The sequence below is a fragment of the Pygoscelis adeliae genome, unplaced genomic scaffold (assembly GCF_000699105.1).
Source record: "Pygoscelis adeliae isolate BGI_AS28 unplaced genomic scaffold, ASM69910v1 Scaffold84, whole genome shotgun sequence".
NCBI classification, from domain to species: Eukaryota; Metazoa; Chordata; class Aves; order Sphenisciformes; family Spheniscidae; genus Pygoscelis; species Pygoscelis adeliae.
This window is the reverse complement of record NW_008824754.1, coordinates 451,120-554,546: the sequence shown is the minus strand read 5'-3', so window position 1 is coordinate 554,546 and position 103,427 is coordinate 451,120. Positions and strand designations below refer to the sequence as shown.

General features: G+C 43.9%; 1 protein-coding gene across 5 annotated transcripts; it reads right to left on the bottom strand.

Moving 5' to 3' along the window:
• Positions 1-1,901: 1,901 nt before the first annotated feature.
• Positions 1,902-71,301, bottom strand: ME3 (malic enzyme 3, NADP(+)-dependent, mitochondrial). 5 transcript variants are annotated; one of them, XM_009323447.1, is made up of 14 exons: positions 71,193-71,294; positions 62,846-62,979; positions 61,135-61,284; positions 43,665-43,740; positions 38,309-38,470; positions 35,231-35,334; positions 20,229-20,338; positions 7,508-7,605; positions 6,200-6,313; positions 5,398-5,503; positions 4,652-4,794; positions 3,551-3,724; positions 3,019-3,117; positions 1,902-2,183 (listed from the first exon to the last, which is right to left on the bottom strand). In XM_009323447.1, the coding sequence occupies exons 1-14, from the start codon at positions 71,220-71,222 to the stop codon at positions 2,022-2,024; spliced, it is 1,662 nt and encodes a 553-aa protein (XP_009321722.1). In that variant the 5' UTR covers positions 71,223-71,294; the 3' UTR covers positions 1,902-2,021. The 5 variants fall into 5 exon arrangements, with proteins under 5 accessions (XP_009321722.1, XP_009321723.1, XP_009321724.1 ...); XM_009323448.1 differs by having other exon boundaries at positions 71,216-71,292; XM_009323449.1 differs by having other exon boundaries at positions 71,188-71,204.
• Between the last annotated feature and the right edge of the window lie 32,126 nt (positions 71,302-103,427).

Here is a 103,427-nt window from a genome sequence, read left to right as displayed (position 1 = left end):
CCTTGTCCCTACAAGGCATGACATATACCATACAAACCCAGAGGATAAAAAGAGGCCCCTGCTGTGGCAAGGGCACGGCTTGATCCTCCCTTGCTTGGACTCGCTATTTGGCTGGTCGCCTTGTCCCTACAAGGCATGACATATACCAGACAAACCCAGAGGATAAAAAGAGGCCCCTGCTGTGGCAAGGGCACGGCTTGATCCTCCCTCGCTTGGACTCGCTATTTGGCTGGCCGAGACAAGCTGGACCAGAAACAGTATTCTGAAGAATAAACCGTGTTTCTGGAAGTCTCATTTCTGGAATAGTGAAGAATTAAGACTTTCAAGCCGTGTGTCAAAAAGCATCTTGTCTTTGGCTTTGTTGGCAGAAGCACGAAGCCCATCTTGCTGGCAGTGGTCGAAGAGGAAGACTGTCAGGTGACTGTCATGAGACCGACTGAGCACTCCCTGATGCTCCCAGGCTGTTCAGGAAAATTTCCTCTCTTCGTGGCTCCACCTATGAGGCATTCTCTTTCTTTTTTCTTTTTTTTTTTTCATTCTTGCCTAATATTTGAGAAATCAGGCCCAGAAGCTGAACACACAGACAGGTCAAGCCTTTAACTGAGCAGTGGGGAGGTGCACAGGAAGGAGAAGAGGGAAGAAACTAAAAGAAGCTGTGTAGGCACCTTTCTGAAACAAAAAAAGTAAATGCCACCCTGCTACCTCCCTTCTCAAAAGCAGACAGTTTTTTCCCAGAAGCCATGGAAAAGGCAAGAAAACCTCCATTTCAGGGTCTATTGCTCAGGAAATTAGAGTATTTCTCAGTGTCTCTCCCTGAAACTGAAACTTGACAGCTTTCTCTTTCCTTCCTTAGCCTAGGTGAGAAGACCTACCTATGCGAGGAGCGTGAAAGGTACTGGCATTACAAGCACACGGACACCGAAGAGACTGTGGCTCATCAGCAAAGGGATGAGATGCTTTTCCTGGTGCTAAAAGCCACTTACAGATACTAAATAAAGACTGTGGTAACCAGCCTCAGCCTTGCTGTGTGTGAGTGGCAAGAACTGGGAAGGGAAGAGCTGCCAGCAAGCCCCTCTGTGCTTTCCCAGTTACGGTCAGGAACAGTGTCACCCCCCTGGGACAGTATTTGGTGGGGCGTGACAATTTTGCAGGGCTAGGGGAGGCCTCCCTGGGACTCTGTGACACAGAGAGACCCCCAGGAGGGCCTCTGGCTGGTGGCAGTGCTTCCTTAGCAGTGCCCAGCAGAAGATGCAGTGATGCAGTGGGGTGGCCATGTGTGGGTTCGGGGGTGCCCTGGTCTCCCGCTCGGCTCCCTGTGCATCCCTTGGCTCCTGTGCCCTTGGAGAGCAGCCTGGACTGCAAAGGGGAGGGAGTCTGTTGTTCCCATGGGGCTGAGGGAGGTTTTGGGGTTTGTTTCCAAGGGGATGGGGCACAGGACAGTGCCAGGCTGTGTGGCCCATGCACCAGCTTGGGTTGGATGAGACTCCTGAAACACTGGGGACTTTTGAAGCAGGAAAGGGTAGCGCTGCCCAAGTGTGCACTTCTCCCAGGGCAATGCACACACTTCCCATCACATCCAGAGAGCCACAGGCGAAGTGTGGCTGTTGTGTGTGAGGGATGATCATGCATACAGCTGCCACCATGGAAGTGGGGCTCTGAGTTCCCACAGGCACTCCCACTAGGAACGAGACTCTCTGCTTCTGAGGTAGCCCAGGTAGCTTCTCCCGAGGCAGCTGAGCTGAGAGCCAGGCAGTATCTTAAGCAAGCAGCAATATGCAGTGCTGATTGACTGGGACGGGCTGCAGCCACAGTCTGTCTCTCTCCTTGGAGTACTGACTGCCCAGCTTGGACTCTTTTATCCCCTACTGATATGCTCCCACAGAGAAAAGCAGCAGCAAATAAAAAACTACTTGGATTCATTTACTTTTATCATTCTGCAAGCCTGGAGGTGCATTTATATCAGCAATGATATGAACCATGGGAACTGATGGAAAAAATGAGAAAACAGTTCTCACAAAAACTTATACATCTTGCGTTTGCATGGCTGCGGGGGGCCACCTGTAATCATCAATAACAAACGAATCATAATCAGGACTGTAAACGAGCCGTTTCACAAAGGCTTCCTTGTCTGCTGGCTCGGGGTACCAAGAAGCAAGACCGTGCTTGTAGGCCCAGTCGACAATCTGCAAACAGATAAGGAAAATGAGCTGATGAAATAAAGTTGGCACGTTATGAAGTTGAAACCAACTGCAGTTTGGCCCTGGCTGTATTTTCCCTCTTTCCTCCCTCTTCCCCCTCAAAATTGTATCCTTTTTTGCTTTTTTCTCTTTGTGCAATTCTCTGAGTCAGCTGCACTTCATCCCTTGGGTGAGGGAATGCAAGCTGCCTGCAATTACTGGCTGCTTAGAAATGCACGCCCCTGCCCTGGCAAAACGGTTGGAGTGTGCAACTGAAGAAGGAGAGCAGCCCTTTAACTGCCTCCGCTCACGCCCTTAAGCGCCTCAGCTACACTGTTCATCTATCAGTAACTCCTAGCAGGCCAGTGTGATTCTCAGTGGGTGTCCCCTGAATGGAAATTACAAATTTGATGTATACAGGGCACCAATCCCACAATTAGACAACAAGCCCAGATCTGGAATAGTATTTAGGTACTTAGGCCCCTATCAAATACAGGAGGAGAGGTTCCAAAATACCAGTTTGGAACTTAAAACCTTTTGGCAACTTGCAACACGTTTGAATTTGACCCTAAACCTGATTTTTTGAAGTGCTGAGCACTCACAGCTCCAAGCAATAAAGCAGAGCTTTATGAGCTGCGAGGCACCCAGAATCAGGAGTTATTTTTCACATTTGGGCTTTAATGATGGGAGAAATCAAAGCAGCAATTCTGGCTGGAAGGATTCCTGAGAATCATTGCTTTAGGCTGTAGAAAAAGTTGAATTAAAAGCCACAAAGCAAGAATGATGCCAAGGCAATTCCTGCCCTCCCTACCATGGAAAGTGGAAATAAATGAGTACTCACTTTCACAGCAATTTTGAGAGACACCTCTCTGATGCTGTCCAAGGGGGGATAGAGTCTTCCTTCTGCAAGATTCTGCTCTGTCACCTCGGCAGCAATAGACTAGAAAGAAGAGAAAGGTAGTTTATAGAGATAGTCTCAAGCACGTACCACATTCACCAGCATTACATGGCACATGGCGGAAACCTCAGCAGTGGCGGAGCTGGGACTAGTTCTCAATGGGAACTGCTGAACTATTCAAAATACATGTGTGTATATGGTTCATTACAGACTTGAAACTGGAGCCAGAATGATGGAGTGCTGTGCCAGGGCATCAGTTGTGGAGAATGAGGAGAACCCGGTCATGGCTCCTGCACCTTTGTGGGCGCAATGGAAGATTGAGCTGTCCCTGAGACTGGGAAAGGCTGCGGCTTTTTGCTGAGGCCGTGCCATTTCCACTCAACACATTGCCCCAGGCCAGGTTCTTGGAAATACCTGAAGTAGGTGCATGTGCCTCATCATCTTTTTAAAAACAAGTTAAATGCCAGTTGGAAACCTCTGCTGTGATGAGGAAGATATCGTCAGAGATGTGCCGGACTCCGCAGGCGATGACTCCCAGTGCCACTCCTGGGAAGACGTAGGCGTTGTTTCCTTGGCCAGGGAAGAAGGTCTGTCCATTGGGCAGGGTTACTTTTGAGAACGGACTCCCACTTGCAAATATTCCTCGTCCCTGACAAGAGAGAGAGAGGCATCCAAATTCAGAAGAGACATCTTACCTTGCTGCTGCTTGCCATGATCTGCGCTCAGGGGACTCTGGTGACCAAGTGGATGAATCTCCAAGCCAGTCAGTGAGAGGCACCTCCACCAGAGCCATCTCCAGTTGATACTTCTGGAGTGCCTGGTCCCCAGAGCCCCAGAACAGGGCCATGGCCAGGGCCATGGACAGGGCCACTGAGCACTGAGTGGGTGTTTGCACTGCCCAACTGCAAATGCTCTGAACTTGCTGAGAAGGAGTCTCTCTTCCTCTCTGCCAACCATCTATTGAGTGTGAAGAGGGACCCATGTGGGATAAAGGTCTGGGGGCTGTCTGATTGCCCTAGCCAGAAGAAGGTGGGGAGGGGGGCAAAGGGGAGAGTGAGACAAGGCCTCCTCTCTCACCCCAAGTCAATCCACATGACAATAATTCTTCAGTGACATTGAGCCCAAGTTGGGCGATGAAACTGTTACACAAACAACTAGGGTGGCAAAACACAGGGGAGAGTAACCTGGGAGGATGGGACACCTCAGACAGCTGTGGGTAAAGGAGACAAGTGCTTTCTTTAGAGGATCACAAAGTAATTCAGGCTGGTAGGGACCCAAACGCCTGCTCACAGCAAGGTCAGCTATGAAATCAGACCAGGTTGCTCAGGGCTTTATCCAGCCTGGTCTTGAAAACCTGCAAGGACAGAGACTGCATGAGCAGTCTGGGCCCCTGTTCCACCTCCTGACTCTCCTCACAGCATGCGAGTTTTTCTTTATGACCAGCTTGAACCTCTTTTGTTTCAACTTATGCCCACTGTCACTTGTCCGCCCACCATGCACCACTGTGGTTTCCTTGGTACAGTCATGGCCACAGTGTACCCAGAGCACCCAGCTTCCCTACGCTGAGCTCCAGTACCTCGGTGAGGCGGTAGCACTGCTCCGCTGTGCACTCTGCTTTACTTGTGGGGTTGCTCAGGGCAAACACGATGGGCCTCTCATTGAAGGCTGCCATGTCCTTCAAAATCTTCTCAGTGAAAGCTCCTGCAACGGCTGCGACACCTAAAACAACAACAGCAGAGTGAGACGGTGCTTTCCAACTGTCTGACTTCAGTGCTTTGGGCTGATCCCTCTTGAATGCCTCTAGTGGTAAATGAACTGCGGGAGGGAACAGGATCCATCTTTGGAGATGCAGGTGGGAATGTTTCTTTTTCATATTATGGTGAGATTAAAAGCCTGGCTCAAAATAAAGCCCTCTGCTCCTCTGCGCAGGGTGGGGATCAGTGTTTAGGCCAGTCTGGCTGTGGCACTTCGCCTCCCAAAGGCTCAGCACTTCTTCTCCCAAAGACCTGCCTGAGCTGCCTGTTGTCATCCTTGCCCTGCCCAGCCTTCCAGGGCCACATTTGCTGCTGAGAACCCCAGATCCTGCCTCCCGCAGCACCTCCCTCTGCAGCCCTGTCTGGGAGGGCTCCTTCAGCTCCAAAAGAGAGGAAGCCTGTGCCCCACGGTCAAAGGGGAAAGGATGTGGAGAACTCAACTGACAAAATGGGGGTAAAAAAACTCATTTCATTTTGACTGGGAGAACAAAAGGAGCCCCTGGAAGAAAGACGGAAACTCTCCTAAGAACTGAATTGACATGAAAAGGTCGTGCTAAAGGAACTCCACCTATAATTGCTGTAGGCTTCACTTTCTGCACAACCTCTTCCAGCGTGCTCACACTGGGGTGGTCCTGGGCAAACATTTCTTTCTCATGGTTCAAGTGGCTCCTGCCCTGTGAGGAAAAAGAAGGACTCAAACTTTGGCCTGTTGGCAAAAGGTGGAGACATAACGTAGTAACTCATCAGTTCATTTCATCTCTTGGCCCTCTACTTAAACCAGATTCCTCAGAGCAGGTCCTCAGCATCAGCCAGTCAGGCATTGAGCTGTTGGTGTAATGTCACATGGGGCTGGTCTCTGCTCCTCTCACCCTCCAAAATACACTGGTTGTGTGAAGGAAGGATCTGGCTGACAGGGCAGAGAAATTGTACATGTAGCACAAGCCTCCTCAAGTCTGAGGAGGGACAAGGGCAGAGGTCCTGAGGACCCAGGGAGTGCAGAGTAGAGCTGGGCCAGGCTGGATCACCAAGCAGGGCACAATGTTGCTGTTGTAATAGCCCATATGACATGCAAGACTTCCATATGACATGCAAGACTTCCAGCACTGCTTGAGACCATGGCCAGCAGTGTATCCTACCACTTTAGAGGCCCAGCCCAGAGCGTTGCCTTTAGGGCAGCCAGTGCTGCTGGTACACTGTTGTCACCACGAGACCTAGTCCTCCGAAAGCAGGAACAGCTCTGCTGACACCAATAAAACTGCAGCCCTTACTCCAGGGCTGAGCAGGGGTCCAAGGTATCTGCCTGCTCTGGCCTCTCTCTAGCTTGCAGGAGGTAGCGGGGGACTGGAGCTCAGCTCTGGAGATAAATTTACCTTCACAATCAGTCCCTTGGAGTCCACCATCCAAATTTTTTTGATGGCATCCTCTCGTGAAATTCCTTCCTTTTCCATGGCCATGAGGATGAGATGAGCTATGCCCATTGCAGCCTGGAACACATTATATAAACACTTCATTGGGATATCAACATCTTTTGGGGGGGAAGATTTTAAATGAGAGATGTGTTGGATCACCCCCAGCACTGCACAAAGCCGGGAGGCTTTCTGCTCCACGGCTGTACAGTGTCATGGCATGGGGCTGATTTTAACATTGTTGGTGCTGCCACGAATAAAAATAACCCAATCGTCCAGCAGAGCAGGCCGCCCGTGAGGCTGGAGCAGTGGAGGTGGTACCTTGACACACAGAGGCTGTCTCCATCATTTAAACCAGCTGCTGCAGGGGAGGAAAAGGGGCAGACACTGAACAATCGTTGGTGACGATTCCAGTACAGAGGAACTCAAAGCAAAGTGGGAGTGCTGCATCTGAAGTACCGCCAAGAGGAAAGTCCTCTTCTCCCAGTCCTGCCTGAGGAAGCAGCCCTGGACATGCTGTGTGTGTTAGTGGTCCTACAGCTGTGCCCAGCCCTCCTGCCCAGATGGGGACTAACAAGGCAGGATGGTCTCTGTGCCACAGCACAGACATGTCTGTGGCAGGGGTGGAGAAAGAGAAGAAGCAATCTTTGCTTCACAGAGGGACAGACAAACAGTGGGTAACAGACCTTGCCCAAAGTCCCACAGGTGGGCGAAAGCTGAGCAAGGACCTGGACCAACGCCTTTAGTCCACAGCTCAGGCTTTAGAAACTTTTTCTTCCTGCTCTCTCTTTGAGCAAGGCACCTTACAGACTACCTGACTTCTGCCATGGGGGCAATATGACTGACTCCAAAAAGTGAGGTTATGTTCTTACGGTTCTTTGAGTCTGAGTCCTTTTGACTCTATTGCTAAAGAGGCCCTGGTTTACCCTAAATACCAACACCGAGGACTCAAACCTTAATGTTCCTGCAGCACCCTGCCTCATAAGGGGCTTCCCTCAAGGTACTTAAAGCCCCACTGACACATGGGCAGCCTCATAGCATCCAGGAAGTCTGCCCAGGACTCATGGGCCAACAGGTCACCGAACGACTGTTGGCAACTTCTACGCAGCAGCAAGATCCACCTGTGGGGCCCACTCCTGCCCAGTGACAAGGAACCTGCTTCTGTGCTTTGCTTTCATGAAGCCAAGCCTTGCAGGAAGTTTCATGGTTACTTTTCTCTCTCTACATTTGAATTTACATCACATTTAGGAACAAACTCAAGAAAATTCCTACCTCTCCAGCTCCCTGGAAAACAAACTTATGGTCAGAGAGCTTGTTCTTTGTGATCCTTAAGGCTGCAAAGATGCCAGCGACTGCAACAGACGCAGTGCCTGAAAAGAGAGAAACACCATGAGATGGGCATCCTGGCAAATGGGTTGTCTATCCTACTGATATGCTGTTAGAAACCTTGTTGTAGGAACCATTCTCTTAGATCCTGTCACTAAAGGATCAGAGTGCCTTCCCTACTCTGAAATATTAATCCTCAGAAGATTCCTGCAAGGCAGGAGAACACCAATTTCCCTCCATATAGACTCAAAGGGACACTGAGTCCCAGAATGCCAGAAGTTAAAACCTAACTCCCAAGGGTTTAAGATGCATGTGATTTGTCTAAGGTCACATAAGACATCTGTAGCAGAGTGGTGGTCTGAACTTGGGCACCCTTGTCACAAAATCCTCTATGATCATGGAATTACCATCCTCTTCTCCTCGTTTACCTTCACAGCCCAGCACCACCTTCTCTTTTTTTACTTCCCTGATACTCTAATACCCTGACTCAGAGCCATCATGCCTCACTGCCAAGCTGTGCTGGTTGTGGCTGGGATAGAGTTAATTTTCTTCACAGTAGCTGGTATGGGGCTATGTTTTGGATTTGTGCTGAAAACAGTATTGATAACACGGGGATGTTTTAGTTACTGCTGAGCAGTGCTTACACACAGTCAAGGCCTTTGCTGCTTCTCACCCCACCCCACCAGCGAGCAGGCTGGGGGTGCACAAGAAGTTGGGAGGGGACACAGCCGGGACAGCTGACCCCAACGGACCAAAGGGATATTCCACACCATATGACGTCATGCTCAGCATATAGAGCTGGGGGAAGAAGAAGGAAGGGGGGGACGTTCGGAGTGATGGCGTTTGTCTTCCCAAGTCACCGTTACACGTGATGGAGCCCTGCTTTCCTGGAGATGGCTGAACACCTGCCTGCCCATGGGCACTTGTGAATGAATTCCTTGTCTTGCTTTGCTTGCATGTGGGGCTTTTGCTTTACCTATTAAACTGTCTTTATCTCAACCCATGAGTTTTCTCACTTTTACTCTTCCAATTTTCTCCCTCATCCCACCAGAGGGGAGTGAGTGAGCGGCTGGATGGTGCTGAGTTGCCGGCTGGGGTTAAACCATGACACAAGTATTAAGGAGTCACTGAGAACACGAGTTGGTCCCAGATTAGTGAGAAAGAATCCAGTATATGGAGAGCAGAGTCCTGCTGTTACAGCCACCGCAATATGTACAGCTTTCCATCCATCAACGGAGGCAGATGCCTAGACTGAATAAACCTGCCTTCACCCCACATCAATCACCTATAGTATTCACCTAATGTCCTATGCCAGGTGAAGGAACATGGTGGGAAGAAATCAAGTAAGGTACAGACTAATGAGGATTCAGACACTGGTGTATCTCAGGTCACCTGGGCAAGCTGGATACAAGTGTTAAAGGTGAGCTAGGAATGAAGGAGGCAGTTTTATCATAGAATATCTGAAGTTGGAAGGGACCCATAAAGATCACCGAGCCCATTAGTTTTATTCTGCAGCCTTTTAAAGGATGCCAGTTTGGATGTGCTCCCAGCTCTGATGCTGTCCCCAGCTCTATACTGGTCTCTCCATTCTCATGCTCAGAAGCTTTGTGAGAAATCAGGGAGTCCACAAGTAACAAGTCTTGTGTGGGTGGTCATGGGTGGTGTGGACAACGAACCCTTTTAGGCTAATAAACTTGATTTCACCAAATTTCCAGCATCTCCTATTTTCCTGCCCATTTAATCAGCCAGTGCATCAGGGTTTCAATCAGCCAGTGCTTCAGTGAGACCCCTTGCAGGGTCCTTAGGGCCCGGGGTGCTGCCGGGCATCAGCGAACAGCCCGGTTGGGAAACGAGAGCAGCTCATGAGCAAAGCAAGACCATGAGCAGTGAAACCAGCAGATGGTGCTGCCTCATCTGTCAAGGACCGAGAAAATAAATTCAGCTTTACCTACTCCTTTTCTTTAGTGCAAAAGACACAGCTGAACTAAAAATCTACTGGTATATCGTGGCATCGGGGAATGATTTACTCTTTCATTATTTCCATGCGAACAGAAATCCTAGTGGGAGCACAGTTACTCTGGCAGAGAAGTAACTTTTATTGACATGGCTTATCTTGCTTAGGGAACCTATGTAAGCTACTCTGACAAAGAAAATCTTTATTGGCCAGATCAGAAGTGTTTATCAGTACCACTAGCTCACCAACATTTTGCTTTTATAACTCAGATGAGTTTAGTTCTTCAAAAATTAATAATTAGTGCCGCTTAAGAATGATTCTGATTTAGCAGAGGTGGCAGCGGCCACATTTCTGCAGCAAATGTTAATGCCATGGTGTCCATGCACAGGCACACCAGTACAGAATGGCAGCAGCGTCATTTCTTACTCATGAGGGCACTGCAAGCATCCGTGTCTTAAACACAAAGTGGACTAGACTAGGCTTCTTAAGCTTCTTCCTTGCAAAGAATCACTTGAGACACTCGCTTCAGCACCAAGGATGAATTCCCTTCATTAGCTCAGAAAACAGTCTGTACCAGTTTATTTCCAGACCCAGACCATCTGAGTTGTCAGTTTAAAAGGGAATTGATGGGGAGGGAACCAGCCACCGAGTGCTCTGCTGCTTCAGTATTAACATGTCAACTCAGACAACTGAAGGATGTATATGAAGGATTTCCTCTTGCTTCTCCTGCACTAAATCTCTGCCTTTTTAAGCTGTATTTAGAGTAATGTATTTACCTGATGAAATGCCATGCCGTCGGACTAGAAAAATTATAGAGGAAGATAATGAACATCCAAGGAATTTAAAGGAACACCAGATAATTGCCTAGTTTTCAGATTTTGCTTTTTATGGGTGTCACTTAGCTAACCCATGCTCATTCTCCGTGTTTCAGTAAGTCTGTAATCAGCAGGACGGCTTGGCTTGCTGCCATGCCAGATGCTAAGGATGGGACTCTTCTAAACAAACATGTATGATCCTGCGCATGCTAAAGCAGACACCTGAACTGGATCAAATGAAATGCACCCTAAAAGTGCCACTACCACCACAGTTTTTTAAGAGAGACAAGATAACTGGAATACACGTAGACACTTCTATTGCAGACATCTAAAGTTTGGAGGAAGGGATCCCACCCTGGCAGTCTGAACTGCAAAGAAGTGGGCAGAGACCAGGGTCCCATAATTGTCAGCAATGCCAAGCTTGTGACATGCAGTAGAATATGAACACCTAATATGCTCACACGCTATCTCCCAGGCTTACTTTGCACAGAAATCCCCAAATCCCCATGTGGGTGGGAGTGGGGAACTGATCAGAGGAAAAAATCCAAAAGTGGAACAATTTCAGTGTGACAGTCTAAGTGTCAGGTCACAGCATTAGCAGCAATAGATGCCTGGAAAGTATTTAAAAGAAAGAAATGTAACTGGAGAAATATCTTGTTTCTCTTGGTCCTGACCCAGGCAAAATTGCTTTATACCCTGTGATTGTGAAGAAGTCTGATGGGACAAATGCTGGTATCTGCAAACCCATTTAAATGGAAAATGCTCGTGGGACATTCAGCAGAGGGACTCAAGGTCTTTTTAAAGATGTTACTAGCAAGAATTTGAGAAGTGGGGCATATGGAAAGAAAGGGTGCATGGATTCAGTCTGCAGAGCAGCGTGCATTTTGCAGAGCGGAGACCTGTGGGACTGGGTGTGCCGTTACTCATCCCCCTGCACTTGCACTGCAGCTCTGACTAACAGCAGGACTCTGTTCAGCTCTGCCATTCCTAATCCTCCTCCTCTCTCTCCAATGTGTTTCTAATCCCTCCATGTCTCCCAAACTGCATCTCACCCCCATTACTCAAGTAACAAAGTTACTGTACCTTGGCCTCAGCTCAATATTTTTCTTTGATAATTACAATTTCTGAGCATGGAACAATAGAGCATCTCTATGGATGACAGTTCACAGCTGGTTCCTATAAGGAATTGGCTAATCAGTGTGCTTCAATTTCCAAAAAGACCACAAAATGAGATGGCGGGGGGAACCCCTCACCATGAGTTGTGGCAAGAAAAAAAACACCCTTCGACATGTTGATCTATCTGTTTTCCGAAGAGATTGAATGCTGCTATTGCAGATTACTACTTCCTTAAGTAATTAGCAAGAGCCAGCTTGGCTGGTCTGTATCTGAGGTGAGATACAGAGGAGCACAGAGAGAAGAAAGGAAAATGCTTGCAAATCATCCGGTCTGTGCAAGACTCAAAGTGAATGCTCAACATAATATCACAAAATAGCAAGCAGACCTCAGGAGCCTCTCTGGGGAGTCCTGAGCAACAGGACCAGCAAAGAAAAGAGACATTTAAAACTAAGGTACACTCAGGCCATCCCTGTAGGAATTAATCTCTGACACTCGGGCACATTCAGAATACTGGAAAACATTAAGGAAACCCCCTCGGAGGTTGATTTCTCCACTTGCATTAGTGTAAGTCAGAACGAGCCCCAGTAGGTGTCAGTGGAGCTACACTGGAGCAGAACCAGGGGAAAAGGCTCTGCTCCACAGCTTCAAGACACTGCACAGATGGAAAAGGCTGCAGCCCAGAGGCACCCACGCCCGGGGACCTTATCCTTCCTTCAGAGCGGGGACAGCGGACAGAGAGGCAAACAGCTTCGCATATGGAGTTACGGGCAGCGCTGGCACGAGTGCAACAGGGAAAGTGCTGCCCAGTGCCGATGTCAAGGCTGTACCGTGTGTGACAGCACCCAGTGGCTAAGCAGGGGACATGGACAAAAGTGGGCACCCTTCGGATGCTTGGGGGCAGAAGTCCCCCCATGCTGAGGGCTGGCGCTGTCCTGTCACCTGGCCCAGGTGCTGGCTGAGCGGAGCAGAGCATCACCACCATGCCAAATGCTTCCAACAGCAGCAGCGATGGGAGGACACAGCCACACCACTGCCCATTTCTTCATACAGTGCCCGTGTGGGTGATTCCACCTTCTCCACAGCACTGGTGGAAGAAATGGCCAAATTCAGCCTGATGTTTTAATTTTTACCCTTGCCCCGCCTGCTTACGCTTTGCCCCATCAAAACCATGCCAAGATGAGGGCCCGGGGAACAGCAAACAACAGTCTATCAGCTCCAGCAAAGGGCAGCCAAGAAAATACAGCTGAATTTATGGATGCAGAGGAAGCACGGGGCTTTTCCAAATCCTGGTTCACATTAACTCCCTGAAGCAGTCCGCCTGTTACTGGAAAGCAGAGTGGAGTCTGTCCAGATCCATTCCAAATACATAATCAAAAGTCAAACACAACAGAGCTGAAGCAAAAAGCTGCCGAAGTGATTGCAGCTCAAGGTCTTCACCTCCATGGCTGTGAGCTATTGTTATCCTTCCCCCAAAGGGCCTCTGTAAGACATTAAGAAAATAAACCTAGAAATGGTGTGGAGCAAGTCAATGAGAACAGCAGTAAAATGCAAAGCATCGATGCTCAGGGAAGGAACTTGCTTTCTCCACTAACAGATTTAGGGACACTGGTGACCCAGAGGAGGCGGTGGTATGGTGAAGAGCTGTCTGACAATGGAGATGCAGAGCTCATCTTAAAGTAGATGCCTCATGTAGGTCATCTCTAGGTGCCTATTTTTAATCCTTTCACTGCAAAGTGCTTGGGCTATACAGTGCAATGCCTTAAAAATACGTTGCAGTGCTGGCCTGCAGCATTGCCCTCACTCCTGCCTGCGCAGAGTGCCAGCCAGCACACAGGCTGTGCCAACGGGCAGACCGAACCCCCCTCGTCCACAAAGGCAGAGGCTACCAGGCAGCTGCCAGCACTTGGCAAGAAAGCATCCCCATTGCAGCAGTGGAGGCCCTGTGGATGCTGTTTTATACCAATGAGCTAAACCAGTTCAGAGCGCAGCCCTGTTCTTCTGTTCATTTTGCCTCCTTACCCTGGACTTCACTTAAAGATCACAGACAGCTTAATACTGAGGTGATGTATGCTGTTCTTTACTGCAAAGGAGGAGATTGCAATGGCATCCAGTGAACAAGAGAAAGAGCAAACAAGAAAAGCAGGAGAGGAAAGGGGACCAAATGTTACAATCCCCAAAATGACAGAAGATACAGGCCAGATCTTTAGGGCCCTGCACCACTAAGCCCAAGACACTGAGGCCCATTTACACCCAGGAGTCCATACTGTTCTGACCTGGCTTGTTTAGCAGTCAATGTGTGATTCAGATGCAAGTCTAGGAGCTGGCCCTTAAATAGTTAATGTAGTAGCATCAAGAGAAAATGCAGGAGCCTCTTCTGCTGCAGGGCACAGCAGATCCAAAAGGGCCTGGTAATGGTGAACCACTAGACGACTGAGAACAGCACTGAGAACATCTCCAGATCTATCTTCAGGCCGGGTAAATCCCCACAGGGAAAGTGTGCTGCTCAGGAGCTGCCTGGCAGGACACAGCGTGCTTTGTTCTGCAGCAGGGTATCGTCCAGCGCTCCCTTCCTATTGTGCTTCCCTCCCTCCTTAGTTTCCTGTGATAATTACTGATGCATTTTCCACGCCAGCTGAAACAACAAAGTGAGATACTGTACCATTTTAATCTACTGAAATTAGTTAATGCCGAGCCAAAAACTAGCTTCGCCTGCTTCACACAGCACATGGAAACGTGCCTGCAAATTAGGCCATGTTTGCACATGATTGATTTCTACCTTGCCCAAATGTTTGAAGCCGCTCAGATTTGTGGCACTGGAGTCAGCCTGTTCCCAACATCAGCTGAGACCTGGAAGCAGATCTCCTCCAGGCTGAGACACTGCTTCCTGAAGTGTCCTGGAAAGGTTACGGAAAGGTTATCTGCTAGGATAATGAGAAAAGGTGGTTGGTGGGTCAAGAGATATTTTGAGGCTCATCAGCAGTCACACATCCAAAAACAAAGGGGAATCATTGCTCTAACGAGTGGGAAAAGACCCAGAGAGGTTCTGCGAAAGTGATCTAGACTACTTCAGTTGTGGAGGGACTATGAAAATACAAAAGGCTGAGTATTTTTGAAGTGGCTAATGATCTGGGGTTTCCCATCTTGAAATGCCTTCAAGAAGGCTCATTTGCACGGTGTTCAGCCTATTTTAGAAATCCTATCTGTTCACAGTGTCTCAAACTGGATATGGATATCTCTGAACCACTCAGATTGGTGGTTCTCTGAGAAGCTATCAATGTTACACTTACATCAGGTCTAGTCTTAAAAGACTGCTAAAGATGCCCAGAGTCAGGAGATAGTAGGCTTTGTGCTTCTGTGCACTATTCTCTCTGCCCTGCCCATATGTGTGAAAGGCTTTTGAATTACATGATCAGATACAATTAATTAAATAACACATTAGAGATTTCTCTAACTCTGACTAAACTTGCAGAACAACTTCTGCTGTTCAGTCTTGAGTAAGCAATCTACGCCTGAAGAATTCATGTTTGATATGTGAACATGGAGGGTAACACGCTTATCAACCAGGAGAATGAACTTTTCATAGAAAAAATAAGGTTGGAAGAGATGCCTGGAGGTCACCTAGCCCAGTATCTGCTTAAAGCAGGGCTAGCTTCCAAATTAGATTAGGTTGCTTAGGGCCTTCTCAAAGGATAAAAGTCCCAAAGCCTCTCTGCACAACTTGTCCCAGTGTTCAACCACTCTCATGGTGAATAATGTTTTTGTTATGTCTGATCAGATAACTGAATAATGACACTGAAGGATCTCTGTTGGCGCATAAAGATTTCAGTTCAGCAAGCCCAGTAGCCTAACTCAATTCTCAGGTTGATGGGTCTGATCCCATTTCTGCTTAGCCCAGGCACAAACTCCTGCTGATTCTTGTGGGTATTCAGTGCACCTCTTTGAAGGCTGTGTTGGAATTAGATAGGCTCTTTACCACAAAGATAGTGAGGCACGTGCACACAGAGCCCTAGTCCCATGCTGAGAACCTTAGGTGTGCAAATTTACAGGGTTTCTATGGACTCCTGCCTATTTAGCAGGGATCATTCAACAGACAAAGTCCATGAGACCTGAAGAGATGCGTCTGAGGACACTGAGGTACGTGGCCAATGGCATTACAAAATCATTCTTTGAAAGGTTTTGGTAATCGGGGAGGTTCCCAATGCCTGAAAAAAGACAAATGTCACACCCATCTTCAAGAAGCGCCAGAAGAAGTATCCAGGGAATTTTAGCTCAGTCAACCTAACCTCAGTACCTGGGGATTACAAAGCAAATTTTCCTGGAAGGCATGTCTACGAACATGAAGGTGATGGAGAACAGCATGGGTTTCCCAAGACAAATCATGCCTGACCAACCTGGCTGCCTTCTATGATGAGACAACTGGCTATGTGGACAAGGAGAGGGCAGTGGGTGTTGCTTTCTCTGACCTGTATGAGGCCGTTGAAACAATCTCCCAAAGCATCCTTGTAGCCAAACTGAAGAGATAGAGACTGAACAAGTGGACTATCAGGTGGGTGAAAAAGTGGCTGAGCTGCTGGGCTCAAAGGCTTGTGGTCAGTGGTACAAAGTGGTACAAAGAGGCCAGTACTATTTAAGTTCTGTTAACAACCTGGATGATAAGACAGAGTACGCGCGCAGCAAGTTCACGGATGATTACAAATTGGGGATAGTGATCGATGACTGTCACTCACAGGGATCTCAGCAGGCTGGAGAATTGGGCTCAGGGAAACCTCATGAAGGTCAGCCAAGGCAAATGCAAAGTCCTGCACCTCGGAAGAAGCAATAACCTCATGCAACAGCCCATGGTAGGGGCTGATGGCTGAAAAGCAGCTTTGCAGAAGAGTACTTGGGGGTAATGGTGGACAACAAGTTGAAGATGAGCCAGCAATACGCCCCTGTGGCACAAAGGCCAACAGCCTGTTAGACTGTGTCAACAGACGTCTAGGCAGCAGGTCAAGGAAAGTGATCATTTCTTTCTATTTCAGCACTTTTGAGGTCATATCTAGACCAGCATCTCCAGTTTGGGGTTCTCAGCACAAGGAATATATTGACAAACTGGAGCAAGTCCAGAGGAGAGCCATCAACATGACCAGGGTATACAAGGAGGACTGGAGAACCTGGGTCTGGTTAGGTTGGAGAAGACTAAGAGGGCATTTAATTTCTGTCTACAACTACTTACGGAGTGTTTGTAAAGGAGCCAGATTCTTCTCAGAGGTGCACAGCAAAGGGTGAGGGGCAATGAACACAACTTGCATCTAGGGAAATTAGATGTTAGGGGGAAAAAAAGCACAAGGAAGATGAAAAAACTTTGGAACAGGTAACACAAAGAGGTTGTGAATATCCATCCTTGTAGATATTGAAAAATATTTGGCTGGACAAGGCTCTGAGGAACTTATTCTAATGTCAGAATTGGACCTATCTTTGAAATCATCTTTTAATTGAGTGAGGGGTTGGACTGGGTGATGTTCAGAGGTCCCTTCCAAACTAACCTCTTCAATGATTTTATATATTTTCTTGTACGAAGCATGAAGCCAGAGAAGCCAGTATTAGGGATTCACAAGACTTGACACCTTTGTAGGACTTTTCAGTTGTCTACTTTCTATTTATGCACAATTAAGCGGAGCAAAGTTACAGTAGGAAGAGAAAGAGCAGTATCTAAAGCATTCTCATGTCCCTCCAATTTCATATGTGCTTCATTGCCTGCCCTGGTACTTTACTGGGAAAAAGGAAGAAGTGACAATCAATTTTCTCCCGTAGAGCTGAAATTGAAGCTGTTGCCCCTTGCATGAACCCAGACAGAGCTGGGAAAGGACTGATGTCATCACCCCATAGAGGAAGGAGAAGCACTCCCTAAATGGGGAGCTCCCACGCGCGGGCACTGTGAGCCAGCTCCTGCTAGCTCCCAGGCTAATGGCTTTCAGAATAAGAGCAATCACCTTGTCCCAGTTTGTGGTACCTGGCAGGCATCCCACTCAGCATCAGCAGGCTGGCTCGAACTGGAAGGCGTCTGAGTAATTTTAATTCTGTGGGGTTAGGATGGATTTGGCAATACAGTAATTTGTGTAACAAAAAAACCCTAGGCGTTAATATTTTCAGCTGCTTTCTGTTTGTGTAGGCCCTGGGGCAGCAAGAGGGAGGCCCAAGGGAGATTAAGTGGAGCAATTTATACTTTCTTCCCACACCTCATCTGTGTGTATGTGTCTGTGTGTGTGTAGACATACTGCATTCAGAGTCCCACTAACCAGTGGGCAGTGAGTTTAAATTAGTAAAGCTCAGGCCTGATCTAACTTGCACTGTTTGTGCCTAATGTGTGTTTTTAAATCAATATACTTAAAACAATGCTGGCTCAGAAGCCGGGATAATTCTGGCTTCAGGAGGTCTGCTCCTGCCTGACTTGAGTAAAATGAGTCAGGACTGCTTAAACAAGGCTTTGTATAATTCTCATTAATGATTTAAAACACAATTTGCATTGAACTCTCCCGCTTCTTTAAGTAGGCAAGTCATGAAACAGCAGCATGTTAGAAAAGAGAGAGCCTGAGGCAAAAACAAAGAACAGGAGGGTGTAAGTGAGAAAATGGCACTTCCTACCTTTCTCATATCATATGGGGATACAGAGGGGTATGTTAGGGTGGGTAAATCAGACTACTCATCCCAGCTTCAGCTCCATTAATCTCTGACATGACTCCAAGACAGAGTTAACTGAGCAGATCCAAGTTACTTCAGCTTCCCAAAGGTCCCGAAAACTCATTCCTGACTATGACCCTGGTTTGGAATCCCTTTTTCTTTCTGACAGCTATATGAAAAAGCCTGAAACAGTGGCTTGCTTCCCTTGACTCATCACTTGTCTGCACAAAAGATCAGCAGGATTTCTTTCCTTATCTACTACTGTGAAATCAGTGCCAGCTAGATGCTTTATTTGAGAATATAAGGGAGTTTTACCAGTAAGAGGTAAAATCCTACTGTTTTAACAGGTGGGACTCCAGAGAGTTTTCAAGGGACTAGACATCTCCCATGCACCGTGACACACATCTAACTGGGGAGAAGCAGACGAGGTCCATTTTATGGCAATGCCGTTTTATGGCATCCTCCTGGATGTGGTTTGCCCCTCTGGGGTAGTCATTTCCAGGAACTGTCTGAGGCATTCAGCTATGACCTATGGCCAAAAAGAAACTATAAAAAATACAGTCTCCTCCTTCCCACTCAGAATCTTCAGTTTTGCTTTAATATCCTCTTTCTCTTCTCTCTGTCAATTGAAGAAACTATTTCAATTCACCAAGAAACCTTTCCAATCCACTCTAGTTCCCCCAAGAACACCTAGATCCAGGCCCATGGACCTGCCACATCACCTGGTCTCTTTTCCTTTCAACTGCTGAGTTCCCTTCCACTTGCAGAGAGAGCAACTAATCCAAAATAAATCTTTACATCATCAGCTTCTTATTATGGGCTTCATCTGTCCACCTCCAGAAAAGTCTGAGTTCTTGGTTCCTCCATTCAAGACTTCCATTCAAAAATGTATCATCTCCTGTGTTCTCTTCTTCTGTGCTCCTCTCTCCACTGAGAGCTTTTCTGGGTGGCAAGAACACCTAATGAGTCTTCTTGTACAGGAATATCTATCTCACCTTGTCTGAAATGCCTTAAGCTCCTCTGCTTCTAAACCCCCTTCATGAAAGTGTCTTTGAGCAGGACCAGGCATCCCATCACACCAACCATGTTCCCACAAGCCACGGTCTTACTCCCTCTTGTGTCGTGACAGATATGAACAAGCTGTTAGACACACTGCCAAATATTGCTAGATGGGTAGCAGATGCAGAAATAGCTCACAAGTCCACTCACAAAAGAACCAGCATTGTGTGACAAATGACACTGGCATTTCTTTCAGTCTCTTTCAAGTACAAGTGAGGATAAGCCAAACTGACTTCAAATAATTAAATCAACAAACCTTGGAAATTTGTTGCAAGCAGGACTAGATAAAAGAAGAAAAGATGAAGGGACCCACAGGAGAAGAACTGGTTATTTGTAATCACTTGGGAAGATCCTGTCCCTGTCGGATGGGCAAACAGCCCTTCTGACGGTTTAAAGCACAGGCAGCACCAGATCAGGATGCCATCAATATGTAGCTTGCATCCCTCTGTGCATGTGAGCAATCCTGCTGACCGCTGAGCCTCACAGGACCCAGGAGATGTGCTGGTTACTAGCCCCAGGTTTGCTGCTCTCATTTCTCTTTGTCACTGGAAGAGTTATGTTAACCACTCTAGGGGAGACCACATCTGTTCTCAGATTCCCCTGGAGTTAGCATCCATGGAGAGGAAAGAAGCTGGTTTACCTTTTCATTTGTGCATATAAGAAGAAGGATAACAATAGAGGGACAATGCCAGGATCAGTTAATGACCACCTGGCTCATGGAAACCTAAAGCCTTGCATAACTGTTAAAACATCATCGTTGGTTTAGCTAAATTATAGCAAATTAATGGAACTCTCAAAATTACCTTAATAATCTAAAGCACATGATCCATTTTCTCCCTTGAACAACATTGCTGCAGTGAACGGCTAAATTACTAAAAACAATGGGAACTCACTTTTCTACTTAGACTGCTGTGCTTTTGTTTATATTTTTAAATGCTTATGTGTAAACTCTAGAATTTATCTCACATCTGAGTATTGTATCTGAATAACAGTCTTGTGATCTTAATCGCCTTTCCTCATGAGAAGGTGAAGGTTAAATTTGCATTGTCCTAACTGTACTTACCCTGAATATCATCATTGAATGTACAGTATCTGTTGCGGTATTTATTGAGGAGACGAAAAGCATTAGCATTGGCAAAATCTTCAAACTGGATCAGACAATTCATGCCATACCTGCAAGTTAAAGGGTAATTAAAAATGGATAGAAATATTTCCACAACATAGGACGACATATACATCTTTTACCAGGACAATGCAGCTACAGTCTCTAGCACAGAGATAAAAGTATCATAAGAGAAATGCATCACAGTAACAGCCAACAGGATCACACCCTTCCCAAGGTCCATACACTCAGAAATGTGGAGTCTCTAAGAATAAACTGTATTCATAATATGTCTATTGCAGAGGTACAAGGGGCTTCTTAATATGTATACCTATACACCTATATATACATATATGCATCTTCGGACGATGGGTATGACAAATTTTCAGTGGCGTATTTACCGAGGAGCTTCTCAAAGTGAAGGAGATGCTCTTTTGCGATGGCTACTGCAACTGCCATGTTGCAATACAGCAAATCTGACTGCAAAGGCTACGTCAGTTAAAGGGACACCACCAAGTGCCCACTTCAACTGTAGGTGACCAAGAGATGAGAAAAAACTTGCGTGTAGGCTCACATGGACCTGAGTGCTTCACAGTGTGATTTCACAGCCATGTTTTTCTGCTTTGGAAACATGTTTCTCTCCACTGAGTTGCTTTGCAGGAAACCAGCACGCAATGACAGCTAGCGAGCCGTAGAGTCAAAAGGCAGGAAATAATTGCAAACTTTCCCTAATTATCCAGTAATATCAGGGCAAGTGTGCAATTTCTAAAAATTGGGTAATATTCAGACTGCTCCATATCTGTACACTTTCAGAACTTTGTATGACACCAGGCTGCATTAAAGCTTTGCTAACAAAATCTAAAAGGGCCATAAGTACTCTTGTCTCTCACATAAATGTGACGGGGCAGTGGGAGAAGCTCAGAGAATAAGTAATGCAACTATCAGCAACTTCTGGGCTGCAGGCAGGTGAAAGGGCTCTAAATAGCTGCACTGTGTTAGAGACCTGAACCTCTCTGGGACTACAAGCAGTGCAGAGGCAGCGTCACCTTACATAACTCCCATTCAGACGTTCCTCCTTTGCCACTGAAATCTGAGGTAGGGGACACCCCTGCTTTAAACTAGAAATCGATACCGGATAAAACATGCTCCATTTGAGAACCGTGGCTCCTGTCGTGAAAAGCTCTTTTCATGGCACTCGCAGTGCGGGGAGTCAGGCTCTCCTGGGAGGGCCTCGAATTTTTTATTATTATTATTTTCCATTTGAAGTATGTCTGTCAGCAAGGAGACAATGATAAGCACATGCATTGTGCTCCTTTATTTGTCTGTCATGAGAAACTCTCACTTCATAAGCCTTCTGGTCTCGAAAAGGGAAAAGGGTTGACTCTTACACTTGCTTCACATTGTGCGTGCTTTTAGAAAAGGACCACAATGATTTTAGAGCTATGTATGACTCTTTCAGATACAAAAAGCTCAGATTCAACTCAATGCTTCGCTCCAGTTAAGTCTCCCAATATTCTACTAAGCTTAATATTTGCAAAATAATATTAATATTTGCAAAATTTCAGTGAAAAATTAGGTGCTTGGAGTCTTTGTTGAATCAGGGACACAGAAGCTGTGGAAACTTTTCTATGGGGTCTGCAATGCAGTGTCATCCCCAGAGGGAAGTGTCATTGCTCCTGTCGCCAAAGAAGGAGCATGTCCATGTTACAGAGCTGAGTGTGCAGAGATCCCTGACTGAGTACAGCACAGCTCCGTGCCAGAACATGGTGCTGTTTCCTTGCTCCTGGGCACCTTTCAGCTTCTCCTTTGATGTTGGGGAAGGATACGGCACACCTGCAAGGGAGGACATGCCACGGTGGGTGGTTTTCTTCCTTGCTAATGTGGTATCCAATGACTGAGGGCATCTTCAATTTATCTCATGTGCAGTCTGGGTACTTTCTACCACCTGGGTACCATCAGAGACGGACTACCATGCCCAGTCCCCACTATATGTGTTCTCCATATCTCTCCTGAAAGAGAATGCAGCGCAGAGGGATTAAAAATTGCTTTCAAAATTAGTCCATATTTATTGTGTGCCATCTGATAGCTCCTACTTTATAAAGTATACTTACTCCCCACTCTGCAATGCCAGAGTCCGGTGAGCCCTCTCTAGGTAGGCAGATGCAAGCATGAGCGGTCATATTGGCCAGAATGGCATCAACTTCTTGTCTTGTTTACTGCGCTGAAAGGAGCAACAAAAGAGCCCTGTGCAATATCCCTGTCGTAGTTGCACCACAAGTCTCACCCTGGATATGGAGGTTTAGGCATGGACTTCCCAGGGGACCAACAGGCTTTGAAATTCCGCGGGATCTAGATGTTCAGGTGGGGAAATTCCAGCTTGCCATACTTCAAGGGGAAAAAAGCCCTACAAAAGGGACTGGACAACTGCTCCCATTGGTTTTGTGACTTTGGACAGGACAAATTCTTTCCTGCACCCTGTATGACAGGCCATGTTCCATGGCTCAACAGCAACTGGAGTCTATTGAAATTTTGCATTTCTTTTTATAAGATACTCTTAAATTGTCCCCAGTGTGCTGCTAACTACAAGTTACACCCAGTGTTTGAGGGACAGACTGCTTATGCAGTCTCCCCACTGCGGATTCTGGCAGCTATCAAGGAGACATCCGGTATCAAAATTTCTTCTGAAATGCTGAGCAACACTCTGAAAAGCAATAGATGAAGATTCCCAAGACTCTTTCTCTCTGTAAAGTCTTGGAAGTCAACATGAACATTGTGGATATCCAAGGAATTTGTGCAAATAAACAATACAAAAAGTGCCTGCGAAAATCAGTTTTCTAATGGACGATCCTCTTATCCATCGTTTGAATGTGTAAGGAAAACATGGCTAAGAGGGAGATGACACACCATCCAGAACATCTGCTAACATCTCACAGCAAAGAATTAGCAAATCTTTGAGCAACTTTGGTTGCTATAGAAACTATTTCTCTAACACCAGTCTCATTATTTATTTGTATCACTGAGGAAGTAATATTACTGGCTTGCTTAATAACATCGGTGATCTCAGCCAGCATTAATGTATGGGTGACCAGCTCCCCAAAGAGCATAAGGGTATGTGGGTGGGTTTCCCTGACTACAGAGTTAAATTTGCAAGAGTATTAACCTGGACATTTTTTTTTCTCTTTTGAGCACAGAATTCTTTCCTTACTTCACATTCCTGGTCTGCAGCATGAGACAGTGCACAGTTACTTCTATTTTCGTCTGTGATCATTTTTATTAAGCACAGCACAAGGAAGGTATGGTGGCCCATAAACACTTCATTTCTCTTCCTGCCCCTCCGTATGACAGGACAGTGCTGGAATGCAAACTCTTTTCACTGAGCTATTGTTTTGAAGATTGCTTTGTTTTTCTCTGCAATGTGTCCACTGAGCTTTTTAAAGTATAAACCACATTTCTGAGCCTATGTGAGCCTTTGCATAATGTGAGAACTAAAGTTTTCATTAATAAAGACCACAAATTGGTCATGGCAAGACCCTAAGACCGGATGCTTTAAATGAAAGAACCAAATATTTCAGACTCACAGTTAAAGATGGGAATCTCGGGATGATGATCCTAGTCCTCAAGGACTACCCACCTTACTAGGGTTTTGAGAGGACTTTAAAAAACTTGTGCTGCTCAAAGTCACTGAAATTAAACACAGATTAGGCAGCTGACTTACTGAGCCATCTTAGAAATCCACCAGTTAATGCTTACTGCTCTTTCCTAACAGTACTTTGGTGGCTGCGTGCAATGCTCCATCTTAGGATGACCTGATCAGCCTAAGGATGAACTTAGCAAGGGGTATGAACAAAACAACGGCTGGGGCCACTTGCGGTAACATCCTTGTGAGTATCGACATGATGAGTCAATTCTGCTGTCTTTCCTCCACAGCACAGTAACTCGAGATTTGTGTAAACTGTTTCATCCCAAAGGAATTCAGAACTCTCTACAAAGTATTTGGGTAGCATCCAAAAGCAAAATGTAGCCAACGTGGGACTGGAGCGCAGAAATGCTTTAATATGCAACAATGTGAAAAAGAATCCAGCTTAGGAGAGAAGGTGGAGAATATCTGTTATTGCAAAGGGAAACGGTGGTCAAAGAGCTGCTACTTGTACTGGAATTCAGCCAACAAAATGCAGCACAGACTAGGATTTCTTCCACTACCTTTACATATCTAAAAGTTGGCTGTGTAATGCTGAGCTAGACAACTCTGGCTGCTTTCTCAGACAACGAAGAGAAAGAGGCATGTCCAATAGCAACTTCTGTGAACTAGTCTAAATGGAAAATGGAAATAGGTAACATCTCTGGAGATGCCTCTTTCTCCACCGTCTCTGTGAAGACAGTCTAAGATGACCAACTTAAATTTAGATGGCTAACTTTAGACACCTAAATTAGGAGAGATAATCTAATATTATCTAATTATTACAGCTGGTTAGGAAGATCTTAAATGTATGTCATGCACCCTAGGCCACTGGCTTACCACCCTTTCAACTGCAATGCTCTGCTGTCCTTCAAAGCCTGTAATTTCTTTGTTGGTTTTCTCTATAGAAATTGCCCTGCTCCATCCCTTGTGTATGGTATCCACATAAATACCATAGGTTATATGGAAATACTTCAGGATGGAATGAAATATACTGGCCAGTCTCCCCCCGTCATAACATTTTTTAAATGAAAACTGGATTTTGCAAAATTGTTCTGCTTCATTGGAAACATTGTAGTTTCCATCAAGAAACCAAAATTAACGACTTCTTGTTGGAGGAATCATTTTTAGTGAGGTATGCTTTTGTCTAACCAGCTAAGAAATTTTGCTCTGTTTAACTTGTGACATCTGATATGAATGCAGCTCTGAGTTAGTACACACCGAAGCACTTAGAACATGCTTGCTGTCTACAGGTGCAGGATCCCTCTTACAGACTAAGTGATTGTAAAGTGAGTATTTGAATAAGGATTTCTGAAGATCCCCTCCAAGACATTTAAATACCCTTAAATTTGTTGCTAGAATTTAGGGTGGCCCTACAGAGAGATCTTGCAAACTGCGGTGGTAGGAAGAGGCTCCTGAGGTCAGTCTGCTTGGCTTGTTGCCAGTTCTCATAGATTCTTCCATGCTTCTACCGATCCACGGGACTCATCTCCTAACTTTCAGCTCAGAGCCTGAAGGAGAGTTTGAAGCCAAGAGCAGCAGGTCACATCAGGACTGAATGTTTCCCAGTCCAGGAAAGGCATGGCCAGCTAGGGTTGGCTCCCTCCGGTAATCTCATCCTGACTGTGACTCATCTTCTCTAGAGCATTCTATCATCTTCTTGGGGACATCTTCATCTGGGACATTAGTAGATAAATACCCAGCATCTAATTGCCTTTACCTAAAAGGAAAGCTCAAATGTAGACTATCAGGATTTCAGACTGACAAGGTACACTGAAACAGAGCAAGTGCCAACCTCCAGTTTGGTTTCTTCCATCCCCCAGTTCTTTCCCCCCCTTTCAAAAAAGGAAGGCTTTGGGTTTTGACCTGATTTTGGATTCAAAGCTGTTCCCATTCCTCTTGGGCACACTGAAGTGTGCATTTCTTGGGATCTCTGCAGTTCTCTGTCTCCTTGTGGAACTGGACCTTTCCCCTTATCATGAGTAATTCTTACATTTGCAGGCTGTGGAAAAGGATGCTTGCACAGTTCATTTCTGTACCTCTCTGACAGAGGTGGCTTTGAAAGAAGTCAGACATGCTGGATAGAAATGGAGAGAGACTGTAACAACAAAGTCTTTTATGGTCACTAAATATTATCCATGGCATCTGGGACATTAGTAGTTAAACACCCAGCCCCCTCAATTGGTCTTAACACCAATGCCCCCTCAATCACCACAACACATACACACTTTTCAGCAAAAATGAGACCTTTTGGAGTTACAAACCACACTCTGCTGTACTGGTTTGTTGTACGGTGGGTTAATGTCAAGTGCAAACTCTGATATCCTTTGCTTGCAGGCTCTGTGTGGTTTTTTCAGATAAAACACTGAATCTAATTTCTCTCTAAAAACAGTTCTTCACTTCTGTCTTGTAACTAGTGACACTACAAGAGTCATTATTTAATACCATCACCATGTCTTCTGGTTCACTGTTGGCTGCCAGACCACCATCTGGGCACCCTGTTCTTTACCATCTCTAGAATCAATTTAGCCATTTCATAGAGTTAGAAACAAAAAGATGTACTTTGTCAGTGCTTCCTCATCAAAAAAATCACTTGGCTTTCATGGCAAAGATTATATTGCTGTCTCAGTTTGCATATTTGGCAGTTTTGTGCCACAATTATGACCCAAAGTCTGGCTTTCTCTCCCATACCTTGCAAAAGCCTTCCTGTAAAAACAGCCTCACTGAGAAAAGCTTTACAGAATGGTCCCATACATTCATTTTAGTCCAATCTCCAGACCTTGCCTAGCAAATCTTGCACAAACGGGGTTTTTAATGAAATAATATACTATTGATCAAAATAGTATATCAAAATATATCAATAAATGTCACCCTAATGAAGGATGACTGTAGGAGCTAAACACATACAATAGTACAATGCTGTTGTAAAAATTACCACCCAAAAATCTTTATTAAGAAATTATTCTGTTTCCTGGAAAACAAACAAGTGCAGGATTCATGCTTTGTTTATCACTGTACTGTTGTTCTGGTGCTGTTACTATCAACCTAGAGCTACACTGAATCTCTGGGCTATGTTAACAGGAAAGATGCTGTTAGTAAAGTCTGTATCCCCTGTAGAGGATGATACACATCTCTCTTGGATGAGCACTAAGCGTGGAACAACAGAGCGTGAATCCCAGAAGAGGGAGGCAGATGTTTTCCTGATGACATTGCTTTTAGCTTCTTTATTCAAGACACTTCTCAATTGTCTGAACAATCTCATTATGCAACTTGGTTCTTTCATCCTCATTTGTATGTACCTCTTCAAGTTCATCCAGCCTCATTATAAGCCACGAGGTCAGAGAGGAAAAAATTCATGAGGCAGCAGTTACTATTTGAGAAGCATCTGAACAAAACTGCACAAGTCAGAACTTCAAGGGTGGCCCGAGGACCTGTGCAGTGCCTTTGCTGACCAGTATCAAAAGGACATTTTTGTTCACCATGAGCAGGGAGTATAAAACATTCCTACATGTATGAAAAAAAAAATATTTATAAGAAGGTCCAGTTCCTTTATGGAAAGAATCACAGGCAGCAGGTTCCAATCCTTGTCTGAATTTAGCATTTTATAGTACTGCTCAGTCATTCATGACGTAAGGGGTCTGCTTTGATGCACTGCAACTCCTACTCATAGTCTTAGATAAAACCAGGCAGAGAAGAGCCAAATTGTCCTTGCCCTTGTCCTTGAGACTTTCTTACTGCTGCTTGATACACCAGCAACCAAAGTTCTGATTTCCAAGAAAAATGAAATTTTCAGTAAAGGAGCCCGTCATTAGAAAAAAATCATGCTTGGCAAGCGATCAGCATTCAGGATTGGAAAACCAAAGTCCACGCTAGCAAGTTAAACAACACTAGCACCTAGCCCTGGCCAGTGTCCTGAGGCCATTCTTACTGTTAAATTGTTAACATGATCCTTGGCAGGCTTTTGGTCAGACCAGCAGTACTCTGCCACACAATTCCTGGCCACAGTTTAGGGGTCAGTTTGGTCAGGCACCACCTCAAGAGATCGTTTGCCTGTGGCTTTATAGCGGTAAGAGAGCTCAGCAGTATGGATAAGGCTAAGCAGCATGGATATGAGCAGCAACCACGATGCCATTTGGCCTTACGACCAGAAAATGGGCTCTGGCCTCTCTCGTTTACTAGTACAGATGTAGCTAGAAAAGAAGTAGCTTAGAAATGGGCAAAATACTTCCTTCATCCCGCTGCAGCCAGGATCTCACTTTGCCCCTGGAGAGGATGAGGGGCAGTGACTTAAGAATCTGCATTTTCCTTGTCTGTGAAGGGGAAGCAGCCCTGTGCCTCTGCAGTGTTACGGGGTCCTGCCTGAGTGTGCCTCAGGTGGGCAGCAACGGGGTCCAGGGCCAGCTGGGGCATTCAGAGGGAGGAAAGGCAAACTGTTGCCATAAGGTCTTTGCAAACTGAGTTTTCACAAACGAGTGGAAGAAAACTAGACTGTTGTCCCATCTGACACCAAGGTTGACTCAAGGCACAGAACAAGATACGCTTTCATCTACATTAGAAATAGAGACAGAACCAGCAATCTTAAATAAGCAAACACTGGTACCAAGCTAAGAAGAGGCCTAGAGGGAAGAAGTACCTTTGTTCATCCCACGTAAAAAGGGCATGAGGCCCAAGCTCATTCTTTTATTGGGGACCCAGTTCCTTCACACCTCTGAGTCTGCTGATAGCCCCTTAATGGCAGCTCTGGTGTGGCTGTTGGGCTTTTTGCAATAGGCAGGTTACACAAAAGCATGAGTATGTCCCAGAAGGCTAAGGCTTTTCTACTGTCATTCATGTTTGGGAAATCTCACATCAGGATTGCACTGTTTGCATATTTGTATGTGTTTCTGGCCAAGAAGAGGAAACCCGGATAGGTAAAGAGACAACAGCGAGATGGGTTTACTACTAGGAGGCATGGGGCCGGGCAAGTGCGCTATTGTTTGCAGGCAGAGCTTGCAACATATGTTTGCTTACAGGGTGCAAACAGATTTTACACTTACTTAACATCAGAAAAAGCCTTTACTTTTTAATACTTCCACACAGCTAAGAGGAAGGCAAGTTTTCCCTTAAAAAACTGACAATGAAAACTAAAATTTTGGTAAATTAAAATAAAAGTTGACCTTCTGGTTCTGAAACCACTGAAAAAACCCTTCAAAGCCTCACTCAGTACTGTGATGTGATTTAATAACACTACATATATCACTCATTAAATAGTTCTACTAGTGTTAAAAGGAGAGATGAAGAGATAAGTTAGAAAACATGATCATATCTGTTACTTTGTTTTGAAATGGAAATGTCATGGGTAAGGTTCATTGATTGTCAGATAATGATAGCATGGTGAAAGCTGGACCCAAGGAGCCACAATAGAAGTCATGACTGTTACAGCAGATGTAGCAGTTATGATGGTTGCCATGAGTGAGACAAAAACACAATTGCTTTTATGCTAGAACGTTTGGTTTTGAGCCAACAGATGGGAGTTTTGCAAAAACTTGTCACCTTTTATATTATAGCTAATACAAAATATAGAGCTTTAGGTCCTGGGTTTAGAAATCCCATGCCAGGGAGCTGCATCATGAACCCAACAGGAACTGCTGCCTGCCTCACCATCTTCTTAGACTGCAGACTATTTCTAACGTTGGGTAGGAGTCTCACTAGGTTTCTGCCAACATAAACACAGCCACCACGCTCTGAGGCATAGAGCCTGCTGCGAATTCAGTGAGTACTAAATGAAAGTGACCCTTGAAGCACAAAGATAGCAGGAAATCCCTGAATCTCGGATTACTGGAAGCTGGGGGTATGCCAAGGATTGTTTGCTGCTTGTTCCTAGTCATATGCCAGGGCATCTGCTATGAGCTACTGTTAGAGACAGGATACAGGGCAAGATCAAGCCAAGATCAATCACAAAGCTCTAGGGAAAAAAAATCTTGAAAAATCATAGTCAACCTTCATTATAGTCCTTACAGCAGCAACATCCCCTCCCCAAAACGCAGCATGTCTCATGATTTCCAAGCACTACGACCAGCACTAATGGCTGCTATGGCCATTCTTGTGGTTTTATGCAAAATGACATCATCCTCCTTGCAGTGGGTCTGAGGAACAACTGCAGCCGGAGGTACAAGGCTTCTTGGGAGCCGGGCATAAGCAGGAGATGCAACCGTGCTAGTGCTGACCCTCAAATGTAGCCTTGAGCTACCCTCTGACAGACAACAAGGAATGGAGCCTCACCACCTTCCATCCAAACAGATCTTCTCCAGCTACATCTTTCTAAACCAGCTGTGGTAAATGTGGCTCAGGTGGAAAGCACAGACAGAAAGCCTCAGGTAGAAGGCTTTTTGACATCTGTAAATGTGTTATCCCAAAGGATTTGAAGGCAAGGTAATAAAAGTTCATTACCACAAAGATCCTGTAGCAGCACATCTGGAGCTCAATCATTCTTCAGTAGCAGAACATCAAGCTAATAAAACCTAAATATTGTTCTCTGACTTTAAATTTCATCCAGTGGCTAAAAGCAGATCATAGGAGCTGGCTCATGAGCTCATTCCACATCAAGCCAGGATAACGGACAGTCGGGGTGGCTCTTCCCATTAGCATCACTTCTCCTTTCTGGATGGTGTCAGAGTCCCTCTGGCCATGGTAACTGGGGTAGATGGGCAAGGAGAATATCCACCTTGTATTCCCATGAAGGCTGGAGTCAGTCTACACCATCAGCCCTGCCAGGGCACTGGTGATGGTGTGCAGGTCTCCTAACAGACACATAGAAGCTGAGGAGGGACTTTAGGTGTTAGCAGTATTACGCGAGAGCTTTGTGGAGGCCAGTGGTGCCTGGAGACTTAAGTCTAGTCTTTCAGGATCAATCAGCCAAGTTAGCTAGAGCATCTGAAGAAATAACTTGGGGGGACCTGTACTGGTAATTTTGTTTCTGAAAGGGGCTGGTGAATTTGTGATCCACAGCCCTGGAGAACTGCTGAAACAGAGGCAGCTTGTTTTCAAGCAGGCTCTGCTTGTTGGAGAGCTCATGGGACCTGACTTGGTATGTATGTGGTTAAAAGTACTGGGAAGGGATTAGGCAAAGAGAAATCATGTATAAAACAGGCACAAGGAAAAGCAAACTCAGCAGAGCTACTTTCCTCCTTCTCCCATTTTGAGAAACTGAGTGCTTGATCTCCTGATGTCTTCTGTGCTCTGCCATATGGCACAGGCTGATAGAAAGCTTCTGTTTCTCTGGTCACCCTGTTAATAAGCACTGATGGGAAAGGAAAGGGGAGTGAAGTTATAACAGCTTAATGAGGCTTCTGCGACATGGTTTGCTGGCGTGTGGAACTGCATCTTGTAGAGTCCCAGGCTGCATGCTCAGCACGTGCCGGCAAACGACTGAGGCCAACATTCGAAATGGAGGCTGGACCTTGGGGACAGGCCATCCGTCAGCACCTCTGGCCACTTGGAGCCACCAAGCTGCACTGTTACTGTATGATGAAACTGCAGAAGGAGCGAACGGAATAGGACAGATAAGGAACTGGTCTCCAGTTTCTACACCAGTTTAGGAGAAAAGGAGAAGGAGGAAAAAAATTTCCAGTGGCAGTTTTCTTTGAGAGAGAGTCTGAGGGTTAACATGTATTGTTACTGTAGAGCCCAGAGAACATGCCCCGGCACAACACAGCTCCTGTGGCGTTTTGATTTCAACCTTAATTTGCTCATATAGGCAAGCCCCAGACATTCTGTGGGTTACTCCGGTTATGATCCTTGGACACTTTAGGTGAATATTTATTCCAGCCTACAAAAATGTACCAGTTCAAGAATAAGACTGACTTGCCCTTTGCCATGGTAACCGAGGAGACGGAAAACTGAAGCAGTGTATTTTCCCATACAAAGCATATTACTCATTGTGAGAAAACAGCAATTTGTCAGGCTGCTTCATTCAGTCATAGGCTAGGCTCAATGGGCCAAATTTTGCACGTAGTTGCCTCCCAAGAGGAGCAAAATGCTCCAAATGGTTTGGAGCTCTTGTTAAAGAGCTCAGTCATTTCATGTGTTTTAGGTGAGAGAGTAATGAATGGAGGTTTAGGCAGCAGAAAAACGCAGAAATTTATCCAGCTGTTTCAGAAAGGGCTTTTCTTTCTGAAATTGCCCAGAAGTCACACTTTATTTCAAAATACTGTAAGTGCTAACCCTGAAGCCTCTGACACACTTCCTCGTTTCATTACTAGGTGGCTATTATGAGACCAGGAGCCCTTTCTGCCGACTGTAGGGGTCTCCAGCTATAGAAATTTGACATCTGTTTGATATTATTATTCCATTAGAAGAGTAAATCTTCACTCCCCTGGCTTTCTTGTGGGCTCTGACACATTCCACTTCAGTGACAAATGTCTCTTGAGCCAGCAGAGATTTGACAGGGTGGCAGGTACTCCTGCAGAGGAACTGACAAATGGTTTCCATGAGAAGTTGACGTACCCTCAGGAAGTAGACAGAATTTCTGCATGAACATCAAGCTGAAAAGGAAAACCCCAAATTGCAAGAGATTTGTGGCAACCCAAAAAGTTCCTCACCGCATAACTGAATTTGTATGTGACATTATAGACTTGCATAAGAAATTACAGCAGACCGAAGATCACAGCAGTTTGTACTCACAGGTTTCCTCACACGTGGAAGCAGGCTACAATAAAGCAGCATATTCTTGACCTTCTGAACAATTTCTGCTTCCTTTCGTTACAGAATTGAGAGCTCCTACTGGGTTGCATCCAGTCATTCCAGTGGAAACTTGAGACCAAATGAATCTATTTCATATAAGTTTGCCAAACCCAGGCTGATAGCAGGATTATTCACCAGCCCAGAGCTCACAGAGGATCACACTCCAACAACGCTTTAAAGTACGCTGGTGGTCAGGATGATAATATAGGGTAATAGCTCCTTTCATTCAAGGATCTCCAAATACTTTACAGATGTGAATGGAGAAGTGCAAAGTGGAATTTCCCAGCCCCACTTTGCAGAGAACTTTTTGGGGGCTTACTGTGTACAAGCAATTCATCCTGGCTAAGAGAAATAAAAAAGCTGGGACAGGGGCCCCAGGAACTTGACTCCCATTACTTGGATGAAAGCATTAAACATGACATCACCTCCTGACAAGATAAGAGTTCATTGTTTTGTGGCTGACTGTCTTCTCCCTTCAATGTGGAGATTAGCTCATGTAAACTAAACGCAGGAAAATAACAGCCAATCCTTCCTCTCCAGCAGCAAGCACAGAAAAGGCAAATCATCTTTCTGGCCCTGTCACTGACATCGTGGGAGTAGTGGGTACAACGAGCTTTGCATTTAATACCACAAGCGTAAATTTCAGAGCCAAATTTATGATGGCTGAGACCATCATCTGGGTTCTCATTCCATTGTTCCCATTCTATCATCAACACCAACACTGCAATACCCCTGTGGTCTCTTGGCCAGAAGGAAGTGGGATAGTTTCCTTGAAGGATTAATTAGTGACTACAATCAAAACAAACAAAAACCCCACAAGTCAACCCTGACAGCTCTTAAATCTTTTCTACTTGTAAAGCCTCTTGTGATTTCCTAGTTGTGTTTTACCAGTTTTCTAGCCTCCACGAATTTCTTCTCCCTAGATAACCCACAAGTTTCTAACATAATATACACCGCAATCAACTGACATTTCAGTTAAGTTTCTCATCAAATATGAAGAAGGACGAACCAGAGCACAAACACGAAATTCTCTTTTTTGCAGTCATCCTTAGGTATTTTTAATCCAACAGGCAGGGCAGTGATATTGTGTTCATATTCACAGATATAGGAGCTATAGCACTGACTGATAGCAAGTATCTTTACACAGTAAGTGGGCAACTGCAGCTGGGCGAGTTGATGTACTGGCCGGCCATCATATGGGACATGTCTACACCATGCTGCTGAACAGCAAAGGAGGGACTCCTGCCCTAGCAGCAGCAGTGCACATGCACAGGGTGCAGCACAATGCTGCACAGAGCCACGTCAACAGATGCTGAAATTCTCCATGATGCACTCATCCCTCTCAAAACTTGGTTCGTCAGCTGTGACTGAATGGTCCTCAGCATTTCAGCCCCTATTTCCTACATCCCTCCACCCTCAGCCAGCTGGGCAGTCAGACCTTACGTAAAGATATGCTTCTCAGTGGACGGGTAGATGTTGTCGTTAGACACTGGACACGATGCCTCCTACCTCAAGGGAGACAAGATGAACTGAGAGCTGGTGACACACGTACCACCCACTCCCTCCCATTTAGGCAGGAACACACACACACACACACAGAGCTGCCTGGAGACACAGAAAGAGGGAAGATCAAACCTAGCTCCTTCAGCTGTGAAGAAAAGACCCTACAACATACAGACAGGCAGCAGCCTATTAATCAGGCACAGGCTGCAGCTCTCTGCCACTTCTTATCAATATCATTTGCTGCTTTAGGAAAGGCAGAAAAAGCTGCTTAGGAGCTTGGGGCTTTCCAAATATTATTTTTTTCCTTAACAGTTGTTCTCACTTATGGTAACCTCTCCAGATAGTGGCGGAGATTTTAACATATTTTCTTTTTTCAGAAAGAGGAACTCAATGCAGTGCAAGAGGTGCACATACAGCGCTGAGGTGTGGTTCTGCTCTTCCCATATCAAACTCCCTGGTACATCAGAGACCCTGTATCCCAGCTAGTCAATAAAAATGGAAATATGCACTCGGTCTGTCCCACCACTAAAAGGACAGTGCTTATAATCCTGACCTTCTCACTCCGCAGACTTAAATGCCAGCAGGGACGCTCCTGTTTTTAACAAAGCGATAGACAGGCAGTCTGCAGACTCACACAGACATCACCGTGTGGAGTAACGTGCCATTTCCAGTTAGATGATTTCCTTCACAATGGTGAAAACTAGAAACTTCCTTTACAAAATGTAAACAGACCAAAGTTTAGATTCTGCCTATGCTGAAAGAGGCTCATAAATGCATGATGGAGGCCAGATACAGCCCACAGGGCATATGTTTGACACCTCTGGCCTATATGGACAGGAAATGGTTATAAATAGCCAGCCCCATTTCAGTTCTCTGAAGACAAATATTTTTGACACAGAGTGCTCAAGCACAAAGAGTCATTTGTAGACCACCCAGGAGACTTGCATTTAAATGACCTTTCTTTGCTTGGACGATCAATTATACTAATGTTTATTTCACGAGTTGCAACATTTGTTCTTAAATGGAAGCAGCCCAGAGGAGCCATGTACATAATCCCACTTACTTGTTGGTAACTGCCTGCATAAACTCATCAATCAGTTCGTCGTACTGTTTCCCACGAACCCTCTTGTGTTTCAGTCCAATATAGAGTGGATCACTCAGGAGAGCCTAGGACACAAAGCAATTCTGTTGACATCTTCTCTTCCATGGATGAATGGAGATTTATGTCCCAGCCTACCCAAAAAGTTTGTCTGTTGTGGTCATATTAATTTTACTTACTACACAGTGAAGGCCAGCTCACACAGCTCTTCCTGAGCAGAAAATGTTCCATAAGGAGCTACGGACTATTTTTTTGTGTAAATAAAGTCGGAGGGATGTAACGCTTCTTGACTGCCATAGGAAATGGAGCTCTGCATCCCCAGAACAGCTCTACCACAGCTCCCTGCCAAGGTGCCTCACTCCTAGTGAATAAAACTGACCTTGTGTGGGGAGTGCTTACTGTTCAATCAGTTCTTAATTTTGCACTGAGGTTACCAGGAAAGCTGTTGACAATAAACAGTGCTTTGAGCAATGAAGATCACCTGAAGTAACCTGAAAAGACATGTGTCATATAGGCCTTTAGGTGCCAGCCCTGAGCTAACCAGCACCAGTGATGAGATGCCAAAACGTTCCCAAGCCCTGCACCTACCTAGCACTCACCTCCAGTTATCTGCAGGTGTCAAGGCAAGGTATTTTCATACAACAGATTAGTTTATTATTTGGCTCCCGTTGGGAATAAAAAACCAGGCCATTCCTCCAACGAATCCAGCAGGCGTTAAGTCAGGACCCTAAGCCACCTAAAAAGGACTGGGTCAGCATGGAAAAAACACATATTTTGGGAAAAATCACAGGACAAACAGTGGCAGGAGACAGGTGGGCCAACACTTCCGTGAGTCACGGAAAGCAACTCTACTTCCCTTCCAATTTCAGGAACCGAATCATAGACATGAGAAGGGGATGAGCCATCATAAACCTATTGTCTTGCAGCCACATGGGCCCTAAATATTGGCAGGTATGCTAAAATTAGATCTGTTTTTACAGCCACAGCTGTTTTCCCTTAGAAAGAAAGATGAAAGAGGTTTTCCTCTGAGTTTGATACATTAACTCTTCAGGGCCACGAAACAGAAAGCAGACGCATTTGCATTATTTCACTGATTGCTCCTATAGCGCCTTGTGCTCTGTGGCCTGTTCATGGAGTATAAAATTCTCCCATAGGCAAGCCGAGAAACACCAAGCTCTGAAAAAAGACCGATTTGCCAAAAGTGTATACAAAGTATTATGGACTGTCAGAAAGACAAGCTGGGAACTGATGCTAAAAATATAATACAACTGCTATATTTACTCCATTCTACCTGAGGTGCCTGTGTTAGCAACACAGTCACCCTAGGCTCAACATATATTAATAGGCAGAGATGAACAAGATGAATGCCTACAGGAGGTGTCTTATTTCTGCATTGATAAGAGTTTAGTCGTGGGGCAGGATGCTCGTAGGACGTGCTTAGGGTTGGGTTAAGCTGGGTTTATGCACATGAGAAAGCCATTAAATAAATAAACAAATTATTTATATTGTGAGGAAATATATTGTTTATATTGCTGGAAAACAGCAAGTTCTGTATCTTAACCCCAGCTGTGGAAATTGGCTTCACAGGGTTGTTCCTGGACACATAAGCTACACTTGATCTTGGGCAGAATGAAAGTCCCCGAGACTGACGCTGGGAGTCCCTTTCTCTGACACCATCTGACCCTTGGAGATGCCTAAAAATCATTGGTGCCACTTCGGATTTTAGTGTCCCCCTGGATGCTGAGACAGAAACAGATGGTCATGCATGGTCAGAAGCTTCCCATGGGAAGGGAAGCGCTTACACCCAGGTCCCTCTGGAGGGGAGCTCCAGCTGGGGGGCTCAGAGCATGCTGACCCTTGGTGGTGTGCAGACCAGCATGGAGGAGAAGGAAGAGATGAAGGAGCCAAAGTCAAGTACAATGCTCTATTGACTGGAAACTCCAAGAAGTGAGAGACTGACACTTAATTCCTGCTTTAGCCTCAGAGGGTCTGAACTCAGAGATCCCACTTTCCAGGAGAGACTGTGGATCAGGCTGAGATGAGCACACCCTATATTCCACAAGTCCATGACAGGCCACTATGCTGAAGGAATACAATAATCCTGGGATGAGAGACCAAAGAAGTAATTGGGAATCTCATCCCAGATGTCATCTGTGGCCACTGATTTTGCCTTCTTTCATTCTTTTCAAGTGTCCAGTGTGAGATACATGGGTCTGAGGTGAAAGAGGTGCAGAAAATCTAGCTTTCCAGTGAGCATAGGCATGCCTGAAAATGTTGGCACTTGTTTGCCTTCATACACAAACTCAAAGCTCTTATACCCCAGATTTGTTGTTTCTCTCAAGAAACATGTGTTTGGTTTACTTGGGGTCAAGTGAGGCACAAGTACATTTTACAAAAATGGACAAACCCGGGCCATCACAAATAACTATAGGATATTAATTTTAAAAAAGACATCCTCACAGATGTCCATTCTGGCATTGCTAAAATGTTGCACTTCAGTCTTTCTGAGCCAGAGTCATAAGGCAAAAATTTGCAAACAGATGGAGTCCTCTTGTCTGGTTATCATGTGCAGTAAAGTGTGCAATCTGACAAAACACTGAAATTAATCATTCCCAATCCACCCACCAGGGATTCTCCATTTTCTGGAATACAGTCACCTCTATGCAGACACGAGTATCCGCCTGTTTTCTCACAATTACCAGAGGAAGAATAAATCTGGGACTTCCTGTACAAAATATTTCAATTCACCTTGCCATGCTGAAAGGTGGAGCTGACCCTTCAGCTCCAACAGGCAACACTGAGTCTTCTCACCAGGGGGTGACCATGAGGCTATTTAGTGTTTATTTCAGTTCCCTGTAAGAGCAAAAGTTTCTTGAGCATCGAACAGGAATGGAACCTGCCCAATTCCCTGCAGTGCTGGTCTAGCCATCGTCTCATCTTGGATGTCTCTGGCTTTGCCTCCACCTTTAGGGAACTGGCCTCAGTTAAGTATTAATCTCAATTCTTTCCCCCCCCCGTCAGATTTATGAAAAACTGTCTTACCTCATTGTCTGTGCCAACATCCAGCAGGACAGGGAGACACTGTTGTGGGTGAACTCCACCACAAGCTGTGTACAAAGCAAGCTTCCCCACTGGGATACCCATGCCGTAACTTCCTAGATCTCCTAAACCGAGAATCCTCTCTCCATCTGTCACCACGATAGCCTAGGAGGATCAAGAGAGACTGTTGTATGGTGTTGCCAAGGCTCTAGAAGCAAAACCAGCTCCACTGTCTTCATGCCGATGCCATTTTGCAGTTGCATTGTGCAATGGATATTTGCTCCTTCTACACGACACCATGTTAATTAGCTGTTAGTAATAGAGGGCTGCTCATTTTTGGGGGTAGAGATAATGTGGTTGATGAATAGTGGCTCGCAGCATGGGAGAGCAGCAGCTCTGCTTGCCAACACTTCAATTCACTTGTAGCAGAGTCCAACCGGCATGGCTTTTTGTGTATCCTCAGCTGTATAACAAGAAGCATACAAAAGAGATCCGGCCTTGATTTTTCCTCTCTTTTTCTGGAAAAAGAGCTCTGTACGTAAGTGTTTGTGCTTATGAACTGCATCTGTGGAAGTAACAATCTCATGTCTTCACAGTGTTGTAGAGTAGCTGTGGAGTAGCCAAGATCAGATAATCAAACCAAAACTCATTATAAGTGGGTCCCTTTGCCTCTGGTCCCCCTGACTGCAAGGTAGGTAGACAGAAGCCATCAGCATGGGCACCAGCATGGACTGCGGAGGGGATCCCACACTATGTTTTTAATACTAGACCTTTTTTCCCCACCCAACTGGGAGTTAAACAATTGCCATTTAACTCTTTGTGCGGTTGGCCTTTTGCATTTCAGCAATACTGTAATGTGATACCTCACCAAAATCTCTGACCCATAATTTTAGGTTTTTCTTGTTATTGTATCATTTCTTTGTGACAAGAAGGGAAATAAAAGCCTGCTTAATGTTATCCAAATTAGAAGCCTAAAGTTGAGCTGTTCAACCCACGCAGTACATCATTGAGACCTTAGGAGGCAAATGACCAAGCAGATCTGACTAAACTTCCCAATTTTTATGTTAACTACTCTGTTTGTCGGTTTTGTCCCCAGGGTCAGGCGCTCTTTGGGGCAGTTCTGAAATCCAGTAAGAACAGGAATATACTGGAGTCCAGTCCCACTGTGGGAGAAAAGCTGTAAATACAATAATAAACTTTGACTTTCAGCACTGTCCCAGCACTTCAGAGAACAGAGCGCTCACATCAAATGGTTTATCAGACTGCGGGAAACTCAAGTGCACAGTCTAGCTTGGATTTCAAAGGACAAGACTGCAGAGAAGTTCTTTATTTGCTGATCTGCAAAGTTAAGGCTAAACTTAGGACATAGGACATTCACATGTGTGTGCTTCAGTGAGAAATCAGAGAATGGGAGATTAGAAGCTATGTCAATAGATGTACTTCCTTGGGGAGGGGGGGATAATAAGGATGCATTGGTTTATTGCTGCAATGGAGAAGCATTTTGTTGTTTAGGAATGGAATAAACCTCTTGCTGCACTTTCCTTTCTCAGGAAGAATCGTACACATCTGTTTCAGTGTCCTTTCTTATTCAACATAAACTATATACACATTCCAAGGCTATTGGAATGTGTATTCCAATATCTTGGAAGGCTATCTTCTCCCTCAAACTAAACCACTGTTTGTAATGGCAGAGCAGAATTACATTACATTGCATAGTTCAGGGATAAGCCCGAAGAGAAACTACAGATACAGAGGACACATGCATCTATTCTGGCTTTTACATCTATTTTGCCCTTTAGCAAGAAACCCCCTCTGGTAGTTTGAGGCTTGATACGTTCCAGGGTTGTAATGCACGTAATAATAGTGACAACCAATATGTAATAGGGATTATTTTGAAATGATCCTCCTATATGTAGAATATTTTTTGTTGTGCTGTTGCCACTTTCTTGTCACTAGGAGTTAGAATTCCTAAAAGTGATCCTTCACTGAAAAATCTATTAAAACTAGAAGGACTATACACCTATCCTTAGGCTAGAGGTTGGACAATCCCTGGCATGGGAAATTCAGTCATGGCAGCGATACACTTATCCACCTCAATTTTTGAACATTTACTGATTTGTTTTTCGTTCTGAGTCAATGTGAAGTGTTAGCGATGGGAAAGTCTCTTTTTGGGTGGGCTCCATCTGTTTCTGGGTGTGCGCTCACTTCTTTACCACACCCAGAGGATGGGTGTGGGATTGGGATTGGGACTGGAAGGCAGTAAAGGGAATAGAGAAAGCAGCAAGCACATGCACTGCTACAGGTTTACCCTGAAACTGATGCAAATTATATGAAAAGGAGTTAAAAACCTAACTATGCAGAGAATTTTTTTTTTAAATAATTAAGTTCTAATGAATCAAAATATTTCTCTGGATCATAGGTCCAGAGAAATATTTTCTCAGGCAAGCCTAAAAACTTCTCGATAGCACTTAGACATGCATAAGAGAGAAAATTTCTTCAGCCTTAGATGTGCTGCACCCTACAGGTACCAAAGCTCCTCAGGGTAACACTGAAAAACACAGGGGAACAGAAAATAAAGCACGGGAGACATTCATTGCTGTCTGTATCAGAGCGGGGAAACTGAATTTACATTTGTTTGTGGCTCTTCGGATTTGAAAAACACTGAAAAAAAGTGCACAAAGTTTCAGTGGGTACCTGATATACAAGCCCATTAAAGTAATGTTTTTAAACGCTCACATTCATGTGATCAGACCTCAACAAACAAGACATTAATCTCTGGCTGAGCAGGACAGACGCTTCTAACTGAACCACTGGTTTAACAGTTAGGAACCTGATTTCTACTTCCAGCTGTGCTATGAATTTTCTTGATGACTCTGGTCAAGTCTCTGGCTAAAGGTTAGGTGTGCAGTTTAAGCCAGTCATCTAACTGGTTTCTAAACTTCTTTGAGAGCTGATGGGGAGAGACGGAAACCTCCAGAGTGCATCTCCTCCCTCCAGCAGCTGTTTTGGGAAGGGATGAAAGGGGTATTTCTCTTTGAAGATGCTCATCTCCCTCTTCATTGATCACTGCAGAAGTACTCACAAGCTGAGATTAGGCACTGAGTCTTCAGGCAGCTGATGTTAACTGAGATGACTCTGGACCGTAGGCTGTATCCAGTCAGCTGCTGTGGGTAGCTAGCCCAGTTTTGCAATACCTAAGTAGGAGACATCTGGCCCAGCAGAATGATCCAGAGCACTACGCTGATCTCCGAGCTGCTGAGGCAAAGCAGAGAGAGGCAAGCACCGCTACTGGCATTCCCGCTTCTCTGTAATGATTGCACAAGGTCAACCTTTCTAGGATGAACTGGTACCTTGAGTGCACCAACAGAAAACACTACATGGAAGGATGAGTCGGAACAGCCCTGTATAGCAGTAATGCTGACGGGGATTCAAGACGCTGAGTGCACTTCTCAGGGTGAGCATCCTATGGAAGGAGGGAGGAAAGTAAGGTAGGAGGGCCAGTCCAGTAGCTTGCAGGGCAGCACATCTGTCTAGGAATAGGAGATACGGTTTCTACATTACCCTCACTTTGAGGTGGTTTGAACTCATACCTGTCATTCCTCAGGATGACACCCTACCACAACACTATCCTGTATGATTCTCTGCATTCCTCCTGCTCTAGTTGGGCCATCACACAGAAAAGAGTACAAGATAAGGAACCAGAGAGAAAATTAGCAAGGGGAAGCACTGATGAGGGCTATCGACATTTTATCCAATGTTTCTTCATGGCAGGATTCATTAGCAACCCTGGAAGAGACACAAAAACCCCACACTCCTACATGAGTGTGCTCAGAAATGGTTTCTTCTCACTCATTCTGCTTCCAGCACTCTGATTCTTTCAGAGCAGCCCAGCTTCAACAGGAGGGGTGGAGGTGGGGCACATCAGAGCTTGGCTGAGGCTTTGCTAAGCTAAGCAGAGCACCCCTCCAGCCCTTCTAGGCAGAGGATGCAGGCCTACGACCCAAATTTCCACGGTAAATGCTGTTGCCATGAAGCTCTAAGGAGCCCCAAAGCAAAAGGTGGGGCAGCATGTCCAGGTATTTCTTCACTGTCTTTAATGGGACTTACTCTTGGTGTTCAGTGTGGTCCAAGCCTTTTCAAAAAACTGGGTCCCTCCAGGGACTTAGGTGCAGTCCAGGTGCCTCCCTACTTATCTCAAAATCTCAAGTGTTCCAGTGCCTACCAGTTCAGGCATGGAGAAGTCTGTGTGCAAACACACAGGGAACCCTGCGGTCCAAAACAGCGATACTGATGAAATTAGCTGCCTTTGTAGTCTGGCAAACCTGGAAGGTAGATAGTCTGAATCTCTTCCATGGACCACTGCCCTTCCTACGGTCTGTTTTGGGTGCCAGAGGGGGCTGTTTCAACAACAGTCTCTAATCTTTCTGTGCCAGTTTCCCCACCTGCAAAAACATCTCTATCAGCCATAATGAGTTCTGCTCACGCTCCTAAGTCAGAAACAAATGGAAATACTGAGATCTTTGGACAGAGCAAGGACAAAATATCTAGTTTGCATCTGTTCTCCATGGTTCCAAAGACAAGGTTATAGGAATATGATTACTTTTTCTGGAAACATGTTAAATTCTTTTTTTTCCCCTTAGAAATGGAAAATGCTTGCAAGATTTTCTCAGCTGCCAAACCTTTGCTCCTGGAAGAAACAGCTAACTGATAGGGGACCGAAGCTCTGTTGATAGCCAGGGAAATTCCCAGGCACATGTGCTTTCAGACTGATGGAAGGAGGTGACTGGCAAGACCTGTCTTAAGTGTTGACTTTATTTCATGCCAGGGACTTGCCCAGCCCCAAGCTCTAGAGAAAAACACTTCACAAGACCATTTTTTGGGTGGAGTGTCAGTAATATTTTCAACTGCTGGATATCAAACATTATTTGCAGAGTTGCCAGTGTTCTGGATGCTCCATGACTCATTGGATTTGGGAAGGAGTCCTACAAGCAAGTCGGTTACAGAGATATCTTGAAAAGCTTTGGTACATCTAACAAGTTGCGAGTTAGCCACCGAATTCTTCAACACACATATCTTACTTCTTCGCTAGGGCCCTATTCTGTACAAATCTATTATCATGATGCTCTTTTTATTGCCCAAGGTCCTGCTACCTTTAATAAAGATGTTCCTCACCACATACACACATGACAGTCTCTGAATTCCAACCACTAGACTGGACACTCTCTGAGGAAGGGAATATTTCTTAGCTTGTCCTTTTAAATAGACAATTCTGTAAATAACGCCATGCAGTTCCATTTAATATCTCATTTTCCACCCAACTCCCTGTAATTTCCCAGTCCACAGATGACATGCCACATACCTTAATATTTTCTTCAGGCCAAGAGTTCAGCATTGTTGCAATATGGCCTTTGTCATGGATGGTGATAAACAACCCCCTAAGAATAGAAAAAAAAATGAAGAAAAAGAAGCCTTGTCATAAAATTAATAACTTCAAGATAAAATAAAACAGGTGAAACTTGAAAATGAAGGGAAATGAACTACTGAGCACAAAGCCAGGCTATTCATTGCCACGGAAATGAGACTTCAAGGGACTGCTAACAACAAGTTTAGTTCTCATTTCAAAACCCCAAGGCTCAAGATCTTTAATGGCAACTTCAGTCAGCAGCCACTGGTGTTGCACATTTCACCCTTGTGAAACATCTTTGCTCCGGGGAGCAAACTCTGCTCTAGTGCAGAAGAGCTTTCTAGTTAAAATAATTCTGATAAATGCAGGGGAGGCTGATGGTTTTACCTTAAACGTTGTTACACATTCTTTCCCAGGGAGCTTATTGCTGGCAGTTCAAACAGTGAAAGCATGATCCTTCTCACCCAGCTACCAATGTCAATGATGTGGATGGCTATTGCAGAGCTAGACATTTCAGGTCCCCTCTCTAGTCAACAGAGCTCCAACTGGATGTGATTAGATCAGTATTTGCCACGGCATTTGCTTTGACCAAGCCAAACCTGCCCTTGCAACACCGATTTTTCCCCTGAATATCTGACCCTAGTTTTTGACACTTGCATTCACCAAATGAAAAACACGAAAAATTATGGAAGTTAAACAGAAAATTAAATGTTTGGATGAAACCTCAGTATGAAGTATTTGCACTGACAATAGCATACCTGATTGTACTAAGGCTAATCACTTCTCAACACAAAGGTCTTCAAGGTTTAAATGAAAATGCCTTCTTTTTAATAAAATTAGGAACTGGAAGACAGCATTATTGAAACATGTTTTAGACCTGTGGCTTATTTTTCTCCTCTTTGCTGTTATTACCAAAAATAGTATCCTTAGCAGGGATTCTTCCAATACCCAGGACGGTTATTATTCCCATTGACTGACCTCTGCTCAGATATATTGGGATTTTTTGAAGCTCCTTTTAGCACTAACCCTAAAGAAACAACCTCCTCGATATCTGTCTCAGGGGAAATTGCTTATGTTGCTCACAGTGCTCTCTAATCAGCACAAATCAAGGGCTCTAACCCCATGATTCTTCTTGGCAGGTGGAGACACCCATTTTCTTTGCCTTGTTACCTTCTCACAAAAGCAGGAGTTGTACTGGTGATTAGTATCATCCGGAACAATGGAGAAATGCATGTTTGCTGCTTACATCTCTCTACTATTGCTCAGCCCCAGTAAGTTCAGATCAGCTCACTGTTTGGGGTTCTAATGTGAAATATTAGCTAGAAAAAGTCTCATTTTTAGAGCAGGCTGAAAACAACTTCCATTGTAAGTCCATATGAGTGACGAATAATCAAACATAATTGGGCTACTCTCTACAGCAAGGACTTCTCTCACGAGACTCTTCTAGGGGGACAGATATCTTCCCACAGTTAACTGTGGGAATCCTAATGAAAAAGCCCTTTACTTTGAAAAGAAGAAAAATAAAAGTGCTGACTTCAACACTGATCAAATCGCAATCACACAGAAAGATCAGAAATGCAAAAAAAAAAAAGGAAAGTAATGGTTCATTTATTCACCATACTTCTTTAAAACTGTGCCCAGTAACCAACAAACTAATCACATACACATGGCCTATCTCAAAGGCAGTATTCACAGATGTTAATCTTCATAAAAATGGGGTACTGTACTGCTGCCATCTACATTTAGAAAATAGTTATTAACCAGGAATTAAAAGCACAAATTAGTAACATCATTGCAGATACTTCAAGTTATGACATGCTTTTAAAAAGAATGCTATTGTTTTAACGTAACATTTTCCATGCATAATAAAGACACCTATTGCTTAAGTGTCTAGCTGCGTGTCTCATACATTCACATCTCTTCAGTGCTGAAGGGAGTACACCAGCTATTTAACCTTTGAAAGACATCCAGTGCTCACAGGAGAAGCTGAAACCCAACTGTCTACCCATGGCTGGCCCTGCGGCTTGATGAATTTCCAGTTGTTTCATACAAAGTGGAGAGGGCAGATACCCACTGCTTCTGAAGAGCTCCTGACTCCGACCGTTGTCTCAGGAGGGCAGTGGGCTGGTTTCCAATTTCTGCTCCGGATCTGGCAGTAGAGAGAGTTCAGCCTGGGTCTTCCAAAATCTGGTGACTGCCCTCACTATGTTACTTGGGAGAAGGGCTCTCACAGCTATCACCACGGCATGTTTTGCCTGAGGAAGGACTGGCTTGGCTTAGATAGCCAGGTCGGTGACTGAGAGCCAAGCACGGAGAGGCACCCCTCTCAGAATTTGTGTTCCCTTCCATAATATTATATTTATTTGATGTTAAGCAGGCCCTCCCATCGAGTATGCTGACTTCTGTGGATCCTCTTCTGAAAACAAAATGGCTACAACACACATTCATTCTCCCTTCAGGCTATGCCATTGACCAGATCCCTAGTCCTAGTTGCTTATCTCCGCTGTCACATGCATGGAGCAATTCAGGTGAAAAATTGCTCCTTACTTTACTCCAGGCAAAATCAGATGGTTTAATTTAGACTAAGAATTAACACACTAAAGGCACTACCAGCTTTGGAAGGGAAACCTTCAGGAGCAGAAATGGCAATCCACCTGGGGAAAGTGACCTCTCTCACTGACACAACCACATCGGGAAGTGGGCACATTATCTAAGCAAGCCTCATATTTCCCTAACGCTGAATCCGAGAGCCAAGGGCCCAGTTTCAATAAAACACAAAAGTTTCCAATGCCTTTAGGCACCCAGCTGGAGCACACTCCTGAACTTGGTCCATGAACTGTGGACTCCATCAGGTGTTCAGGCATTCAGAAGGGGATCCTGGCAGTGGTGAGCTCGAAGACCCTTTGTAGGCCAGGTATGAAACAATCAACTCTGACAGGCAGTTCAGCGAATTCACTGTGTTTTTAAGAAGATGCAAAGGGAAACAGACATCAGACTTTAGATTCAGGGGTCACAGGTAAGTCCTCATTTTGTGTGGTCCCCAGGAGAGTCGTGCTTTCCCCCCCGATGACAACAGTTACCCACAGAGATGAGCTGGCCAACTTGTTAAAATAAGATGCCCAAAATTGGCAGAGGGTTAATCTTTCCTAAAATCCCTTCTGCAAGGCAGGCAGAAGGAACAGGCAAGCTCCACAAACTGAACTCAGGAAAAGGTTGGCTGATGACTGAACAGGGAAGAGCAGCAGCCAGGTTTCTCTCAAGGGTACACAGCTTATAGGAGAGGTAACAGGAGCAAAAGCTTATTTGTGCCTTTGAGGACAGCAAGGTAGAGCTCTGAATACTGAGAATGACAGGCTGGCCTATGTGGACCAGTAGTAAATAAGAAACATCCAAGCGGCAAGAAAACCAATTAACTTGATTTTTCTGAGGAAAAGATGCAGCCTAAGCATTCTGAAGAGGGAATGCAACAGATGCTGCCTTTATCATCATGCCTTCTCCATCTCTCTTGGGATTACATTTGATAAATTGCTTCAGAGAAACAAAAAGACAATGAGGCAGTTCTTCTCTAATCCCCCTTGGGACTTAATAAAATGATTTGATTAAAATAAAACGCTAAAAAAATTAGTCATTTTGATCAAGTCACGTAACATGGGCACTGTGTGGGGTAAACACACATCCTGGTTTACCAGACCAGATCTTTATCCCCCACAGAGAAGAAGCTATACACACAGTTAGCTGGAAGCCAAACACACATGCATGGGGGTAAAAATACAAGAAATAGAGCTTAGTAAAAATTAACTGCCCCAGCAATGTCAAGCCAGAATGTATACGCTGTATCACTATTTCTGGCTAAACAGTAACCTTCAGAGAGCTGTTACCTTTGTGGGGGTAATTCAGAGCGGGGAGTGCTCCAACCTGCATTCATTAGGGTTTCAGAGCTCCAGCCTCCTATTCAGTCCATTAACATCACAGGTTTCACTACAGCTGCCTTTAGTTAAGGTGGAAGTCAGACTAGATTTTATTGTGCTGCTGAGCATGTCTGCAAGGTTCCAGGAAACTTCGAGGAGTATTACAACTTCTTAACTTGTCACTGACACAGTATTTCTATCTGGACTTCAGCAAGTCAAGTCAAGCTGCCTGAACTGGAATGCAGGATCCAGCAGACCCGCAGATGACCATTGTAGAATCTGTCAAAGGGGTTGGATATGTTCACCTACACCACACAAGACCTTTTCTCATCCCTAAGCCAGGGACATTTTCTTTTCCTTTCCGATTTTGTTCTGGCTGAGTTCATGGAAGTGCTTCAGGAATTATAAAGCTACACAGCTTACCATGTGAGCCATGGGAAGGATTCTGCTGTGGTGCTCAGTACTGGTTAGATCTTGGCCATCCTGATGGCATTTTGAAAGACCCACAATGAAGACAATCCCAGAACTGCAAGGCTCATTTTAGAAAGAGTTTAGGGACAAGGGAGACAGGACACATTTGATGCCCAGAGGAAGCAATGCCAGACACTGGTGATGGCTTTTTAGCATAGCATTCATTTCTTTTAGACATTTGGGAAGGAACAAGTTTTAACATGTCTCAGGTATTAGGAAACCAAAATATTCTTTAATGCTTTCATTCAATGAGTGGTTACTTCTTCAAAAAGGCAAAGTAGTGTTCCCATTTCTGATCTTCGTGGTTAGCAATGCGGCCTTGTGAGCTATTTCCCCTTAGAAGAAATGGTGTACGATGGAGCCAGGAGTGCTATCTCTAAATCACTGTTGTTTATTTACAGAGAATGTGCAAAGCTTCATTTCCTGAAACTCACGGGGGAGTGAAAAAGATTACGCAACTCCTTTCCTCACAGCTCCAAATGTCTCCTCACCTCCCTTCTACCCAAAAGTCTCCCTCCCTTTCCCTAATAGCTTTTCCTTGGCAATTGCCAATGCTTCTGTGGCTGTGTTTGCAACATTCCCGGTGTTGTCTCGCCCCACTTTTCTAGCCTACTACTGCCTCTGACATGCAATCAAGCAGAAATCCAATGCAATCAATGCCTTTGCTTTATCAGGTTCCATGTAAAACCTCTTTGGCCAGTGCTGTGCTCCTCTTGCAGTCTTGTCCTGCGCTGTGGTTTTGGGTAGCACTGCTACGAACTTCAGTTGACTGTTTACATCTATACAATTAATGGCCTCTTTACACTTATCATATATGAATAACAGTCAGCAATTGTATCAACCGACTTCACCATCCTGGTCAAAAGCCACAGAAGAGCAGAACAGATGATGGCAGGCATCATGAGTCAATGTTTTCATCTGGATAGGAAAGGCTCATTCTCAGAACAAAAATGCTCAGGACAAAGGTTAAGCATCTCCACTCACAACCTGAAGGTGATAAAATCCTGCCCCCATAAAAGTCATTGGGTGTTTTGACTTAGTAGGGCGTGGACTTCCCTCAGAACGGGTAGGAAGTCCATGGGAAGCCATTGCTTAAAAAATTAACGAACAAAATAGATGAGTCAGATCTTTGCCAACATCCAAGCCTGCACGAGGCTGGCATTGAACAGTGATGAAAAGTTGTGAGACAGCGGTCAGAAACCTACACTGAGATACGAGGTTGCACAGGAAAGGGCTCTGCCAGGCACGGCACAAGGTGACCTTCTGCAGTGATCACAGCCATAGCCTTACATAAAGGCATGATGCTCTTGGAAAGCTTTGAGCAAGACTGTATCAGAGTAACATTGAGGTTCACCTGGAAAAATTATCTTCACACTCAGGAAAGAAAAAGAGAAGTTGGCTTGTCACTGTGGAAGGATGCTGACTGCTGCTGCACGCCGCTCTGTGCTCTTTGGAGTTTGGTTGAATTATGCCCCAAGCTCAGATGGACCAGTAGGTATTTTGTCTGTCCAAGGCTGCAAAGGGGACACACACAAGGGAGGGATCAGCTGATGGCCTTGGCTTTTGTTGCATGCTAACCACAGAAAACTGTCACTGCTGTGCCCAAAGAACAGGCTGGAGGACCCGCTCTGGATTAAAGGCCAGTCTCTGCTAGAGATGCAGTAAAACGTGGTTACAGTAAAGCCCTACATTTGGTTTTATTTATTTACACTTTCAAGCCTCATACAAAATTGACAGGTTGAGCAATATGAGCCTCTAGAGACATTTCCACCAGCTGCGCCCCTATTGTTGATTTTTTTGGTTCAGGTCTCTGCCAGAACAGGATAAGAGGCTTCAGAATAACAAAATAAACTTTGAAATCGCTTGGCTCTTTCAGGGAGCTTGAGATTATAAATGCCTGTGGGCTGCAGGCTTTGGAGAGAAAGTATGTGCTAGCATGCACTGATTTGTCTAAATACAGTACAATTAATCATCAAATTGGACAAAATCTCTGTGGTGATTCATCAGCTATTTTTGCAGATTTGTTATAATAAAAGCCAAGAACTTTTTGTTGTTTTAGATAATTTTCTTCGTAAATTGTAGGATGCTGCACAGTACCCTGAGGTACTGATGAAAAAATAATAGAAACCAAGCACAATCAACTACTAATGAAATCTATACAGAGATTTATAAGGCAATATCCTATAACTTAAGAGATTTAATTACAAATAATCTGCAAGGTGAATGATTACATTAATATTATAAATGTCCTTAAAATTGTCATCATATATTTTGGGCAGGAAAACCAAAGTTCGGTGTGGGAGCCAGAAGATGCAGGCTCCAAGGTACAGCAATGAAAGATTCACTATCCACACCAACCCCCCAAACCCACACAGGGAAATCTCCATCATCCTAAGGGATGGCAAGCAGCTAAGCTGTAGGAAACTGCCAAAGATCAGGAACAGAGAGAATTCAATGAGCACATACAAGTGATTGCTCCTAAATGCGGACAGCAACGCACACAGGCTTCAGTGGAAGCTGCAGCCCTCCCAGTTGTTTGGCATAGTCCAAATCCTGCCACAGCAGGAAGGTCCAGATCAGAGCCCAAAGCAAAGCTTTCAGATCCATCTCTAAGTCTGCCAAGTTATTAACACTCAGCACTATTTTTAGCAGGTTTTTTTTCCAGGAAAAGGGAGCTTATACAATCACTCTGTGTCCTCTCTTACCTGCTAGTTCATTTCAAGAAAATTTATCAGAAGGGCAAAGGTCTCAAAGATGTTTGTTCCTACACCCTTTTATGGAAATCACTGTTGAGATAAAGGGAAATGATAATGGGGTTGATGTCCCCACCACTCTGGGGAGGGGAACATAGACCTTCCTCTGACAATTATTCTGACAGTTGGCGAAAAAGATAGCTTGCAGGTAGACACAACATGTGCTGCTTCACACCTAGTTCCTACTGAGCCCTCACTAGCCCAGCCCTAGCAAAGCCTCAGAGCTTTCCTGGGCTGCAGGACTAAGCAGAAGGAAGAGAAAAGGAGGAAAAAGCTGACTGTAGAGGAAACCAAATGAAAAAAGGGAATGGTTATGGGGCAGGATCAAAAACGCACAGGTAGGAAACCAGAGGGGACAGCAAGCAGAGCACCCAAAGCTGTGCCTGCTGCTCCCTAAAGAAGAGGTGAGGGAAGGGGAGAAGCACAAGCTGGTGTGGGTGGCTATGGTGGATATGGAGAAGGGATGAAAGGGATGTGGAAGGGAACAGAATGTCTTGCAAAGGGGATGTGTTAGGGGACAGTGGACAGACATCAGGAGGAATTCTGGATTCATTGGTTCTGCTAGTCAGGAAACAGCCTAAAGAATAAATAGCTGTCTCTTCCTTCCCAGGGAGGGTCAATCAACAAAGACCAGCACAGCAACTACTGATATTGGTCATTATGCAGCAATGTGAAAATGCAGAGGGTTAGCATCAGGTCCCCAGTGAATCACTGCTATCCATAGTGAAGCATTAAGGGAGGCCAACAGACTCATATTGCTTTTGGCCTGTTGTGTGCCGCTTGTCCCTGCTGGGTTCTCAGGACAGAAGGGTTTAACCAGAGAATTGTCATGTCATAGCATAATTCAGTGGTTAAATCCTGTCTGTATTTCAAAACTTCGGAAACAATTTTTTTCTGGTGTCCTTTTCAGTAGTGGTGTTTCAACAGTGGTGGTTAAGAAGAGCTCAGAGATGATCCACATAAGGATTGAGCCCCTGGAGCCAAGACCTGGGTAAGAGCCAAGCAGGTCTGCAGCATGGGATCTGACTCTTGCTTACCCTCAGCACCCAGAGCTCCCTCCTTGCTGATGTGCAGGAGGGAGAGGGAGAAAACAGACTGTTCATAACTACTCTGCCACCCATGCGTAAATCTACAGATGCACATGGGTAAAGACCAGGCTTTGAGGTGAGACGTAAGATCCCACCAGTCAGGGATCCCACCAACCAGCAAGTGTGGGCATTTCCCTAATTCAGTATCCTTTGCTGCATTTAAGCTCATCGCGTTCAAGGGGCTTGAAGCCCTCCATTCAAAAACAACTTTAAGTGTAGGAAAATCTGACTCAGCTCTTGATTTTTCTCTGCCTTTTTGAAGGCTTAGGCCTAAACCTGCCTACGTGTTGGATGCTGGCAGTATCTCAGTAATTGGAAGATTACAAGGTTGTGAAGAGAAACGTGTTGAGATGGGCAATCAGTGCTGTTGCTCAGTGATGTTGATCAAGGAGCTCTTATCTGTTTTCACTGCTAAGCACGTAATGTATTCTGTTTTACTTGATAGTACAGAGGTTAAGGTGGGATGAAAAATCCCCGGGAAGTTAAATTAAGTCCTACCCTGATTATATTTCCTTCCTGAGCTGTGCAAATTCTTCCAAGACCCACACCTTCACTTTTAAAGTGCACTGCAGGGAGCCCCAAGAATGAACACAGAATTAGGACAAAGCTTGACAAAGAAAAGAAATATTATTTTGACAGTACCAGAGCAATCAGCTTTCAGATAAATTAAATCTAACTTGGCATATTCTGTCTTAGTGAATCCACCTAATAAACATTTTTGACTTTTGCCATAAATTGCAGCAAACACTGAAAATATCAGCAGCTTTTACAGCAGGTCTTCCACAATCATGTACGAACATGTGTGTGGCTTGCCTTGTCAAAATGAACGGTCAGTGTATCTGCACACAGAGTTCTCCAGAAAAAAAACCGAAACAAACACAGGAAAACCCAAGGAAGGTAAGAATTACAGTATCAAAGCACAGAAGCCCTCACTCTGTGCAGACCTGTTGGGGAAGTCTTTGGCAAATGCAAAACAGCTCTTTATGCTGCCTATTGATTTCTCTTCTCTTTCAGAAATGGATGCCCTGTAATAACAGGTTATTACCCTCTAATAAGAGGGTAAGGGTGCTAGCTTGCTAGCTCTGACACAGCCGTTATACAGCAACATGAGAGAGCATCTCTCAGTTACCTTTGCAGTACCATATAAAGGTCAATATAAATTATGTCATAAAAATGTATCATTTATTAATATAAATATTCCATAAACTAAACAGTTAAAAAAGAGGATTGCTCCTCATAAAAAATGTCCCCAAGTCACGATGCATAGTCCATGGGAGGCTGTCCCACAGCCCAATAGATATTGCTGTCCAAGGTTTCCACAATAGCTGGTGTTATTTCCCCTCCAATTTACATCCTGGTATTCATTATTCTAAATAATTCTCCTCTCTCCTCCCTGTCTTTGGCATTTTTTGTTTAAGGTGGGGTTGTTCCTTGGGGCAGCAGCATAGATTTATGCCAGATTAAATGCAAACACATCCTCTTGAATTTCCTTCACCAGGTCAACCTCTTTCTTTTGGCCAACTCCACCTCTTCCTTTGAGCTTCTCCTGGTAAATCAGGGGATTTCAACAGACCTAAATGTAAATCACCTCTGACAGCAGGGGAAAGCTTGACCTTCATAATGTCAGACTTTGCTGTTCACTTCAGTGGGCCTGAGATTTTACCTCATGCCCATGGAAGTTTCTCTCGAGTGTTAGAGCCATTGCACGTACATTTGGCTGAGGAAAAGTAAGAAAGAGATGGAGAAGACTGGAGATATGGAAGGAGGAGCACTGACTGTTTTTCTAATGAGAAAAGGGTCTAGGTCCTTTTTCACTCCCACCCCTATTTAATAACCCTGGTACAGCCTCACAGCCCCAGTAGTGTCCATCCTATTCCCCCAGTCTTCACAGTACCTCAGATCATGGCTGATACACCAGCTCTTCTCTCAGTACACCCAGGAACCAATCTGTGCTCCTCTCCTCATTTTGAGAACCACTTAACTGAAGGGGGAACAGAGAAGGGACAAGGATGGGGGTACAGCATGCTGAAATGACTTGCCTGGAAAAAGTGGGGTGAGCACAGAGGGAGCAGTGGGAACCCTTGAACCACTCTGCCACCTCTCAGCAGAGGTTTCCAGACAGGCTGAGCCGTTCTCAGCAGCCCTGGGCTCCCTCTGTGCTAATTGCTTCCTTCTCACCTACTCTAGCCATGGTCTTCTCCTCCTCATTCCATAATTCCTGGCCCCATAACTAGAACTAGATATAAGGAAGAAATTTTTTACACTGAGGGTGGTGAAACACTGTCACAGGTTGCCCAGAGAGATGGTAGATGCTCCATCCCTGGAAACTTTCAAGGTCAGGTTGGATGGGGCTCTGAGCAACCAGACTGAGTTGAAGATGTCCCTGCCCACGGCAGGGGGGATTGGACTAGATGACCTTTAGAGGTCCCTTCCAACCCAAACCATTCTATGACTATCTCCCACCTATATCCCCTACCAACGTGCTCCTGACTACATACTATGCCCATGATACTTTCCACAGATCCCCCCCCTTCAGTTTGTTACAAGACCAGTCTGCTCGTGGTGATGTTATCTAAATGCAGATCATGAAACGCATTCATCTTCTCTTACACTGACTTCAGCTGCTTCTGGAAGAAGGATGAACCAGGCTGGTGGCAACAAGAGAAGTTATGACAGTGTTTTTGCAAGAAGTAGAGACTGCCTAAAGGGGTTTCAAAGTACAATTTTCAGGACAATAATCCAAACTCCAGTCTTCCCACTCACTTTTGGTCTCCACTGTTTTACAGAAGAGGGAGTGCAGACAATTCTGTGGTTAGGGACAAATCTATGGGATTTAGATCTTTGTTCTAATTTCCATTTGGTTTGGGTTTAAAGTGTCTAGAAATGGCAGGTAACTCTCTCCTGCTGCTCAGACTGCACAACACCCTTAAAAAAAAAAGCCTCAGCAGAGCCAGATCTGTTGACAAGACAATTCTGTAGATTGACTGATGTTCCACTTGCTCATTTTTCATCAGACACACAGATCATTATTCTGTCAGACTTGATTTTCGCACCATCTGCATCCTGTTAGCTTTCATTCTCCAGGTTCAGCTTCACCCCAACATGTTTCACATTGTTCTGCAATCAGTCCTCAAGGATATTTATGTCTCCAGAAAAGGAGAGTGAACTTAAGCAAGTTTTTTCTGTCCCCATAGCTTTCCTCCAATGGTGACGCACCAACTGGTTCCAGTCCTGCTCTCAGAGGATGCCAAAAGCTTTTGCAGAGCAGCTGACAACTTTATATTTTCAAATACCAGTATGCTCATGAATTACCCAGTGTCTCAAGAGACTGTGGTCTTATGCCACTGTAATAAACTATCCCTCACTATCACAGAAGAAATAAAACCCTGATTCCATGCCCTGAGGTAAGTTCCGTCTCTGTTTTCTCTTTGTGAAAAAGTATAAAGTCTCTTTCCAAAGATATTGTTGCAATTAAAAGAGATCCTCCAGCTTAAAAAATACCTTTTAAATAGCATTGCACATGTTCTGTCCTGTGCTGCTTAAGGACCCCCATGATATTCATTAAGTACATTTTACATTGGAAAAAAAAAGAAAAAAGCAAAAAAGGAAAAAGGATCACAATACTACTATGCACTTTTCTTCGTAGAGGACTTTGTATCTTCACTCTAAATCAAAAAGGACTCTCAATCACAGTTTCAAAGCTTTTAGGGCTGGTCGAAGCATTTCCTAAGATAACGGTGACTCTATTAATGAGATCAAAGAATGAAAGTTCCTCCTTCCCTCTTTTAGTGTCTCAGAAAGTTGCAAGCCCTGCTCTGTTACACTTCATTCCTTCCCCCTACCAAATTTCTGATGAGGATGAAGAATCCCCAGGCTTTGAAAAGCAAACACTTCCAAGGCCCATGTTCCTTAATACCTAGGGTAACCTGGCCTTTGCTTGAAGCTACAATTATGTCATTGCTGCTGCTGAACATAAGCAAACCTGTCCTCCCCGTGCCTTCAGCAGCTTGCTCCTGCATCTGCACATCCCTTTCACCATGTCAGCACAACTCCTGTTGCAGCTGGCGGCGAACTGGCTATCTGGATTACCGCTAGTCTGGCCCAAAAAAGACTTGGATCTACCCACATTTATTCCTGAACCAGATCATTGCACAGATGCATGGACATTGGTGCAGGCACAAGGGCGGTGGAAAGGAGGAGTGAATAACCAGGGACGGATTGCAGGAGAGAGACTGCAAAGCTGTGTATTTCAGCCATAGGATCTGAAGCTGTAAAACTCTGCAAGAAATCTCCCTTAAGTCTGGGCCACCCTTGAGCATCAGGAATTACACCTATACATGATTCAAATCTTGTCACCTTGGGACACTGTTTCCAGCAATATACTTTGGCCTTGACAATGTGAATACATCTAGGTCCCCTCACAATTGTTCCAGAACTTGTGAAGGCAAATGTGGCAGCAGATTTTTTGTAACAAAACTACAACCGCAAGACCCTGAGACGCAAAATGTGGAGGAGCATAACCCGAGAAGCTCCCCAAGAAATGAGCATATTTGCCTACGTAGTCTTAGTCTCTTCCTGAGGTACCTGGTACTGGCCACTGCTGCAGACAGGATCCGTGGCTAGGAAGACTTGTCTTTGGACACAGTTGCTCTTCTCTTGTGCTTATTTAACGTAGTCTGATCGTGGAAGACAGAGATTTTGACAGGGTCCTTAGCATAAGCGTGACAGAGGTGAAATTGCTTGGTATTTCAACCTGTACTTACGGATTATACAATAATTTCTATTTTTAAAATTTAAAAATACAAAATATAAAATGACACTGTCCTTTGGCCTGAAGATTTTAATGCTTATGGCATGACTTTGAATAAACGAATACTGGTAACTCAGCAGGGAGCTGTCTGGAAAACAAGATAGGAAAAATGTTATTCAACATAGACACCTTCCAGTAAAAACTTCAGAGATCTTAGGGGACAGTGCCAGAATGTCGTTCTTAATAGTTTGATGGTTCCACCTCTCTTCCAGTTGTTCTAAAAACCTGAGTTTTCAGCATATAGGAAAAAGTCTGAGGCCACAGAAAAAGAAAAGCCTGCTTGGAGAATTTAAAGCGACTCCTGAAGAGAAAGGCAGCAGGAGTTTGGGGAAGAGACAGGAACCTGCTAGGGTACAGGAGCTCTGCCTGGGCCACCAGCAGAAGGGGGAGACTATGGGCATCATAGATGAGCGTGTTAAGAGCTGCATGTTTGCAAGTCTTTTTTTCCCAGTAGCTCTTTTCTATTGGTAAACAGAGAAAACCTGTGTTTTAAGACTGCTGGTTGTGTAGCTTTTCGAAAGGAAAGAACAGCAGATGTCTGATCCCATTTGGAGCAGATAAATCTGCTGGCGTTAAGAGCTGCATGTTTGCAAGTCTTTTTTTCCCAGTAGCTCTTTTCTATTGGTAAACAGAGAAAACCTGTGTTTTAAGACTGCTGGTTGTGTAGCTTTTCGAAAGGAAAGAACAGCAGATGTCTGATCCCATTTGGAGCAGATAAATCTGCTGGCAGAGAGGATGCCGGAGCCCTGACCTGGGACAGGGGGCTTTTTACCACAGAAATGCACGTAAAAAGTCCACCCTTAAGAATTTGTACATAGAGACCAGGAAAGGTAAAAAAGGCATTGAGCCCTGCAATTATGACAGTAGTATCTGGCAGACAAAATCTGCAGCCATGCGAACACTGATAAATGCATTCTGATGAGAGAAGCCCTGCTGGACCTCATAGGACTATTTTCAGATGCTCTTGTACAAGAATTGCTTTGTAAGCAAGTTACTTGTGCTTTAATCTTTCCAGGCTCAACCTTCAAATACAAAGCCAAGTACTAATGGGGCTGAGAAAGAGCTCAGCACAGGGAAGAAGTTTATTGTGTCCCCAGGTCACTAATTGCTGTTGCTGTGGCTGCAGAAAGACTGCATAATATTCTGTAGACTTCTCCCCTCACCATAAGCTGTGCTATATGTGCACGTCCATCCATGTTGGAGCACCATGTGGTGTTTTAAAACTGAGGTATCTCATCTTCCCTGCCTGATCAACAGCATTAAACGTGACAGTTTGGATGAAAAGGTGATTGCTGCAGCAAACATTCAAACCAGCTCCCCGTTGCCCAAAGAGTTGGGCTGGGAGGCGCGGCACTCCGGAGGACAGGTTTAGAAAGACTTTGAATCACCTGATTTGAGATGACCCAAAACCAACAGGACAGAGCTCACAGCAGGACACGTGGCGAGGAGAAATGCTAAGCACAATTATGGAGTGGCACATATCTGGTGGGGTAATCGTGTTAAAGAAAAGATTCAGAGGGAGAAGATGACAAATTGAATTACAGCAACCAGACCACTCGAAGGCGAGGGCACGCTGGGACGTGTTAGCAAAAGCTAAAAGCTAACTGCTCTGGTCCCCTCGGCACTGCCAGTCGTCCATGGCAAAGCAGTGCTCACTGCTCACTCTTCTGTCGTTCATCTCAGGAGAAATGTAGCCAAACAGGAGACTCCAGAGTGGGACAGCCTGGACAGAACAGCAAGAACTACAGGCAAGAAAACCACCAGGCTGAGCATGATCCCAGTTTTCTACCCTGAAAAGACTACTGTAGAGAGGATGACATTGGCAAAGAACATTTATGTTATATACTAGGGTAAAACCACTTTCTACTTATATGAGAGTTAAGTACTGGAATTGGGCTACATAGGGCAGCTTTATTGCAGATTTAAAATAAAACATAATCAGTTAATGAACAGGATTATATGATAAGGCTTCCTGTGACAACAGAGCTAAACTGAATGGCTTGGACATCCTCTCCAGTTCTAGTGCTATGTTCTCCCTAAAACAACAGTGAAATATATTTATGTGGGTGTCATTTTGTTTGAAAAACCTTCTGATGGAAATACAATTAGGTTAGAAGAATCACCTTTTCAGACTGTCAGTGCAGCTTAGGATAACAAACATGGGAAGAGCTAGAGATATAAACTTAGATCTTAATTCCTGAGCTCCCCAAATCTGCAGGTCCTAATGATTTTAGTAGAAAGTGTTGGCATCCTACCCTGAACTAAGTGTCTTACAGGCTGGCTCCTGATGTACACAGAATCATAGAATCATTTAGGTTGGAAAAGACCCTTAAGATCGAGTCCAACCATTAACCTAGCACTGCCAAGTCCACCACTAAACCATGTCCCTAAGCGCTATGTCTACACGTCTTTTCAATACCTCCAGGGATGGTGACTCAACCACTTCCCTGGGCAGCCTGTTCCAATGCTTGACAACCCTTATATACATAATATGCTCCAGGAGAGAAAATATATACTGCAAGACAATACGAGTCAGATCTACAAAAAAAGCACGTATGAATGCTTCTCATTTTAATCTCATCACTTCACATCATATAATAGCTCTTTTCTTTATGGAACAAAACCACTCTTTTGCTAAAACAACCTTGATTAAAACCAATCTGAGGTAGGCTGAAATTCGCTCTACATCTTCAGAGAAACAAACTCCCTGTCATAGGAAATTCAGTGTACTAAGGGCATGATAATTTACCCTTTCCTGCGGAAGCCACGGGCTGGAATCCAGAACAGCTCCAAGCCCAAGTTCAACAGCAAAACTGTCAGACTATGAGAACAGATGTTCTTACCACATTGGTAAAATACTGTGTGTTTAAAACATGAGAAAGAAGTGAGTTACAGGAAGGGGAATTCTCCAAAAGCAACAACTGCAGAAAGAGTCCGGTATATGGAAAGACACCCCTGCATTCCTGAGGATAACAGGGATGAAAAATAAAAGAGGCGAAGCTCCCAAATATTGTTTGAACTTCTTGCAGGGTAAAGGCAGATTGAAGGCAGAGATACAGTGGCTGGGAGGAGGAGTTGATCTTGATTAGCCGAGAACCAGCAGTGTGCTCTTCCCTGCCTGACAGTGCTCGCAGATCAACACCCGGGGACAGAGTCTGGGCTCTCTTCTCTCTGCTACCTTTTCCCCTGCCCAGAAGAACTAAGTGTCCTCCCCCTGTACAAAGAACAATTCCTTCTCTGGTTTCCTCATGCACACTGAGGAGGAAGAGGGGGTATGATCAAGGCTTGACTAGATGAATGACTTCACCATAGCCCAGCAGATGCAGAAGTGGGGTACCAGGGAACAGAACACAATTACCTGGGGTAGACACAAGCCAAAAAGCAATCCTGAGGAGCAGCTCATGTGAAAGAATACAGTGGCTTTAACAGAAATTTTGATGACAAGCAGGATGCAAGCGTGTTTGCCAAGATAATCTTATCCATAATATGTTAATCATTATCTGTCTACACAGCCCTTACATCTTCGAGGTCTGCCTCAGGGTCCCCCTGTGACCTTGAGTCAGTCAGTAGAACTTGCTTCAGTTTCCCCACCTATCACACTACTCTCAGCTGAAACTGCAATTAAACCTCATGCTTGTGCAATGCTTTTAAAATGGTATTATTCCATTCCTTTACTTTGCCTATTTCTATAGCAAAAGCTAAAATGTTTATCTGCCTACTGGTCCATTTCAAGGACAAAAAAATAAAAAGCTTGCAAAGAAAACTGAACCTTACCATTGAATTTTCAGGCTAGGGCTAAAACGTATTTCAGAATGCTAATGAGGATTTTATCAAAACATTAATCATTGAAAAGAATTATGCAGAACAGGGCCTTCCAACACGGTACACAGTGTTTAATGTTGCATGAATTTACACAGTAACTGTTCTGAGCAGCGAGGAAGGCACTGATGCAGAGCATCATCTCCTCAGAAAATGATTCTTGCGGGGTGGTTTGTGGAAGTCCATACAAAAGTTCAGCATCAGCACAACGTATCCAAAATCCAACAATTACTCAAACACCAGCACTGTAGAAGGTACTCAGTGCTCCTGAGACAGCAGATGGGGAGGGGTGCAGCCATAAGTTCAGAGAGCCATTTGGAGCTAAGTTGCACAGACTGTACAGTACTGTTTGAGAACAAAACCACTCTGTTTGCTGTTCATAGGAAGAAGGCAGAGCTATTCTCGACTCCCCAGCTCATCATCAAATGTACACACACGAAGCTGCTTGCTGGTCCATCTTTTGATGAGGGATCAAGTTTTAGATGCTTCGGGCCACCCACATAAAGATGGACTGTCGATACAAAAGAAACATTCACATGAAATTAAAAAAGGGGCAAGAACAGTCTCTTCACTCACCGTGGTCTCCTGAAAGCCAAACCATACTGCTGACAAGCGAGGCCAACTGTTGGGGTGTAAACGATGGGCATGAATCTCTCGATGTCAGAGGTCAGCACTCGATAAAAAAGCTTCTCGTTCCTATCTTGTAACGTCATAAGAACAATATACCTTAAAAGTAAAATAAAATAGATATGTATCAGTATTTACAGATGTTGGCAGTTTCATAAAAAGCAGTAGCTGGCTCACTCAGTACGTACTTAGTTCGCCCAAGCCCCGACACTCCTCAATGCTGCATCGTGAGAAGATGCTTGGAGCAAAATTTCCCAGAGGACCTGACCGGCTCCACCATCCTCACCGACAGCTCACAAAGACTCAGTAGAGCTGGAATTCAGACCCGTGCATGCCCTCAGAATTTTGGAATTGGCATTAAAAACAAATGCAATGGAAAAGGTCAAAAGAAGTCTTCAGGGCTACCTGGGACAGAGCCGGACATCATCTTTATTATCAAAATCTATTATGCAATCTATAAGTTGAAATATGCATATGTGCAAATATTAATTTGCAAATTTCAAAGCATTCTTTCCTAAAATATTTCCACAAAACCTCTCTCTCCACTATCCTGCATCCTCAATTACTTAATCACTAAACACAGAAGGATAGTTAAATCCCATATTTGGAAAAAAAAAAAGACAAAAATATTCATTTAGAAAATGAAAATGTTAAGTCAACTTTGTATTCTTAGTGTTGTCCAGACTTACACGTGCATCACCGGGTCTATATGACCACGTAGTGACTTAGAATATGTTACATTTGTCCAAAGATTTTCCTTTCCTGAAAATGCTTCATTGGCTAAGATTGAATTAGTCAATTTGAAGCCAGAAAAATGAAAACCTCAAAAATTAAAGAGAGATTACAAATGATTTTCTGTCTGAGAAACTTGTATGAACATAATGATGAACTCCCTTTTGTGTTCAGCGCCCAATCTTGCAGTGTGGCTTCGAAAAGGCATCACATGCTGCCCTCAATACACAATCTGCAAGATCGACACATGCATTTGTGACACAGAAAAGCCAATGCAATGGAGTTGCTCTACAGGGGAAGAGTCCTGCTGCCTCAGTCCCCAGATCAATAACAACTGAGACAGATGGAGAAGCAAACCCTACCGTCCGTCATGACAGAAGTCAAACACCATCTTCCATCAATAACCCAGATGAACAATACTGGACACAATGCAAGCTCAGGGACAGAAAGATTAGTCATTACACATCATTGCTTCTGTTTTGTTGGGTTTTTTTCCTACCAGTTGGCAGGTTCTTTCTGTTCTTCCAGCCAGTATTTCAGTGAATGTATTGATGAGCACACAGACAGGCACATGCACTACATGTGTTCACTCTATCTCCAGTGCTCTGGGGCAGGGACTGCCTTTTCATCATGTACTTGCACCCAAAGTATAGTGAATTGCCAGGCTAATACCAGTGATCTCCAGCAATGTGATGGTAGAAAAAAGCAGTACCAGTGCTATTTTGGGACTGGGATGGCATGTAACTGAGCTGACAGCACACAGGCCAGAATAAACGCTCCTGGTGCTGGAGAGTATGGACAGGGGGAAAAAAGTGACTCTGAAGGAAACCTGTGTGCCTTGAAGCAGGATCCTCAAGCCTTCCCAGGAGCTTTAAAGAACTGAAAATTAAAGGGAGAGGAAGGAATAAATAAGATGTTTTTTACATACTTGTCTAGATCATTAGATTTGTTCTCGTAGTTTTTCATAACACGGAGGACTTGAACATCTTGGCTCAAGAAGCAAGGAGGAAGGAGGCCGTGAATTCCGAGCTGCAGCCTCTCTTCAAGTGTAAAAGCCATTCCCTAGGAAGAAAAGAGGAAGGCACGTTCAAACAGCACGATATGCACTACCGGATAGGATATCCAAGAGGAAAGCAAGCAACAGCAGGCAGCCCCCGAGGCCCTGGAGGCAGTCCTTGGCTGCAGGGAGTGCAGGGCTCAGACCACCCTGACCCTACAGCTTCTGGATTAGCAGTCCCTTGCGCCAGCAGGGCTTTGATGATTCACGCTTTTCTGCCATTTGAATTTGGTTGGTCTCTGTAGTGTATAAAACCTTATAGTGTATACATCCTTAGGGTTTCTTTCACTTTATGCACTGACATTACTTAATTAGCTCACGCCTACAAGTTTCAATGGCCTTCCTGAAAGCCCAGCTCTCACAATCCTTTACAAATCACATATGAGGTTTAGATTTGGATACTGATTTGGATACCCAACTCATCAACTCATCAACTCATCATAGCATACCCAACTCACCAACTTCAGTTACCTTCTAGTTTTCCACCAGACACAATGTGTATTAATGGCATATTAGCAGCACAGAAGACAGACTTGACGTGTAGGATGCTTTCTCAGTGCCAAACCTTTTTTTTTTTTTAATTCAAGGAGCACACAGAGTGGCACAAGTCTTATTAAGTAGCTGACACTGGCCCACAGCTGAAGCTCAAATGTTAGCTTGTGTGGGATATCCCTGCTCTTACAGGACAATTTCATCCTTCCTAGGCAGAAGCCTGAGCGTGTCCTGCTCCCGTGCATGAAGGGGCTGATGCTCCAGCAGCACCCTGCACTGGACTCAGCCCGATGAACAGCAATGGTAAATGCATTCTGCAGTCTGGGAAGAAGATTATAAAAGGTCTTAGTCCTTAATTAATGGGATTTCTGCTATGCTGATAGCAGATTAGACAGCAGGATAGAAGAAAACATTTTTAGAAGCGTCTAAGGAGCTTAGATCCTAATGAAAACTTCACCCATAACTAACCAACTGATTCATATCTTGTTGAACAGCTGGCAGTAAATATTCAAAATCAGTAATTATTGGACTACTTCTACTCAAGCACACAGACAAATGCTTGAAAAAATCCTAATGAGCAGCTTTATGACTACATAGCTGCTAAACTGCTATTTTATTCCATGGATTTAGTGTTTTTCTATGACAAATAACTGTTATTAATGTTGCACAAGAAAAAACTGAGGACATATCTCGATGAACTTGGTTTTGGCAGCCTTCCCTCACCTCCTGTTGCTTGTTCCTGTCCCCGTGCCATCCCAACGGTTGTGCCAGCACAAGCATGTGTGCAGTCACATGGTTAATCAGCGAGAAGAAGTACCTGGATTAAAAATAACCAGGTCATTTGAGCTCGGAGCAGCTCCCCTGGCTGATGATACACCATAGGTGGCTCTACAGACACTGGCAAACCTGGGCACAGCCACTGGGGACATACAGCCGTGGGAATGGACCACTGGAAGAGCCACTCACTTGTCAGTGGTGCGGCTGCTGGTGAAAATGTTTGTCAGACTACCAGCGATACCAAGTAACCTGTGACAGGATAGAGGAAAGGACTGAAACTGATTCTCCTGTTTGCCAGATCCATGCTTTGTACATAGTGTGACACCTCTTTTATTACTAAATTGTGCACTAGCGCAAATTTAAAAAAAAAAAAGTCTTCATTTATTTCAGATAAGATATTCAGGACATCTGAGAAGAAAACAATTTTTATCCCACAAGCATTTTCACAGATTTTTTCTGCTCTGTATCAGGATAGAGCCAAGTATTTTCCAAATCTTTGATGCAAGAACATGGCAGAGAGAAATCATTCCTCTTCTAGCCAGCAGACAAGGAATCAGCAGTTGCCTGGGAGGCAGGAGGTCAAGCTTTTGCTGTCAAACCCAGAAATGGCATCAAGGTCTCTGCGGTCATTGGTGAATGTTGTACCCAGGACATGGCTGAGTCTGCTGAAGTGCCTGACATTTCTGACCCAAATTTCCTTCCTGGACCTGACCTGAGAAGCCTTCCCCCAAATGAGTTTCATAGCAGAACTGGTATGTTCCCACAAGATAAAGTTTGAGGTTTTGTGAGTCATCATTTCTGAATTTAAAAATAAAACCCAACACATTCTCATCAGAAAACTTGCAACCATCTGTATTCTCCAGATTGGAAAAATCTGAAATAGTAGACTAAGATCAACACTGAACAGCAGCTCTACATCAGTAATTGGCTTTACACTGACAATATTGTATCACGGCAGGGAAAATACAGCTACTGCGAATGTCAAAGATTATCTGCAATGAATGGAAAAGAAAAGATACAATTTCAAATCATTTACTTCCTGCGACCTTTGAACATGGAGGATAGATAACGGGAGACAGAAGTATTTGGCACTAAATACTCCGCTTGCTTGTCTAGAGAGAGTCACATCACAGGTTGGCTGATCAGGGTCACAGACCTGAGCCCCCTCATGCCCTGGAACAAAAATGAAGCTCAGCAAAAAAAGTAAACCAGTGGCAGTTACTCTTCTAAAAGAGAAAGGGATAGAAAAGGCAGAAATGCAGTATCCTAGGCATTGCTGCCCCCAACCACTAAAAATCTTCTTCGGGTACTTTTTCAATAGGAAAAAAAGGCCTTTCAGTTATTTTCCAACCACTAAAATAGTGAAAAGTTTCAATACTTCATCAAATGATCACACATCCAATACAAGCAAAAATTTCTACATTTCAACTCATTTCTATTCAAAATAATACCATGACGCCTTACAGAAACAGCAGTCTGCATGCCCACCAGTAACCCCCTTTTCTTTTTTCCAGTGGGTTGGGCTCTGCCTGAATGACATCTCCTACCACCCAGCATGGCCAGGAGCATCCAGCTTCCCTTTACCCAGGGGCAGTGTGAGAGCGGTGATGCAGTTACAGCTGCCACGAAGGTGAAGCACTTGTATTTGGGCACTTGCCCTTCAGTCCTGCTGGGCTTTTTTTCTCCCTTTGTGGGAGGAACTCACCAGGCTGAAAAGCATTCAAGCAGTGTGCTGGGAAGCCTCTTGAAGTGGTATTGGGATTTAATGTAATAATTAATAAGATTGAATAGGGTCAAAAGGGAGCATGGGGTTGTAGAGCAGTTTGTCTGTGTAACTTGGGCTGGGAAGGACATTTGTGCATGCCTTGGGCACAACTCTGCTTGGTGCTTAAATTCTGGCTAGTTTTTAGGTCTGTGTAGTGCCAGGAGTCCACTCGCCAGTGTCAACCCACTATTTCAAGACACTGCAAACTCAAGACTCTGAACTTGAATCTGAAGCATTCTGGAGATCTATGCACACGGATGCACGTTTTTGGATTGCGAGAGCAGATTAAACTATTTAAACACAACCACAGTTATGCTGTTAAAGGTCCAAGGGTAAGCATGGTTGTACTAGTATTTGGCATCTCTAGCTCACTGCACTTTTGCGCTTACTGCATCCGAATGAGCTATACCAGTGTAAGCATCTTCATACTGGAGTGATTGCAACTACATGCGATGAGGAACCTGCTGCCTTCACAACCAGTTAAATCTCCAAAACACTTTTAAGTACAGAGCTGGTCCATCATACAGTGGCTCTGTGGCAGGGCTGGGAGCAGAGCAGAAATTGCCTGGCCTAACTTTGAAGGCTGCTTTCTGAAGTTTCTTGGAAGGTCTAGGAGTAGGACCCCTGGGTGAAGTGGTTATATTCACTGAAACAGCACAGCGTGAAATGAATTTGGAAACACATTCTGCCCCAGATCAAAAGCTGGAATTTCCTGAGGTATTGCTATGTTTAAGATTAAAGCTTTTAGGGTTGGATTTTTTTTTAAAGACTGCCTGAAAGCCATATTGTACCACTCTTATTCTGGTCTTGAAAGGTCTAATGATTAGATGGTGAGCCACAGCCCTGCAGAGCTAAAGCCAGGTGCTCCGATTCATTTTTAAATGTGTGGGAAATGAGTTGTCATGGAGAGGGCAGATGCTATGTCACTACCCAAAAACAAAGGCAAAAATATCAGCTGCCCACAAGGCTTCACGCCACACAGGGGCTAAGTGAGGGTTTTGTGCTGAAAAAGGCTTGCTGCAAAGAACCTCACAGGCTTCTGTTTTCTTATCGCTGACAGAACCAAGTCTGTTATGTGGCAGCTCCCTCTTTGCAGCTCAAGCCCATAAAAGCCACTTATTTTAGAAACTAAAGGGCAAAGCCAATTCACAGATAATGATTAGTTTTATCACTGCCTGAACTCTCCAGCAGTGAGAAGTGGGTGTTTCACTCAGGGATGAATACAAGCAGGAGGGATGCAAGCATGGTTTAGCCTTATAATTTACTCATTATAGATCTTACTTCTGTAGGTGGGAACAAAGACACAAAATGGTAGTTCCTAGGGTATCATGAAACTCTCGTTAAGACAGTGGGGGCTTAATCAAGGGCTGAATGAGGCCTTAGCTAGTGTAGAATATGCAGAGTCCACTGCAGCTCAAACCACCTCCAGCTGCTCAGCATCTTTTCGGAGCGAAGTGCTTACTGCATCTTTCCACACCCCTGTGCTCGAGTGCAACTAGGAGCCACAGCACAGGGAGGGCTGTGGGGTGGCTTGCATGACCAGACCAAGGGGTTCATGCAGTTTGTACAGTCCCAGGCCGTTGCCTCCCGTGACGCCAGGACTCAAACCGTGGTTCTCAGGCAGCCTTTAGGACTACAGTCCCTAATCCACACAATTGAAACCTGGCCTGGCAGTCTCTGAGCTGAGTAAACAAGGATCAGTGACCATCTCCCAAGCCTTTGGAAACAGTCCCTGGAAGAGGGAACTTCCTAGTCTGAAAAGAGCAGAGTGCTGGAAGGGGACACGGGGGAAATACAGACACACAGGGATCACCACTGCAGGCTGCAAGAGCAGGCACAGCTAATCCGCTTCTCCTTTATAATTAGTATGTTAACAGCCATGCTAGGGAAGTCCTAATAGTCAGGGAACTTAATAAGCTTATTCCGTACAGATTTTTTTCCATCGATATTTGCACCTGTCCAATTTTACAGCCGGGATGTACTAGACTATCTGCAAGTAAAGTTCCTCCCGTAAGGGGTCAGCGCCAGAAGCTAAAGTAATCCCCACAGAGACTGCACACAGGGGCTGGGGAGCAGAAAGCAACAGCAGAAAACATCAATTTTCTACACTGTGAAAGATTTTTCTACAAAGGTCAGATCCTACTGTGGCCTCCTCAGCTCCAGCTGACTTGATAACCCTCTTCACAGTGCTCCTTCTCAGCTACTCAAGCTTCTCTTGCTGGCGTGGACGGACTGCCACAGGCCCTGTCCTGCACTGCACCCCACCCTGGAAAAGCTGTATTGAAAATATTATTTGCATAAAAAGAAGGAAGGAGGCACATCGGAGGGGTAATCCTTTATTTTCTCATTTTAAATGTCTTGTAGCTTCTTATTACCTTTAATTTGTATGTGTTTGTGCTCTTAAGCTTGGAAAAAACCCAAACCCGTGATGCTTTGGGGTATGGAGAAGACATCGTTCAGCGTGTCTTCTCTGAAACCTGGAAGGATTCCCCACTGTGCCTTCTCAGCAGTTATTGCCGGGCAAACCTTTTGTTGACTGTGATTTACAAACTCTCCTCACGGTGTCTATGCCTCTTTCTGGGTTCAAAGTCACTAGCTGAAAAATCCCACACTCTTGGCCATCCCCTTTGTTACAAAGTGATATAATTGTGGATTTCTAATCCTTTCATATCGTTGTTCCTTCCTCTCCCACAGAGCCTGGGAATGCTAAAAAAACCTCCAAGACAAAGATAATTAAGCAACTCGACTTCATGTTTGTTTCAGTTCCTGGGGAACCATCTTTAATGAGGTCCACTAATTTAATTACAACATGAGTTGTCCCTACTATTAATGAGGTTTTACCAGTAACTCTTTTGCTTTGTTCAAGTAACTTCCTTTCACTGGATTAAAGGGACATGTTTCCATTATTATTCTCATATTTACCTTGTCTTACAACTTTTGATTTACACCAATGTAAGAGTGAGCAGAACTGGAATATGCCGAAGTCCCTGTGCCAGAATACTTACTGACCAGGGACCTGACCCTGCACAGTTTATCTCACAGAAGTAAACATCCTGATGAGGACATCCCTGATGGGCATGTGACGGGCAAGATGTGACAGAGTCACAGGCAAGAAGAAGCAAAGCCATGCTGTTCCCACATGTTACAGGAGGTTTACCTCAATAAATAAAACTCATAAGCCACATGTCTTCAGGGTTTTATTCCTTAACCCATAGGAATAACTTCAGTGTAAAGCTCCTCAAGCCCTGCACTGTGATTTCAGAGTGCAGGGGTACAGCTCTATACCGAATTTAGCAGAGAACTCATTACTATTATTTCCCACAGTTCACCAGCCTCCAGGGCAGCAATTTTTCCTCCATAGAAGAAAAAAAAAAAAAAAGCAATCCATATGCTAGAAATTATACGTGTTTTGTCTGCAAACAAGTTCCTGGTGCATTGAGAAAAACAGATTTTTAAAACTGAGCTAGACAAACTTCCCCAAAGAACAGCTGGTTTGGCAGGCTGGTTTTGTGAAGGATCTATGGACTTCGCAGATGGTCAAAAATAGCATCATTGCTCTATTGATAGGAAAGGTGGAGATAGACAATTAATGCCAAGTAAGAGGTGACAAGATACAGCTTGTTTTTTAAGAAACTCAAATTCTGGGCCAAATTCAATGCCTTCCTTCTTCCCACAAAAGCAGTATTAAGATCCCCATGGAGTTCTAGCCAAGCTAATGGAACTACTTCTTTGGCTTTAGTGAGAAATAGATCAGGCTGACATGTCTTTTCGTTTTGACTAGACTCACAAATGTCTTTATATACATGAAGTGTCTAAATACAAGCTTCAGTGTCTTTCAGTAAAAGAGAAGAGTAAAATCATGGCATGGAGAATAGGACTGCCATGCTACAGAAAAACCTGGTGTAATGGGGAAAAAAATGGAGAAATCCTGAGAAATTATTAGGAGCAATAGAGAGTCCCAAACGGGGTGGGGCACATGGTGCATGCATACGCGCATGCAGCAGAGCAAAAGACTGTGCCTGCCTGGATGAACTTAAAACACAAAGCACTCACTGTTTGCCTCTTCATGTATAGCAAAACACTTGGTAGAGAAGGGAGGCCTGATGAAGCAAGCAGTAATGAGGACATCAGGTGTTGTGCTACAGCCAAGCGCGTGGGCAGATTCCTGAGGCGAACCCCAAATTCTCAGCCCCCTATCAAAAATACCCCATGTGATCTTGGCACACAGATCCCAGTGCATTGGCCCTCCTGACTCCCAAGAAAATGAAGACACCCTGGTGTCTCTTCTACATGATTCCCAGCCTCCCTGTGTAATTCCACATCTGTTTTACACCTATCACTGTCACACCTTTTTATGCCAATCAGAGAGTGAAAGAAGCTAGTCCAGTATAGAAATGAGAAGCTCATAGTCCACATAGCTATCTGTCTCAGCTGTGGGGGATGCTGTTCTTTCACCTCATGGGGAGACGGAGCTGGGTAAAATCAGTTTCTGCAGGAGGTTTGCCAAGCACAAAACCCAGTATTTCTGTCAGAGTATGGCAGTTTCTGTGATGCTGCAGACACACATTTCTCCCAAATATGATGTTTTTCCTAGACAGGAAGAATTCAGCATAAATTACAATGCTTGCATTCCTAAGTCTATGAAAACCAGCCCTCATCCTCAATTTGGACAAGCAAGTATGTCTGAGAAGAAAGATCAAGGCAATTTTAAGGTTTAAATGTGATCCAAAACATTAAGAGAATACAGTTTTAAAAGCCAGTTTTACAATGTCTGGAAAATTCTCCCATTGTGTAGGCAGCTGGTCATGTGAATCGTGGTTGCATATAATTTGGGTTCGGTGCTATAGAGAGCACTAACTTCCTTTTGAGGTTCCAGCAAATTACATAAAGTGAGGCTCGTGCACTTACTGCTCGCACACAAACTGCATCATGCTGTGGGTTTGGAGGATGGGAGTCTCCCCGCAATTTGTATCTCATTTGCTATTGCCACTCCAGCAAATGAGGTTGCTCCAAATGTAGGTTGGAGCTGGATTACAGTTCATGGATGATTGCTGATGGCTGCATTTGGTTGAACACCACTGAAAAGCACTGCCTAAGCCATAGAACCAGCTGTTTCACAAGAAGATCGCTTGGATGGAAGCTTAATCTGAATGAAACCAAGAGTAGTTATGTTACTGACTTTACCAGAGATGATTTCTCCACTGTACCATTCATATGTCCTTGTATGCTTCTTCCACCAAAGCTCTGTAGAAAGGAACCATCAGCAGCAGCTTCTTGAGCAGTACCAGATGCTCTCTGCTCATTCCCATCTAATCCAGGACAAGCAGGCTTGGCTTCTGAACCACAATTTTGATAGCTGTTTAATGAGATGAAACATATGCCTGCTACAGAGCATTACAGGCCATTTGAGATGCTGACAAAACACTCAGATACCCCCTCAGATAAAAGATTCTAGAGAAAGGCCATGTTTTACTTTAAAAATTAGGAATATGAGAAATAAAGAAGGCTCTAAATAAGAAATCTGTCATCTCAGTAAAACAAACACAAGAAAAAACACCACTAAGTTCTCCTCCAATTATACAACCACCACTTGAAGACAACTACACATGCAGGTAAACACAGAGCATCCCGCAGGAAATCTGTGTGAGCCTCCATTTCCCGTTTGAGTAATTTGCACTGCTTTTGTTTTTCCCTCACCACTTCTGCAGTCCATCAGCACTGCGAGGTCATTGATGGACTTCAACCCAGGCAGCTTATGCTGGGTCTCAACAGAGCAACTGTAGCTATCGTGATGTGCACGGGGCCAAGGTACAGTCACCCATTGTGGTGCCCATTGGCATTGCAACACACCAGCTGAGATGTACAGCATGCTCGAGGGTGTCCAGCTTCCCTTTGGAAGGCAAGAGGAGATCTTTGTGCTGTCCTCACTTGGCAGCTCACCTTAGAGTTTAGCTGTGCTTTGCACCATGTTGATATTTTTCTTCCCAATTCTCAGCCTTCCACAAACCCAGCCCTCCGATGGTCTTTTATTTTGTCTCTCAAGGCATTAAGCATCCTGCTTCCCTCTCTTTACTCCAGCATTTCTACAATTGTTTTTCACAAAACCCCTTTTTAACACTGACAGGTAGCTAAAGCTGTATGTATGCACATATATATATGTAGCACAAACACATGTCCTTTTCCAATCCAGCTTCCAGCCAGCCCTAAGATGATCTCCGTTCTGACCTCAGGGGCTGTTGTTTTGCCAAGCACATATTTTGCTTAAATGCTGAGATCAGTCATCCAACTGTCCAAACTACTTTTGGCATCACCAGGAGAGTAGCTAGCCTACCGTGACTACCCTCTGACCGGCCCCTCATCCTCCTCCACGTCTGAATATTTTACTTCAAACTTTTTCTTCCTTTTTAATGCAGAGAGGAAAAAGGAAGATGCATGAAGTGCTCACATACGTGCGATCTGACCTTTCGTGTCTACAGCTCTCATCACCTTTGTGTGCACTCTCCCTGCTATCTTGGTCTATTATCAACTTGATTTGAGCTGTCTCTAAATTTTATGCAGTTGAATGCACAGCACTCAGCATGCTTGGCCCCGATACCGGAGCATCTGGACTGCAATTGGTACAATAACACAAATACAAAATGATACATCCTTTCTATCAAACTTCCCCCCCCAGGACCTCTAAATATTCTTCTGATGATACAGTCTTTTTATTTTCCACTTTCTTTGCTCCTCAAAATTTCAGCTCTATTTTTTCCATACGGTGTGAGTAGAACTATGTCCAAATATTCCAGGTGACAAAATACCACTAACTTCATACAAGTGCTTTAATTTTTATCATTTTCTCAAAATTGAGCTTAACCACTTCCAGTTTCAAAAGCACGCACTGCACTAGAAAGATATTTAAACTAGACTATAAATCAAATAACTAATAAAGTTCCTGAGATTTTTCCAAAAAAGTTCAAAAATTAAAACTCCCATCCTCCTCTTCCAACTGTTTTTAATCAAGGGCAGTATGAAACAAGTTATCCAAGTTCAGAATGCAAAAAAAAAAAAAAAAGTAGAATTACTCTGAGATGAAATTTAAAGTTTAAAACCCTTTTGATTCCCTGAGCTGTTTGATAAACATTTCTGTGGAACAGGAACTGCAGCAAGATGTTATAAAATATTTATGTCAGTTTGCAACATGCGTGACCACACGTTGGACAAGACAGCTGAACTGTTCGTTATTACTAGGAAGCTGTAAATCGTCCCTTTGGCAAACCTTCAAATGAGTTTAGGAAAAAAATGGTTCTGTTCTTGATTCCATTAGATGCTATAACTTAAAATGCAAATAATATTGTTCTTGGCATGGCTGCTGCCTGTCCACCTCGGCACAATTACTCCAGCCTCTCCTAGCTTAGACGAGTTTCGTTTGAGGCCAACGCAGCAGCTTCCTTCCTCCAACAGAACATCTATTCTTCTGTAACGGAAACAATTTGGCTAAATGATGCAAAGATGAAGCGTGACTGCAGTAAGGGTAGCAAACAGAGTCCAGGCTCCTTGAATACACAAGTGTTATCCCAAAATAATTTGCTCTATGGATGATCAGGAGAAGGCAATGGCTAAAGCATTGATTTCACCCATGCACCTCTGTTTGTTAGGAGACACCAGCTGATGCATCAAACCTTCAAACCTGCCATTCAAAGCTGGGTTTCAACTTAATAATACCTGCCTTGCTGAAAGAGCATGGTGCAGTGTGGGGAGCACTGGAGGCAGAGCCAGCCAGAGTCTGAAAAGACTGGGAAGGTTGAAGTGATTTTCACTTATGACCTGCTATGAAAGACCTGCATGTGGGACAACAGGATGGCCACCGATTTTGTTTTCTTCAAAACCAGCTGATGACATTGGGCACATCTTTGGGAATAGACCCCTCAAACTCAGGTTTCAGTCCAGGGTTTTGATTCTCCTCTGCCTGGCCCCACAGTCATGCAGCGACATCAGAGTAAAGGAAATGTAAAATGATTTTGAACTTGCTCAGTGTTTGAAATAACTGAAGCCCTGGATATTCAGAGCTGAAAAGCTAGATGGAGACCTTATTGCAACCTTTCAAAATATAAAGGGCGCTTATAAGAAAGATGGGGACAGACTTCTTAGTAGGGCCTGTTGCAATAGGACAAGGGGTAATGGTTTTAAATTGAAAGAGGGTAGGTTTAGATTGGACGTAAGGAAGACATTTTTTAAGATGAGGGTGGTGAAACACTGGCACAGGCTGCCCAGAGAAGTTGTGGATGCCCCATCATTGGAAGTGTTCAAGGTCAGGTGGGTGGGGCTCTGAGCAACCTGACCTAGTGGAAGATGTCCCTGCCCATGGCAGGGGGGTTGGACTAGATGGTCTTTAGAGGTCCCTTCCAACCCAAACCATTCCATGAGTTTATATTCTGGGGAAACCAAGGCTACACTTTGGCATCAGTATGATTTTGTCAGTTCTCAAAGGCTATATGATGTTTTATCAGACACAACCGCCTTCCTCCTGGGGCTGAAACTCAGATATAAGAAGTTATCGCAATATCCATAAAATCTGAGTGAGGAAGCACTCACTCCTGAAGTTGTTGTGTTATCATTATGTTTGGTATTGAACAAAAAAGTCACACTCTGCTTTATTATCCTTTACAATAAAAGCATGGTTGTCAGAGTACATGTCCGTATGGCATGTCTTGTGTGTGCTTAAAAAAGCTTTTTCTTCTGTTCCGTCAGTACATAGAAGTGCTGACTTTATCAGGTCAGTTGTTAACCAACATAATTTACTTTCTGGTTGTGTCTCTGCCTTGCTGCGACTCGACAGAATCCTTTCCCAACCCAGAAGAAGAGGTCAGCAGTTTTGACTGACTGATCCATTATTGATGTTGATGAACTAAAGGATGTTCTCAGAGGGAAGGTGTGAAGCTGAATGGCACCCCAGGGAGTTATTTAATAGTTATTTAAGGATGCACATACAACTGCATCAACAGCCTCTTCTGTGATGGAAGAAACACAGCACAAACCCATGTGCTGGACAAAGGTCCAGGATCCCTAAAGACGGGATCGCAGTCATGACACCTGTGTAAGCAACCTGACAGCTTTTTTTGTTGGCTTAAAGAACCTAACAGCAATTTAAGAACAACAACATAGTGTTTTGCTTGTGCCTTCATACCTCTGTAATCGTTACAGTAGTATGTGCTTGATACTATATCCTTGCGTCTGAAAACTTGCCTAAGAGCAATAGAGTAGCTGGCAAAGCCCAGGTGACCTCTGCTCAAGGAAGTGGCAATCTCTACGTGAGGGTGCTAGTCCAGTCCCTCTGGACCTAGAACTCAGTACGAAGGGTCAGTGAGAGGCACTTTCTGCTGGGAAGCCCTAAGCAGGGCAGCAAGAGCAGTACCTGAGCGTAAGGTCTCCTGCAGTTGTTAATGCCACCATGTCTTACACTCAGTAATTCAAGAGGATCATATCCTGCAGCTCTGAAAGGCTGTAATGACAGCAGAAGAATCATACTAACTGAGTGCCAAGTGAGTCCAGCCAGCTGGTTAAGAAACTAGCTTCACACACTTCCTAGAGCTTTCTGTCAAAAATGATGTGACCAAAAAAAGTAGAATGGGATGGGCAAGGGGAAAACGAGCAGCTAATGAGTTACGAACTGTGCAGCTCTCTAATACCACGCAATGGTCAGGAGGATGCCCGTGGGATATTCCAGCCCCCCGGGCAGAGCCCTGTGCTGCCCCAAGCGCTGACTTTGTTCCTCCAGGTCACAAGGAGAGCTCCCAGGGAAAGTCACTTGGACACCGACATTTCCAACCTCAACTGCGTTTTCATTCCTAATGGAATTTCTACTGCTTTATTACAACACAGATGTAGCTTGCTCATTCAGTCCCATGTCTCTCTCCTGATTTTCTTTCACAGAAAATGCAAAGAAGTTAAGTGGCAGAGCTGCTTATTAATGCCAGATTATCTTGTTGAAGTTGCTATTTCCAGGATGTAACATTTGGAGCTTCCAAGAATGTCAGTGAACATTGCGTATGGGCTGCGGTAGTTACACACAGTCATCGTATTTCCCCTGATGATTTCCTGAAGCAAGGTTTTTGTTTATTCTAGCTGGTATGAGATGTGTGCATGTCAGAAACTAAGGAAACAAATACTATTAGTGCCAAATCTGCAGGATGAACCTTACTGCTACTTCATGACACAATAAAGAAAACTTGCCACTAACATTTGGTTATTTTCACAGTTACTAGTAACTCGGGTTACTTTCATGAAAATGTTCTGTGTACGAATAATGTCAGCGATAAATAGAGGATCCTTCAAACGTACCTAATGACAGTTCCCACGTGTTTGTTGCTCTAGGCTGTGTTAGGCAACTCGGTGCACACTGATTTGAAGATCACAAAATAACTCCAGTTGACACAGAATGGCTATCTGCTCCCTTTGGGACAGCGGCTGTTGTGAGTCCATCAGCCTTATGTTCAAGTGTATACACTGGTTTCCAGTCAGAAATGTTAAACGTTGGGTCTTGCTTTTTTAAAGAAATCAATGGACTGAGCCCTTGGTTACACAGATTGAATTCTGATATACAGCTTGATCTCTGAACCACCGCGGTGTCTGGTCTTCTGAGACAGGGTAGATACCACGTCCCAGGGCAAGTTGTGTGCAAGCTGCATACAAGCTGTCAAAGATATCTAGCCCTGGAAGAAGCTTTCAGACAAAGCCGAGTAGATCCAGGGTGTGACCTTCTGGAAACAACCAAAAGCCTTTCCCTTCAGCAACTATACCCCTCACAATTCAAAACAATCTTTTATTCCTAAAGCTCTGTCAACTCAACCCTTCAAAAACACAAAGCACGACAAAGGAGAGCCTAACCACAAACAGAGTCTGGACTCCCCAAAGGAATGAAGGCAGCGTCCCGTGGCTGAGTCCCAGGATGACAGTCAGTGATAAGAAGTCTAAAGATGAGCAACTAGGAGGATCTAAAGCTAAAAGCGCTGAGTTAATCCTTCTGCTAGAATAAATTTCAATCATGAAAAGTTTAATGCCAAGTTTGTCTGAAAGCCATCTCTTCTGCCCAAGGCTTGCAGTTTGTTCTGGGCTTAATGCAGGCCTTTGTTCAGAAGCAGGCTAGGGTGGAAATTATGAAGCTGGCATTCAGGCCATGTATGTACTGAAAGAGAAAGCAAAGTGGACTAAGCTTTCTTTGTTCCTTAGCCGGAGGGTTTGGCTTAGCGCTCAGCCTAGCCCTTCTTTCCAGCTTAAGACAAATTGGATTCCAGTGGTAAAACCCTGGCTCCAGCAAATTACACAGCAAAAGTCACGTTGATTCCAGAGCACATCAGATATGATAAGTCTTTGGGATTTGTTTGCTAGACAAAAAAATAAATATAAATAATGACAATTTTTCCATTATTATTCAAAAATAAAACCTCCTTTAAGTGAAAGTTGAAGCGATGGCAAGACATACCAAGGTTTAATCATATTAAACCTGCGAGGTTCTGTGAGGAGCAGGGAGTTGGACTCGATGATCCTTATGGTTCCCCTCCAGCTTGAGTTATTCTATGATTCTATGATATTATAGACTTAAGGTTTTTAAAATAAATATAACTTCTGTAACAAAATAAATGTTACATTATTAAGCTACATTTCTTGGAAGGAAAACTGATGCTTTTTAATTTACATAGAATCAACAAGAGTCGAAGGCTGGTATCAGGTATCGTATGTAACAAATGCCAATGAGGTACAGTCTTCCAAACATAAATCCTTTCATTTCTGTTACTCTGAAATGCCTCATCTTAAGGTCTTTGAATTTGAGTTTTGCTAGCAGGTACGGTATTTTTTCTCCATTTGGGCTAGCCACAGAGTTGGAAAACCAACTCATATTTGATAAAGGAGAACTTGTTTTCCTTCTCCATTCTTTTACCAAAACGGAATCAAGAATCAAAACTGTTTAGTCAAAATGAAAATGAAATTTTCATTTACTTAATGAAAACAGAGCTATATTTTCCAGGGGTATTTAGGTACTTGTAGATGCAGAAAGATATCTACTGGGATTATCAAAGATACATTAATAGGATAGGTCTCTAATTTGCATTGTGTTCAGATCCCAGTGATTTACTACAGCACTGCTTAAATACCTCCACAACTCTGATCAGAAAGGTAACAAGAAACTACGGATTCTCTAGTGGCTGTTAGTATTTTATTTATTTTATAAATCTGATTTTGTGAATAAAATAAAATTATCCTAAGGGGGCCTGGCTACACAAAAAAAACCCCCAAACATTTAAAATTGCTTTCAAAGGGAGATCTAATTTCTAGCCAAATAGCCCTAATATAAAATCAGAGTAAAAGCATCTGGAAAAGGAAAAAAGAAAAACATGTACGAATGGATCTAGACAAGCTACCTGACTGCTTAAGTAAAAACAAAGTTGTGGGGCTGCCTTCTGATAACAAGAACTTGCTTACAGACAAACACATGCATAAGGATTGCCAGCCAAGGAGAAAGAACCTTTAGGAAAACAAAGAAAAAATAACAATCAAGTTTTTTGCTTATTATGGGTCAGCCCATCCCACCTCATTGAGCCAGCATTTCCCTCCAGGTACTTTACTCCAGCTGGATGCTGTTTCTACACCACGGTGTTATAACCAGTGAGTTGCCTCCACTACAGGGTTTCACTTCATTCAGAGGGCTACGCGAGTTTTCTAGATGTACAGTTTGTTGGACAACCAAGTTCCTCACCTTCTAATTTTGAGACCTCCTCTGCAATTTCCAAGGCTCAAAGCATCCCAGCATATTAAGAGGATGTGCATGTGCTTGGCATTTATTGTTTTGTTAATGAGAGAGTCCAGAATCACTAATTAGGAGGTTAGTGTCCCGAACAGAAGTTCTTAAGCTAAAATGGCATTTCGGGAAAGCCTCTACCAGTTGATTTCTTCTATTTAACCATGAACGAAAAAAAAAAAGAAAAAATATTAAAAATAAATATGCAACACACCCTTCACATGGAGCCATGTAAATGTATTTTTCCTGTTGATTTTTTGGGGGGGTTTAGAGGAAAAGGAAATAATGATGCTCAGATATTAAACTGTACTGTGGAGACAGACACATTCTGTTCACATGGTTTTGTCAGCAACCGTCTGATTACTTGGAGCTTTCTTTAGAGCCTGGAGCAGAGCCAGGTGGTGCCTATTGATGGCACTGAAAGAAGAGAAATGCGGTGGAGGTCAGTCACCAGAAGAGACCTTTCTGCTTCCACTTTGCCAAGTTGCTTGACGAGGTGGCTGATGGAAACAGCTTCTTTTCATCAGTTACAATGCGATTCTTTCAGGCTCTTTCTCATCTCAGCCTTATTGTCAGCACCGTACACAGGCCAGTGCCGAGTTCTGCAATGAAGTCACCATAGAAATGACATGGCGAGCATTTACTGACCTCCCAACTGCATTTCCTTGTCCCGAAATAAATTTGAGCTCAGTTATTATGGTGCCTCTGATTTAATAATTGGCTTTTGGGAGACACTCAAATGCTTCAAATGGAATCTCTTCTTAGGGTCAAATCCTGTCCCTATTGTAGCTTACGGGAATTTTGCCATCAGACTTTAATGAGACAACAATTTGGCCATTAATCCATGAAAATTTGCTACTGTAGTTCACATTGCACTCCCATTTAGGACCCTGTTTTTCAATTCACTCTGAACCAGCTTGTTTTCACTTTCAAGAGAATTGCACAGACTAGAGAGTAATTCAAACAACAAATTCAGCAATAGCAGGCATTAGCTGCATTAACTATATGACTGTTGGGTGGACACTGCCAAACCCAACTGCAGAATCTTCCCCAACCTGCTAACAGTCACTAAGTCAATGAAAACATCGAAGAAGTGTCTTCCCCCTCATTTCAACGAAAAGACAACAAAAGCCCCATAAACAAGGAGTTTCTATGGTGCACAGCCTGGGACTATTAATGTCGTTCACTTCCAAGAGACGGAGCTGATTCTTTAGATCAGGGAACACCAAGGATCAAATTCTGCTCTAGATGTACGTCAGGGCTCACATTAATGGGAGCGTACCTTAGGGCAGGCCTTCCAAATTGCCATTTGCACATCCTGGCTGACTTCTACAAGCTTCTACCTACCATAACATATTGCATTTTTGTAGTCTCTTCTGAGTTGCAGGTCACTGAAAATCTTCTGGAGAGATGCAAATCTTGGTTTAGAAACATCCGTACATTGTTTGCTGTTTAGCAGACGTTTACTTGCGTTCCTAACCACCCTTCATAGACATGCTTAGAAGCAATTCACAGACTCCTGAGGTTCACAGGTTAAACACCAGTGGTATAGAAAATATAGCATATTTTCAGAGGTGACCAAGGTCAGAGTAACTCCCACTAATTTTAAGTCTGTTAGCTGACTTTTCCTACCTTGGCAATTGCTCATCGCTCTCGTTCACAGCTAATTCTAAGTTATACTCCTGGACTTCATTCCTACAACATTTTGCAGCACCTGGAGAAATACCTTTATAAATGCAATGGTAGATTTCTCTGTGTGGAAGGGGGATAAATAAGATAATATCCAGGTTTCTGTGTCTCTGGTTAATAAAATGTAAAATTTCTCTCCTGTTGCCTCTCATCGACCCTGTTTAAGTGATCTGGCACGCTCTGAAAATGCACAACAAGGGCTCTATTATGTATATTCACTAGGTACAGCAGGTTTCACTGGACTGTAACTGATTTGTTTCAGATGAAGGGATGCTGTTAACCACCACTGTGAATATAATTGCTTAGTTGATTTCCACATTCTTGTCATTGTTGGCCTGCCTACTGCAAGAACAAGCTGGTGAGGAATTCCCTAATGCTGGTTAAAAAAAGAAAAAAAAAAAGAAAGGAAGTCTTCAGGTCAAACCAGAAGTTCATCCACATGCCCACACCAGAGGCAATACGAATACCCCTTTTCACCACTTCACTGCTTGTCCTTCGCTCCTTCTTTAGACCAGGACCAACTCCAGGAGGAGAAACCCTCCCAGAGAAGAGGCAAAGGGACCTTCACAGATGGTCAAAATACCGAGCTGCCACCTCCAAGCGAGCTCCAGGAGGCACAATATCCAGTTCCTTTTGTCACACGTGGCAGGGGGCTCAGAATGCTTTAGCAGACTCACTACAGGCTGTCGCTCGCAGACCGTCCTTGCACAAAGCACGGCTCTGCTCCTGACGCATTGCCTCTGTAGCATGTCCTGTGCTATTAAGTCTGTGGAAAAGCCCCCAAATTCCAACTGAGATCAGAGCTGGGTGCTCCCACCACAGCAGAAAGAAAAGCCATAGCTAATTCATCACACGGTGACTTGCCAGTTCTGGATTCGGTTCCCTCCCCTCTCACAGGCTCAGAGCAGAGTGTTCCCACCTTGGAGTCTGGTGGCACCTGCAGCCTCCAACAAAGACTGATGCCCACCCGTGCCAGACACTATATATACACGGGGTACATACATTCTGTTGAGTTTGTTGAGCAGCGTAGCACTAAGAATGGAAATGTTACTGGAGAAGTCTGGTAGTGCATGGGAACTGGGTATCCAGGTGACCTTAATGTCTCTCTACTGCCATTTCACACTACATTTCTAATCCAGATTCTTTGGGGTCTTTTACTAGAGTGAGGAGGAAGGTTTTCTTTATTGTTTTCATCATTGCAGGTTTGAGTCTTCTCCTTTGTGGTCATTTTTTCTCTCTCATGTGGAAAATTCCCCTGCGCATCCTTCCTCCTCTGACTTCACTCTTTTCCAAACACCAGAAATGAAGGCCTCCTGATTTTACAAAGGCTTTTGGACATGCTTTTTTTCTTCATTTGACATATAATGTCAAGTGTACACATAATTCTTTAGAGAATGGGAGTCCTAGGCTTTCTTTCTTACCTTTTAACTTATCTCCTTTGTCATTATTATCTAAATCTAGGGTATACTGTGTTATTAATTTCTCAGTAAAACCCTCCTTTGAAAATAAGGAGGAGACACTATCATTTATAGCATTTTGAACATTTTACTTCTTTTAAGTAATTAATCAACATAAATTCTTATGAAAAATATCAGTGGTGAGACATAGCCCTTTATAGAAACAGCCTGGCAGCATTTAGTATAGACGACCACACTAAAGAGCATTGCCTAACAGCAGCACAGACAAATAAGCTCGATGCACCTCAGGTACTAGGAGAGGACTGTGAGTTGCAGACAGACTGAAAGAATGGGTGCATATTTCTTTTCAACAAATGCTGAAGTTTTGTTCCGGACTATGAACAAACCCTCAAAAATATTCGTATTAGAATAGCTCTTGTCACGCATCACAGCCTTAGGGTCCAAAGCACACTGTAAAGAAAGAAAAAGGAGATCAAAACAAAGCAATGAAAAAAAGATAGGCTCTGTCCCAAAGAGACAACTGGTAAAGAGAGGCAGGAGACAACAGAGAAGCAATACTGATTAGCACGACGAGCTTCGTCCTCAGCACAAGTCTCGCAGTACTCTCAGCACGCCCACAGCCAAGTCGGTAAGTCAGCTCAAAAATATTTGTTATGTTAAAGTAATCCTTCTGTGCAAGTCATTTTGCTCTATGATGACATTCATCTCAGAGGTAAAACACAGAGGATCTTTGGCTGAATTCTTATGGTGAGTGACACGTAGAAAAAAACCCTCGCCATAGGACACCGATTTATTGCCTATGGCTCCATTGAAATGTCTGCATAGAAAATCAGGCTACTCCCAACGAGCTGCATGACACCCAGCTGAGCATGCCGCGCAAATTAGGAGCTCACAGTGCCAGCTTTGGCAAAAACCGGGCCTGCTGGGGAAAGATGTGGCTAAGCAGGAAAATCATGCTATAGCATAATAGACAGCCAAGGAATGCTTCCTCAGAGGGACTATACATCCATTGAACAGGCACTATGGATCTATACAGTAGAGAGGAAAAGAGACCACGTTGTTCTTTGTAAGAGCAAGAAACACCAAGCAAGAGACGCTCCAAATTTCTGCCTTGCTTCACGTAATTGGGATGCATTACCAGCCACAGGAGGTACACAATCAGCATAAATTACTCAATCATTAGCTACCTCATATGCAACAGTTGCCCTCAGAATTAATGGGGTTAGCCAGGAAGAGCAGAATAAAAGTAGCAATGACACTGTATGAGGTTTTTCCTGCTAATGCCACTCAGTAGCAGCAGTAGACCAGCCCTAAGTGCTTCTCCCAAAATTTTAACCAAAATTTTCCTAGGAACATTGAAAAGGAAAAAGGCAAGGAAAGCGTAATGGTGTGATGCCCGTAATGGTGTGACACCCACAACGATGTGATGCCAATGATTCTCCACACTAAGAAGCCCAAAAGTAGAATTACTCAATTGGTGTAAACAGGGGAAGACCCTAAGGGGGAAACTGTGGGGCTAAAAAGAGTTTGTGTTTCTTTGGTGGAGACATGATCATGTGCCTAGAAAGTAATTTCATGGCATTTACCTGGAACAGGCATATTTCCACAGAACATTTCTATATATGTTTTTGCTGACCAGACTGAGCTAGTTATAGCACTACATATGTTATAGATCATCTATCTATTTATACTAGCGAAAAACAAAAATAAAGACAAATACTAAAATCCAACAATCTAAACAAATGTAAGAAGATAGTTAATGTTCCAAGCAGGGTACATTTGAATGCTCAGAAATCTGATATTTGAGTCCCTAAAGACATTATTTTTATCACTCATTCATTTCTAAAGTTAAAAAAAAATAATTAGCAACACATGGATTGTTATGTGATGACTCTTCTTAGGAGATCTCAAAGAAACCCAAACAACTCCTGTCCTGTATAATCTGTGTAAAGTTTTATATATATAAAAAGCAACTTTCCATAAGAGAGAGTCCTTCCCCATGTTCTCTTGCCTGGTGGCTCGGGCTCAGCCTGGATTAATGCCACCCACCCCTCACACCAGGAATAAAGGAATGCCTCATCAGTGTTAATGCTGGTGGTCTCCTGTCTCACCAGAGAGCTCCTAGCAGGGCACAGGTATCTCAGCAAAGCTAAGGTTTGGGTAAAACAACACCATTTCTCACAGCTGAAAAAAAAGCCTAACAGGGGCAATACTGCTGTATCTCGTCTGCAGGCAGATTTCTCAGCTTGGGTGTTAGTACCCTATAAGTGCTTATTTCTTCCCACTATTTATAAGGGAAGACCAGGGAACTACTGCTGGTGTAGATGTCTACACCCTGTGTGTGTCAAAGGTAGACCAAGGAGAACGCGGGTCAGGAGAAGTTTTGGGATAGCACTACACCAAAGGGTATAGATGGCTCCTAGTAATATTCCATCAGCAGGGACGTTGTACTTCAGTCCTATTACATTCTTTCACAAATTTTGTGAATACATCATTGATCCTGTGACTCTGACATGTAGTAAATAATAAGTTAAATATGATCTCAACTCCCCCAACAGCTCACTTTCCATATACGTTTTACTGCGAACACAAAGACACTTCAGCTTTCCAACACTGCTGCCATGCAAAGTTCATAAGTTGAATTTCATGGTCTGCGGCTGAAACACGCAAAATGAGTTTTCAGTTTTACTGCACCAAAGGGAAGTTTTTCCAGACTGCAGAAGAACTGCAGCCAAACATGGATGTTTAGTTTCAGCCTTGCAGGAAGGACTGAGAAGCACAGGCAAAGCACACTCCTGCCAGCCCAGCTCTTCAGGGAGGTCACAGGCTAAAGGTTTACAGCACTTTCCCTAAAACGAGAAAGGAATTAATTCATTGTTTCCATACCGGACAAAAGGTTAAAGAAAGACTCTCAAAGGCCAGGGCTCGGAGGTAAGCAGATAGAGCCTACCAAATATTCTGGAAACTTCCTTCTCTTCTTGAATTACCACGGCACCTTAGGGGCGGTCTCAGCTAGTGAGACCTAGAGCAGTTGTCCTGGAGGTGGTACTAACAGAGCAGAAACCTGCCCCAAATAGATTATAAAGCATAGGAAGGTCCAGCTGGTACAGGCACGCAGCAGAGCACAAATATATACCTGCAAGATAAGCAATGATTTTGATATATCAGTAGTCTAACTTGGTAAGGTAGTTGTTTTTTGAAAAGTTGATAGTGTAGCAGCTTTGGTGGCACTCAAAGGAAGATCCTTCTAATGTGGGGGGAAATGAGAGAAAGCAGAAAATATAACAAGGGAACAATAGCGGCTCATGTTGCAGGCTGCTTTGAATTGGGAGTCAACATCTTGACAATAAATAAAAGAAGCCATGCAATGAGAATCACCTGTGAACCACTCTTACCACAAAGGCTGGTTTGATTCACTACAGAAAAGTGGAGAAAGAATAGCAATATGCAGAAAGGCTAGGAACAAAGCAAAAATGCTTCAGAATTCTAAAAGCTTGGATGAAATTATAGCTGTGTGACATTTTTGCATAAGAAGGACCTTATATTAGAGATGTTTTGCTAAAAACCAATTGATAACATGCAGACATACTGAGTACAACCTTTAGAGGGACACAGGGTACGGGTTAAGCATCAGGATGGAGGTCGCTGCTGCTTACAGTGATCTGAAAAGAAGATAGGGAATGAAATATCAAGTTCTCCATCCTAGGTACACAGAGGCGAGCTGATAGCTAGACACCCCTTAGGAAAGGTCAGATAAGATTGTATCTGAATTAGGCTAAAATTGTAGCTCAGAGAGAAAGGACTGTAGTTTGGAAAGAGATTTGCATGTGAAGAAATATAACTATAAGATACACACATAGTGATAGTAGTTGCATTTGTAGTTATGGTTAAGGTCTCTCAAAGATCAAGGAAAGAGAAGGGGACAAACGGCAGAAGATCTTCCCCCAAGAAGTTCACCAGTGAAAAGAAAAGAAAAATGTGATGAGAGAAGTATGAGTAGAGGCAAATAGCCACAGATGGCAAAGGATGTCAGGACTTCAAGAACAGAGATGTCATGGACTTTGTTGAAGGTGGCCGACAGTGGGATAGAAGGAAGGGTATAAAATACTGTCTTCGAGTTTTTCCTAAGACAAGGTCACTAGAAATGTTGCTCCCAGCAGGAGTATGCAGCATGTATCACACAGCTATTTAAAGCACAGAGAAATGCTGCATCTGAACTTTTATTAAAGAAGGAGAAACTCCCATATCACCAGGATCTGGTCCACTAACTTCCAATTCCTGGTGTCACAGCTGTTCCCTCTGAAAAAACATCCCCAAAACTGCGACGCAAAGGATTTATGACTTACTTAAGGCACAGCTCAGCTGCAAATAGAAGAAAGGGAGAAATGTGAATGAAAAACACAGCAAAACGTCAGAAAGGGTGAAGTAGAGCCAATGGAATGACAATTATCTGGGGGAGCACAACTCCTGTCCCATGGAAATAGGTTGAACATTTTGATGTGAAAAGCTTGTATCAGCCTTAAAACAGCCACAAGGCACGAAGTCCTGCTTACTCTCTTTTCCTCTGAAATTCTTCTATTCCTTAAAAATAAATTCCTAGCCTTCAAAAACCCTGCTGAGGAATCTGCTCTGTCCAAAAGCTCCAGGTCTCTGCATCAACCTCTACACGGAGCCTACAAACGAGGCAACACCACTACCAGCCGCAGTACTGGGCTACCCCAGCAGGATCTGGAGCAAGGTCTTAAGCTGAGCCAGCAAACTCCAGCAGCTAACGTCACGGCAGAACGCAGCTGTCAAGAGAGGAGATTCCCCGCAGTTCGGGGTCCTTCTCTCTTTTTTTCTCTTTCGATTCCTTCTGAATCCTGAACGGCTCATCACTGCAATTCTTAGACCCAGGGCCAACCAATCTGAACACTCATAACATGCAAGTTATTGAACACTTCTTCCAATAGCTGCATCTTTGTGTATAGTCCCCTTGACTAGTGTAGGCCCTTCCCAATTCAGAACCTATAGGACCGCATATTTTAAAAGGGTATTCATCCTGTATTAAAAAAGCACGCCTTAACTGTAGCCAGATGTCCACCGAACTCTGCAAAACGCTTTTTCTACCAGTGCCACTTGGTTTACTCTTCCATCTGTTGTGTAGCTCAGGAATTAGTAGAATGTAAAACGTTTTATGAATTCCCTCCGCTCTCATTCAGTGTTAATATATTCAACATGTTTTCCTAAAACCACATGCAGGCACACACAGGCACACTTTTTCCCATTTCTTTTAATTTATTTGCATAACTTAACTCTCAAAGCTAACCTGGAAAATTCACAGAAATTGGAGACAAACCCCATCCACCTATATAAAAGCTCAGTCTATTTCTCGTTCTAGGGAGGATCATTTCCAAAGGGTGAATCTGACCTTACCGAAGTTAGTCGCAAAACTTTGAGGGACTTCATTAAAAGCAAATTTGACCCCAAACTACCCCCAAGACTCTTCTCTCATCCCTTTTATTTATGGTTAAGGCACACTATCCACTTTATATGAACATGTTTGAATTAGTATTCAGGAGTTTAAAGCTCCTTGGACTGTGCTTAAGCCTATTCACAGCATAACGGCATCACGTTGGAATTATTAGCATCGTGGTTGGTTTTTTTCTAGACATTTCTTTTTTGTCTGAGACTGAACTTTCCAACTTGCTTTCTCCCCTTCAATCCCAGGAAGTAAGCACAGATGTCAAATCTGCCAAATAAATCCCAAATCATCTCGGTCTTTTATTTTTTGGAAATGAGTGAGGGAAAAATGACAAACTGTAACTACCACCTTAATCAAAGCCCAAATTGCTTCATATTCTGCATAAATAGTAATTCTGTTCGCTAAAGTAAACTCTGACCTGATTCCAATTTTCTCCTTGGTTAAATAGGTGGTTAGTTGTTGCATGGAAGGAGAGAGTGCTCAGAGCTGCTTATGCACTACAGACTTAACAAGAAGGTTATGAAAATCAATGAACAAGAGTGCTGTTCTGCATGCTGCATTTCCATCATCCTGATCTCAGACTGTGCTCGCAGTGTCAACATAAATCTACGGATAGCAGCAGCCTCTGCAAATCGTGGGCTTCCAACTGAATTTGCTACTTTAACGAAAGTGAATTCCCTTTGCACACTGTTACCCCAGCTGAATGCTTCAAGGGGATAACCCAGCTCCTCTCTCCTTGCCACTGCCCTGCTAGCGTAGCCCACGTAATGTCATGGCATGTTGGCACACGGTAGGAAATACATCTGGAGGGAGATCTATGCACAATTTTGCAGCCATGAGCCAAATTTTTTTGCCTAATGCTGCTTGTCCCTATTAGTTCTCCCGGGGTGTGGAGAGGGAAACGCGTGATTATTGATCTACCTGGAGAGGTTACATTCCCCATCAAGTGGCCTTGGGAGAGGATTAATTTCCTTCCCACTCAGTCAAGCCTCCATGGAAATATCCCACAGCCAACATACCCTTTGGGACTAAGGTCCACTCAGCTGCAAAGTTACTGTCCTTCGGTTCCAGGATCACAGAAAAAAAGGGGGTTGGAAGGGGCATGAAAGGGTCATCTAGCTCATTCTTCCACCATAAGGCAAGATGAGCTACACCTGCACCTCTCTGGACAGACCTTTGCTTTAGTCCTAACAATCTCCCATGTTACAAATTCCACATTGCCCATTCAGTTCACTACAGAAAGACCTTCTTGTTGTCCAACCCTCGCCGCAATGAAGCTCACTACTTCCCATCATATCTCCCACAGCTACAAAAGACAATTTATCCCTCTGTGTTACTGCTCCACTTTATATATTTGAAGACCACTGTCGTGTCACCCTCACTCCTTTATTGAATGGCCACCCTCTGGCCAAGCGGGCCACATCTTTTTGGAAGCACAGTGCCCCAGATGGGGCACAGCACCCAGCTCAACTACACAGGCCAAAGAGAGGAGAAGGTTTACTAAACATGTCTTGCAAAGGACACTCCAGTCTATACACCCTAGTTCACAGTAGTATGATACTGTTGTTTCATCTTTGGTTTGAGAGCCATCACAACCCCCCCAGATCCTTTCCTGCAAAACTGCTCTTCCGGCTGGGTTTCTCCCAGTGCAATCTGTTGATTGCAAATCAACCTCGCATGTATGCTTTTTCACATCATTTCTGCAGTTTGTGCAAATAATTTTGAATTCTAGTTCTGCCCTCAGATGTGCTTGCAGGCCCTCCACAGCTCGCTGTCATCAGCAAATGTAATGAGCAAATACAATAATTGCATTGCATTGCTTAAATTTCCTTCAAAATCACTGCTAACTCAGAGCTTACAATATTCAGAAAGCAGTAAAAAGCACAGAAAAAAGAGACCTCTTTTGTATCACTGCTGGTATTTGAATTTCTAACAGCCAGCTTGGAGTGATTTCTCAATTTCTGTCTTCTGCCATGGCAAAGTGCATGGGAGCACGATGGGAGGTTCTTCTGGTTTCAGTAAACTCAGGAGGGGGGAACCATTGCTCTCAGTGCCAACAGCATTCACACGATCTCAAGCAGCAGCAACCATCAGCATCTGATAAATGCAGATTGCTTAAACCTCCCCAGTCCATGAGGACTTAGAGGGAGCAGTGAGTAGAGTGAACGGGGAGGCAACACACCAATGGAGTCATTTTACTGTAGCTTTTCCACGTATTGCATCCAAAATACGCAAAGCAAAAGCTGTTCAGGTGAACAAAAAATAAGTACTGCAGCTACCACTACCAGAAATGTTGGCTACACCTCACATTTCAGGAGAAAACATCCTAGAATGGATGTTTCAAAAAGCAGCAGGTTTCCATCAGAATGGGTTACTCAACGGCTATTGCCAGAGGACCTCTGCACGGTGCTTCTCAGGAGAACAATGCAGGACTGGAAAAGGCAAAATGGAACAAGTGATTTGTTTTACTTTGTGGGCCACGGTTGTTATAGAAGTATAAAAATTAGGTGGAAAAATGCCTCTGAAATTGTGAAACAAAGCAAAAATGAGTCAAGGGAACACAGTCAATGTACACCTTTCTCTGTCTTGTACATCTTCTCTGATTTCTTGACACTCTTCTCTCCCTCTCATTCCTTTAAGCTTAGGCATAGCTCTTACTACATTGTAGTAAAGAGCACTCTTGAACTATCATTTATTCACACTACCATGGTCTACATCACAGCCTTGTGTACAGCATCCAGGCAGTTCACTGCTGTCAGGCATTACCTTCCACCTCCAGACGCACCTTTCAGCTGTAGCGGCAATCAGCCAGTACAGCTCAGGTCTGCAGGCAGAACTGGCTGCCAGCTCACATCTGGAGCCAGCTGATGGCTGCTTCAGTCAGCTAAAGGACTTGTTTCTCATTGCAAAGTCCCAGCAACGCCACCCATAGTACATGAGTTTTACAGTTCCCCTGCAAACCCCCTGTAGGGTACCAGCTCCTCTCCCCACTAAGAAAAACCTTTTATATCAGCTTTACCTGCCTGGTTCACAGGCATTTTACGACCCTGCATCAGCCAACCTACAAACCAAGTACTGAGCACAGTATCACTGCATTCGTGATTTGCTCTGAGGGAGTGAAAACAAAAATTTGCCCATTCCCTAATCTACAGCCAGGGAGGATAAACACTAATTCATGCTCCAGAGGGTGTCCTCTTCTGGACCTGGACAATAACCTAGTGGTAGACAAGGAAAAATAGGAATTACCAAGAAGGTGTCTCCTGCCTCCCTATGAGACCTGAATAAGTAACAATGTTAAGCTATGTTTTCCTGTTTCTCCTAGCCTCTCCAAAGGCCAAACTGAAAAGGGAATAAGAAGCAGATAACTTGGAGAAGTGATCCTACTGCATTACATCTGTCCATGCCACAGGCTACTTTTCACAAGCTTCAGTCAGCAAGCTATGGAGGTTGGAGCATGCTGGCTTGAAAGGACTTTACCCACAGGGAAGGGTCCAGAAGCAGCAGCAGCGGCAGAGCACCTCGGCAAGCTCCCCTCCATGCTCCAGCACCTTCGAGGGCAGCAAGCGTGCTGCCGTAGCAAAGCGGGGTGTCTATGTTTCTGAAGAGCTGGGAATTGCAGTGCGGGAGCAGATGCGATGTCTCCTATTAGAGCTGGAGAAAAGGCAGGAGGGGCAGGCAGGACGCAGAGCAGCCAGCAGCCAGGTAGGTGCAGAGGCACAGCCAGAACAGCAACGGTGTCAGGCCAACGACCCAAGCAACCTGCTCTCCTGGCTCGGACAACAGCCAGCACCAGCCGTTTGAAAAAAATGGGAAACCATTCGCAGGGATGGCAAATGGGCATTCGCTTTGCATCCAGCGGGTTTCCTTTTGAAGGTCTGGGGTTTATGCCTAAACAGTCTATCTGCACCTACTTATGTACCAGCTGAGGCATTCATGCACTCAGCTTAAGAGCCTTTGGAGGTAGAAAACAAGGATCTGTGTTTTTATTGTGATTTGGCAATGCTCTGAACCTTCAGGTTCATTCAGTAAGTAACAGGAAAATCCAGGGAACTCTCTCAGGTCTTTTAAATCTCAATCTGTCTGTGACCGAATCTCACTTGAGAAAACAGGTGATGTTCCTCACTTCACTGCTTCTTTCCAGCTCTCCCACTATCTCAGGGCTGCTACTGCTGCCTCTTCAGTATCTGGCTCGAACACAGCACGGACCCGTCAGCTCCGTCCCTCCAACATGCGAGCAAAGCTCTGTGCTAGGCTATGACTCAAGTGGAGTATTGCACTTCTTCCTGGAGTCAAGGTTTGCAACCCAGTACCCTTCCAATCTCATCTCAGGCAACTGTAAATACTGGCTTTAATCATTGTATTAAATGTTAGTTTCAACAATGTCCAGAGTTTCATGGGTTTTATAAGCAATTTTTTTTTTTTGTAGCTGCACTTCTGAAACTGGGGCATGCTGAAAAAAAATAAAAAAGAAGGGGCAGCAACAAAAATGTTTAAAAATCTCATATTATGATAAGGCACAAAATTATTTTTATTTCACCAAAGCAAGAGATATGGGCTAAAACATTTGAATACTTCTGATTTCTGTACACAGTAGAGTAGGAAGAAATTTGCAAACAACTCAGGTACCTCACTGAACAAAGCACAGAAATGGGTCAGGGCAGGTCAAATAGCTAAACCCAGCTTTTCAGGCCAAACTGATCTGAATTCAAACCAATGATGTCCAATTCTGTAATTTACAGCTTAGTAGCATCTCCCTCTGGAATGTCAAAATAGCAACTCAATGCATAGTCCAGTGCTTTCACATTTCCCTAATGGAGCTATTCACATGCTGAACAAAGCCTGAAAAGGAGGCAGGCTAGGGGGAAAAAAGTATGAATCTCACTAAATATTCAGTATTTAAAATGCAGGTCAGAGAACACAATTGAGTTTAATTAGAAAACTGAAATGGGATCCTGCATGTTAATGCACTTGCTCACTGCTTGGGTTCATTTCAAAGTGTTCCCATTTGATTGTCCTTGGAGACACTTGTGTTTGTGTCTAACAAAGGAGATAAAAAATGACAGGAAATGTTTGTTCTGGGTGTATCTGTGTAAATCTGCTTGCAGTAAAGATGTTATTGCAGCCCTCCACTACAGCACTGAGTTCATGAGACAGGAATGGTTGGACACTCAGTGCTGCATGAACCCTCTCCCCTGGAAAAGCCCTTACTAACCTGCATCCGTAGCAAAACACAGTTTCCAGTACACTGGCTTTTGACTTTTACAACTTTGGAAAATTGTGGCAGCAATTAGAGCACTGACATAGACCTGTGTCACAACCTGCCTGGAAATGATCAGGTTTTCAGTGCCTGGGGGCCAATTCCCAACTGTAGTGCACAGGGATGCTGATGAAATGCACAGATGCAATGATGGTGGATTTTAAAAATAAAACTTTACATGCTTTTTTATGGTTATATATAATATTGCTTCTCGAAATCACTCAATGTAATACTGAAGGTAGAAAACCCCAAGTGTGTGAAGCACAGTCCCCACTGAAGCTCATCGGCTACTCCTGTTGATGCTACTCGAATATGATTATAGTGAAACAAGTTGGATAGCATTCTTATAAATAAATTTTCAAAGAGCTTTCTAGACCTCTTCACTATCTGTTTTTCAAAAGTTATCATATAATAGAAAACAGCAATTTTTATAGCTGGGTTTAATAAATTTTATGTAATCAAAAATAAGGACATGTTATGCTTATATTTCCTTCAATTTATGGCTTTTGTGGAAGAAAAAAAGGGGCAGAAATCACAGCGGAATTAAACACTACAAAATGTATTCAAGAAACAGTTTAGGCTATTTCAGGCAGGACTGACCCGAAGGGAAGATACTAGGGGCTTATTCCCAGTAGCCGTATGAAAGGCTGTCCTCCTTCCTTGACCACAAAGACATTATGTAAAGTACATACATAGGTACAAGGGAAAATAATGAAATATTGACTGGAGGCACACAACATCTGTCTGTGTTTGCAACTGACCTGAAAAAATAGCCCAACAGGAATGGTCTGAAAAGTGTTTTCAGACTACTCCTACTTTCCTGTTGTATGTGCAGTTCAAAAGTTTCAATGCTAAACTAGTGCACTGATTCTCAAATTTTGCACACAGAGATCTCCTTTCCTTCACAAAGACCTCTCTTGGCTAGAAAATACCTCTTCCACTTGCACGGTGCAGGAAGGGATGGAGGGATGGAGTCCCAGTGCTGGGGCACAGAAGGAACTGAACTGGAATCAAAACAGACTATGAACAGAAAATCGATCCGTGTAGATGCTTGTTATTTCAGCTGAGAGAAATGCAACAATAGCAAGTGGCAGGAAACACACACAGACAAAAAATAAGCTCGTTAGCACCAAATGTAAGATGTAAATCATACTTCTGAAGAAACATTCAAACCCATTTTAAAGCATTATCCACAGATATAGACATAAAAAGATAAACAAATAAATCACAGTAACGTAATGGGGTGAAGATCAGGAGGAAGATCCTCTTCTGTTCTTTGTGACTATCTCAGCCTCAAGAGCAAATGCAAGACTGGGACATGGACGTAGGTTTGTCCTGTTCTGGGTAACAGCCGCTTGTAAGATGACCAGTGCATGGACCGTGAAAGTCTTATTTTGTGTTGCTTCAGCCTGGAAAATGCTAGACTTAAGTGGTTGCTTATTGAAATAACTGAATCAGTCCAATGCAGATGGTCAACAGTGGTGGGTGGCTCGTTCCCCTCAGTGTGACCCAGACCCATGGGACAGTCCCAAGGAGTCCATCCACAGCCCATTGCTCACCAGTGTCCTTCCCATGATTGGTACATTGTGGAACCAGCCACAGGGACCTTTCTGAGTTTTATCTCAGAGGACAACTTGTCCTAGACAAGGTCTGCTGCAGCTTAAGGCTTTCCCATGAAGAACATTCCCTCCCCACACAGACTGAGCGCACTCAAGACCAGTCTCAATATAACACCGACCTCCAGCAGCTGGAGGTGGAACGTGACAAAGGCACAACTCTCCTTCCCATCTTCTTCCCCTCATTCTCTCTTGTGGTCATCAACAAATCCCATGCCCACTTGAGGAGCCAGCTGGGACACTCCAAGGGAAATACCAAGCAGATTGGCCTACCTTCTTCCTAAGATGGACTAGCAGAGCTGGGGCATCTCTCCAGACACCCTCATCTGAAGAGCACACACTGCTCTTCAGAGAAGCAGACCGAAACCTGGGAGAAATGTTAACCACCTCATTTGAGTCAAACCTTATCTAAAGGTACTGGCCCAAACAAAACCAGAATCTGCTTTTAAATCCCTCCCCTCCTCATTTATGATGAAGGATTTTATTTGGCTTGCAGATGCCTGTGTGCTTATATTCATTCTGTCTAGATGAGAGCCGTTCCCCTGGCTGCAGTTCAGGACAGATTTCACTCACCAGCAGCGCGTCAAGGGCTGCATTTTTCTTTGACAAAGGGGAGACAAAAGCTACCAAGCATTTCTGCTCCTTTGAACCTTGCAGACAAACTGACAAAAAAAAATCTCATTACTTGGGACATATTTTACCTCCTGCAAAGGGTGAAACAGGCCAAGTGCAGAGATAGTTAAAAAAAACAAACCCAGCTACCCCCCCATCCCTGCAAACTCACTCAAGCCTAAAGCATTACCAGAGATCTCCCACTGTGGGGAGCTACAGACCACAGTGCCCTGGACTCACCCAGAGAGAAATAAAATTAAGGGGCTTTAATACAGAAGGTAGGAACTGGATGTCAGGGTTTCCTCCTGGAGGATGTGTAACAAATGCTGTGGTGAACAGCAAGTCAAAGAGATGGGTACCCACATGCCAGAACCAAGCTGGGCCCCTGAGCAAAGGGAGGTCCGCTGTTGCATGTTCCCCTCGAAGCCGCAGGTAGCTGATGCCCTGGAGGAATGTGAGTTTTTCCCTTCTTCAGAAATGCTTCTGGCTCTTTGTGTGCTGCTCCTGATAGAGGAATTCCCTTCCCGACCCCCAGCAGGAGATCAGTTTAGGCATGTGCACAGACGGACAGCCTGCTATGCCAGCCAAAACAGGCTTTCTTAAATCCTTCACATTGACATCAGGTTGTAAGCTGATGTCTAAGAAAAAAATCTGTTTGTTTTAAACTTCTGCCTTAGTGGAAAAGCTCATAGCTGTAAACATATGACCCTGTTTCACCTAGTAGAGAGCAATGGGAAAAATTAAATAACTGTCAGATGAACACTTGAATGAAGTGAGGCGAAGTCGCACAAGGATTTCAACATGAGCTGAATGCATAACAGAGAGCTGAAATCAGACATGCGCTTTTGGGTCCCAACAAAAAGTCTTCACAGAAATGAGTGACAGTGGAATACAGAAAGCCACGGAGGAGTGGCAGCAAGTCAGCCATAAGCAGAAGAAATGTTGCTCCTTAAGATAGCTCTGGGGCTGACTTGTATTTGAAGACTTAGCCCAAATACCCACTCACCTACACAACTCTAGGGTGTACCAAGACACTGACCTCTCAAAAGGTCAAATTCTTAATAAGCAGCAGAGTGAAGAAAGCACAAGAAACAGCCTGTTTCTCAAATTCCAGGCAGGACAAATCCAGCCCCATCAGCGGTGGAGCAGTGTCTGACGGTGCCAAATTCAGCCCTGCTTGGAGTCGGACTTCTGGAGCTGGGCTGAATCTGATCCAAGCAGTTCAAAGACAGTTGTTTCAGTTCTTCCCACACACACCCCCAAACTGCTACTATTTTTCCACCTTTTAGTCTATTCAGAAAAAAATAAAGACCTGGTACAAAGAACACAGGCCAGACAAACGAAAGTTGCTCCATCTGAAATCACTAATGAGAGAGGCCTCAGTTTCTGGCAGGGAGGTTGAATCGAGTTCACTCACAGGACTGTTCAAGTTTAAGTTGGTTTGTTTAGATTCAGAGTAGAGGCCACGCAGTATACAAAAAGCATTCACAGATACAGCAGCAAAGGCATTATGATCCCCATAGCTTACCAGGTTGAATAAACAGGTACTTTTCTGCAGCAGGTTCTATAAGTATAAAATCCTTCTTTCCTGTATTTTCACTGTATCTGCTGTATTTTCACACACATAACCAGCGGGTAATTTGTTAAAAACACAAGACCTGATGATTCAGCAGAAGCATTGGTGATATGCAACACACATAAAATGAGGCTAAATTTATATCAGTTCCTCCCTTCCATCTGCCCTACGGCCTCTCGTGTCTATCGCCTACTCCCTCTGCTTTAAAACCTATCCTATCCCTCTGCATCTCATTTTGGTAGATTATCTGGAGGCATCGACTTTTTGTACTTTTAGCAGGTTCAGTTTATACAAGTGAGAGAAAAATGACCAAACAACAAAGCTACATTTAAATGTTTGCTCATTACTTCAGAGAGGGTGAGCACCTTAGAGCAAAGAGGTTTATTTTAATACCTGCAGAGTTTGGCGGACCACAGCACTGCAGCATCACACCACCAGCTCCAAGCCTCTCTCACCCACTGTGGGAATGGCTTAGAGCTTATTGAGTACATATAGCCTAAAATAGGATAACTGCATTCCTGGCAATAGCTGAGGAGCTCTTAAGTAAACAGTCTTAGGGAAAAGTTGATGAAAGGAGACAACAAGCACACATTTTAAATCTCTGGGCAGTGCTGTCCGTGTTTATGACATGCTGCAGCAATTCCTTTTTTGCTCTCTTCCTATTACTTCTTCCACAGCTCTGTGTTGAGTTTCCCTAGTTATATTAGGATCACAGAAGATGCAATAGGTATTTATCTGTAGGGCGACCCCAAAGTCAGAAAATGCTTGTGTAGAAGTCTGCACTATCTTCCCATTAACTTCAGTAGAACTGAAATCATGCTGACATAAGGCCACATTTTATGTCTCGCTCTGGTTCTAACTAGTGCAAGTAGTTTTTCTTGCATAATTGTATACAGGCACACACACAGCTGCTGAAGTGGATGTAGGCAGGAAACACATTAACTGTGAAACTCTTAAAGAGTTAGAAAAAATGGTTGGCTAATAGTCATTTTTCTCTCAATGGCAACAGACATTTTAGCAAGATACATACCTAGGCTTTAAAGTAAAACCAGAATTAGAAGAACTAGAATTAGAGATACACCACCTTTAGATCTTTTGTTGTTAAAGGAGTTAAACTTTCTGTGTCCTATATGTTAGAAAATCCCTGTATTTTCATACCAAATGTACATAGCCGGAGTGGATGAAAAGTAAAGTGACAACAAATCACAGCTGAGATATAGTACAGGCAGTAGAGTGACACTGTGAATCTTTAAGGTCCCTGCAGGAACTGCCTTTCTGGAGATTTTGAATGCAGCTCTAATATAAATGTAACATTTGCAGTGCTTGTTGAGCGTCTGTACTTTCTCCTTCAAAAGGAAACAAACTGTGGAACTGGCAGACCATAATCTTCTTATGCCTTAAGGAGAGCACACTCAGATGCAACAAAGCAATCCATGGATGCTGTGATAGCAAAATCCCCAAACTAACATGAAGGGAGGGCAGGCAAGTGAGGGGAGTAATTTTAGGACAGGACTCTCAATGCCAAATCTGGCATATACATTACTATACTGTGCGTGAAGTATGAAATGCTTGCAGCAAGCTCCACATGGCAAATCCAATGAGATACGTGTGCATTTAAACATCCTGGTTTTTCTGAAGGCTGCAAACAGGAAAAATCAGCTTAAAGCCAGAAAAGATGAATGTGACTGAGGAGCACAGGGTAGTCTAAGTCTAAATCAGCTACTGACCCTGAAAACACTGTCTCATTCCATCATTCAGAAATTAATATGGTTAAACTAAATGTCCTGGGAAGAAATAAGTCATTTGAAGGTGTGGTGGTTGTGGCTGGGATAGAGTTAATTTTTTCCATAGTAGCTAGTGTGGGGCTGTGTTTCGGATTTGTGCTGGAAACAGTGTTGATAACACAGGGATGTTTCTGTTATTGCTGAGCAGTGCTTACACAGAGTCTAAGTTACACAAGGCCAGGAAAGCCAAGAGAAGTCCAATCTAGAAGCAGCATGGGGAATCAGTGTCCTCCCAGAGCCCAGATGCAAAGCAAGGAAAAGATAGACATTTTCAGCGTGTATTTAATATAGGTCCTAAAGCAGAATTCCTATTGAAAAAGCCTGAAACAAGAAGCCTAAAAGGACTGAGAAAGGAGGAAACACCGTCCCATCTACAGAAGGCCAAGTCTCAGCCTGAGCGACCCAAGTGTACCACAAAGAAGAGAATCACCTCTTTGGCAAACCAGCCTCGGATGGCTGGAAGAGAAGTCAGCTGCAGTGAGCCAAGACACTGCCACTGAAAAGAAAGGGTATTTGCCTAATACTCTCTAGAAATACATTTTCTTATGGTTTTCTTTTGTAGACGTTCAAAGTAGTACAATCATAACTTATGATTATCTTTATTCTATGAAGATAATGGCCAAACCTAATTCTTACCTTTAAATTTTGCCTGGTAATAAAACAACTTCCCAGTGATCTGACAGTTGCAGGGAACCTTTGGGAGTAGCAATTCATTAAACAGAGTGAAGTGACAAATACTCTCAGATATAAGCTAACTAGGTCTCTAAAGTTGGAGATGCGCTTTACACCCTCCTGAAAGTAGCTGATTTAGGGACTGGTGGGACAATTGACAAACTTCTTCAGGTCTCTTTAGTGGGTGACAAACCATTGCCCGAAGGCAAACAGCAGGAGTGTGAAATCAGCTACTGACCCTGAAAACACTGTCTCATTCCATCATTCAGAAATTAATACGGTTAAACTAAATGTCCTGGGAAGAAATAAGTCATTTGAAAGTGTGGTGGTTGTGGCTGGGATAGAGTTAATTTTTTCCATAGTAGCTGGTATGGGGCTGTGTTTTGGATTTGTGCTGGAAACAGTGTTGATAACACAGGGATGTTTTCGTTACTGCTGAGCAGTGCTTACACACAGTCAAGGCCTTTGCTGCTTCTCACCCCACCCCACCAGTGAGGAGGCTGGGGATGCACAAGAAGTTGGGAGGGGACACAGCCGGGACAGCTGACCCCAACGGACCAAAGGGATATCCCACACCATATGACGTCATGCTCAACATATAGAGCTGGGGGAAGAAGAAGGAAGGGGGGGACTTTCGGAGTGATGGCATTTGTCTTCCCAAGTAACCGTTACACGTGATGGAGCCCTGCTTTCCTGGAGATGGCTGAACATCTGCCTGCCGATGGGAAGTAGGGAATGAATTCCTTGTTTTGCTTTGCTTGCATGCGCAGCTTTTGCTTTACCTGTTAAACTGTCTTGATCTCAACCCACGAGTTTTCTCACTTTTGCTATTCCAATTCTCTCCCCCATCCCACCAAAGGGGAGTGAGTGAGCGGCTGTGTGGGGCTCAGTTGCTGGCTGGGGTTAAACCACGACAGAAGGACACAGTATAAAAAGGATAGTTTGGGCATTCAGGTCTTTGGGTTGGTTTTTGAAATTATTTGTGGGGAACCTTGCAAAAATATCCATCTCTGGGACTACACATACAACAGAGGTAGTGCATTATTGAGTTTAAAAGCTGGTATGTGCTTCAGAGACCTAAGTCTACTCAAGAGTCTTTACTTGCATCTTAATTACTAATGCATTGACCTGGGACAAGACAAACATTTCTTTGCCAAACGTGACGAACCTTCACATTCTGGTGATAGCAAAATTTCATTTTTTAGCATTTTTCATGGTCTTCAAACACAAGCATTTGTAATTACTGCATTATCTAGATCAACACTTTAATACATAAATTAAAATTAATTAGTTAAGCTCAGGATCTTGCCTAGCAGCATTTCCTGTTCAGTGATTCAGATCAGCATGGGCTGATCCTTATTGGAATGCCTGAAACCTTTAATTGCATCGCACGTGAACACAACAGGATTTTATGTTCATGACAGTGATTTAATGTCCACTCCCCTTTAATGAAGTAAGTCTTTTAAGTGATCCACAGAGAAAAAGTTATCAGCATTAATACTTTGGCCCATACGGCTTACCGGAGTCCCTTTATTGATCAGCATAAACCCCAACACTTCTGCAACAACTCTCATAGCAAATAAACATCAGCAACAGTTGGGCTGGTTTGGAAATGAGTGCTGCTCTCCTTCTGGCAACAGTTAAGGGAACCATTTTCCCTTGAAATAGTGAGCCTATTCTCATTAAAAGTCTAGTTTTGATATCACTTATCAGCAATACCTGGAGCAACTCCACTGACATTAGTAACATAACAACGAGGTAAAATCAGGCTAAGTGAAAATAAGGACTCAGGACCACAGGCAATAAAACTTTTGTGTCTATTTATATCAGATCCAAGCTTGGCCTGGCTGATTTAACTCTCATGTATTCATGAAAAACAAGTATATACGATGCAGGAGGAGTACAAAGTACACTTGAGAGAGTGCGCACTGAAATATTTTTGGCTGTTTCTAATCTCAACATCCCTTATTTACCCAGTGAATGCAAATTGCTTTAAATACTATTTCTCCCCCCATACAGATAAACTTGAAAATGCCTTTCCTCACCTTCCTTGAATTCTGGCAGGTCTGTAACACCCTTCAGAAGACTACGAACGGTCTTGGGGGCTGTACCGTACACCTACATGAAGGAGCACAAATTTACTGTTCTCACATTCCAATCTAAACAAACCCAATCCTGCTCCACTTTCGAAACTAAGCAGTGGGCCACTTCATCAGTGACTAACGTGGCCACAGGCTTCTGAAGCGGAGCTACGTTATTTCTGGCCAGTTTTCCTACACAAGCAGGTAAACTCAAGTCTCTCTAGACCCATTCGCTTAGACACAATGTATGTCTTAACAAAAAAAACCCCAAGGAATACTCAGAGTCACTTAGAACAATTTGAAAATTGTCACCAATTTTGAGTGCTTGTTTTGAAGCACTTCGTGTCCAATTTTTAGATACCTAAGAAGACATGACTTCAGCAAGTGCTGGAGATGGTCAGGACTTCAAAAACAAAATGAAAACAAAGTCTGAAACCAAACAAACTCACATCTCAATTTAGGGTCTGAAAAGTTAAGGAAAGTACTAAGAAATTCAGAGGGAACTTGTGACATTTTCATCTTCTTGTTTTAATTCCTGGGGATTTTCTTCCAAGAGATAACACATGAAAACAATATCTACATTTCATACATGCTGGGAAAACTAAAGTAGCCTTTGTCCATCCTTCCTGTGCCACTCACAATTTTGGAAACCAGATAGTCCCAATCCGGTCAACTGTTCCTTATATGGAAGCCCTTCTACATCTTTGATCATCCTTGCTGCCCTTTTCTGGACCTTTGCCAGGGCATCCCTTTTTGCAGGGCATTTATGAATAAGCTAAGCAGGATAGATCTCAGCACAGATTCCTCCGGGACTTCACTGGTAACCTCCCTCCGCTCACCCGAAGCCTTTGTTTCTTATCTTTTAATTACTGATATAACCATGCCAGGATCTTCCCTCCTCTATCACAGCTGCCTTGTCTCCTAAAAAGCCTTTGGCAAGGGCTGCATCAAAAACTTATCAAAATCCATACAGACAATATCAACCAAACCACGTTACCCATGTATTTGTTGACCCCTTCAGAGATTTACAAATCAAGAGGTTTACAGAAGCCTTTAGAGAAGCCATATGGATTCTTCCTCAGCAGATTCTATTTGTCTAAGCATCTACTCATCCTACCCTTTAGTAGAGAGTCTCTGCTAATTTGCTGATGCTGCAAGCCTGTAGCTCGCCACGTTCCCTTGGAATCTTTTTAAGGTGGACATCCATCGTCCATCTTGTAGTCTTCAGATACTGAGAAAGTTTTAAGCGATGATACATTTTACTGTAAGCAACGCAGCTACTTAATGTTTGAGCTTCCCTAGAACTCCTAGGTGAACATCATCATGTTTGTAGTATCTACTGTATTGTAACTTCTTCCACAGTAGCCTCAATATTGGACATATTCTCTCCTGAGTTTACTGCAAAACACTCTATGGCTGTCTCACCTGTTTCTTCCACAGTGAATACCAATGCAAATAATTAATTTGGCTTCTCTGCAATAGGGTGTCCATCATCTCCAACTGCTCCTTTTTAAACTGTGATCATAAAGTGACCCTGCAGACTCTCTGGTCAGCTTTTTGCTCTTGATATGTTTGAAGAATTTAGTACTAGTTTTGAGTCCGTTAGCTAGTTGTTCCTTCTTTTTGTTTTATATTGTTATATCACATCTGTCAGAGATTAGTATCCTTTCCATTTTCATCCTTCAGATATGCTTTCAGCTTTTCGAAGACTGCCTTCCCATGTTTTCATAACCTAGTTTACTTTGATGTTTAGCCCGTACCTGCTCTCTTTGACCATTTTCTGAGCCCTTATTAAAAGGCGATACATACTAGTGATTCTGGTGTGGTATTGTTCAACATCTCCATACCTCCTGTAAGCCTTCAATTCTCTTAAAAGCCTTTTTTAACATCCTTTTATCAATCTTCCTCATACACACATAATCTTATAGAAGCTGAGCACAACTGTGGTGGACGTTTGGCCTTTTTATCTCTGTAGGGACACCGAATCTAAAATACCTTGTAGTCACTGGTATGAGCAGCACTTAAAACTGCAAAATTTTCAGCCAGATCTGGCACCTTACCTAATGCTAAGTCAAGGGTTGTATTTTCTTTTGTGGTGCACCTTGATCAGCCGCTGCAGGAAACAATCACTGACAGTATCTCCCCATTTCACCTCTGGGCAAATATTAGACAAGACATGAAGCAACAGATATGGTGGTAACCAGTTTTTCCAGATACAAGAGTGTTTTCTGCCCCTGTGATCTCTATATATGCAGTTAGAGTCATGGTCCTAGTAGAAGAGCCAATAATAAGGATCCAATGTTATATTCTTCCTACTTAGACGTGAAATTTCAATCCAGGTTGCACAGAATCCCTAACAACTCCTGCTACCTAACCTGACCTTTTGTCCTGGTTTCGGCACAGATAGAGTTAATTTTCTTCCTAGTAGCTGGTACAGCGCTGTGTTTTGGATTTAGGGTGAGAACAGTGTTG

What these genes read in the sequence shown, in the direction of transcription:
- ME3 (XM_009323447.1), bottom strand. Translation starts at nt 71,222, where the DNA reads ATGAATGGTACAGTGGAGAAATCATCTCTG. An exon ending in TTGGCTTTCAGGAGACCACG is followed by an intron (nt 43,741 to 61,134) that starts GTGAGTGAAGAG and finishes TTCTATTCTTAG; the next exon opens with GGGGTTGTTTATCACCATCC. An exon ending in CCAAGGGACTGATTGTGAAG is followed by an intron (nt 5,504 to 6,199) that starts GTAAATTTATCT and finishes TTTTCCTCACAG; the next exon opens with GGCAGGAGCCACTTGAACCA.